General features: G+C 58.3%; 19 protein-coding genes across 19 annotated transcripts; 9 read left to right on the top strand and 10 right to left on the bottom strand.

Annotated features, from left to right (window-relative positions):
* Positions 1–1,366: 1,366 nt before the first annotated feature.
* LMJF_12_0320 (conserved hypothetical protein) lies at positions 1,367–11,107 on the top strand (the record flags this gene model as incomplete). The annotated part of the gene is made up of 1 exon (XM_001681585.1): positions 1,367–11,107. The coding sequence occupies one exon, from the start codon at positions 1,367–1,369 to the stop codon at positions 11,105–11,107; it is 9,741 nt and encodes a 3,246-aa protein (XP_001681637.1).
* A 2,755-nt stretch (positions 11,108–13,862) lies between these two features.
* Positions 13,863–16,436, top strand: LMJF_12_0330 (hypothetical protein; the record flags this gene model as incomplete). The annotated part of the gene is made up of 1 exon (XM_001681586.1): positions 13,863–16,436. One exon carries the CDS (start codon positions 13,863–13,865, stop codon positions 16,434–16,436), a length of 2,574 nt encoding a protein of 857 aa, XP_001681638.1.
* Positions 16,437–17,536: 1,100 nt separating this feature from the next.
* LMJF_12_0340 (hypothetical protein) lies at positions 17,537–24,148 on the top strand (the record flags this gene model as incomplete). Its single annotated transcript, XM_001681587.1, has 1 exon — positions 17,537–24,148. The coding sequence occupies one exon, from the start codon at positions 17,537–17,539 to the stop codon at positions 24,146–24,148; it is 6,612 nt and encodes a 2,203-aa protein (XP_001681639.1).
* A 2,645-nt stretch (positions 24,149–26,793) lies between these two features.
* Positions 26,794–28,482, top strand: LMJF_12_0350 (conserved hypothetical protein; the record flags this gene model as incomplete). Its single annotated transcript, XM_001681588.1, has 1 exon — positions 26,794–28,482. The coding sequence occupies one exon, from the start codon at positions 26,794–26,796 to the stop codon at positions 28,480–28,482; it is 1,689 nt and encodes a 562-aa protein (XP_001681640.1).
* A 2,006-nt stretch (positions 28,483–30,488) lies between these two features.
* Positions 30,489–31,601, top strand: LMJF_12_0360 (conserved hypothetical protein; the record flags this gene model as incomplete). The annotated part of the gene is made up of 1 exon (XM_001681589.1): positions 30,489–31,601. One exon carries the CDS (start codon positions 30,489–30,491, stop codon positions 31,599–31,601), a length of 1,113 nt encoding a protein of 370 aa, XP_001681641.1.
* Positions 31,602–33,531: 1,930 nt separating this feature from the next.
* LMJF_12_0370 (conserved hypothetical protein) lies at positions 33,532–34,485 on the top strand (the record flags this gene model as incomplete). The annotated part of the gene is made up of 1 exon (XM_001681590.1): positions 33,532–34,485. One exon carries the CDS (start codon positions 33,532–33,534, stop codon positions 34,483–34,485), a length of 954 nt encoding a protein of 317 aa, XP_001681642.1.
* Positions 34,486–40,476: 5,991 nt separating this feature from the next.
* On the top strand, positions 40,477–44,859 carry PUF4 (putative pumillio protein 4; the record flags this gene model as incomplete). Its single annotated transcript, XM_001681591.1, has 1 exon — positions 40,477–44,859. One exon carries the CDS (start codon positions 40,477–40,479, stop codon positions 44,857–44,859), a length of 4,383 nt encoding a protein of 1,460 aa, XP_001681643.1.
* A 1,152-nt stretch (positions 44,860–46,011) lies between these two features.
* LMJF_12_0390 (conserved hypothetical protein) lies at positions 46,012–47,262 on the top strand (the record flags this gene model as incomplete). Its single annotated transcript, XM_001681592.1, has 1 exon — positions 46,012–47,262. The coding sequence occupies one exon, from the start codon at positions 46,012–46,014 to the stop codon at positions 47,260–47,262; it is 1,251 nt and encodes a 416-aa protein (XP_001681644.1).
* A 1,438-nt stretch (positions 47,263–48,700) lies between these two features.
* Positions 48,701–49,846, top strand: LMJF_12_0400 (putative 3'-nucleotidase/nuclease; the record flags this gene model as incomplete). Its single annotated transcript, XM_001681593.1, has 1 exon — positions 48,701–49,846. The coding sequence occupies one exon, from the start codon at positions 48,701–48,703 to the stop codon at positions 49,844–49,846; it is 1,146 nt and encodes a 381-aa protein (XP_001681645.1).
* A 2,352-nt stretch (positions 49,847–52,198) lies between these two features.
* LMJF_12_0405 (hypothetical protein) lies at positions 52,199–53,431 on the bottom strand (the record flags this gene model as incomplete). The annotated part of the gene is made up of 1 exon (XM_001681594.1): positions 52,199–53,431. One exon carries the CDS (start codon positions 53,429–53,431, stop codon positions 52,199–52,201), a length of 1,233 nt encoding a protein of 410 aa, XP_001681646.1.
* A 1,626-nt stretch (positions 53,432–55,057) lies between these two features.
* Positions 55,058–56,089, bottom strand: LMJF_12_0410 (conserved hypothetical protein; the record flags this gene model as incomplete). The annotated part of the gene is made up of 1 exon (XM_001681595.1): positions 55,058–56,089. The coding sequence occupies one exon, from the start codon at positions 56,087–56,089 to the stop codon at positions 55,058–55,060; it is 1,032 nt and encodes a 343-aa protein (XP_001681647.1).
* Positions 56,090–57,417: 1,328 nt separating this feature from the next.
* On the bottom strand, positions 57,418–57,843 carry LMJF_12_0420 (hypothetical protein; the record flags this gene model as incomplete). Its single annotated transcript, XM_001681596.1, has 1 exon — positions 57,418–57,843. One exon carries the CDS (start codon positions 57,841–57,843, stop codon positions 57,418–57,420), a length of 426 nt encoding a protein of 141 aa, XP_001681648.1.
* A 637-nt stretch (positions 57,844–58,480) lies between these two features.
* LMJF_12_0430 (conserved hypothetical protein) lies at positions 58,481–60,490 on the bottom strand (the record flags this gene model as incomplete). Its single annotated transcript, XM_001681597.1, has 1 exon — positions 58,481–60,490. The coding sequence occupies one exon, from the start codon at positions 60,488–60,490 to the stop codon at positions 58,481–58,483; it is 2,010 nt and encodes a 669-aa protein (XP_001681649.1).
* Positions 60,491–61,625: 1,135 nt separating this feature from the next.
* LMJF_12_0440 (conserved hypothetical protein) lies at positions 61,626–63,758 on the bottom strand (the record flags this gene model as incomplete). Its single annotated transcript, XM_001681598.1, has 1 exon — positions 61,626–63,758. The coding sequence occupies one exon, from the start codon at positions 63,756–63,758 to the stop codon at positions 61,626–61,628; it is 2,133 nt and encodes a 710-aa protein (XP_001681650.1).
* Positions 63,759–65,097: 1,339 nt separating this feature from the next.
* Positions 65,098–68,373, bottom strand: LMJF_12_0450 (hypothetical protein; the record flags this gene model as incomplete). Its single annotated transcript, XM_001681599.1, has 1 exon — positions 65,098–68,373. The coding sequence occupies one exon, from the start codon at positions 68,371–68,373 to the stop codon at positions 65,098–65,100; it is 3,276 nt and encodes a 1,091-aa protein (XP_001681651.1).
* Positions 68,374–75,488: 7,115 nt separating this feature from the next.
* On the bottom strand, positions 75,489–77,846 carry LMJF_12_0460 (hypothetical protein; the record flags this gene model as incomplete). Its single annotated transcript, XM_001681600.1, has 1 exon — positions 75,489–77,846. The coding sequence occupies one exon, from the start codon at positions 77,844–77,846 to the stop codon at positions 75,489–75,491; it is 2,358 nt and encodes a 785-aa protein (XP_001681652.1).
* Positions 77,847–89,049: 11,203 nt separating this feature from the next.
* LMJF_12_0470 (hypothetical protein) lies at positions 89,050–91,305 on the bottom strand (the record flags this gene model as incomplete). Its single annotated transcript, XM_001681601.1, has 1 exon — positions 89,050–91,305. One exon carries the CDS (start codon positions 91,303–91,305, stop codon positions 89,050–89,052), a length of 2,256 nt encoding a protein of 751 aa, XP_001681653.1.
* An 8,369-nt stretch (positions 91,306–99,674) lies between these two features.
* Positions 99,675–101,504, bottom strand: LMJF_12_0480 (hypothetical protein; the record flags this gene model as incomplete). The annotated part of the gene is made up of 1 exon (XM_001681602.1): positions 99,675–101,504. The coding sequence occupies one exon, from the start codon at positions 101,502–101,504 to the stop codon at positions 99,675–99,677; it is 1,830 nt and encodes a 609-aa protein (XP_001681654.1).
* Positions 101,505–126,386: 24,882 nt separating this feature from the next.
* On the bottom strand, positions 126,387–127,298 carry LMJF_12_0490 (hypothetical protein; the record flags this gene model as incomplete). Its single annotated transcript, XM_001681603.1, has 1 exon — positions 126,387–127,298. The coding sequence occupies one exon, from the start codon at positions 127,296–127,298 to the stop codon at positions 126,387–126,389; it is 912 nt and encodes a 303-aa protein (XP_001681655.1).
* Between the last annotated feature and the right edge of the window lie 4,916 nt (positions 127,299–132,214).

Genomic DNA, 132,214 nt, shown 5'->3' on the forward strand with positions numbered 1-132,214 from the left:
GCGCAGGTGTGCGGTGGTCTGCTGGCGTGTTTGCGTATCTCCTTGTGTATTTCTAAGCTGCGCGAGCAGACTCGCGTTGTTGCTCGTCGGTGCCGGTTGCGGTATGCGCACGCGCGTACGAGTATGTGCGTTTTCGCTACGTGTCTTCAGGGACGGAGGAAGCTCAGGCGGGGGGCGGTTCAAAGGAAGCCCGTCACGGCACACCCCGCTCTCACAGCAACCCGTCGAGCGGCCACGCGGGAGAGCGCACAAGAAGGAGCACGGAGCAACGGTGTTGTGGACAGGTGCACGCAGCTTGAATCGGATGACCCCTCTTCATCCTCTTCTTCGAGACGCGAACGCTCGTCTAGATGCGGAACCTAGGCTGACTGTGTGTGTGTGTGTGTGTGTGTGTGTGTGTGTGTGCCTGCACGCGCCTCGTGTGTGCAGCCCCAACATATTGAGGCTCGTCCTCGCGGTCACCCCTCCTCCCATGCAGACACGCATGGGCGTCACTTACACCAATGCTCCACCCCCCTCCTCCTCTCTCTTCTCTCTCACTGCCTCATCCTTTGCGCACACTCACGAACGCGCGCAGCCGAGTCCATATTTGCAGTCACTGGAGCCCGTATGCATCCACGCGGATGGCATGTGAGGCAGGCTTTGACGGTCCCATCCCCACCGGTATCCACACTCAACGTCCTTAGCTCCGTGAAAAGAACTCGCGTGGTCATCGTCGCGATACACTTTATTTCTTGTTTCGAGCGGCTGTAGACGTCCGCCGTTGTCACTGCTGTTGCGTGTGTCGCTCTTTCTCTCTTTCCCTGCTCCACTTCCTCCTCACCACCTTCTTCAGCTTCTCTTGTAACGACAGACAGCCCAGATCGGGTGGCGTGACTTCGCCGTGCCTCAGCCTGCTCGCTCCCTAGACGGGTCAGCGTACAGAGACACGCACGCGGCAGCCAGCGCCCCGCCTTTGCAACTCCCTTTAGTTTTGTTTTGGTTGCTTTCTCCTGCTTTTCTTGTTCGTCAGTGATCGCAATTTTCACGAGTCGCAAGGGGACTCTGTGTGCCCCCCTCCCCCTCTCTCCCCCATCCGTGTCCGCATCACCACCGGCGTTCCCTTACGGTTGCTGCCTGCTTGCGCCAGCTGACTCTGCAGTGGTGCGCGTGTGTGAAAGCCGTGATTGGTGCGCCCCCTGCGCTGTCCCTCTCTCTCTCTCTCTCCCTCCCTCCTTCCCTCCCTTCGGCGGTGTGTAGGCGTTGTGCGCGCACGGTGAGGTGGTGTTGGGAGACGAGGGTGTGCCTTTATTCTGCTGCTGCGAATGCAGTCCGATCATTTCTGTACTTGCTTTTACGTCGTTGAACACGGCATCCGCTCGCCGAGATGCCGACCGTGTCCATTGTAGGCATCGATGCCGCCTGGGAGCCCTCGTGCTGCCCGTCCGTGATCGCCGATGCTGCAGGCGCCGCCACGCAAGACAGCACCGGCCTTCTCGCGGTGCCGGAGGTAGATATGGAAACGGGCATCGTTATCCTAGACCTCGGACGCCGCAGTGGCGACGCGAACGCATCGCGCGGTCCTCATGTCTATGGCACCGCTCATAATACCCCCAAGAAGCCGCCGATTTGGGCTCGCAACGGTGGCGTGTGGGCACATCTGCAGGCTTCCGGGTTCCCGTGCCTCGTCGCTGTCCTGGCACAGCCGCTCCTGAGAGCCGCCGCTGCCGCACCACCACCACTGCGGCCGGCGCAGAGGACAGTGGAGGAAGGAAGCGACGACAGGGGGTATGCGGACAGCGCTGGCCTCGGTGCAGATGCGGGGGCGGGTGTGGCGACCGCGCCGGCACACAAGCTACCACCATCGTGGACGACTGCCTCTCTCCTTACACCCGCGTCATCCTTGGGTGCATCCGACCAGACAGCGAAGCCGCTGCTCGTGTATTTGCCCACTATCGCGCCCGCTGCCGCCACCCCCAGCGATGCCGCTGCGGCTGCCGGCCACGGCGGTGCGGCAGGCGAGGTCGGTGATACTGACTCAGAAGCACCGGTGGTCGCTGCGTTGCCCCCCTTCTCGCACAGCGTGTCTTCGCGCAGCGTGGTGGACAAACTGGGCAAGCTGCCAAGCCCTGACCTATCCCCGGCAACAGCAGCCACGACCACTGCTGCAGATCTGTCCTTTTCCGTCCCGTCTTCTATTCCACTCTGTCGCTCGTCCCAACCGCGCGCACTCCTGCCTCTGTACTTTAGCTCCGCCCCCGTGGCGCCGCTTCGCCACCTCCTTGCCTCAGCTGTTGTGTGCGTGGACGGCCACGGAATACCGTCGGCTTTCTCTGCTGCAGCCGCACAAGACGAGGAGGATGCGCAGACTCTGCTCAGAGGCGCTGGTGCCACGTGTGAAGCAGTGAAAAGGGAGTCCGCGCGAGAAGCCGATACGTTGCCGCAGCCGCCACCTCCCTCGACGAGCGTCTGCACAGATGCGAGCACCGGTGCGGTTGGTGTTGCTGGAGTCGTCTGTCGAGCAGTGTGGCCAATCCCTCCGTGGCCGGCGAATCCACTGCCGTTGTTCGCTCCGGAGGCGGTCCCGTTGCTATCCTACTCGGTGTGCACTGATGGCCGTCATCGTGGAGTTTCGGTAGACGAATCCGCAACGCCTCGAGTGGCGGGAACAGCAGCAGCGGATGACGACGATGTGGAGACGGCTGTGTCTGACCTGCTGGAGCACCTCGGTGAGTGGAACAGCTCCCTCGTGGCCGGCATGTTCTTGAGTGCAAAGGTGCTGGCCGCCAGCACGCCCACAACGCAATCAGCTCCACCGCCCTTGCCGCAGCAACAACCGGAGACGACAGCGACGAGGACGAGAGAGGGCGAGGCGGAGGCGGAAGCAGCGGCTCTGGAGAAAGAAGGTGACAGCGCCTCAGTGGCCTCGGCATGCCCTACCTCCATGTCAGAGCTGCTAGCGCTTCTCTTTCGGTACTGGCATCAGCGGTTGGCGGACCCGCCGGCGCGCATGTGTGCAGTGGAGCCTCCCGGAAAGCATCAGCAGCACCACGAGGCATCTGCGTCTCTGAAAGCCGCTGCGGGCACCACCGCCACGGCGTTTGCCGCCCAGGAGAGCGCTGGGGTGGTGCCGCGGCCCCCATCACCTCCGACGCAGACGCCGACACTCATCAGCCGTGCCTTTTTCCAGGATCCTCAAGGCCGCGAGCACGCGACAGAAGCACCCTGGCACCAGTCCATGAAACAGACACCGGCGCAGGCAACGCCGCTGTCCTCGCCCTCTCCGCTGCCCCCTGCCGCCCCGCACCACTACACGTCCGTGTTCCTTGTGGAGCAGCTGCTGATGTCGATTGAGTTTTCCATCGCGTACTTGGTGAGCCGCAAGCGGGACGCGGCGGCGGTGGCTGGCAGTCAGCTAGATGCAGATGCTCTCCGTGACGCATTCAATGAGGACGATGCTCGAGCGCCGCCCTTGACACCGTTGCGGGTGCAGCAGCGGCTCCGGTGCTACCGACTCCCGCCGGTCTCCTCGCACACACCGTTTGAAGCGGTGTGGGGGCTGTACCTCGCGCAGCGAGTGCGCCTGTTCAGTGGCTCCAAAACCTTAGCATCCGCAGCCAAGGCCCGCGTTGGCGCAGGAGCACCGGCTGCCGCGCGCTTACGGTTGCCGGCGCCCTCGAAACCGTCGCTGGAGCACGCCGAGGCAGCGCTTGCCGATCGAGAGGCAGAGGAGCAGCGGCAAGACGCATGTGGCCTGAGCTGCACCGCAATGGACGTGTGGACACTGTGGCAGCGGGCAGCAGGAATGGCGTCGAAACGATTGCCAGCAGCACCAACAGCGTCGGCGCCCATAGTCAAGGAGGCGGCGGTGGATGCCACACCCCTATCACCACCGCTACAGTGTACTGCGCCACCGCAGCCCGCGAATGCGCTGATGAAAGTAAGCAACCCCACAACATCGCCGCCGCCACTGGCCTCACCGTGTCGCACGCATATCGTCTCCGCAAGCAGCATGGAGCGGCGGCGTCCGTCATCAGACCGCCAGCTCGCTCTGCCGCCTGTTCGTTCCTCAACACCACAGCCTCTGCCCAGTCGCTTGCCTGCGCACATCAGCTTCACGGTGCAGTCAGTCTCGAAGCCGTGCAAGAGCTCTCACAGTGCCCCTGATGTGGCCGCCGTAGCAGCCGCAGCAGCAGCAGCAACCCATGACAGGGCACTGCCATCCCCATACACAGTGTTAGCTGGACAAGCGGCTCAACTACAGCAAGGACGTGAGCCGGGGCAGATGTCCTCGGCAACCTCGGTGGCGGCAGCGACCGCAGGGCTTCTTCAGGTACTTCCGAGCTTCCTCTCCTCTCGCGGTCCAGTGCCGGGTGTGCCTTCTCCGCCGTCGCTGCAGCCCTCGACTTCGGCACGCAATGCGCCCTCCGCACAATGGCTTCACAAGCGGGCCAGGGTGTCCACAGCAGTGACTGCCGACTTGCGTGCCGCAACGCAGCCGGTGCAGAGAAGGGGCAGACCCGACGCTTGGCTGCAAGAGCGGCGTGACATGCATGGCGTCAGCGAGGCGAACGCGGCCGTGGGGCGCGTAACAGCCTCTCAGCAGCCAGCAACAGTCATGATGCAAGGAGGCCGCATCGATTCATGGGGGAGCATTGGCGATAGCAGCCTCGACAGCCCGGACGGGATGAGAGACAAGTGGGACGACGACATGGCGTGTGTTTCAGGGCAGTTGACCGCCAGCACCACCGTGAGCGGCAGTATACATGGTACATCCACTCCTTTGGTCGCTGCTGGACCGCAGGCGCACGTGCAGCAGCGACGCTCCACCCTGCCAGCCACCTGCACTGTCGAGGTATCCAAAAGTGCTCTTCCCGCTGCACCGGCTGCGGAGAGTGGCAGGCGAAAAACGCATCGTGCCGGTGAGATCGGTGGCGGCAGCGACGATGGCGGCAGGCACACCGCACGCGCCACTTCGGCAACGCCGTTGGAGGGATGGAAGGAGACGCTACCGTCCGACGAGGCACACTGGATGGAAAGCCGCGGTGGTGTCGATGCGGCAGCGACGGCGCCGCAGACGTCTCGCTGCCGGCGGCCGCGCGGAGGGCTGTACTCTGCCGCCTCCTTCGTAGCAGTCCTCTCCGCGGCAGTGACACAGGTGCTGTCCGAGCAGCAGGATCCATCGCAGCAACATCAGCAGCAGCAGTTTCACGGCTTCCCCGCAGCGCCTCCCTCCTTCGCGCCCTCGGGCTCCGTCTCTTTCTCATCCACGGCAGCGGCGGTGGCGGCACAGCGGCTGGAGCAGATCCGCCGAGGTCGACTGTTGCCTTCCCTCGCTACGCTCGACAGTCTCAGTTTGCTGCCGCAGTACGTGCCTGTCTGGTGCTACACGTACGACCCCATCACCGGCCAGCAGACAGCGAGGCGGCGCGGCGACGACGGCGGTGGCAGTAGCGGTCACGCGCACAATCAAAGTTACCTACAGCACTACACCCCATCTTCCAGCGGGGCGGTGATCCGTTCGCGTAGCGGCGGCGGCGCAGGCGCAGGCGGTGGCATCCACGAGCTGGGCCGTGCTGGCAAGGCGGGCTTGACCGCCACCTACAGATATGTTTCTGAGACGGCACGAACAGTGCTCGATGCGGTTAAGTCGTCTGTGCCGAGCAAGGTGCAAGGCGCGAGGGGCATCAAGGGCGATAACACCCAACCCGTGAGCGGCGGCACCGGCGACGAAGCGAGAGCTGGCTTTCCCGCCACACCGGCGACAGCGGGTGCACCGACGGAGACCCCTGTCATGTCTCCCGTTGCCGTCTCCGCGCCACGCATGTCCTTGGATGCGCCTCTGCCTGTGATGGCTAGCGTTCACGCCCCCGCGTACGGCAGCGGCAATGCAACTCGTGATGCGACGAAGGATCCAAGTCTGTACTACGCCATGTGCGGGCTGTACATCACGGAGCAGGACATCATCCTACGCGCCATTCCGACGGTCGAGGTCGAGCGCCGGCGCGAGAAGGCGAGGCGGAAGCGGCGGCAACAGAAAGGCATGCCCTCAGCGCCGACGCGAGGATCCGGCTGGGCACAAGCCAGCGGCGGGGGTAGAGGCTGCCTCGGCCGCGGCGGCGCACCTTCAGTTGGCAGCGAAGCCGAGCGCTCGAAGTGCGCTGACGGGAACAACAGCGGCGACGAGGGCAACGACGACGACGACAGCGAAGAGGAGGAAGTGGTGGAGCTGCTGATTTTGCCACGCGTCAGCCTTGTGTCTGTCACGCCGTGTGCGGTGGACCGCAGCGCCGGCGGCGTCTTCGCCGTCAAGCACGCTCGCAAGCTGTACGATCATCTGGAGCGAGACCGCCACTTCGTTCCTTCGTCCTCAGCGGCCGCCATCTCAGATTCGACCTTGGCCGTGCCCGCCGCTGGCGGCAGTGGTAGCGGCGGCGCTGGCGAAGGTGGCCGAGGTGCAGCGGGAAGCAGCGTAACGTCCGCCTCAACGGGGCATCGAGTATCGGTGGCCAGCACAGCGACCTCAAGCACGGGCATCAATGCGCGACACCACCTCCCGCGCGCATCAGCGCACTCAGGCCAGCCGGGGCAGCCATCCTTCATGACATCGTCGACCGTTGTGGTGCTGAAGTTGCAATCTGGAGAGATGCAGACGGTATGGCTGGAGTTTGAAGACGAGACGGCGTTGAATGAGGTCCATCAGCTGCTGTGCGCTCCACTGCGACCCTCGACTCAGCCACGTGGGATGGCAGTCTGTCAAGCAGGGCCGTGGTGCGCGCTGCCGCAGCAGCAGCAGCTGCCGTGCTATGGCAACCGATTTTTGTCCAGCGCCCGTCGCCTGTGGTGCATGGTGCCTCTGGTTCTGCTTGCCACGAACGTGCCGCTGCAGGGAGCCGCCACCTCGCCGTTCATGCAGGCACTCTTGAAGAACGTCACCGTGGCGGCGGTGATGCTGAACGCGCAGGCAACGGCGCCGTGCATGGCAGCGGCGACAACCAGGTCGCCATCACTTCTGTCGATGGAGGCCTCCATGCTCTCTCTGCCCTCGCCCCCGCCCCCGCCCCCGCGCGGGCCCCCCATAATGCTGGCAGACACATGGTGGCTCTACGACCCCGCTCGAGAATTCGTGCGCCAAGGCCTGTCAGAGGAACGCTGGTCCATGACGTCGGCGAACGCGGAGTACGCCTTCTGCCCGACCTACCCGTCCACCTTCGTCGTCCCCGCCGCCGTCGCACGCGCGATGGAAAACAACGAGGTGGACGGACGGCACCGCATGTCGCGCCGCGTCGAAGCTGTCGCCTTCTACTACGCGCCAACCGGTGGCGTGCTCGTCCGCAGTGCGCAACCGACGCTGGCGTCGCTGGTGGCCGATGTGCCGACCGAGCAGGCGTTGGAGTGGACATCGCGCATGACGGGTGGCCGGCTTGGTAGAGCGGCGCCGGCCGCGTCGTCGTCGCAGACACAGACGTCGTCATTGGTGGTGCCGCTGCGGGACGTCCTTCGCCTTACACTGAGCGCCTTCGCCGCGGCGGCTGGCGTGACGGCTCAGCGAATCTTCGTAATGGACCTCCGCTCTGCCAGGGCGGCGTTCGCGAATGTGGGCAAGGGGGGCGGCACCATGGAGCTTCTTCTGTACCCCTTCGGCGGTGTGGAGTACGCTGGACTGCCAAACATCCACAGTGTGCAGAAGGCGTGGCGTAGGCTGAGAGCGTCCCTGACACAAGACGCGCCGTACCAGCTGCGGGGAGATGAGAGCGGCCGCCTCGAGACGCAGTACGTGCAGAACGCTGGAGAGCCACCGTACGCGGCGGTGGTTGCCGCTGCTGAGCTGTCTGCGACGGCGAAGCGGCCCGCGTCAGGGCTCGGCGTGGCGTCGCTGCTGCCGCGCCTGCAAGGGTGTAGCCCGAGTACTCCGCAGTCAGCGAGGGACTTGAGTAGTGGCGCAGACGCAGAAGCGGCTATCAAGCTCAGTGCTGGTGAGTCCGGCGACAGCGATGGTAACGGCGAGAGTGGAGGACCAAGAGACGGTGCGGCAGCGGAAGACTATGCTGCGAACACAACGGCCGCAACATCGGCGCCGTCTCGGCCTCCGTTCTCGCTCGGAGGTGTGCGATGGAGTGCCATCTTCTCCGTCATGGCCCCCGTCGGCAGCGCGTCCGTCACTGCCATGATGCCGGCAGCACAGCACGAGTGGCTCGCCTACATTGCCATGCTGCTCAACACCGCCGTCGTTGCAGCGCGGCGTGTCTGCGGCGTGCCGACGGACCCGCTGTACGTGCCTGCCCTGCAGCACAACGGTCCTTTGGCAAACTGCTTCTCGTACATTGTAGGCCACGCCTTCACGCAATTTCGGCTACCAAAGGCGACGACGTCGGCGTCGGCGGCGCCACGCTCGGGATCGAGGCGCGGCTTGTGGACATCAGCCGCAGCCACAGCGACAGCTGCTCGTAGCTGCAAGGCGCCGCTAGCATCGTACGAGCACAGCGCGCACGCGACACTTGCGCATGTGGTGTTTCTCAACTGCTCCGACGGTTGGGACCGCACCCCGCAGATCAGCATCCTCGCGCAGCTGCTGCTAGACCCCTACTATCGTACAGTGGAAGGCCTCTGCATCTTGCTGGAGCGCGAGGTTCTTTGTTTTGGGCATCCGACGCAACTGCGCTCAACGGCGGTGCGCGGCAACGTCGACGACTACTGGGATCAACTCCTCCGCGACGACCGAGACACTGCGGCAGCAGCGAAGAGGATGAGCGCGCAGGTCCCCGCGGCAGCCGCGGCGCAAACGCACGCGACGTCAGCGACCGGGGAGGGCCAGCGGCTCTTCCAGGCGACGGAGGCGCGTCAGCGCAAAGCTGCTACGGCGGCCTCTCACTCGCCCACCGTCCTCGCCGCTCACACACTGGCAGCCGGTGAAGCGAGGAACGCCGTGGAGAGTGAGCCTAGGAGCGACAGCGAGGGGGGTCAAGCTAGCGGCAACGTCGGGCCGCTGACGGCCGCTGCTGCCGCCGCCAGAGATGACGATGATTACGACGACGTTGAAAGTGACGCTACCTCGGCGCTGCTCTTCGATGAGGAGCCCGTGGAAGCGCATGAGGCCGCCGCGGCTGACGGGCTGAGAGAACGGGCCTTGCATCGATGGGTGCAGAAGGCCCGTGCGGCACTGGGCGGCGGTGGTAGCGCAGGCGACGTCGCAGCGACGGAGGATGCAAGGCAGAGCCGTGGCGCATCTGCAACGACTGCTGATGCGCCTTCAGTGTGCGCGTCGTCGATGTCCTCGAAGCCTCCTAAAGTGCCGCTGTGGTCTAGTAGCGAGGCGGCGCCCATTCTTGCCCAGCTGCTCGACGCCATACGTCAGCTTGTCGTGCTCTATCCGGCGTGTTTCGAGTACACACCGCAGTTTGTGTGCCTCCTGCTCGACCTCTTCCACAGCCAGCTGATCAGCACCTTCAGTGTGAACTGCGAGCAGCAGGTGGAGGCGCAGCGTGTGGCAGAGGGCACGTTGTCGCTGAGTCAGTGGTGCGCCCTCCTGCTGTCCACGACGACAGCGACGCCATCGGCAGCGTATGCCGCAGCGCCCGTCACGGTACAGCCGTCACCCCTCAGGAGCACACTCGACACGCACTCGGATGGCGGCGGTGACGCCAACACTGTGCTCCTACTGAGCAGCGCATCGCATTCCCGCGCCCCCGCGACGCCGGGCTCGCTACGCCAGCAGCTCCCGAGGTCGACGGCAGCGGCGCTATCGGCGTCCCACGCGGACCCACCCAGCGAGGTGGGTGGCGCTGAGGCAAGCGTGGGTGCTGCCGTCTCGGTCGACGCATCTTTCCATCGCCTGGATTCGGCCTTTCTGATGGGCGACGCAGGCCTGGAGCAGGAGGAGTCGGGGGAGAACGCTGTGGACAGCTGTCGCCGCAGCTGCAGCGACGCCGTAGAGAGGCAAGCCTTCGCCGTCTACCCTAGAAGTGGAAATGGCGAGGGCGCGTCTGGCAGTCTTGCAGCCGGTAAGCAGCCGCGGCAGAGGGCTGCTGCGGCGCAGTCCTCGCCCAGCACCCACACCCCTGCCTTGCTGCCGCTCGGCCAAGAGGGAAAGGTGGTGGAGGAGGAGGCGGCGATGACGGGGGGTCGCTCGTATGCGCCGCAACCGCAGGCGCCGCTACCAGCGTGTCCTGCTGCGCCTCTCTACCTCTACGACTTCGACTGCACCACACAATGGGGTGTGCCCGTCGCATCCGCGGCGCCGCCGCTGCCTCGCTCGGGGCAGGCCCTTCCCTCGCCCTTCTCGATATCCTCCTCAGCCACTTCACCGCGGGCGCACTCCGCACGCCCCCAGGGCGAGGCCTCGCTCGCAGCGAGTGGACGGCAGACACAGCACCCACACCAGCAAGCAGGCTGTAATGCGAGTGGCGCCACGGCAGCGGATGAGTTCTCTCGCCGTCTGCTGCCCATATCGTACGACGCGCTCTACACCTCTGGCTACCTCAACCCAAACTTTTCCCTGCGCCACAACAGGGTCAATGTCGGCCCCCTCGTGGACTTCATCCTCCCATCCCAGCTTACCCTGTGGCGAGCCGCGTACACACGTCACTCGTTTTGGGGCGTGCGGCAAGCGCAGCTGCAACACGCCACCGGACAGTATCAGCAGGAGCATTACCGGCTGCGTGGAGCGGGCGGTGGCATCGGACAAGGCGCGCCAAGCGCAACGGGCGAGGCGAGAAGTGCCGTCGGCCGACACGGCGGCAACGGCAGTGCTTCGGGCGTGGGTGGTGCTCACATCGGGGCAGAGGCACATGAAAGTGGGCTGTGGTGCCACGGTGCTTCCTCTACGGGGGCAGCGGCGTCGTCGGGCCCCAGCACTAGCGCCATACCGGAAGACGCGCGATGGCAGCCTCGCAACAGCACCCCGCGCGTCCCCTCCTTCGCCAGCGCCTCCGTCACGTCACGCACTGGCGGCGGCAGCAGTGCGGCCTTCTTCACGGGCGAAGAGGACAGCGAGAGTCCCTCGCAAGGTCGACCGGCGCACTTCACGGACGCGGCCACCGCCTGCACTGCGACCTCCTCGACACCCGGCATCTACCAGTTCCATATTGGCTCCGACAGCGAGGACGAGGAGACGGACGACTGCCACTAGTGCCGGCGACAACGAGCTGGAATATGAAGGACAGTGAGGCGAGGCTCGCGGACGCGCGCGCGGGGGTGCGTGCGTGCCTCCTGTCTGTGCTCTTGGATGCTTTCGCGTCTGCTCTTGGTATTTGCTGACCTCCGGTGGTCCAGGAGACGGTGGCGGAGGGCTGCGCACGGGCCGCTTCTTCTCCCTTCACCCACCCGCCTGTCCGATGCGGATCACAGATGCACTCAGACAGAGGTGAGAGAGTGAGGGGGTCGAGTGCGTTCGGTGACGACGGGCACCTCTGATGCACTTGAATGTGTGGCATGCATCGACGGTATACCCCTTCGCCGCGACCTCGCCCCTGTCTCATCCCCGCTCTCTCTCGCCCCCCCCCCCTCCTCTGCAACGCTGGCAGCTGCCGCTGCAGCGCTCACACAGCACGCGCCATAAAGAAGGCACAGAGCGCAGCATCGGCGGAAGCGATAACGTGACGCACCGTCCACCGCCCCCCCCCTCTTCCCGCTCCGCTCTGTGCATACATATATACATGCCTTCGCGTGTCGACTTCACTGTCCCTCATCACGGGGGAGGGAAGGAGGGAGGAAGGGGGGGGGGCGCACCCCAGTGCGTGGCATTCAGTGCACACACACTCTCTCTGTGCGTGGGAAAACCAAGCGGTCTCTCCCCTCCCCTCTTCACCCCTGCCAAAGCAGAACCACTTCCGGTGGTGACAGGGCTAGGCCCCCTACGGCGTAGGAGGGTGGGGGAAAGGCAGAGCGATGCATCGCTACTGATGTCGGCGGTTAGGGCTGTGGATGGCGGGGCGTTGGAGCGGCCTGTGACCGTGCACACGCTTGTGCCACCCCATATGATGGGCGAAACGTAAGCATGACTCAAGCGTGTAACCCACCCCCGGCCCTCGCGCATCGCCTGCTGGTGTGGGTAGAGTGTGAGGCGGAGGGGCCGCGCTCTCAGATGACGGAGTCGGCGCATTGTGCCGTGATACCTGCGTCTCCACGGCTGCTTCGCACCGCGCGGACGGGCTGCCTGTGACACAGGGCTGCGCAGGGGGCGGTCGCGTGGCGCATGGCCGCATGCGGTGTGGCGCAGAGCCATGGCGCTCACGCTGCCAAGCGAACGTCCGTGTTGACCGTCTCTCATCTCTCGCTCCTCCATTGTTCCCCTTTCGCCTCTCTCCTCCCACTCCTCACTCTCACTCACTCACTCTTGTCTGTGTGTGTGGGGGGGTGGGTGGGTGGGTACAACCACAGTGTTCACAACGGACGTACGTCGTCTTTTCTCTTGTCTGCGTGGGAAGCGGGTGGCAGCGGGGGATCTCCGGTGCCCAGGGGTCATGCAAGATGTATCGGCGTCCACGCCGTCCGCATCGTCTGCGGTGCTCGTCACCTACGCAGCATGGCGCGCCGAGTTGGAGCGCATCGTGCGACTTGCTCGCAGCATTGCGCACGACGAGCGAATGAGGACGGCGGTGGCTGCTGTCACGGGCGAACCACCCGTTGCAGGCGGTATCGGCGCCGACGGTCGATGCTCGAGGCCGTCTACGTTCTCTGCGCCGCCCGCGCAAACTGCCGTGCCGGCGACGGCACCGTCCTTTCTTCAGCGAATACTGTACAGCACCCACACGAGCGGCACCGAATCTCCTGCGGCCTCTCCTGTGGCACCGTTACCACGAACGCATCGGGCGCGTATCGGAAGAGACGTTGAGGTAGCTTCGCTCCTGCAGCTGCTGGCATTGGCAGAGATGCCATCCAGCTCAGATGCCGCGGCCTCTCCGTCGCCTTCCTCCTCCAGAGCCACGCAGTGCTTGTTTGCCGAGGCACTGGAGGCCGTGTCCATCAGCATCGCCAGCAGCAGCCGCAGCGGAGGTCCTGACGGCAGCCCTAGCGGCAATGCCGCAGCACGGCCGTCTTCCTTGATAACCTACTCGCACGCCATATTGCCGATGCGCGAGACAGCCTCGGCTTCCCTCTCGGCAGCGGCAGCGCCTCATGCGTCCTCCCCCGCTTCTGCCGGCACGTGGCGGAGTAGTGGCGGTGGCGGAGACCGCGAGGGCGACTTCGACCTGCTCTTTGCGCGGCTCAAGCACCAGGCGGTGGAGCGCAGTCGCACCGTGCACACGGCCACCTCATCCTCGGCTTCGGCAGCATCGCCAACCACAGTGCTCTCGCCGTCTGCCCCCGTGGTCAACGCTGGTCTTGACGCTGCTCGTGAGGCGCTGGATGCAGCCGATGCGCTGCGGCTGCGGCTGCGTCGCCAGTATCGTCTCAGCACTGCGCCGAACGGGCGACTAGCAGAGGCGCAGTCGCTTCTTGTGCGGGCCACAGTATGTCGCGAGGCACAGCTGTACACGGACACGATTTTGCATGCCGTGAGGCAGTGCTGCAACTCTGGCAAAGGGGTGCAAGGTGGACCGCAACACGTGCCGGGCCCACATCGCCATCGCTCCTCCACCGCTTCTCTCTCCGCCTCTTCCTCCGCGCTCTCAGGAGCGGCGCCGCAGGGCTGGGCAGCGCTCACCGCTGCGGAGTCCAGGGCGCCCCTAGTGAGCGCCATTCGAAGGGAGCTCACCCACGTTACTCAGCCGCGGCAGCAAAGCCGACGTGCATCCTCCGTCGCGCACGACAAGGGAGCTGGTGACGGCGGCACACGCGGCGCCACAGAGCCACGGGGCTCTTCTTCGTCCCCAGTGCCGTCGTCGGCGCCCGGCACTACTGAAGAGACGACACTTTCCTCCATCTCAGCCTCGCCGCAGTTCATGGAAGCACTCGCGCGATGGCGACAGGTGGTCGAGGCGCAGCAGCGCTCTTTGCGCATGGAAGAGGTGCACGACTACCTAGCGGCGTCACAGCTATTCCTCGCAGCCGCTGTGGAGGAGCAGCAGCTCGGCGGGGGCGGAGGCGGCGAAGGCGCACGAGTGCCAGATGCGCCATGCTGTGAGTCGCCTCTGATGCTCGCCACTCACGGCGTGACGCACGTGCTGCGTGCCTGTGGCCTTCTTCTCTCTGACACTCTGCTGGACAAGGAGGTGCCGTACCCTGCCAGTGTTGTGAAGGAGATGGCGACGGCAGTGGTGTCGGTGGTCACGGCTGACGCCGTCGCTGACGAACTCGGTAACACTCGCAGGAGTGACAGGGCCGTTTATTCTCCGCTGCCGAATCAGCTGGCGCTGCCGCCGCTGCTCGCGCGAGCTGGCCCGCATGCCACCCGCGTGTGGATGCTGCTTGTGCAGCTGGCATCCTTCCTGGAGCGAAACGCTGTACAGCTTCCTTGGGATACGAAGGACATGCCAACTGGCGCCGCCGCTTCGACTTCGCTGGCAGACGACCGCGTGCGCGGCACAACGCAACTTCTCTGGGAGCTTTCTGCTGCAGTGCTGCTGCACCGACCATTCGATGCGCTGCAGGCGCTACAAGACGTTTTTGAACACGCCTCTTCGTCCACCACAGCGGCTGCGAAGGTGCCGTCGCTGCGAGACCTCTTCAGCGACTACATGCTGCCGCGGCGTGCACACCCGTCCTCGCCGCTCACCTCGGCTGCACGCGCGTCTCCGTCTTCGTCGGCGTGCTCCTCATCTCCTGCAACAGTGTCAGCGGCAAACGCCTGGATAACGCAGGTGCAGGCGCAACCAGGCACACTGCCGCTGTGCCTGCTTTCCTTGCGCCGGGCCATCGCGGCCGCAGTGCGTGCACGCCACTACGCCGAGGCGCTGCTGGATGTCGAGGTGGGTCTGCACCTCCTGCGGGAGCAGGCGGAGAGGCTGGACCCGGTTCGCAGCGATGGGCACAAGGCAGAGCCAGCGGAGGAATCCAGCGAACAGATCCGCGCCGCGGATGTGGCCGCCGCGAACGCGGGTGGGACGGACTACCGGCAGCTTGTGCACTGGCCCAAGGCCGCAACAGCAGCACAAACCCGGCGATTGGGCTCGGCAAGCGTGTCTACCACGAAGACGGTGGCTTCCGCTGTCATGTACCTCTCCGATGGCGTTGTGCTGACGATGCTGCGCGTGCTGCTGCTCTTTATCACGTCCCCAATGGCATCTGGAGAGGCGGTGGCGCGGCTGCAGCAACGGCAGTGCGGCAAGGGCTCGTTGTGGAAACGAGAGCCAAAGAAGGGCCACGCGAGCGTATCGGCTTCCGGCACCAGCAGTCCGTCAACCCAGCCGGAGCGCAGCAACGACGATCCACTGGACTGCGCTGGCGACGTTGTCCGCTGCGTAGCCATCTCCCTCATCTCTGCGCTGGACACGCTGGACACCCTGACGACGCAGCTGCAGCTACTAGAGCGTCATGTCATGGTGCCGCAATGCTCCGCAGCACAGTCACCCGCTGCATCTTCCAAGACCAGCAACGTGGGCAGCAGAGTCGCATCAGCGACGCCGGCCCGACAGCCCCACCCGGAGGCGCACCACCGCTTCAACCCGTCCGCAAGTGAGGAAGTGCACCTTCTTCCCTCGCTTCCAAGCCCAGAGCACCGGCTAGAGCACGTTGCCGCGACTGCGTTGAAAGCGGCGAAGACGGGCGTGACTCTGTGTGACGCGCACACGCCAGCAACGAATGGCACCGAGAGAGGTGCGCCGAAGGAGAGAGCACCTACCACAGCACTTGGCGAGGGGGCGCTCGCGGAGCACCTCTCCTCTTACGCCACCGAGGCCGGCACGTCGCACCAGCGCTCCTCGCGCACTGTCTGCACGCTGACATCGTCGGCGCGGTATCAGCAACTCAAGCATGCGTACCGTTCGCGGTTGCCTTTCCACATCGGGAACACTGAGTGCTCCGCGACGCCTACTGGTCCTGGCGCGGACGCATCCTCCACCGTCGCGCGCGATGCCGACGAGTTGCGCGACGACGCCGCGCATGTAGCGGACGTGCATCCGGAGGTGACCGCGGAGGAGCACCGCGGCCACGAGGCGGAAGAGGGAAGCCGCTTCGGCACGCAGTCTGTCGCGTTGGTGGAGCTGGCGGAAGTTGTGCGCGAGCTGTGGATGATGGTGGGGGCGCTCACGCTGCCGCTTCGTGCGGCATCGACGTGCACGACTCCGCCGACTGCGGCCCCCGTCGCTGCGGCACCAACGCCCCCGGCAGCAGGGGAGTCGTGGTTCGGGGAGAGCGCAACGACGGCCACGGCTGCCTCCGCTCCGGTGCGCGAATCGTGGTGGGCGTGCGAGAGCGGCATCAGCTACGGTGAAGCGCGTCTCGCCCTTCCTACAGTGGAGCCACGAATGGAGAGGTGTCTGCAGGTGCTCGGCGGACGTGACCGGACTGTGCTGGTGCTGCTTCGTCGACTGCAATCCGAGCTGCTCTTTCCAGCGGTGTGCCGCCCACTTGCTTAGTGGGTGGGGCGTGGCCAGAGAGGAAGGCAATGGTAGTGGTGGCGGTGGTCACGACATGTCCCTATCTTTGCCCTCCGTGCCGGAGAGAGAGGGGCAGATAGAAGGGACGCCGTCGGAGAGGTGCGCTGAGGATCGACGACAACGCGGCGCGTGTATGGTGAAGGGGTGTACATGTATGTCATTCTATGTGCAGGCGTATCGATGTACTCTGTATGTGTGTGTGTGTGTGTGCTGGTAGCGAGAGAGTCCGTCCGTGGCGCAGCCGCATGGAATCACGGTAGATTTCAATCAACGGATAAGAGGGGGTGATGAGGGACGACGGACGGGCGCATGATATGCGCCCTCTACGTCGCCAGCGCCGGCGCGGGTGCGTGCGTGTCCTCCACTCGCCGTATTGAGGCAGCGGGAAGGAGAAGATCAAAGGCCATCAACCGAGGTGTAACTCGACATACCTGAAAGCACGAGCGTCTGAGAAGGCTCGGTGAAACGCCGAGTCCGCTCACTGCCTCAGAGTGGGTGTGGATGCAGTCGGCCACGCTCGCGTGTGCGTATGTGGCGTTGTTACGCAGACCAAAGTGTGGAATCCGAACGCAGGTGGTAGTAGGGGTTTGGAAGAGCCGAAAGGATGCCCGTAGTGTTGCGCTGACGGCTCCCCCATACGTAGGGACTCGGATGGGGCTGCTCTGTCGCGCTCCCTAGCAGACACACACATGCAAGTCGCGCCACTGATACCACATGTAGCTCTTACCACCCCCCCCCCTTCCCCTCTCTTCCCTGTGTCTGTGTGTGTGTGTGTGTGTGTGTGTGCCTTTCATATCCCTTATCCTTACCCTTACACCCCTCGCACCCACACATGTGCATCATCGTCACCAACGTCCTTTTCTAGTGGATCTCCGCAGTATACAAGACGCAGCAGCTGCAGCCCGCAGCTCTTCCTGTCACTTCCACCAGCCGGGCCTCCCCCTATAGGCCGCTCGCTCGCCCCTCCCCCTCTCTTTCTCTTGCTTTCCTTCTCTCTCGTGTCGTCACCGCGTGCTTGTGCGTGAGTGTTCCCGTGGTGGGTGTTGTGACCTCCTCTAGCTCAGCTCACGCATGCGCGCATGTATTGTGTCGCTCGCCTCCCCCCCCTCCCCCTCTTTTACGTTTTCTTCTGCTTTGTTTGGTGTTTGCTTTCTTCTTACTTTGGCGTGGTTTGCCATTCATCCGCATCCGTCACAGACTCGTATCTGGTGCTTCCCGCTTCCGCCTCTGCTGCTGATTGTGTTGTTGCTGGCTTGTCGTATACCTCCTACTCCTGTCTTCCCTCTCCGCCTCTTCTTCTTCGTCGTGTGTGTGTGTGTGTGTGTGTGTGTGTGTACGTCTTTCATCGTTATTTTAGTGTTGCGTGCGTAATACCTCCGGCCGTCGCGGCCTTATTTCTTGCATTTCTTTGTAGAGTGCGGGCAGGAAGGTGTATGTGTGTGTGTGTGTGTGCGCGCGCGCGCGTGCGTGCCAGCTTGATGCCGCATCCATCGCCATCCTCGCCCAGCGATATAGTAGCACCACCAGCGACGGCCTCCACGTCCTTGTCGGCCTCGCAGGGGACGGTGTTCGGCAGCGCGTGTGGCGATGCCGACGAGTGCAGCAGTCGGCGAGCCGGCATCGGCACATCTCTGACCAGCGCAACAGATGCGCAGCAGCGGATGCGAGGAAACCCAATGGTCGCCCCACTGCCGGGCCCGACGACGGTGCAGTTAAGCTTCGCAGAGTCCCACGCCTTTGCCATCGCGGTACCGTCGGACACGGAGGCCGGCAAGTCACTAAGCAGCTCCTCCACTCTCCACCCACGAGGGCGATGGGGTCACGCGCACGGCGATACGGCGGGTGCCTCTACGTCGAGAGAGGCTATGAGTATCAACGGCGTCAAGAGTAGCAAGAGCACTGGATGTGGCGGCGGTAGAAGCACTCATCCTGAAGCTCCGCAGGCGCTCGGACAGGTCTCTGAGACGCAGAACACCGCATCCCTCATGTCTCAGCGCACAACCTCCCCGCCCGCCACGCCGTCCACTGCCGCTGGCCCCTCTGAGACAAAGACCGTAAATCACCACCCCGCACGCAGGTCACACATCAACAAAAACGCTGCTGAGGCTGGTGTTCGGCGGACAGGCCGACGTCTTTCCTGCGCAGCAGCCTCCACGTCTTCCACAACGGCCACATCGACGCCTGCGCTCTGTCGGAGACAGAGCATGATCGCTTCCATGATGCCGTCCGCGCAGCATCGACAGCGGCGGCGTCTTTCCTCTCCGGCATCCTCAGCGCCGTCACTGACTGCGCAGGATGCATCTGCCATGAACCAGCGCGAGGTGAAGACAAGCGCCGCGTCTGGCCGTGCTTGGGTGGCGCTGACGACGACGGCAGTGCCAGCCAGCGAGAGGTCGCGTTCACCAGCTGCACATGGCCGCGAAGTGACCAAGGCGCAAACAGATGAGATCGCTGGTATGTCTGAGGCGTTCACCGAAATCGCGTCGGCCGCTGCGGGTGCTGGAGCGAAAGACCGGCAGAGTGCGTGTGTAGAGGACCACACCTTGTCCTCCGCAGAGGATGGTGACGCCGGCAGAGGAAGCAGTGCATGTACGCGCAGCCCCGCTGCTTCTGCGGATGCCTCCGTCGCCGTTGTTGCTGCGACAACTCGCCAGCTGCGCTTGTTGCACGAGAGCCGCGCCAGCAGTCGTAGCGCCTCCACCGCGTCGTCGGCGTCGCCGACAAGGCTGCACACGCGTCCGCTACCCATGCACTTCAGCAGCCGCTGCTGCCACGGTGCGCACCGATGCGCAGATGAGAGCACATTCGCCTTGGCTTGCGCAGGCGGTGCCAACGACGCGCAAGCACTGGCATCGCCTTTAACGCCAAGCGTTTTGTGCGCCTTCGCACTTCCACATTACCGACACCATTCTCAAGTGCAGCAAGCATCAAGCCCGTGCAGCGAGGATGGCAGCTCGATGCCCTGGCGCGAGAACCGCTGCGGCTTCCCCAGGGTCAAGCAGGTGTCAGCCATCACCGCTGAGGAAACGCAGGAACCCTGTGTGACAGACCACCACATCTCGCAGCCAGCGGCCTTCCCAGCCACCGTGGCGCGAGCGTCATCGTCAGCAGTCACCGGCCGACTTTCTGCGGAGGGTGTGAACGCGGACGCCGCGGCAGCGGCGTGGCGGGTCGACTCTGCGATGCGCACGTCTCCGCCGGCACCGCTGCACGCCTCTTTTGACGGCTTCGCCCAATCGTCGGCTGCGGTGTCGCCGCTGTCGGCGTTTTCGGCCGCACAAACAGCACCCCGGCCAGCAGCAGCCGAAAGGTGCACGGCTGACCACTGCATGGTCCGTGTGCAAGCCAGAAAGGACGCCTCAACCCACAGCAAGCCATGGTTCTCGCCAGCGCTAGAGCGGCAAGTGCGAGCAGCAGCAGAAGCAGCAGCAACGATCGCCGGGTTCGGCGATGACGAGTACTCTTTGGGCGCCCAAGGTGAGCACGCGGAGCTGAGCATTCCGGCTGCAAAGTTTTCCTCGATCAACTCACCAAGAGCCAGCGATGCGCCACCACAAGTGTCGACGTTGTCGTCCTTTGCGCGGGGTGGTGACATCACGGCACGAGGAGCTGGCTCGCCCATCTTGCCGGACGGGCCGCCATCGGTGGAGAAGGCACGCGCCGCCAGTGGGCACCCTTCTACTTCGCTCGAGCTGGAAGGGAACGGCAGCGCAGTGATCCGCGCAGCAGCCGTGGCGGCGGAGGCAGAGGGTGGCGCGCCGCAGCCTGTATTGTCATCGTCGCCGACACCCCGGAGCGGGGTGTCAATGATTGCTGTCCCTGCAGCAGCCTCCGTGTCGCAGCTCAGTCACACGCCAGCCGTCATGCTCACAACGTCTCTCTTGGGCTTCTCCTCTCGTAGCCCAACACCTGTCGCGAACTCCTGCGCTACCCCGATCCCGCCGCCGTGGCACCCGCTCCACCCCATGCTGCCCCTCCAGCAGCTGAGTGCAGGGTCCACATCCAGTATCTACGGCGACCCAGGCAGCGGAGACGCTGTTGTTGGCGGCGTTGGCAGCAACATCAGCGCATCAACGACGCGATCGCCGTTACCGGAGTGGTCACGATTGCGCGCACTTCCGCTGCAGCCAGCATGTATGCCTGCAACGCGGACGTCAGGGGAGGGGCACAGGGCAGACAGCTCGAGTCGCATGAACATCAGTTGCGACGGCGGTGGCGTCCCTCCACCGTATCAGTCCGTACCCTTCCCCCTGTCCTATTCCGCATGGAAGAGTGGGGGCCCCAGGCAACCCGAATCACCGTCTCCTTCGCGGTCGCTCTCACAGCAGCTCAGTGGCGGTATTGGTGGTGCTGGAGGTGATAGCCCTGAAGGAGTCGCTGGGGCCGTGGGGCAGCACCAGCATCAGCCACCGGCTTGCCGTCTCACCGCTTTCAAAGGGCTGTCCGTGGCCAGCCACGCGCAAGCTGGCTTCGCCTCCGTGACGGCCGACAGCGATGGAGCGATGCTGCAGGCAACGTCGGTGTCGCCACCGCCGCCGTGGCAGCATCGGAAGAGCCACAGCGGCGACATTTTCGCCCCCACCACCACGGCGGATCGGCCGCCGATGATTGCGCTCGGCCCTGTGGTGCGGTCGTGGCCGCACCAGCGCACCAGCAGCAACGTCAGTCTCCTCAGTAGCATCGCACACTCGCAGCTCGCCAGCGGCGTCGGCGGCGGCAACGGCAGTGACACGACCACCAGCACGCCGCCCCCACTTCCCATGGCGATAGCAAGCCTGGGCGTGGCCCCAACGCTCGGCACCTTCAGCGCGTCGACCACCACCGGGTTTGGCCCGGCTCCCTCCTGCATTCTCGCTGCTGGCCCTCGGAGTGCCTCCATCAGCGACAAGGCGTACGTGCACCCCCTGACGACCTCCCCACCGCTCCGACATCGCCGTTTCGGATCGACGTCGTCGCTGTCCTCGATGAGCGCCTTTGCCTTCAACGATGCCGGCACGGCTCCAGTGATGCACAGTGGAGTGCGGTGCCGCGCGGCGGAGCGCGTGCCGCCGTTCACTGCCAGCAGCACCCCCAGAAATCGCTTCGGTGGGCGGATGGACGGCGGGGCCGAGAACGACGCGGACAACGTGGTGCACGGTGACAAGGGTGAGGACTACCTCGAGGGCGGAGGCGCCGACTCTTGCAAGGCCTCCCAAGGCTGGAACGGCAGGCTTTGGCGAGGCACCTCCAGTGGCTGCGGGGGCGGTGCGCACTGCTGTGAGAAGCCTGTGCGGCTGAAGCCCGGGACCGCTATCGAGACCGCCATTCAAGCAGGCGTCTACGCACGCCACCCATCGTGCGTGTCCCTCTTTGCCGGCGGCGGTGGCGGTGGCGCGAGTACCGGTTTCAGCCGAGCAGGGGTGGCTAACACCGCCGCGGCAGCAGCGCAGACGGGCGACGACGGCTGCTGGCCTAGCAGCGAGGACCTGATGACATGGCTGTCGTGTGCAGCGAGCTTTACAGCGTCTTCGACGTCAGCATCGACGACGTATGCCTCGTCCTCTTTTGGCACCGTTCCCTGCGATGGGGAGCATGTGAGGCACGGGTGTTCGCAGCACCAGCACGGCAGCCGCGATGGCGGTGACGACAGCCGTTGTGATCCATCGGCAGATGCCGAGGAAAGCGAGGACGGGCTCGCCGTGTGCACCCTCTACGCTGCGGCACCGCGGCACTACCACTACCGCCGCACAGTGGATGTGCCTGCCTCATGCGACGCGGTGCTTCAGAGGGGGCGTGTGAAGCGCCACCACCGCTACGTGCGGGTTCACCACCCACGACGCCATCATCGCTCCCTCTCGAACTCTCCAGCCATCGGCAGGGACGTGGTAGAAGGGGCGGAACATGCGCATGCTGCGAGACCTCTCCCAGCCTTCACAACGGACGTTAACAGCACCGCCGCGCTGCCTCTCCTCAATGTCGACCCGGCAGCGAACGAGAACGTGAACGCAGGCATACATAATGGCCGCGGTCAGCAGCCTGCGGTGGCAGCGTTACCCGGCACACGCGTCTCGTACAGCCCCCACCTATCCACCTCTTCCCTGCTCTATTACGACGATGTCTACAGCGACGACTTGGATGATGTCTACTATCAGATAGAGAAGCGTCTGTTCCCCGTCGCCGACGAAGCAGGGCAGAGCCTCTGCAGAACCTCCCGATCATCGCCACCACCGCCACAGGCACCTGCCGCTGCCGCATCAACATCCCCGCTAGGCAACACAAGGGAGGCACCCCACGACGGCTCCGACGAGTCATCTATCGACGCGCTCTTCACGGTGCTGAATGTGCCGCTTCGCCTCAACCTGCGCGGTGGCTTTCATCTCTCCGACTACTATGCCCCCTGCCCCGTGTGCCACCCAGCCATGCGAACGGCGGCAGAAGACACGGCCTCAGGCTTGGATGCAACGGCAAGCAGCTGCAGCTGCAGTTGTTGCTCGTGCCGCTGCTCGTCCGTCTGCTTCCCCGCCAAAAGGCAGTCCACCTTGTCATCTCGAGCGACGTCGCGGATGTCGGGTGGCACCTCGCCTGACTCCACGCAGCTCATCTTCTCCGACGCCTCCGCCAAGGCCTCGGTGTCTGGGTCTGCTATTGGACTGCGTCAGACAACGCCGCCGCCACCACCTCCAGTTCCTGCGGCGTTGGCAGTTCGGCAATCAGGACTATCATCGGCAGCCACGGCGGCACAGCCCTGCGGTGTCGGCGGCGCCTTGAACTCGCTCCCCCGGCGGCATGGAGACGTGGCCACGACAGGCGATGCGAGGCGGCGAGAACGAAAAGCGACGGCAGCGGGGGCGGCCGGAAGTCACAGAAACACCGCTGCAGGTGAGCTGGTGCTCTCCACATTCACCGCACGGTCCGGCCGCTCCTGTGCAGGCGGCGCGACCGACAAGCCGCGGCCACCGTCCAAGTTGATGCAAGGGATTCCTCCAGCACCGGCAGCAGGCAACGATATCGAGGACAAGGTACGCGACCTCAAGGATGGCAGCAGAGGGACGCGTGGCGGCGGCGATCCAGGTCGGCTGCCGCCGCCGTTAGTAGTTACTGCAGCACACCGGCACTCACGCTACCGGCGGCAGCGAGCGCGGCACCCGCCCGCAGTCGTCACGGCCCGCCGTCGGCAAGCGCATCATCGCGGCAGCGGAGCCGGAGACGGTGCGTTGCGCTCGCAGTACAGCCGGCTCATGCGGCAACGCCTCCTGTGCGTGCGCGTCAACGACAAGATCACCTACATCGACCAGAAAGGTGCAACCTGCGCTGCACGCCTCCTGGCTGGTGCAGTCCTGCTGGCTGAGAAGACGAAGAGGAAGGAGGCGGAGAGGGAACGGCGGCATCGTGCGGCAGCCGTCGACGGTGGGGCTTCTGGGGCCGCCGCAACAGTAGCCAGCAGGGGCGCGCCGACGGAGACTTCTAGCGCTCCGCCAGCGTCGCAGCTGCCGCAGCAAGCGGCGGCCTATCGCCGTCACCGCCGCTGTCGAAACAGTCACCACCACCGTCACCAATGTCACCACACGCATGGCGAGCTCTGCTGCTACGCTGGGGATCAGCGGCCGCAGCCTGTGGAACGCCAGCGACAGCCATCGGCGTTCTCCACTGAGACTGCACCAGGCGCGCGAGGCAGCAACGAGAGGGTCGTCCCCGCTGACGGCGGCGGCTAAAATCGTATGGATTCGCCAGGTGAGCCGTTGACAGCTTTCCACAACGCCCTCGGTGTGCATCGGGATGCGGATGCAAGTATCACACAAGAGCTGCACACACAGCACCCGAAGCAGAAGAACCAAGCGATGCAGCGAGTACCGGAGGTCAGCGTCGTGCTGGCGCTTACATAATCTGTCAGAGTGGCAGCGGATGAAGTGGGCACCGCGGGCGTGCCTAGGCTGACCAAACAGCATCGGTGCATCGAGGTGAGAGAAGCAGCAACAGCACCTCTCTCCGCTCTCGCGTAATCTCGAGCTGTGCCTCATTCTCCTTGCTGACGGTGCACCGCGTGCCATAGTGATCGAGGCGCTGACGAGCGTGGACAACGACGGCCCCACGGAGAAGACAGAGTTGATTCCATGAACAGCGGCGCCTGGGTCGCAGACGATCCTCGTTCCTCCTTCGCAGGTGTTGCCAGGGCGATCTTCGCATCGGAACGCCGTCCCTGGCGACACCGTCCGCAAGGGCAGGTAAGTGCCGAAGCAGCTAGCACGTATTCTCGACTGAGCAACGGGAAGTAGGCGCTGGCAGTCATGTCCTCCGTCTCTCTCTCTCTCTATTTCGCGACCCCTGCCCCGCCCCTCACAGCTGGTGTTCCACGTGGCTCCGTGCGTCACCCACCCTCTCGCGCGAAGAGGACGAGAGAGAGAGAGAAGCCAGTAAAGGCACCAAAGGCCGAGAGAGAGTCGCAGGTGTGCACGTGAGGGCACGGCGGCGGGCGCAGCGAGAAGTGGGCCCGCTGCGTCTGTCGGTTGCTGTCCCTGGTGACAGCGATGGTTGGCCTTCACCACCACCACCGCCCTCCCCACTCTTTTCTTTTTCGGTTGCTAGATCGCTCTCCCTCGTACACAGACACTCGTAAACGGAAGTGGTAGGGAGAGGGCTGCATCCCCTGTCTGCCCCCGAAGTAACCCCGCGCGCGCCCCTCGAATGTCCTCTCCGACATGCCTGCCACTCGAAGCACTTAACGTGTATCGTATGTACAGCAGACCGAGGGTTAGCCCACTGCCACGCATGCATGCAAACTCACAGGAAAAGAGGCGAGAAACCCACACGATGGAGAGACACGGCATATCACCCGTCTCCGTCCGCGGCTGGCAGCGGAACAGCCTGGCCCACGTATGACTCGCTCATCTCTCCGCTTGCCCCGGAAACTCCAAACCTACACGATGCACGGCCTGCGTGGGTGCCCCACTGGTATAGGTTTGAGGCGAAGCGTGTGGGCTATGCGCTGACCTATGCTCCTGGAGTTCGGCAACTGTACGTCTCTCCCGCGATCTCTCGCTCCACTCTCCGCCTCCGACCCACCCCTCCCCTCACTCCGTCCGCTATCCAATACGGCGACGTCTCTCGCCACACCTCCGCCCCGCGAGTCTTCGACCCGACACACGACACACACACACACACACACACATATATATATGTATATAGATGTGTATGTGTGTGTACGAAATACGTAGAACAGGGAGGAAAAGCAACGCGCACAAATTTATTCTCGAACAGACAAGAACAGACAAACCGCAGTGGCCACATCCGCGGGTCGTACGACGATCATTTACTGGTGTTCCGCTGCTGCTCTCTCGCTCTACACATCTATATCTACCTATACCTACCCACCTACGCCTAGATATATATATATATATATATATATGGTCCTATCGGCGTACTTATATATATATATATATATATGTTGGTCTGCAGTTGTCTACCTCTCTCCCTCGCCGTAGCCCCCCACCCCACCCCCTCCCCCTTTCACACCTCCGCTTGAACTTGTTGTTTTCGCTTTCGCCTGCCTTTACGTGTGAGGTCGGGGCCGTGTCCTCGCTGCTGTTGCCGACGTGACCGGGCCCTTCTTTTTTGGATCAACTGGTAGATTATGTGTGGCCGGGGGAAGTGAACCTCGTTCGCCTTCCTCCTGTTTCTCGGATTCTCTGCGAGGCTGTGCAGTCGACCGTGGGCGTGTGGCGAACTGTCGCACTCAGTCTGGCTGTTTGTTTGTTGTTGCTGGCGCCTTCACTTTGACTGTGTCGCCCAGTGTTTCGTGTGACTCTTCTGTCCGCTGTACCCGTCATTGAAGCAGCGAGCGCGTTGTTGTTGTCTTGGGGAGGGGGGGGGGGGTTGAGCCCGGCGTCTTCTCACGTTTCTTTCTAATCTGCCACTCCTCTCAGCTCCGTCTTCGTCTCCTTACCATCTCTCGCGCGCCTCTTTCCAAGCCAAGCAAGTAGCCATACACCACTTGCAGGCGCACGCACAACCACAGACATCTACACCAGAAGAAGGTAGCCACACGAGTAGCCTCAGCAGCAACGGCAGTAGTCGCATCGTCGACAGTACCCGCGCCCTCCCACTCTCGCTCCCGTACATACGCAGCGGCTCACCGCGTCGCCTCCAACGCCCTTCCTCTCTCCCCCTCCCAGATTCTCTCTCACCAGGGCTTCTTCGCTGTTCTCTCACCACCACCACCCTCCGGTGCAAGTCTCTCTCACGAGTGCAGCACCTGCTGAGCAGCGCGCCAGCTGACTGGCTCCCCCCTCCCCCCTCCTCTCTCACACATCGTATACCTCGTCGTTGTGGGGGGCTTCACTGCCAGGGCCGCACGAACAAAATGGCGAACCGCTTTAACCCGCATCAGCACCCGATGCAACCGCCCGGTGATGGCAACCAGGCGCAGTCCTTCTTCTACCACCCTGCAAGCACACAGCAGCAGCAGGTTTATCAGGGCTACCCCCAAGGCTTCCCGCCGCTTCACCTCATGGCACCGCAGCAGCAGATGCAGTTCTTGCAGACCCTCAACGAAGCGCAACGTCGCCAGGCGCTGCAGCAGCAACAGCAGCAGCAGCAACAAGAGATGAAGAACCGCGCTGGCGGTGGCCTTGCGCAGCAGCAGCAGCAGCAGCAGCAGCACCCTGGCTTTACTCGCCTGTCGGCCGCTGAGCTGCTGTTGCTGCAGCAGCAGCAGCAGCAAAATCAAGAGCGGGAGCTGAGGCAGCGGCTTGGCCTACCGGAAGGTGCGATGCTGGCCAACTACGGTGGGAACGCGAACAACGCGACGGCTGCAAACAACTTCCTCGCCAATATCACACTAGCTCAGATGCGCCAGCAGCAGCAACAACAGCAGCAATATCAGCAGCAGCTCTCCCAGCTACAATCCCAACAGCAGCAGCAGCAGCAGCAGAGTACGCAGCAGCAACAGCTGGCTGCTCTGATGGCGGCCGGTAAGGTCGGTGCAGGCGCTGCGGCACCCACTGCTGGTATGGGCGGCGCCGGTGCGATGATGCTGCTCTCCAGCGCTGTCGGACCCCAAGTTGACCCCGCCATTGCTGCCGCGTCCCCAGTGATGCAGCAGCAGTCTGGAACCGCAGCCGGCACCGGCAACTCCAGCGCAGTCCCCGCCGCAGCAACATCGGTGGCGCCACCTGCTGCGGGTCCCGCCGCCGGCGGCGCTGGACCCACTGCCGCCGCAGCAGCAGCCACGGGGAAGGGAAAGATAGAAGTAGACGACGAATACGGCCTGAAGCAGCTGGTGAAGGTGGTGCAGCCACCGCTGCCAATGGCCACCACGCCGTACGTGCCGTCCGCGGATGAGCCGACAGACCCGGTGTCTGGGCGGCCGATCAGCCAGCAGGACGCCGACGAGCTGAACTTCACCTTTATCACTCGTGGGGTCGATATCACGCAAATCGGCCTCTCAGTCACGGAGGAGGGGTGGCTGCACACAACCCTCGCGACGCTGCCGCTCGACTCGTACGAGTACTACATCCTGCCCGAGTTCAAGATCCCGGACAGCTACAAGAAGCCGCGGCCCAAGTCCCTCTCCATGAAGTCATTCCATCAGTTCAAGGAGGAGACCCTCTTTTACATCTTCTACAGCATGCCGCGTGATGTGCTGCACCTGGCCGCGGCCCGCGCACTCTACGAGCGTGGCTGGCGGTACAACAAGTGTGCCCAGCACTGGTTGCACCCCGTGAAAGCAGACGACGGGTCCCTCATGGAGAAGACCACGACAGGGCCGAACGGGCAAAAGATCTTCACCGGCACGTACACCGTCTTTCAACCGAACGAGTGGAAACAGGTGCGCACGCAGCCGAACCATGTCATCGCGGCCGCCGACATTGAGGAGCAGAGTGCGTTGGTGGCTGCTATGGAAGAGGCGGCGCGACAGCAGTCTCAGCGCGCGCGCAGCAAGGCGGCGCACGGAGCTGGTGGCGGCGGCAGCAGCGCTGCTGCCGCCGCCGGCTCAAACGGCAACAACGGCAGCAGTGCCGGCAACAACACGCCCTCGGCGAGCGCGTGAGCACACGTCCGAGAGCGGCGCAACAAGGGAGAGCAACACAGTCACCGCACACGCTGGGTAGTGCCCTCCTTGCACGTGTCAGGCAGCTCCATCAAGGACGTCCCCCCCCCTCATTTGCTGAATTTCTTTGTCTGTACCCGTGTTTGTCCACAACACTGGGGGAGAGGTTCAAGGGTCTGGAGACACAGGCGAGGCGACATCAGAGTGCCGCGCACGAGATGGAGTGGTGTCGGGCTCTTCGCCTCTTTTCATGCCTTTCTTTCGGCCTCGGCGTGCGTGCGTGTTGGCTGGACGTCCTCGTTTACTGCCTCTCGTCCCTCTGGAATCCTCTTCGTTGTTCTCTGCTCGTGCGAGTCTCTCTCTCTTTCGTTTTCCCTGCGACTCTTCTCTGTTGAAGTTGTTGCTGCATGTCCATGTGCACTGAGGTGGCAAATGGGGGGGGAGGAGGAGGAGGAGGAGAAGAGGGGAGGAAGGGGAGGTCTCCTTGGTGGTGCTGGCCGTCGGTGTATTGTGTGCTTATTCATCTCTCGCTTCCTCACTCACTATCTCTCTCTCTCTTGTCTGTTGTTTGGTTCGTGCTCCATCTTCGTTGTGTTGCTCAGCACGAGTGAGTCTGACCTCTCTTGCTCCCTTATCTTTATGCCTTTGTCCGTCTGTCTGTCTTCGCCTGGTTGCTTGCCTGTGTAGTCTCTTCGTGTATGCCTTCTTCTTCCTCCCCTCCCTCCCTCCCTCCCCCCTTCCCCCTCTCTCCTCCTCCCCCCCCCCTGCGGATGTGTGATCGTCTCTCTGGTGGCGATGAGACTGCTGTTGACTCAGTGTGTGAGTGTGTGTGTGTGTGTGTGGGTGGGTGGGTGGGTGGGTGGGTGTGTGTGTGTGTGTGTGTGTGTGTGTTCGTTTTTGATCATGGCAGACACCCATGTTGTCTTGGCTTGATGCTTGCACACGCCCTCTGCCGAGTCGTTGGTCCCTCCCCTCTCCCTCATGGTCTGTGTGGCGTTGCTGTCGTGATCACACTGGATGAAGAGGAGGAGGGCGACGACACCGGCGTGTAGGTCTCTGCATCTGCGTTGCAAAGGCGTTTGTCGTCGTCGTCGTCGTCTCTCTCTCTCTGTATGCCCCTTTCAGCGTTGTGGGCTGCTCCAGCGCCTTGGTTCCTCTTCGTTTCCTTTCCTTCGGTTTCGGTTCCGTCCGGCCGGTCGTCTGTCCGTCTCTCTGGCCGTGCGGTGCCGTGCCGTGCCGTGCGGTGACGACTTTTCGGTGATTGTCTGGTGCTCTCATGTGTACGCTCACGTGCGCGCATCGGTGCACCCCATCCGCGTCGAGGGCACACATGTGCGCATGCACATGCGCAATGTTGGTTTTGTTTAGCAACGTCGTGAGTTGAGTATGTAACAAAACTCGTAAGGGCAAGTGTGAATCAAGCAAGAACAACAATGCAAGCGCCAGACAGACCCCCTCTGCCCTCCCCCTCACCGACGCACATGCACATGCACCTAGGTAGATACATCCTGCACCACCTCGCCGGCCGCTCTCTCTCTCTCTGTATACGCAGTCTGGAAGGGGCGGGGACGACAACTGCGTAGAAAGCGAAAGCCAATGTTGTGCACATGTGTGTGTCTGTGTGTGCGTGTCTGTGTGTGTCTGTGTGTGTGGTGAAGGGCTGTGTTGTGGTGTTCAATGAGGCCGGCGATCTGTCTCTGTGCCTCCCTCCCCTCCCGCGAGCGATAGCGTCATCCCCGCACACGGGGGAGGGAGAGCGGTGAGGCACGGGCCTCCGTCCTGCTGCCTTCCCGGTGTGGCTGCCCACCTCCTCCCGAACTCCTTCGCCACCGCCATCCCTTCCATGCCCTCTCCGCACCTCCTTCCGTGGCTGACCCCCGCTCCCACGGGCAGCATGCGCATAGCACGCATTCACAACGTTTCTGCATGTGTTGTTTCTCCGCGCTTAGCATCCTCTACAACAGCCCCTCCCCGCCGCTCCGCAGGCCGCCTCTACTGCTGCGCTGATGGTTGTCTCACTCATTGGCCCGCTGGACTCGCCGTACGTGCAGCGCACGCTGCTCGTCGCCGCGTATGCCGGTATTCAGCTGAAGCTGGTGCCGATCCAGATTGGGAGGGAGAACGAGACGGAGGAGTACCGCCTCAACTGCCATCCCATGCAGCGGGTGCCGGTCATGAAGACGGATGAGGGGTACCTGTTCGAGTCCAACGCGATGATCCGCTACTTGGCGCGTACAGAGGTCATGCTCGTGTCCGTGAGCGCCGGCATCGACAGCGCCGGTGCGAACAACGAGAAGATCCCGCACCCGCAGTACCCGATCCCGTATGCCATGTATGGTCACTCGCTTCTGGAGTCCACGCAGGTGGACAGCTGGCTTGATTTTGCCATCACGCGCATCGACTTCTACACAAGGCAGTTCTTCGCGTACGAGCACAAGACGGGGCCGAAGCCGGCCGCAGACATGAAGACGCTGCTATGCAAGAGCCTCGACGGACTCGAGCGGCGCGTAGCCTACCTGAAGGAGGCTTGCCGCGCGCTCGTGCAGCAGTCCGGCTCGCTGACGTCGCGCTCCGTCATGACGGATGAGGAGCTGGTCTGGAACGAGGAGGACTACATGGCCTCCCGCGCGACGCGTGATTCGCGCCTCAGCTCCGTGTACAACGTGGCCGGGTCGATTCGGCAGCGCCACATGGAAAAGGAGCGGCAGGAGCGGGAGAAGCAGTTGATGCTCATCAAGAAGACGACCGATGACGCGCTGGGCAAGGAGGAGGGCGCCGACGATCCTCACCACCCCAGCCGTCGCCCGTCAGTGTCGCGGGATAGCATGGCTATCTCGGCAACGCCGCGCGCGTCGGTGCTGATGTCGGCTCGCAGCACCATGGGCAGCGCCGCCCCTGGCGTGCAGCGCCATGATCTTCTCTTCCTTGTCGGGGGCTCGCTGACGGCTGCGGATCTCGTGATGGCCATGTCGCTCCACGGCGTCCTCTGCTGCCAAGAGCTGAAGCCGGTGCTTACTTCCAAGTATCCGAACTTGTTCAAGTACTACAAGAGTGTGCTGATGCTGCCTGTGGCGGCGGAGGTGAGGAAGGCGATTCGCCTGAGCATCATCAAGGAGTAGCAAAGGGACGGGGCGGGGAAGGGGAGGGCGTCTGGCGGACGGGCAGCAGCTGCACTGGCAGAAGAGGGCGGCCTCACGGAGCCTCGTACGCATGTCCCTTTCTTGTCGTGACGGTGGCAACGGCGACTCTGAAGCTCTCTGATGTGAGAAGGCATGGGTATGGTGGGCTTTCAGTCCGGTCGTTGTCGCACCTTTTCAGACATCTGTGCTGCCCTGGTGCCCCCCACACACACACACACTCCACCCCACCCCCTTCCACTAGTACCTCTTCGAGCCATCAACTGCCTCCAGCTCTCAGTCCCGCTCGCTTGGGCTCCCTTATCTCTCTAGATCTATATTTCTCTACGTCGCTCCTCTCGAACAGGCGGTGTCAAGGCGGTGCGTGTCGACTGGGCAGCGGAGCCCTCTCTTTGACGACGCCCTCCCCTCCTCCTCCTTCTCGCCCCACCAGCCCCGCGGCCCTCTCCCCTCCCCTCCCCCGACTTCGCCAACGCGCGTGATCGTTGTGGGAGAGGGGAGGACTGTTCTCGTTTCTTTCACTTTACATCATAGTTGCTCTTCGGATTTGGTTGCCTGCTCTTCGTCCGCATTGGTGTGTGCGTGTGTGTAAGCATTCAACTTCAACCACTCCCACTCGCTCTCGCCACCCCTTCCTCTCGCTGACCCGCCTCGCGCCACTCCCAACGGCAGCCTGTGCGCGTCGTTCCTCTGCACCATAGTCAGAGGCAAGAGAGCGACAGGCACAGGGCACGCCTCCCCTCACAGTCGTGTGAGTGTGTGTGTGTGTGCGTGTGTGTGTGCGTGTGTGTGTGTGTGTGCGTGTGTGTGTGTGTGTGTGTGTGTGTGTGTGTGTCGGCGCTCATGTGTCGCTGCGTGCACACCCCGCCCAGGCGTCTCTTCGGGTTGTTCCTCTTCTCATCTTTGTTGTCCTCCTTTTTCATCGACGCACCACGCAGGCGCGCCCGTGCACACATGGCGTCTTCCGTAGGCGCTCGTCCACGTCCTCGGCCTCAGTGTGTGTCTCTCCTGTCCCTCGTCGCACATCATCTGCGACAGCCCGGGAGAGGGTGCAGAGTAAGCGAGTGGCAGCGAGAGATGGCGGTGCCCGGAAGAGGGAAGGGCTGCGGAGGGCTACCGAGAGAGAAACTGGAGAAGGGTGTCGACGGGGATGCGTCCCCGCACACGTTAGCATACACTTCTTCCGACTCCCTGTGGTTGCAGTCAGCACAAAGGAGGCCCAGCCCACCACTTCTCCACCCATCTCGCCCCCCCCCCTCTCTCCGATTTTGCTTTGTTACCTCGTGTGTGCGCGTGCGTGTGTGGGCTTGTCGAGTGCGTCGGTGGATCTTGTCCATCTCTTCGCTCCCCTCCGGAGGATCGACAGCCGCATACGTAAGAAAGTGATGACGTCTTGAGGAATAAGGGGAGAAGGTGCACGATATGAAGCTGAAAGGCAGAGCACCTGTGAGTGTGGTATACAACCCTCTGGGCCCTGTGTGATGGGCAGCTGTCCTTCATGCGACACCACCCCTACCCCGGTGGAGGTATCGCTCGCGCTGTTCGTGTAAGGCAGTGGAAGCTGTGGAAGGGGGGGCAGCACACGAACACGACAAAGACGCGTCGCGCTCCACGTCGCTGCAATTTGGGTGCAGCGGAGTTGCGAGGTATTGACTACACACACGCTCGCGCGCATGGTCGTGTATGCCTGCGTGTTTATCGATGCCGATATCAAGCGATGTCTCTGCCTTCCTGCCTCTCCTTCTCTCCCTCACCGCCACTGTCTCATGACATGTTTGCCTTCAAATCACACGTGTGCGCGCAGTCAAGCGCAGCGTTCGCGCATCATCTCGTGGCGTATTTTGCCTCCCGGCACGACCATCCGCAGCGTTGTGCTGAAGTGCGTACACGAACAGGAGTGGCAGCGCTGCACATGCCTGCGAATAGCTCTGCGGTGCCATGCCTCAGCAGCGGCAGCCTAGCGGCAGCGTGCGAGTCGTACGGCGTCGACAGCCGACTGCTCTACAACGACAGTGAGCAGCTCTCGAAAAAGTGCTTCGACTACGCGCAACGCCTCATTTTATGGAGTCGACTGTTGAGCGCGGCTTCGATGGTCGCGGCTGGGGCGACCGGTGTCGCGGTCTACTACCAGCAAGCGCAGATCTACCGTGTCTGGCGGCTGCGCAACCCCCACAAGGTACGCCGGCTCGCGAAGTTCGCCATGCTGAGTGGCAGTTTCTGCCTCTGCAACGTGTTGTTTCTCATTAGCCCCGTCGGCCTCATGCGCTTACATGAAAAGGAGTTCTCTCGAACGAAGCAGCTGGACGTCATTGCTGTCGCTGCACTCGTGCAGGAACAGAACTTCCGAACGGTGGCCGCATGGGCGCATGCTGCAGCTGATGCAGGCCGACCGGCACCCGCCCCCTCCTCGTCCACGGTGCCGCCATCGCCTGCCGGCGCCGCCACAAACACCATAGAGCGCGGAAGGGAGGAAGACGGTGGAATAGGACCGGAGCCGCAGTGGGTGTGGAAAGAAGTTGTGCTGGATCCGGCGCAGCTGCTGCAGCTACCTTGTGAGCGCAAGACACAACAGAAACGAGCGGCTCACGTTGATAAGGCGAAGACCGACACGGATGCAGACATGCTGGCCGTCAAACAGCAGCTCTCCTCTCAGCTACTGGTCAACTCTGAAAGTTGCAGCAACTCGGGGCAGGGTGGCAGTGAGGCCACCTCTGCAGCCGAGCGGCCCACATGGCGACAGCAGCCGCGGCGCGTGTGGAGTCGTACAGCGGACACCGCGGAGCTGCAGCAGTTGAAAGATGAATGCGTCGCCATGTGGGAGGGGCTCGTGGCGGAGAAGACAGCCATCGTACAGAAAGTCTTGTGATGTCTCGCTCATCGCTCTCTCTCTCTCTCTGGCCAACCCCCTTCGTGCGCTTCAATGGGAAGGGGCAGGACTGGCCAACTAAGAAGGCGACAGCGAAATCACAACAGTGCCACTGGTGTCTAACCGCCCCCCCCCCCACACACACACCCTGCTCAGCTCGGTGCGTCCCTGCTCGTGTATGTACGGATGCGTTCTTGTTGCCAGGGGTCACAGTGAGTGTTGTTGTTTGATGCATCCATCTTTGAGGCAATCGCCGCACCACACATACGCACACACACACACACACACACACACACACACACCGCCCCCACCCCCTCTCGTGCCTTCGGCAGCAGTTGCCATGGGGTGAGGAGGGGCTACTTGCCGTCTTTGGTGTGGGGCCCCTTTCCTCCACATGAGGTCGCTGGTCCGCCGCCGGTGTTGTGTGAAGGCGTGTACAGCTCACCGCCACCTGCGAAATCTATGTGTCTGCGACCCCTTCTCGCATGTGCGTAACGGCAAACCTCCTCGACAACGCCCTGCCTCCTCCTCCTATCCTCCTCCTATCCTCCTCCCGTTTCTTGTGCGGCTCCCATTCACTCACGCGATGGACTCGCGCACCGCCACACGTCATGCGTGTCGCTTCACCACCACCACTTCTCTCCCCCTGCCACGAATGAAGTCCGTCGTCCACCTGCGATAGAATACACATACACACACACACACACGCAAAGAGAGCATACTTCTTGTTTGGACATTTCATTTTTCTTTGTTTCGAAAAGGGCCGTTGTTGTTGTCGTCGCTTCCTTCTCTGTACTGCTCTGCACCTCCCCCCCCCTCCCCTGCCACCGTGCCTGTACGTGTACGTGTGCGCGTGCGTGTGTCTCCCACGCTCACTCTACTTCGTGCCAGCTCAGCCGCTCTTCTTTCCTATTTCTTATTCCGTCTGTTCGCTTGCGTGTGCGTGCGTGCGTGCGTGTATGTGTGTGACGTTCATTGAGGGAAGCGTTTTATCACCCCTTCCCTCAACGGAGCCCTCCCATCTGCCCACCCGCCCGGAGCCCCGCCTGCCTTGCGCCTCATCTCTCGCTCGCTTCCTCACTCCATCCGTTATCTCCGTTCGTGTTCGCTCCTCGACCTGAAGCACGGCTCACAACAAGGACGTGCAGGAGCGCAGCCACGTTCAGACAAGCAAGGACAGCATCTATACCCGCACACACACACACACACACCTGCATCACGCCACACAACGGGGGGCTTCGGCGCAGAGCATCGCCATCGGGAGCGGAAGCGAGGGAAAAGGCACACAAGTGAGACAGTTAAGGTGCTCTTGTGTTTGCTTTCGCCCTGCCTGATCGTCGTCGTCGTGGCTCTGTTCAGGTGACGCTCCTCTTCCTCCTGCGTACTTGTGTGTGCATGCGTGTCTCTGCAGTCCGTGCAGACGTGAGAGCAGGCATTGTTCATTGTGTTATTCGACACAAGCAATCTCATTATCCCTGTCTGCGCGGCCCGTCTCCAGCGCCGCCACCACCACCGCCCACCCCATCGCCTCTAAGCTGTATCACCCACCAAGAGAAGGCGGTAGTAAATACGAAGGCCTCCTCCTCTCTCTCCCCTTCCCCCTTCCCCCCTTGGTCGTCACACGAAGAGTGAGCGCGCGAGACAAGGACGCACCTTGTGAGAGCTCCCTCATCGCCTGTGGCGTATACGCACCAAGCGCAGTCCCAAGAAAGATAATAGTAGACTCGCACGTTGGCTCGGTTGTCTATCCGTTTCTGTTCATCGTCCCGTCTCGTACTTTTCAGCGCCTCTCACCTACGCCTGCAGCGCACAGCCACTCACGCGTCGGTGCTCTTGTGTTTGTGCTTTCGGGGCTGCCACACGACACGGCTCAACGCTCACTCCTTGCGCTTGTACTTCTCGTTGTTGTCTGTCGTTCTTACTCTCTGCTTGAGGCGTTCGCTTCTCTCATTCCCTCTCGCTCTCTCGCCGCGTGCGTACTTGTCTCGGTGTGTCGGTGTGTGACCATTAGAAGCTCCACTATTCGAATTTCTTCGTGAGGTGTGTCGTGTATCCTTCGCGTTGTCTTCTTTGTTGCGGCGTCTCTCTCGCGCCCGTCATTTCCTTCGTTCGAGTCTGTTGACCGTTGTTGTTTCCGCCAGTGCTGCTGCTGCTTGCTGTTGTTGTTTCTTACAGACGCTCACCCGCCTCCTCTCTCTCTCTCTCTCTCGATTAGTTCTCCATCGTCATCAGCACTTCTCTTCGTTTTTTTTTCGTGTTTTGGACCCGCCATCCGGCCCACACCGTCACCCTCCCCCTCTCCTCCTCCTCCTCCTCTCTCTTTCTCGTTCCCTCTCTCTCTCCCTCCACTTTCCCATTCCGCGTACGTTGGCATTCACAGCGGGGTGCACGGGAGAGTACGCGAACGGTGTGACAGTGCGTAGGTGATTTGGCCCCCTTTTTGTGTGTGTGTGTGCGTTGTTGTTGTGCCTTGTTCTCTTTCACTTTTCCACCACCATCCCCCCTCCCCTTCCTTTGTACCCTCGTGAGCCGCTCACACACGCAAGCAAGCACCTCCCCACCCCCTCCCTCCTTGTACCCTCACATCTCCCTCCCTCTCCCCCTCCCCCCTCCCCCATCCCTGTGTTGGTGTGCGTGTGCGTGTTTATTGTGGTGGTGGTTGTTGTTGTTTTTGGCTCTCTGCTGCTGCGACTCATCGTCTTGTGGTCGAGTCCCCCCTTTTTACGTCATTCCCTATCTCGTGTTCGTCTTGCCACATCCGACCTCGCGTGTTTGTGGGGTGCGCGTAGCCCGTGTATGCGTCTGTCGGAGGTGCCGTGAGTCCCCACGATTCCCTGTCTTTCCCCCCTCCCCTCCCTCTCTCCAACTATCCCACGAGTCCCTTTCTGTGTCAAGTTGTGTGCAGGGCGTCAGTGTGTGCGTTGATCGCATCGCTGCTGTCATTGCTGGCCTTGTTGCTGTCGTTGTGTTGCCTTGGGCGTCTCTCTCTCTCTCTCCCCCCCACACACACACACTTCCCTCTTCAGTTTTTCATCCCCAAAGCAGACTGCCTGACGAAACGCGGAGACGCACGCAACCTCCATCACCAGACACATTTTTTAAGAGCGCGCGCGCTAACTGGACAGAGCACGCGCGTGTCGTTCACGTACTCCTCAAGTATCGGACTCGCCACCGCCGCCGCCTTCCTCTTTTTGGTGGTTTGTGGTGCTTGCGTAATCATCGAAAGAGAATTGGAGGAGATCAAAGACCTGGCAACAGCCGACAAGCACGAAGGGTACGGTGTGATCGAGGTGCAGGACGCTCAAGGCCGCCGTCTCTTCGTTCAAGTTGCCACACCCTCTCTCTCTTCACGCGCCCCCCCCTCCTCCTCCTCTTCCTACGACCTCCTGTCTCGTCATCTCTAACCGCTGCACAGAATCACGAAATAACGCATCGGTGACGTGGTGTCCTCTTCCCTACGTAGCGTAGACATTCTGCGTGTGTGTGTGTGTGTTTGTGTTTGCGTGTGTGTGTGTGTGTGTGTGTTTGCGTGTGTGTGTGTGTGTGTGTGTGTTGCGCTCTGTTGTCTTGTTTTGGCTCTGTCGTGTGTCGGACTGTCGTCTTCCCTCCCTCTCTCCTGGTCCTCCTCACCGACTCCGTTTCCTGTGCTCGTCTCCGCCGCCCCGCCACCACCACCCCCAGTTCTACATCCCGCAACCTCCCCGCGCCGACGGCGTCGTGCTCAGTGTCCGTGTTTCGTGCCCTTCCCACGCTGCACAGGTGCCTGCCGCGGCTTCTTCCCGCCCCGAACGCAGAAGGAAGCGGAAACAACGCGGAGGCGGCACTCGCTCCTTGTCGCTTGCGGCTGACGTGTCGCTGCTACCCTTGCTTTCTCTCTCTCTCTCTCCATTCCCCCGCACCGCGTGCGTGCGTGTGAGAAGCGGAGCTCGCTCGCTGCTAGTTGATTATTTACTTACTCTTAGAATAATTCAGAGATCGCACAGAGACGTGTGGACGTGTCTGTCTACCCGTCTGTGTCTGTGTCTGTGTGTTTGTGCGTGTCTGTGTGTGTGCGTGTGTGTGTGTGTGTGTGTGTGTGTGTGTGTGTGTGTGTGTGTGTGTGTGTGTGTGTGTGTGTCGGTGGCAGTCGTGGTGCTCGGAAAGGAGAAGACGAGGCCGGGACAAAAAGCTTCGTAGGCGTCCATCTTTCGATCCCATCGCCACGCCAGTGTTTCGAATAGAGAGTGAAATATTCGGTGCCGTCCAAGCGCTCACCCTCGCCTCCACGGCACATCTGCCTCACCGCGCACGTCGCCCTCTCCGCTCTCCGCGCACACGAGAAGGTTTTGTGCAGAGAGGGGGACGTTGCGAAGGAGGAGGGCGACGCCCATCGGAGGTGCGTGTCTTCTCTATAATTACAGAACAACAGACAAGTAGAGCAACACACGGAATCACAGATACGCGCGTCGTGGGCGAACCAGCAGAAGACGGAAAGGACGGATCCACATACATACATACATACATACATACACACACGCGTGCGCGCACACACACGCAGGGAACAGAGCCAACGACTCAGTGGTGCCTGTCGCTGTCGTGGCTGATTAGATCAGTGAAGATAAGGAGGTGGGGAACAAACAAAAAAACTGCAAAGTCACCCGTAGTGGGGTGCGTATAGCTCGAAGTTCAATCGGGCGAAGCAAGCAGAATCTGCCCGAAAAGGGCTTGCTCATTGTTCCTCCCTCGCTGTCTTTGCCTGTCTGTGTCTCCGCGTGTTGTTCTTGTGCAGATCTGTAAAGTCAGCACCTCTCTTTGTCTTCGTCTTCGTCATCACCCCTCCCCCACCACTTTTCCACCGGCCGTTTTCCCTGACGTATTTGTTGTCTGTGTGTTAGGTGTGCATTACACCTGTGCTACGGCAGCACACCACCCATCGCCTCTCCTCATCCACGAGTATCCCAGCATCACCACCACCCCTTTCCTATCCCTTCTCTTTTCCTCATCGTTTCTCGTTCTCAGTGCCTACCCCTCCCCACCCCCTCCATCCCGAGACACACACACACACACACGCACGCATCTATCTCGCTTCTCCCTTCCTTTGATCACTACCGTGGTGAGTGTTGTATTCTCTGTGCCTCCCCTTCATCCTCCCCTTCCCCCCTCCCCCTGTTCAGACGTGTTCCTTCTTTTCGTCGGGGTTGTTGTAGTTCGCTCTCGTCTCCCTCACGTGCACCATATCAAGTGTGTTCCTTAATACGCTTCTCTCACGTGTCTACGTGCGTCTAGAAGTAAGCAGCTGTGTGCGTGTGTGTGTGTGCGTGTGTGTGTGTGTGTGTGTGTGTGTGTGTGTGTGTGTGCCTGCACCTCATCTCCGTCATCCCTTTCCCTACTCAGGTTCAAAAAGCACAGCGCTCGGAGGAGGAGGAGGGGAAGGAAGAGGAGCACACGTACGTCTTGGTTGTTTCCCTGTTGTGGTCGCGCGCTTCGACGTTCTCATCCCTACCCCTTAGCGTTTATGATATATCGGTTTCTCTCTAGGCACGCAGTCGAAGCGATACACGGGCTTGGCTAGAGGACTCTGTATCGTCTCTCTCCTCCCTCCCTCCACCCACCCACCCATTCATCCGTTCATCCAGCTGCCGCGTGAAGGCATCTGTGTTGTGTTGCTGTTGTGGTCGTCGCTTCCTTCTTTGTTGTTGTTGTTGTCGCTCGGCTCGTGTTTTCTGTACCTCTCTCGTCGCTCGCTCTTCGGTTGTTTCGTAAGTCGCCGTCCTCCCTTCCTCCTCTTCGCCCCTTCCTTCGTTCTCTCGCCGTCGTCGTCGTCGTCGTCGTCGTCGCCGCCGCTTGCGTGTGCGTGGCGCGCGTCGGCGCGGGCGACTCAATTTTTCCTTTTGTGTGGTTGTGTGTCACCGCCACCCCTCATCGCACCTCATCTCCTGTCCACAACGTTGTGCAGCTCCCTTCACCGTCATCCGTGCATCTGCACCTGTGTCTTGCATCATCTTCAGCGCCATGTTTGCCCAATCCGAGAGCGAAGAGCTGCTGCACCTGCTGTCGCAGGTGCGCCTTGTGGCGGACGAGGAAGAGCGTAACGAGCAAGAGCAGCATCAGCACGAAAAACTGGAGCAGCGGCATCGCCCAAGCATCGACGGTGACCACACGATACCGGTGCATACTTCTGCTGCCGGCACAACAGCGGGGGTACTTGACAAGCGGATAAGCAATGGCAGCTCGGCGAGCATCGCCAGTGGCGCCGGCGGCTCTGCTGCGGGACGATACACCGCCTCCTCCACCGCAGCCGTCACGAGCAGCTGGACTGTGCATGATAACACGGACAGCACCTTTGGCATCAACACTGCAGCGGCGAGCAACAGCTTTCTCGCCGACTACGAGCACCGCCGCGCGAACCCGTTTGACCAGCCGCCGGTGAGTCGCACCCCGGCCACAGATGTGAAGGTGCTGCTGCAGCCGTCGGACGAGCGTGCAAGGTGCATCGAGGTGGACTTGGCCGACCAAGGCGATGGCTACAATATATTCCAGCAGCCGAAGCAGCTCCTCTTCGCCTTCCCATCAGCAGCGGCTCAGATATTGACTGGGCAGCAGCAGCAGCGGCGGTGTCTCGAGCAGCTGCAGCAGCAGAGATCATTGCCGCTAGTGACGCACGCGCGCCAGTCCATGCCTTCCCCCCACGCATACAACGTTTACACTGCATCCGTGAGCACGGCAGCCAGAACGACGACACCGCACTCGATCGACGATGCAGCGCCGATCTTGCCGGTTGCGGTCGAGCGTGAAGGCAGCGGTTACCCCGGTGCGGCGGCGGATAGTGCGATACTTCGAGACACCCCCTCACCGGCTGTCACCTCATCGGTACCATCCGCCTACACCAAGCGTGATGACAAGGCGGTGGCGGAAGGAGTGCTAGAGGGTATCTCACACATTGCAGCTGTGATGCAGAACGATGGTTTCGACAGGGATTGCGAGGAGGAGTTTGGCCGCACCAGTGGTGGCGGGGGTGGCGGTGACCGGCTATCGGATGTCTGGACGCCCGCGCGCAGTATCGGCACGCCGCAGTCGGCGCTAGATGGCTCTAACCGATCGCTACGCCTGTTTCACCTGCAGCAGCAGCAGCAGCAGCAGTCGCATCAGCACCTTCACCAGCACCACACCACACCGTCCTCTCCGTCTTCCGCGGCTGAGGCTGCTGTCGCGCAGTTCTTTCGTGTAAGCAGCAGCGCCGATGTCATGGACAACGGTGGCCTCGACAGCGCGTGGCGAGCGAATGTTGAGGCGGAGCTCGCGGAGCTCCAGCGCGGTGGACGGTTGTCCGTGAACGGCGCGGTGGTGCAGGGAACGCCGATCTCGACGGTCTCGCCGCTTCCACCAACGTCGACCACACCGTATCACCAGCTGCTCAGCCAACTCCGGCAGAGCCCGTCACAGGTGCCGGCGAGTGGGCTCGGGCCTGCCAACGCTGCCTTCACGGGCAGAACGGCGCACGCGAATACGCCGCCGGAGCAACGCCCGCTAACATCATCCTCACGCCTGGCCAGCATGGGGCCGACACCGCTCTACACAGCCCACATCACGAGCATACCGCGAGCTTCCTCCGCAGCAGCAGCCGCTGGCGCATCGACGGAGCAGGGCCGCAGCAGCTGGCCGCGCTCCAGCCTCACCCCGTCCGAGGCGGCAGCTTTGTGGGAGCGCCTAAGTCCGTATGAGAGAGCCGCCGCAGCAGCGGCAGCAGCAAGCTCGAACGCAGTCTCCGTCGCCGCAGCAGCGGCGCTGCTCCACACCCCTGACACGGTGTCGAAGCCAGTCACACTCTCCTCGATTGCTGCCCACCTTCACAGCGGTGTTGGCGATCTGGGTAGCTCGGACGAAATGGGCGGAGCGCACGCGCACGCGGGCCATCCTTCTCGCACCTATGCGTCCCCACCAACGTTTACCACGGCCCCGATGCGGGTGCCCCGCCCAGCCAGCGCGGCACAGCTTTTCCCACCATCGTCACCATCTCAGCCCAACTCTACATCGCCAGCTACGGCCGGCACAGACGTCTCACCGCACCACGGCTGGCAACAAAGTCACAGCAACCACCGGCAGGGGCAGTATTCGCAGACAGCATCACCTCGCACGAGTGCAACGACGGTGATGGCCCTGCCACCACCGCCACCTGCGTCGACGCCGTCACTGGCGACAGCAGCAGCAGCAGCAGCAGGACCGTACAAATCCCAGCAGAACCATTTGCAGACGCCTTCGATGCGCCGTTGGAGCCCCGTCGATGCTCCTCCATCGACCACCGGTGCCGGTCCAGTCGCTGGTAACGCACACAACACCAACTCACCTCCTTCCTGCAGTATGCGTCCGTCACCGCACCCTCGTCCGTCCAACGGCAGCTCGCCGGCGCTGCGGCGATACACCATCACCACTCCCAGCAGCAACGCGACGACTGCGACAGCCGCCAACAACAACAACACAAACAGCGGCGGCAAGAAGCGCGTGGATGGGAGCCGTCTCGGGGTCAGCGGTGCATCGGTCGCTGACAGAGGAGCGTCGCGCGAGGCGCGGCCACGTGTGCAGCTCTCACAGACGTCCTGCTCGACTGGTGTCGGTGCCGCGGTCTGCGGCGGTGCTCGTGGGGCCCGCGGCTCGCTGAGCGCATCTGCACACGGCGCTGGCAGTGGTGCGAGCCCGAGCTCACCTTCATACCACTACAACCACAGCAATCACGCCGGCCACCACCTGAACAGCCCCTCGAACTCCGCAGGCGCAACCACCGGGACCGGGGCGTCCATGGTGTCGGCCGCCGCCGTCCAAGCACTCATCCAGCGCCTACAGGCAGCCGCGGCAATCGTGCTGCCCAACTCGCCGTCCGCGTCGTCCGCTGTGACGGGTGGCGGGCAGATGTCGTTCACGGCGGAGGAAAGCAGCGTCGTCAGCGTCACCGCCGTGCCGGACGTTGTCTCGGCGTCGATTATACTCGCCATGTCGCACGATCAGCACGGCTGCCGGCTTCTGCAGGCAGTGATCGACGCCGAGTGCAACGAGAGCGAGGCGCTCGACGGAGGACACGGCGAGCTCGCGGCAGACGATGCCGCCGCCGCAGTGTCGCCGTCGATGACAGCCGGGGCGAGTGCTGGAGAGAAGAAGGGCAGCGTCAGCGAGCGCCGCCGCCGTCGTCGCGCCGAAGCCTTCGAGAACTCCATCCCCGTTCGCGTCGTTCTGCGAGCAATCGAGCCCAAGCTGGACGCCGTCATGGCCGACGGGTACGGCAACTTCCTCCTCCAAAAAGTGTTCGACATGGCGCCTGATGCGGAGCGCCAACGGCTGCTGCGGCTGCCGTCGCTGCAACATCACCTGTGTGAGGTCGCCTGCTCCCCCCATGGCACCTTCGCCGTGCAGCGGCTCGTCGAGACGGTTCGCAACACGGAAGAGGAACGCCTCGTTTTCGTCGCTCTGGAGCGTGATCTGCTGCGCCTGCTGACGAACGCGAACGGTGGCCACGTGCTGATGAAGGTGATGGAGTGCATCCGGCGCCAGTATAACGCCTTGGCATCTGGCGCGAGCAGTGCGGCAGAGCCGTCATCCGCATCCATGGCGGCGCCGGGCGAAAGCAGCACCGCACCATCGCGCCGCCTGCTCGAGGAAAGGGTGGCGACACTTTTTCAGGCGATTCAGCAGCATTTGCTGTACGTCTGCCAGCACAAGCAGGGCTGCTGCATTGTCCAGAAGTGCCTGGACTTCCTTCACGCGTGCGCTGGATTATCGCCGTCGTCGCCATCATCCTCTGGCGCGATGGAGCAGATGGACTATTTTGAGCGCATGGCAGCGCTTCTCCTTCCCCACGTGCAGGAGCTCTCCACTCACCCGTTTGGCAACTACGTCGTGACGCGCCTCGTGGACGTCTGCTACGCGCGCGGCAGCACCGCCACCATCGACGCCGTGGCGGCCGGCATGCAGCGGGACTTGGTGCAGATGTGCACGAACAAGTTTGCATCGAACGTGATCGAGCACATTTTGCGCCACTGCAGCGAGCGGCGTATTCGCCTCATCTGCCAGTCGCTGATGGTGCCCCTCCCCCACCCCTCTGCGCCAGCGGTGTACGCCTCTGCCTCGACAGCGGCGGCCACAAACGCCGCCATCGCTCGGCTGCCGTTGACCACCGTTGTCATGGACCCCTACGGCAACTATGTGATCCAGACGCTGCTGACGGTGGCGCCGGTGGACGAGCTGGTGAGCACGCGCGCAGAAGGAGGCGGCATGCTATCCGTGCTTCAGCAGCTTCTCCCGCTGCTGAGCTCGCGCAACTACGGCCGGAAGCTGGAGACGAAGACGGAGCTCGCCTTGCTGAGGGTGGAGCAGCAACAACAGCAGCAGAAGCAGCGCCGCAGTTGATAAAGTTGATTCTCCTTTCCTTTAGCATTTTGCATGCGTGCGTGTGGCCACCGTTCCCGGCCGCTGCACTCAACTGCGAAGGACCGCTCAAGCGCTGTGCACAGCTCGACCGGCTATTTTCTGCACGGGCGCGTCTGAAGGTGTGATGAGGCTCTCGCACGTGACGCACGCATCACAGCCCCACCCCCACCCCACCCGCCCAACTCTTCATCTTTTTCTATTGCCATCTTCCCCTTCTTGGTTAGAGTTCTTCTCCACATATGACACCTGCAGCGGGCGGGACAAGGTCCGCTGTATGCCTCTCCGCCTCCCCCTGTGTGCGAGCCTCTGTCTGTAGGGGTGTGCGTGGCGCGGGGGAGGGGGGAGGGGGAGCGCCGACATGTTTCTGTGTGTGTTTCTCTCTCTCTCTCTCTCTCTCTCTCTCTCTCTGTTGCCGTGCTGCGAGGGCCTATCACGCATCCAACGACACCACCAGTCAATAAGAAAAAAAACGAAATGCGGGAGCGGTGTGGCGGAGTGCCAAGGGTAGAAGACGGAGAATGATGTCACACCCACGCACGGTTGCGGAGGCGGTGGGGGCTACTCCGTCCCCGCCGTTCGTTGGTGCAGCGCCTCTTTCTTGACGGTGCGCGCCAAGACATCGCATATAGACCTATGGCATACAAGCGAAGACAGCGGGGAGAGAGGGAAGGCGATGGTGCACGTCTGTCCTCCGCAGCCCCAAAATACTCTTTTTTCTCGGTCCCGTCCCTTTCCTTCGCTCGCTCTGCCTCCGTATATTTGTTGTTGTTGTTGTTGTTGGCCAACGCTGCTGCGCGTGTGTTCGGGCCCGGCACATGCACGCACGCCCAGGCTGTATGCTCCCCCGTCTCCCCTTCTCTCACCCACATCACCACCCGTTGCCCAACGACGGGCGCCCACCTCTAGCTCTTTCCTGATAGTGCTCACTTCCTGTCTATCCCGCTCGCCACTGCCGCCCTCCTCCTCGCTCTCTCAGCGTGTGGGTCTCTGTGTTGCCCGATTGGAAGCCTACTCCGCGGCGCAGTGTCCCCTAACGCTCTGTGGGTGCCACCCTCCCCACTCCCCCCCCCTCTCGTCCTCTGCCCCCTCCTCATACATAGCTTCTATACGCTGTGTCGAGGGGCCACAGACATGGTCTCCATGATCGTCGCTGGCGCCACTGGCGCCATCGGCCGCACCGTCGTGCAGTATGCCATTCAGCAGCCGTCGATCGACCGCGTTGTAGCGCTGACGCGGTTCAGAAACACTGCTGTGTCGAACTACGAAAATCTCTTCGGTATTATCGTCGCAGGTGAGGCAGGCAACACCGACAGCCGCGGCGATGGCGCCAACAGCAAGAGGAAAAAGGGTAGCGGGTCTCCCGCTGGCACCGTGACAGCCACGCCCGCGGAGGCTGCCAAGATCAGGCCTATTACCATGGACTGGGAAGAGTTCACGCAGCTGTGGGTGGCGAAGCGCAGCAGCACCAGCGCTGCCGCTAGCGGGGCTGATAACTGTGCCGCGGGTGCTGCGGCCACTGCCATCACAGATCCCACAGAGAGGTACAGGGGCATCTTTGGTGGTCACACCTACGCCGCCATGTGTCTCGGCACCACCCGCAAGGACGCTGGGAGCGCCAAGAGCTTCACACGGTGCGACTATGACTACGTGATGGCCTTCACGGAGGCGGTGCTGGCGTACTCGGCGCCGGCTGGCCTGTCACCAGCCAAGGCCTTTGTGCACCATATCGGTGACGGGGGGGCCTCGAAGCAAGTGCACGTGCAGGAAGGCATGGGCAAGGAGGTCGACGTGCTCGCCGCCATGAACGCCAACGCGGCCCAGTCGTCGGGCACACTTCGCGTCTTCTGCCAGGTCAGCTCCAGCAACGCCAGCAGCAGCTCATGGTTCCTTTACATGCAGACAAAGGGCATTGCGGATGAATCCACGGTGGAGCGGGTGCACCGGCACAACAAGTGCGCCACCGCTGCCGCGGCGCTGTCACCGGTGAACCTTCTCTTGCTTCAGCCGGGGCTGCTGGAGCGTCATGGCAAGACCCGAGCCACCGAAAAGTTTGCCAAGCTCATCATGTCGTCTATCCCAGTCGAGACCTGCGGTGCCGCCATCGTGTCGGCATGCAAGAGCTTGCCGATCCAGCACAGCGTGCAACGCGCAGAGACGACCTCTGCAGCCGAGCAGGCGAAGCACGACGAGGTGGAAGGGGCGCAGGTGGAGAAGGAAAACAATACTGTGGCGGCTGGCGTAAGAAAGACGCCACTGGGCAAGCCATATGTGGCGACCAAGGCCCTGTGCAAGGCTGGCATGCCGCCCAACGAGCCGCTGCCGTACATTTACGCGGCGAACAACGCGGTGATCACAGATTTGGCATCCCGGCTGACGGCCTAAAGTGCAGCGTCAGAGAAAGGAAGGGAAAGGAAAGTCGAGAGAGAGATGCACGAGTGCAGTGACAGAGACACGCAGAAAATCACACCGAGTATTCGTCAGCGCACTCCTTCTTGCCATCTGACGACACATCATTCGTGATACGCGCTGGCGACGCCCACAATACAAGCCACCTATATTACCTCACCCGCCCCTCCCCTCCCCCAACACGCACACACGGCCATCTCCTCCAAAGACACGCACACAGAAAATCGAGAACACCTTTCCATGCTCATACGCATGCGCAAGCACAGTATCTGCACATGATCTTCCTACAGATATGTGTGTGTGTGTGTGTGCTCTGTTTACTAGTTGACCTGTTTCACCGTTGCCGCGGTGAGCTGCCCACCGCCCTCTCCAAGCCCTTCTCCCCACCCACCCACCCCTTTCTCACGCTCTCGCACTCTCGCTGTTGCACGCGCGCGGTGTTGTTGGCACTCGTTGTGTCCACCCGCCCGCGCACGCAGGCAGATGTGTGCGTGCGCAAATACCCGTGCACACACACAGACGCAGACGCGGAGAGACAGCGTAAGGTGCAACACACCAGCTCCCCGGTACCTCTCTCTGTATCTCTGTTCATCTCGAGTCCCGTCGCCTGCGCCTCTCCCACGTTGCGCGTATCAGGGCATACGCCATCGGTCCACGTGATGGCGCACCTTTACTCTCATTCACCACCGCCCTACAACCTGCCTACAGCCCCCCCCCCTCTCACCGCCTCCTCCTCCTCCTCCTCTGTGAGCTGCACGCAGCTGCACTGTGCGCGCACGAAAGTAAGTGCTCTCTGGTCGGACCTCATGTGCTTGCTTGCTTGAGTTCCTCTCTCCTTGTTTCGGGTCGTGGTTGATGAGCGCACCCGCGGCCTCCACCACACCGTTGTCGAGCGTCAACTCTTTCGCGCGCTCTCTCTCTCTCTTCTTGTGTCATCGGTAATTTGTCGTCACTGCTCCCAAAAGCCACTTCATCACGTCGCGCGCCCCGTGCGAAGACGTCGCACCCGACGAGCGAGGCGCAGCGCGGCCCGTCGTACGGCGCGCTGCTGTAGGCCAAAGCAGCAGGCAGCATGATCCCCTCGCCGCAACGCACATGCACCGTTGTTACACCGCTCCCCATCCCGTCCCTCTTCCTCTGACAGGCCCCCCACCCCCACCCCACTCCAGCCCGGTCGCAGGTCCATACAGACGTACCTCTACCTCGAAACTGTCTCGCCCCTCCCCATCTGTCCCTACCCTTCTACCGCTTTAACCGTTGCACCCCGTCCTCCCACGTGCCCACCCCCGCCTGCCGCTCAAGTTCGTGCGTATAACCACCCACTCGCCCTCTGCGTGCTCGCCCCAACTAACGCCCTCTCGCCTTTCTCTTTCACAGCCTGCCACACACATCACACCCCTCAACGAGACCAGACATGGCTGCCCTCGCCTTCTCCGCCCCCGCGCTTCGTGCGGCCGTCGTCGCGATGCTACTGTTGCTGGCGCTGCCGACGCAGGCCTGGTGGGACAAGGGTCACATGTGCATCGCAGAGATCGCGCGCCGCAATCTCAAGCCAGATGTGCAGGCGAAGGTGCAGGCCTGCGCCAACGCGCTCAACAAGATCGGCCCCTTCCCCAAGAGCACCAACATCGTCGAGCTCGGCCCCTGGGCGGACGACCTCAAGTCCATGGGCCTCTACACCATGTCCACCTGGCACTTCATCGACACCATCTACAACCCGCAGGATGTCAAGGTCACCATCAACCCCGTCGAGATCGTCAACGTCGCTTCCGTCATCCCGATGCTCATCAGCGCCATCACAAGCCCCACTGCCACCTCCGACATCATCATCACCTCTGTCGCAAACCTCATCCACTTCGTCGGCGATATCCACATGCCGCTGCACAGCGCCGACCTCTTCTCACCCGAGTACCCGCTCGGCGACCTCGGCGGCAACAAGCAGATCGTCATCGTCAACGAGACCGCCGGCACGTCCATGAAGCTGCACGCCTTCTGGGACTCTATGTGCGAGGGTCCGCAGAACAACGCCGTGCGCCCCCTCGACAAAGACGCCTACGCCGAACTCTCCGCCTTCGTGGACAACCTTGTCAAGTCGCACTCCTTCACCGAGGAGCAGATGATGATGACCAACTCCACCATCATGGCGGCCGAGAGCTACGAGCTGGCCGTCAAGAACGTCTACCCCGGTATCTCCGACGGCACCGTGCTGTCCGAGTCGTACAAGGCCAATGGCAAGATCCTCGCCGCCGGCCGCGTCACGCTGGCCGGCTACCGCCTCGCCACCATCCTCAACACCGCGCTCGCTGGCGTGTCCTTGGACACCATCATAAACGGCACGAAGCACATGCAGGACGAGGTTGAGGTCACTCACACTGGTGACACCTACAACTACTACGCCTTCTCCGGCGTCGAGAGAGGTGCTGCCGCGGGCATCTTCCTCTCCTCCTTTGTCATCGGCTGCCTGCTTGCCACTGCCGTCGTGCTCGCCGTTCTCTACATGCGCCGCGGCAGCTCAAAGGACGAGAGGGCCGCCGCTGCCTCCGCGAACCACAGAATCTGAGCTCGCGCAAGTGCACCCATCGGCTCCTCCCCTTCCGTGCCGTCAGTTCTTCTTCAACTTTCTCCTTCTCCCACCCCCCCCCTACACCGTTGACTTGACCTGCCTCGCTCACACCACCCTCCCTCCCTTCCTCAGCGCCCCACCCCCTGCGAATGCGTGAGGGGGAGGGGGTGTAGAGGAGCGGATGGCGTTTCGGTGCAGCGCGCGACGCACCTCCCTGCCTCCACTCACCACGACGCCGCCTCCGCCCTCTTCGTTGACCGCCGCTGCTCTCGCCCCGACGCGCTTGCGGCTCTTTGATTGCCCCTCCCTTCCGTTGCCTTCTCCCTGTTAGACACTTTTCTCGCCTCATCTCCCCGTTCTCCCCTCGCCTGTTATCCTCTGCCTCCTCCCTCCCACAGGACTTCCCTGCGTTGGTGATGCGAGAAGGGCCGGTGGACAGACAGAGAGAGCGAGCGAGCGAACAAGAGGGCAGGAGGGGGGAGACACATGGGAAGAGATGACGCGACCGTCTGCACCACCACCCCGCCTTCGATCCCTCAGGGAGAGGCACTCCCCGTCCCCTGCACGCGGCCCCGTCTTCTTCTTCCGTGCTTTTGTCGCTTCTTTATCCACTTCACGCGTACACATTGAAACACGGATCTGCTCTCTGTTTTATGTCTGTACATGTATACATATATATATATACATATACACAGATAAGTATTGATATAAGTATGTACACACACGCACATATATATATATATATATATATAGATATTATTGTTTAGTTTGTTTCTGGATTTTTAAGATTTTTGTTTTATTCTTTGGTCAGCATCGTCATGGCTTAATGGCATGAGCCCAACCACCCATCCCTCTCGTCGGTGTGTCTGGGACCGTGTGCCTCTTCGATCACAAGTAATATGTCTTTGTGTCTGCGTGTGTGTGTGTGTGTGTGTGTGTGCTCTTCTAACGTTGACTCTCTCTCTCTCCCACACACACACACACACACGACACACCCGCGCTGTTTTCGGTCTCTTCGACGGCAATCGCCGCCTTTCGCGAAGGTCAGCACCGATTATTATTATTTCTTGTTGTTGTTGTTCGTAACCCTCGAGTACGTCAATGTATGCGCATGTCTGTGCGCGCGCTCTGACGTGTGGAGGTCGAGGAAGGGGGCGTCTGTAGTTTTGTGTGTGTGTGTGTGTGTTGTGTGTGTGTGTCGGTGTGTGTGTGTGTGTGTTCTGCACCTGCCAGTCACACTTCCATCCCCAGGCCCGTTTCGCGCGCCCTCGAAAGCCTCACGCGCATTCCCTGTCGCCCTCTGGTCCCCTTTCCTCCCTCCCTCCCTCTCTCTGACTCGGGGGAGGGGGAGGAGGAGGAGGGGGGGGCCTTCATGGTGTGTTTCGCTCTTTCGCTTCTCCTTTGTTTGGTTTTGGATAAGCGTAACGGTTCCCAGACAAATCGTTCCGCCGGCCATCCATGCCACCCAGGCCCAGGGTGAACACACAGGAAAATCACTCAACCAAGCCGAGGAAACTTGCCACAGCATACGCGCACACCCACACAGGCGTTGCGTCGCTTCCCCCGTGTTGAGCGAGGGACATGCGTGCTCGCGAACGCAACAGACTCTGTCCTCCGTCTTTTGGGATGGGCCGTTGCTGTTTCACCGCGCCGATGCTGCCATCTCGCTGCGGACGTTCGCGCGCCCAACACCCACGACGAACGGCGCCTGAAAAGGCACCTCTAGGAGGGGGACCCTGCCCAGTCTCGGGGCGTTTTTTTTTCTTCCCCCCAGCCCGCCCACCCCTTTCGCCCGCCCCCCAAAAACCGAACCCCACATCACGGCCCCGACCCCACGCCCCACTGGCGGGCCACCCCACCCCGCGAGCCTCTTCGCCTTGGGCGCGAGCCCAAAAGGAGGGGGGGGCGGGGCCGCGGGCCTGGCCCTGCACACGAACGAGGACCGCCGCGGACGGGAACACCCCGCAGCCGACCCCCCCCCCTTTCCCCGGGGCGGGAGGGGGGAGGGAGCGCCACGAGCAGTGGCAGCCAGCGGAACCAGCAAGGAGAGAAAAGGGGCGGACGGCTGAGCAGGGGAGGGCGCGGACAGGTGCTGCGGGCGGGCGGCGGTGAAGCTGTCCAACACAGCTTGGGTAGCGCACCTTGGGCGAGGGTCGCCTCTGTGTATTGGGGGGGAGGGCACGTGTCGCCCACAGCGCCGCGCACAGCACAGTGCAGGTGCGGCCTAGTGTTTCTTGTGCTTTCGCTTACGGCAGTGCCACGGTGGCTCCGTGTTGCCAGAGCAAGGAGGCGAAATGAAAAGGGGCTCTTGCGGGGACAGAGAGGGAGGGGGTAGGCAAACAGCCACGCTCAGGAGAAGTCGAAGTGCGGCTGCTTCGTGTGAGACGGCGTCGTCAACTGTGCTGCTAGCGGATGCGTCAGCGGTGGCGAAGACTGTTCCGCCTGCCGGTGCAGATCACCGACATCCATTGACGTCACGGTCGCCAACCCGTCGGCGAGGTACACCACACCGGAGTCCTCCTGCGCAGGAGTGTCGTGTATGCGCTCAATCGAGTAGCCAGGCACCGCCGCGTCGCGGGCGCCGACGGTGGTGCCGAGAAAAGGGGGTGATGGGTGCAGAGGCACAGCAGCTGGTGCGAAAGCGGCGGCGCCGAGAGCCGGTGTGTGCGGGGGTGTAGAAAGCATGAACGCCGCCTTCATTGCACCGCGTACGAGCCGCGCTTCCCCAGGCTCGGCATCAGCAATCTGCTCGCTCCTCTCCTGCACCCCTGTGCCGCTGCGAACAGCGCGTTCGCCTCGGTTAGCACTAAGGCCGGGAGGCGGACTCGCCTGCGGTCGCGCGTGCATTTCCCTGTCCCAGTCGAGGATGCGAGATCGCTGTGTGGGCGCCGCCACCCCCGCGCCCATCGCGCCTGTTGCAGAGCCGTCGTTGTTGGTAATTTTGGCTCGCTCTGCTGCCGCTCGCGGTCCGCCGCGGCTGGGGGAGGACAAGCGAGCCGAGAGCATCACGCCCTCACTCACCAAAAGCAGCCGCTCGTCCTCGTGTGTCGGCGCAAGCAGTGTGGCGACGGTCGCCGACACTGGCGCAGGGACTGGAGACGCGATCGGCGACAGGCTCACAGTCTCATTGGCGTAGGCGCACAGGCTCCCCAATGGAACAATCTTGCACGACAACGGCGACACGGGCGTCCCGCCTCGCTCTGTGAGGGAGCTCAGCCCGAGACCCGCATCCTCCGCTGGCTCCTGGCACGGGGACGGGGCAAAAAATTCGGCCTTGCGCGCCTCGAGGTCCGCGAAAGACTCCTCCAGATGCCGCGCTGAGGAGTAGACGGCACCGCGGGGAGGAGCGGCAGCCTCGCTGGCGCTCCGGGAAAGTGTCGCCGCCGCGACAGAGGAAATATGCAACTCCGCCAGAAGTTGGCCGCCGGCGTCGGAAAAGGTGGTATGGTTGGCAGCCGGGTCGGTTTCGACGCCTGCGTCGGCGTCCAACGAGCCGCTGTAACTGCTGCATGAGGACGTGGACGACGAGGACGCCGCGTGACCTTGGTCGAGGTCGAGCAGCCACGAAAGTGCTGCGAACATGGCGGCCGTTCTTGACACCCGGCGCGAACCGCTGCGATGCAGACTAGTGCGTCGTAGGAGGAAGGCTGCCACACCGCCGCCGCCGCCTCCCCTCCCCCCTCAGTGGCGCTTGCAGGGTGCGAAAGCTGGAAAGATTGGAAAGGCGAAGCGACGGTGGCGTCCCTCGACACCGTCACACTCAAACGCCACCCGCTCTGTCACCGTCTGTGTGTGTGTGTGTGTGTGTGTGTTGTGTGTGTGTGTGTGCGTACTTCGATGTGGCAATGCTGTACGGCCCACAGCGTTCCTTTCTAACACCAGTGCCACGGAGCGTGCGACATGTCCTTCCATGCGTCCGCACACATTCAGCGCACCTCAGTCACTCGCACGCCCGCGCGCGCGGTGGGAGGGGTGGGGGCACCACATTTTCGAGGATAGAGACGACATATGTTGGAAAGGAGAGCCATCACACATAAGAAGCGGAGAGAAAGTTAGGGGTGTGCGCGCACCACGGCTGCGTGTGTCCTCACAGAACAGACGACCGCCTCGCGCAGCCCTGAAGCGCATGCGGAAAAGAGAGAGCGCGAGCGCAAGGCGACGCCTCAGCGAGGCGAGAGAGAGAGAGATGCACCACGGCACCAGACAACGCCGCAACGCCCGACAACGACAAGCAGGGAACAAGACAGCAGCAGGGCGAGTCATACGCCCACGCGCAGCTAAGTTACTTCAATGAACAAGAAAACAACAAGACACGTCAGCCGAAATGTGTGTACAAGATGGATGTGCACGCTGTCGTGGCTCGCATTCGAATTCGTTTTTTTGACAATGGCGGGTGCCGCCGCCCAGACGGTCAACACGGACGTTCGCTTGGCAGCGTGAGCGCCATGGCTCTGCGCCACACCGCATGCGGCCATGCGCCACGCGACCGCCCCCTGCGCAGCCCTGTGTCACAGGCAGCCCATCCGCGCGGTGCGAAGCAGCCGTGGAGACGCAGGTATCACGGCACAATGCGCCGACTCCGTCATCTGAGAGCGCGGCCCCTCCGCCTCACACTCTACCCACACCAGCAGGCGATGCGCGAGGGCCGGGGGTGGGTTACACGCTTGAGTCGCGCTTACGTTTCGCCCATCATATGGGGTGGCACAAGCGTGTGCACGGTCACAGGCCGCTCCAACGCCCCGCCATCCACAGCCCTAACCGCCGACATCAGTAGCGATGCATCGCTCTGTCTTTCCCCCACCCTCCTACGCCGTAGGGGGCCTAGCCCTGTCACCACCGGAAGTGGTTCTGCTTTGGCAGGGGTGAAGAGGGGAGGGGAGAGACCGCTTGGTTTTCCCACGCACAGAGAGAGTGTGTGTGCACTGAATGCCACGACACCGCGGCAGCCGCAAAATAAACGAAACGAGGAGAGGGAAAACGATGCCGTCGCTTGCATGCAGCTATGCGATTTCGGAAGACACGTACCTCTGCCTCCTGCCCATCTGTCGAGAAGCACGCGCATCCATGTGCGCACCACGACGCCTCCAATTTGAACCAGCATACGGATCCGAGAAAGACATGCGAAGAAACAGAGAACCACCACCGAGTGAGAGATAGGACGAGGCTGGGAAAGAGAGAACTCGAGCATGTCGTACACCCATCCCTCCCTCACTTCTTCTTCGACTTTTCAAAGTCTACTGACACGCCTGCTACACTCACGGTCGCCTGCGAGCTCTCATCATAGTCGTACCACTCCTGCGACAGGTCGACATCCTCGAACAAGCCACCGCCGGCCGTGACAATCATCCACTGGTTGTCGATCTCCAGCTCCACTGGCCGGCCACCGCGCACCTCGAAGGCTGCAATCACGTTGGCCGGGTTTTCCTCCTCCGCGCTATAGTAGCCGGTGCCCGCCGGAACAGGGAGCACGTCGGCCGTGATGTCCGCCTTGCAGAGCTTGCACTTGGATACAAAGTTGTGCATGCCGCCGTCGCGCTCGTGCTGCTCCGTCTGGTTGACGTACATCATCCCAGTCGACTCCTCGTTGCACGATGCGCATTGAAAGCGCAACCCCCACGCGCGGTTCTTGACAGGCGCGATCCGCTCGACCCTCTCCGACTCCTTCACGCTCATGACAGCGTGGAAGACCGGCATGATGAGCGAACTCCGGTGGTCGCTGCGTTGCGTTGCTTGTGTTCGCACACGTCTCTTCAGCCGCGGCGTCTTTCGCCGGTGGAGCGATACGAGGTTGCGGTGTCCGCAGAGGGCGGGGAGGGGCGGGGTGGGGGACTGGGCGCACAAGTCCCGGGTAACCAATCGAACGACACAACTGGAAACAGGCGATGTGTTTTGGGTCGCCGCGCGACAACGAAGGAATACGATGTAGGCAAAGACGCCGGTAGAGTGGGGGTGGAGGCAGGAACAGGGTGAGAGAGAGAGAGAGAGACGTGGCAGCCGAGAAAGAAAAGACGCATGGAGGCAGGACGGAGACGCTTGCGCATATGGACACAAGCACGCAGCAGAAAGGAGGGAAGTATGTGCGCGTCTCCACAGAAGAACAACGTTAAACAGTTCCGTGCGCCATTGCGGCGTCACACACACAAACCCCCTACACACATATATAGGAGTATATATGTGTGTGTGTGTGTGGGTGGGTGGGTGCGTGCACGCCGGATCCGCTGCTAACGAAACCGCTCGCATCCTTTGACCGTCGCGCGTAGAGGCGTGCCGTTGGTGCGTGCGTGTTTGCCTCAGATGATCGCGTGCACAAGCCATCCTTCCTTCGGATCATGACCAGTGCAAGCGTACGGCGCCAAAATACCATCAGCTCAGACTGGAATCCCCACCCCACCCCCGCTTGTACGCATCACAGTGCTTCAGAACGCAGAGCAGGATGCGGGAGAGACAGCGGTACGAAGCTGCGAGACGCCACACGGATCATGTGCGCCATCGCCTCACGCAAGTAAGCGCGTGCACCGAGAGGGTCACCCAGATAGGACGACGCAACGCTTCACGCTGTCGATGCACAGAGACACTGAAAAGGAAACGAGGCGGCACGCACATGGCAGGTCCAATGGTCGTCAAGGCACACACAAAAAAGTCCTTCCAGGACTCCGGTGTCTGGAAGGGAATGAGGGAGGTGGAGAGAGAGAAGAAACAGCACGCCCTGCAAGTGCTCTGCGGCCAGACAGACGCGACCCTTCCTGAATCGAAAGAGAGATGAACACAGCACGCTGCGCTAACGTGCTGACGGAGTAAAACACCGGTAAGGCAAGCAATCAGACAGCAGCAAGCACACGAGGAGAGCGATGGAGGGCGACAGGTGGAAAGCGAAGCACCGACGAGGACATCTCCACCCACCCGCCCCTCTCACGCACGCACGCACGCGCACACACACGGTCGACTCCTTCGCCTTCTTCTCTACCCTGCTACCGTTGGCGATGCTGAGTTTGCCACCGTCATGCTTCTGACGGGACATGTTCACAAAGAGGAGGGAGAGACTGTACCGAGCCGAGGGGCGCGTGCACTGCAGCTGTCATGCTGTGCGAGCAGAGGACAGGATAGACGCAAGAGGTCATGCGGGTAAGAGAGAAAGAGGGGAGGGAAGTGGCTGGATCATGGGGTCACAGTTCACGGCCCTGTCCCCTGGGCCCTACGAAGACGGCATGATGCGTTTTCTCGACGGCTGCCACTTGCCCACCCCGCACAACAGTCTAGAAGCGTGTGCGCGATCACTGGCTTCTCGCTTCACCACCACCACCACCAACACCACCCGGAAATTTTGAAGCACAAGAGGGCGAAGCACGGGTTGACCGGGTGCTGGAGGACCCCGCCGACGCACCCACCCACCCTGCTACGACATGCCATTTCACTAGCATGAGGCGCGCAATCGTGTCACCCCCCCCTTGTCGATACGATTAGAGGCGACACTCCCTACAGCTTGCTTGCCTTTGCTGCCTTCTTTGTTTGTTCGTCTTGCTCACAAACTCTCCATCCCTGTTCTCGCCGTCTTTCGGCTCTCGCATGCTTTAGGGTACCCATATTCGTCGTGGAACGTGTCTCTGCTGGTTGCGAGTGCTTGTATGCGTGCGAGCAGCGCAATGACGTGGCGCAGCGTCCCGCGAAGAGACGCTGCCGAAGCCGATGATCGAGTCGCACCTGCTCTCCTTCAGCACCTTCCTCCGCCCGTTGTAGACGCTCACCACTGTTGAGTTCGGCTGCAAGTCGTCACACACTATCATGCTCGTGATTCCAGCGTCCTTCCTTAGCGTCGCAACCACGGCGTCCAGCAGCCCGAACCTGCGAACGCCCTTGTCCGTCACGATCAGCGGGGGGTTCTCGAAGTTCATCGACCGGATCTTCGGGCCCGAAGCCCTCCGCGAGCCGGCACTTACAAGCCTCATCATCGGGATGTAGAACGCCGACGCAGCGGCGCACAGGCAGGTCACGTGCATCGCCGTGGCGCGGTGGCGGTGTGTTAGGGGAGGGCAGAGGGATCAGGCGGGTGCAGTGCCGTGTTCATGGGCAGTGGGCGCTTCATTCCGTTCGTCATAGAAGGAGGGAAGGGTGGCAGGGCGCGTGTGCAACACCTGCCGCGCAGTGCTGAGAAGATCGGGTGAGTTGACGAGGAGAAAGAGTAGGTTGCATCATGCGCGGCGCTGCCGAGTCGGACGCATGCGGGCAAGTGCAGCTGACAGACGCGATGCCCACACGCCTGCAAGCACGCAGAGAGAGAGAGGCAGTGATGTGCACTCAAATGCCGATCCTCACTAACACAGATACGTTCGAGGGCATAACGTCGTGCGCCGCGTAAGCGCAGCGGCGGCGGCGGGGGACAAGAAAGAGGACAGCGACCAACACCGAGACGCGCGTGTCTGATGTGAGGGGCTTCTGCCCTCTCACGCACAGAGGAGGAGGAGGGGGGAGAGTGCGAGGGGGGGGGGGACACACACGGAAAGGCGAACAAAGTATCGACGTGATTGCGTCGACAGACAAGACGGCGCGCAGGCGCACTTGAGCACCCCGGAGACCCTCGCCCTCGTCGTGAGTGTGGCGCTTAACGTTCGTGTGGGCAACAGACGGGCAGATCTGTCAAGCGATGAAGAAGGAAGCCAGTTGCTTCTCGCAGTACCGCGTCATGATTGCGATGCATGCCGCCGCAAAGTGCCGCGCGGTGCGGGGGTAGCGGGACTCTGGTGCGTTGAAGACAACGCAGTTCGCTGCCACGTGCCAAATACTGCGCTCCAGCTCTGCTAGTGTCAGAATGCGCCTCTCACTGCTTGCGGCGCTGTCCAGGAGAGAGCGGGCGTCGCTGCCGAGTGCGCCGGCCGACGGAGCACCTCCGCGCCGCAAACCGCGGTACTCAGCCTTCGTAGAGGTCGGCATTGATGGAGCCGAAAAACCGCTGCCGGCAACGGCAGCGTGCGACGTCTCCAGTGTGGAGGACGTGGCCAGTGCTGATGCAGGGTTCGACGAAGGTGTGCCAAGTAAAGGGCGAGACCTTGCCTCGACGCTGGCAACACCCTCTGCGTGGTTCGCACGCACCGTCATGGCTGCACGCGCGTATTGGCGGTGGCTCTCAGAGATGTAGCGACGCACCTCGGCGAGGCTTAGAGGAGAACGCACGATGGTGTTGTAGGGGCCAGAGCGCACGCCGGCGAACTCCATGATGGTGGCTGCATGCACTGGGGAGAGAAAGTCATCAGCTCCGTCCACCAGGAAGAACTGCTCGAGCAGCGAGGAGAAGTCCTCCAGAGAGAGCGGGGTGGCGTAGCGGAGCAGGTGCAGCTGAGCGCGGGCCTGTGGAGATGGCAAGGAGCACCAGAGCACATACCATGGCGAGTCGAGAGGATCCGGCTCGAACGGCGACGGCGGCCGCGTCGTGGAAGGCAGCACGGTGTGGTCGCCCTTGTGCGCTACGCTCGTGCCCAGCGACTGTCCGGAGATGGCTGCACTCTGATCGGCCACGGCGTGGCTGCAGTGCTGCGGGACGCCAGCAACACTTCCCAGCCGTGTGTGTGGCAGTAGCGCTAACAACTGCCCGTCGTCCGTTGAAACCGCCCTGCCCGTCCCACCGGCTGCATGCAATCCAACGATATCTCTGTCGCGTTGGGAAGAGGGTGGCGAAGAGCCTGGGGCGCACGTAGCAGTGCTTGCCCCGGCAGACGCGGGCACGCCGGCCACGCGCACATCCGCGATTGTCTCGCCTGTCGTCGTCTGCTTAGCGCCGCTCGGGTAAGGGCTGACAGGGTGGGATACGGCGGCTGCCCGCGGCATCGTCGACGCTCCGCCCCACTGCGTCGGGGCCAGCAAAGACGCTCCGGAGTCGGAACGCGTAGACGGCAAGGCAGGCGCGGCACTGCCCTCACCGCTGCTAGAGTTCTGCAAAGAGGATGCTGGGCCTTGTATACCCGCCGTAACTGGAGGGCGTGCTGCGCGAGCCCCCGCCATCGATGATGAGGGCGCCAGGGACGAGTCGATTGGCAGCACACCGGCCGTGCATGCCAGCCTGCTGCCGCCGCCGGCGACGCCGGCACGGATGGGCAACGGCGTTTGAAGCCGTACCGTTGCCGCACGCACCTCCTCTTCCTGCACCTCTTTGGCGTAAAAGGCAAGCATCTCGGCATGCTGCAGCGCGCACGCCGCACACATTGCCTCTCGATCACCGTTGTATGCCCCCTTATAAATGTCCTCCGCAACGACGCGGTGGAGTGCACGAGCACTGTGCAGCTCTCTCGTCAGAGCGTAGACGTGGGCGGCAAGCAGCGTCCAGTCCACGTCTCCCCACCTGTCGAACTCGCAGTCGCTCCGCTGCACCGCGGTTGACAGTGGGCCAGTGGTCGAGGCCGTAGGTGAGACGGCTGGGATGGAGGCACCGGCGCTGCCTTTGGGGTCACTGCCACTGCCACCGCCACCGCCGACACCCCCACAACTCTGGCGATGACTCTGCACAGCTGCTGCTGTACCCTTCTTCAGCGCCACATCTTCCGTGGTGAATTTCACGCTGCTCCAGATCGACTGGCGTTGCTGCTCGTGGTGCGATTCTTGTGCCAGGAGCAGCGCATACCACAGCATGCCGACCGCATCCTTGAAGTGGATCATGGCCGTCTGAGATACTGTGTTGTGCGCGCTGCCGGCGACAGAAGCGGCGGCAGAACCACCACCACCACAAGCGGCGTCCGCGGCGGAGCTAGAGGAGGAGGAGCGTGGCATCGCTTTAGGAAGAGGGAAGGGATGGCAAGGGTGTAGATGTGGCCACCGCCGCGGTATGTGTGTATGCAGCTCTGCCGGCCGGAACTAGTTTGTTGTGCGGGTCTCGCCTTTCGCTTGAGCTTCCACCTTCTTCGCTTTCTCGCTTTAATTCCTTCCCATGCGTGCGTTTCCATGTCATAGGTAGAGGGAAGAGAGAGGGGCGGGACGGCGTGCGCGCACGCGTGAAAGAGACAGCGGGAGGGAGAGAGAGAGAGAGAGAGAGAGACAAACACGCATGGGCCAACACACACATCTCTCGATACCGGTCGCAGACATCGGCAAGCCGATCCACTAAAGGGGAAGAGTGGGGAGAGAGGCCTGGGAAGGGGTCGATGACGTGGTATCACAAGTGAGCGCCATTGTTTTCGTCACACCACTGATGTGTGGGCCGGCAAGCGAAGACAAGTTTGACGTTTTTCGTCCACCGATCTCTCGTCCTCTCACTCACTCACTCACTCTGCTCTTGCTTCATGCGCGAGCATACCACCACCACCACACACCACCACCACCACCATCACCACCACACCTGGAAGCGGCACGCATTGCTGATCCTCCTCTTATCGGTTTTGTTTTGTTTTGTTTTGTTTTTTTTTTGGATTATTACGTCGTTGCTATCAGCGTAAACGAACAGCGCTGTTACGCGGGCGAGGGTCGGCCGATGTCGCAGGAAGCCCCCCCCCCTCTCCCCTCTCCCTGGTCCACATTTTGCTCGCATATGCGGCGCTGCAGGCGCCTTCTCGGGTGTCCTCGCCGACGACCCCTCCGCGTGGAGACGAAGCGCAGCAGTGCGGGACTAGGGAAGGCGATAGACGCGAGCGAGGGACAAGAAAAAGCATCCGCAAGGGCGAGGTGAGGCTGCCACAGCACAACAGCACACATGCACGCACGCACGGGTGGTGACCGCACACAGCGTGAAGTGGCACGGGGGAACGCGCGCGTGCGCTGCGCCGTGTGGAGATGACAGCCAGAGGCGGACCACCTTGACTCAGTGGGCGCGGAACACCTCTCGCCTCTGCTTCTTCTTCATAGACAGCGGATTCTGCCCCTTCTGGCGTCGCCGCTTTCGGTCTACCGGTGCCCTGTTGCTCACTCCGGTGTCGGATGCCGGCGACGCGCGTAGCTGCAGCTGCTGCTGCTCCTGCTGGTGCGGATGATGAGAGGGCTTTGCCGGTAGTGGCACCTCAGCCGCAGTGCCAAGGTGTTTCATGAAGGCGACATCGGCTCGTGAAAGCTGCGGCGCGGCTGCGATCACCGTCGTGGTCGCCGTGGCCGCGTGCGGGAACGAGGGCGTGTGGGAGAAGCTCGCAGACCGTGGCGGCCCGGGCTCACTACTTCCCCGGCCGCCCCGTGAAGACGCTGCGGCCGCCACAGAGAATGAGGAGCAGTTACCCAGCCCTTTCATGTCTATATGTGGTCGTCGAGCTTCGGCACCTTCCTCACCATAGTGGTACGCCGTTCCCCGTTGTTCGATCCACAGCGCATCTGGGTTTGTGGTCAATCGTAGCAGTGGTGTCACGGCCGCGAGACGGCGTCGCACGTCGTGGCTCTGCGTAGCCACAAAGAATGTGCGAGGAGAATATGGGTGTGAAGTGGTGGAGGGGGTCGCACCGGCACCGTTCCCTCGCGCTTCTTGTGGCTCTGCAAGCCCTGCATTCCCCGTAGCGAGGCACGGTAATTCGCCCACGTCATCGCCGCCGCCGCCGGCAGCCCTGCGATTCTTGCTGCGCCGGCGGCGGCGGCGATTTGCCGCGGCGCCCTGTGGCGAGTACGTCGCCAAGCGGTGGTCGCCAAACAACGGCATCGAGACCAGTCGCAGAGCACTCGGGGCACACGCAGAGGCGTCTATGCCCTCACGTGGGCGACGACCAAGGAGGGTATCGTTAGCAAGCATAAACTCACCAATGGCCCTGCACTCGTTGCGCGTGGGTAGCGGGGCACCATCGGCCATCTCCGGCGACCCGCTTACTTCACGACCCTCAACGGTGACAGCATCACGATGCCGCTGCTCCTCGGACTGAATCAACGTGATGCGGCTCAGCAGGTGGTTCACCACCGCCGCCGGCACCTCCTGGAATGTTAGCGGGAAGGCGGCGGAGGGGGACGGCCCACCGTGCCGTCGCGCGCCGCCGCTGTTGCCGTTGCTGTCGCCCATCGTTGCGAGGTTACCAAACGACGCAGACAGCCACGCTTCCGTTTCAGTCATCCGATAGTGCTGCTCCGACCGCGGCGGCGTTGTCGACGGCAGAGGAGTGGGTGGTCTCTGCCGCGTCGAGCTGGCGCCGCTCTTCTTCTGCGCTCCGGTCAACGAAGCGTCGACGACACTCGAGTTTGGCAGGGACGGGTTCACCAAGGCCGTCGCGGAGGCTGCCGAGGTCGGGGCGTGATCGCGCATGCGGTGAAGGGCCGCCACGGTCTCCGGTAAGCAGTAGCAGTGAAACTTGGAAACCGAGGTGGAGTCGGCATGCGGTGTGGCGGCTGCCACAGCGGCTGCAGGGTTGCCGCTCACCGGCCGGCTCCTACCCTCGCCCTCAAAGGCGTCGCACAGCAGTGCCACAAGGAAGGCGTGAGGGGAGAGCGCCGGCAAGTCACCAAACGGCAGCCGTGCGATCTTGTCCGCCGCAAGTGGCGCTGGGAGCCCCGACGGCACGCCCGCGCGCGTGGACTCGCCTGCGCTGGTAACAGCGGCGGCCTTACGCAGCTTGCGACGACGAGCCTCGCGCCATATAGCAGGCGCGTTGGCCTGCCAGTACGACAGGAGAACCGCTCGAAGGAAGGACGCGTCGCACAAGACAGCGTAGCCACGGTCACCGCTGGCCGCCGAGGGCGAAAACGAAGAAGAAGGAGACGACGATGTCTGAATGAGATGCGAAGCAGACAAGATGCGCAGGCAGCGCTTATTAGCGTGCGCGCGAAGTACTCTCCGCTTCATTGACCGCGTGCTTGGGTGTGACGCGGGGGTGCTAGCGGGATCCCGCCACTGCAGAGCAGGCGCGCGCGCATGTGCGCGTGTATGGGGAGGGTGACAAGAGGGGAGGACGGCAAAGCAAGAAGAGGGCAGAAGCACGGCAAAGGTAGACGGACATAGGCGAACGAGAAGCCGCCACAAGGACGCCATCATGGCCGTCGTCCGCATGCATCAGCGGCACAGGAAAGCGGTCACTACGCACGTGTGTGGGTGTATGTTGCACAGGCAGCTACCGAGGCACGATCAGCAGCAGTGCCACAAGAAAAAAGAAAGTGCACGCACCCCTCTCTTCCCCCCCCTCTCTCTCGCACACGCACAGACTTTCAACGCAGGCAGGCAAGAAAACACGTGCGCGGGACGCGAGCGCGGGAAGTGAGGAGCGCCTGTCACGTTGCGGGTCGTGACAGGCGCCCCTTCTCGCTGTCTTCTACTGATTGCTTCTCGGTTCTCTTTCTACACAACTTTTGTAGCGTGTCTCTTCGCGTGCGCACGTGTGTGTGTGTGTGTGTGTGGTTGTGGGCGGGTGTGCCGCCGTGAGGGCGCGTGTGCGTGTTGGCGTGAGGGAGTCCCGACAAGACAAAGGAGCACAATACGCACGAGGGAAAGAGAAGCGTGTGCTGCAGCAGTAGCTGCCCTGTGACAGATGAAGAAAGTAGAGGGAAGGACATTGAGGAGGAGGGGACAGGCCAAAGCACAGGAACAAAGCAAGACGCCAAGAGCCGAAACACGTGTAAACGCACACCCACGAGCACGGGCGAAGCAACACCACATGAAAGAAGAGGACTGGTTGGAGACGCCACCGACAACACCCACTAGAAAGGTGGAGAAGGGAAGGGGGTAAGTCCACACTGTCCCCCTTCATGCGTTACAACGATCAGAGATGATAAAAGGAAAGTGAGTCTGCGCACATTGCACACGCGAAGGAAAGAAGACGGGGTGGTGAAGTCTCTAGCAAGCGAAGAAGAACGCCCACACACAGACGAAATCGACGAGTATCCAAGAGGGCAGCCACAGCGCCGGCATCCAAGAACCGCAGGCGTGTGCGCCAAGGCATTGGCGGCGATGACGACAAACGACAACAACAACGACAGTTTCCAAACAATCGCCGAACAAGTGAATAAGAGGACTCCGATGAAGCGAAAAATACTTCTTTAGTAGAAAAAACGAGAGAACATGAAGAGAAGTGTGCCGCCGTGGCGCGTGTTCGCATGGCGCTGGCGGGAGCAGAAAGGGCGGCAGAAGGGCGGAGGGGCGGAAGGATAGAGGAGGAGGATGAGGGAGGAAGAGACGCACACACAGCCATCCGTGCGTTACTCCCTTCTCCTTCACAAAAGCACACACTCACACACACACACACACACACACGCCCGGTCCCTATGCTGTGGTTGCTGTTTTCAAATCTGCCACCCCACCCCACCCCCACCAAGACACGGTAAATAGTAGGTCAACAGGTGTGCACAGAGCAGCACTTGCTGGCATTCAACATGGCTTGCTACTCGCGGCGGGCACGCTTGTGCGAAGGCAGCTGCGATGCACCGCCTTGCTGCCGTCCTTGAAAAGTCATCGCCATCTCAGTTTCATCGGCGTCGTCATCGCTGTCGTTGAAGCTCATGGCGCGGCGCACCACAGCGGAGAAGAAGGCGCGAAGTCCCTCCCCTAAACCGTTGCTACTGCCGAGGGCGTACCGCTGGCGCTGGTTCGCGGGGTTTAAATTGCCTTCCCTGCTGTTCCGAGAGTCGTCACCGCTATCGGAGTCAGAGACATCGTCGTCGCCATCGCTGTCGTCGGGTTCAGGCCCCGGCATCTTCGCTAGTCGGTGCACTCCTCCCTGAGTCTCAACCGCCCTCGGCTCCACGCCCACGTCCTCCCCAAGCTCTTCCCCCAACTCAGAGCAAGACGTTGACGAGATGTAGACGGTAATCTCATGCGACGGCGCTGCCGTCGAGGTGGGGTGCGAGGTATGCGCATGCTTTCGCTCAGTGGCTTGGGACAGCACAGAATGCGAGGGAGTGTCTTCGCTCTCGTCCTCGCTATCATCGCGTTGACGGCGACGGCCAGCAACATGGCCGGTGTCGATGCCTTCGCTCGGTCTATCGGCTTGGGTGTCAGCCGCCGCGCTCGCGCTCGTTTTGTCGACCGCCACCGTCGCTGTCGTTCGGTGCGAGTGGGCTGCGGACGGCGTGTTCACGGGCTCTGCCTCTGGCGCCATCGCTAAACCGGCCAGTGCGCAGGTGCCCTCACTGTGCCCCTCTGCTGCCGACGACCCCTGCTCGGGCGCCGGTGCCTCCTCGCTTGGCTCACCGTCCTTTCCACAGTGCTCGCCGGTGTCCAGCTCCCGCTCGCCTCCAGACGTGCCTCCAGCGAAGGTCGTTGCGGTGGTACAAAGGGCCTCGCCAGCGGTTTGCTGGTCTTGCAAGATCGTTTCGAGCATCCCAATGAACGCAGCGGACGCACGCGGCAGGGCGGTGGGTGGCGCGGCGCCGCATGACGCCCTCGCAGGCGGCTGAGTAACTCGATGCGCCCGATAGTCGCCAATCGAGCCCGACATCCGGCGCTGATCGTTGACATCCCCTTCGCCGCCCTCGCCTGGCAATGCGTGCAGTTCCTCGCTGTTGTCGTCGCACACTCGCTCATGCGGCAGATGATGCTCGCCTCGGTCATCCGCTTCACCGCCGTATTCCTCGGCATCCGCCGCTGCCGCGGCGCGTTCGTTGTGGCGCCCCTCTTCGTCCTCCAACCGCTGCTTCAGCACCTCCAGCAGCTGATTACGCACCCGCTCACATGTCTGCAGGGCGGCATCCAATGGCAGCTTCACGCGCTCGTGGAGCACTTGGTCCATCTGCAGCACCTCCCCAGCCCACGCGTCCAGCTGAGCCACGTAACGAAGAAGCGCCGCGCACCGGTCCGCAAGGTCGTCTGCGGCAGGATCATACACGTCCATCGCACTCTGCTCTTGTTGAAGCAGCTCCGCCTCCTTGGAGTGCCGGGTACGCAGCGCGCAGAGTCGAGTGAGCATGGCGGCGAGCCCCTCACGGCAGTACTCGTACAGCTGGACAAGAGCATAGCGAGTAGGAGTGGCGATAACGGAGACGGTGGTGGGCGGTGCCGTTGACAGTGCTTGCGCGGCTCCGCTTGACCGCCTTCGCATCCTCTCCGCTGAGCCCGAGGAATGGAGACTATCACCGCTGACACGGGACGTGAAACTTGCTGCGGTCACCGTTGCACCTTCCGCGGTCGTGGTCACGGCAGCTGGCAAGGAGGTCGCCAAGGCAGGCGGTGCGGCGGATGCGAAGACCGGCACTTGCACGCGAAGAACAAAAGACTCTGGCGTCTCTGTGGACGTCACAGTGGCTTTGGAGCGGTCCGACTCATCGCCGTCGCTGCCGTGCGCGCCTCCAGCCGCTTCACCGAAATAATGTGTACTGCTATTCGCGAAAAGGCGCGCGCTGTCTCTCCCGCCTCGACTCACCGCCGCCACCAGGTGCGGTGGCGGGAAGAGCGATGTGCACCAGCTGATCGGGGCGCCGGAGACGGGACTGTCATTGCGCGAGTCGAGGGGTGCTACACGGTCCATTCGGGTGAGGGGAGTCGACGACTGCAACGCCGTCCAGTCGTGTCGCGTCACCTCGGAACGCATGCAGAGGAGCTCGTCCGTGAGACGATCGACGATCATCATGCCACGAGAGCGCAGTCGGTCGGCAAGAAGACGGCAGGCAGCTATTCCGGCCCGCACCACATCGCGCTCCTGCCGTCGTCGCGCCTTCGATCGGCCGTCTCGATGGGCACCCCAGTCAGCCTTCTCCGAGCCTTCAGCGTAGCCTGCCTCATCGCCGTTTGCGCGCATTTCGCCGTCCTCCCCGTCCAGCCGCGCGCAGAGCTCATCCAGCGCCGACAGCGGCGAGCCCTCCACCACGTAGCGGCGCTGGAGCTCGCGATGCTGCCCCTCCATCTCTGTGAGCTCCTCATGCAACTTCTCCAAGAGAGCGATGCGGTCACGAGCTTCGTCGAAGTCTTGCAGGACACGCTGCGTGCCCCCGCCGCCGCCGCCACCACCGCTGCTGCTGCTGGCGACCGCATCGCCCAGTTGTGTGCCAGCAGCGGTTGGAGTCGACGCAGTAGCCAGAGCATAAACGCCAGAGGGTCGACGGCTTCCACCTCGCGAGTCGCCTTCCGCCGCAGCCTCACGCCACGACCGTAGCAATGCCATGATGCGCGCCTCCATGTCCTCCTGTGCGGTAAAGAAAGCTTCATCCACCTCGACAAGAGAGTCAAGAGTGATGAGGTCCTCGCACAACTCCTGCGTGCGCTGCGGCAGGTTTGCGAGCGTACGCAGGGGTGATCGAGCTTGCTGGTCATCTTCGCTGTCCCTCTCCTCCGCCGTCTCAACACCCCAATTCGTGCGCTGCTGAGATGAGCCGAGAGTAGCGCGACCCCGAACAGGGGAGGTGCGATAATCGTTTCGCGAGCGTGCGGCAGGCACACCAGGCTCAGCCGCACCGGCGACTGTCAGCGCCTTCAAGGATGATGATGGTAGATAGCGAGATTGCGCGCTGCCCTCCGGCAGTGGGTTTCGTGCCTTGGACGGTGCCACTGGGCTGGCGCGGCTTGCAGCGGCCTGGAGGCGAGGGAGATACGTCTCGAGCCCCTTCGTGTTTGCGTCGTATGGGTATGCTGGTGCCGCTGTGGGCCGCGTGGTGGTGGTGGTATTCATTGTGGTGGTTGCCTTTCCACGCTGCGAGGAGAGCGACGCCACAGATGTCGAAGACATCGCCAGCCCCTTCTGCAGCAACGAGCTCACAGACGGGGAGATGGGGCGGTGCGGCAGACGTGCGGGGGTGGAGCGCACGGTTGTCGGGGTGGGCAGCGCCGACCCCTTGGCACCGGGGGCGGCGTTCAGAGCCGGTGCGCTCATGTTGGTGAAGCGGCTAGCACCAGGCTCGTTTCTCGGCATTTGGCCCACAGCAGCGGCTGAGAAACAGGTAGGGAAGGGGAGGCGGCAAGCCTTTGAAAGGTGTAGCTCCGCTGCGGCGCGCGTGTGTGCACGGCCCGATCTGCACGTAGACTCTGTGTATATGTGTGTATGTGTGGGGGTGGGTGGGTGGGCGGGTGGATAGGTGTATGTGGGAAGAGAGGCCCAAGACGAAACACGAGACAGTCCCTGCGTGCGCGTGTGCGTGTGCGTGTGTGAGGGTAGCGTTCACAAGCTGCGTTGGTGTCTGTCCTTTGCTGTTTGCGGCAGGCGGGGGTCCGTAAGGTAAGGTTCACGGTCAATCACCATGGAGAGCAACGATGGATGGAACAGGAGAGAGAGAGAGAGAGCGACGGTACAACAAGACCATGACCGCTATCCCGACGCACGAGGAGACGCGATAGCGAACAAAAAAGATGAAAAGGGGAAAGAGAAGACGAAAAGCTGCTCACACCCTTCTACTCACGGCGACAACGCCTTGTTTGGACGACTTATCTCCGTTGCTGCAGCTGCTGCGACTCTATTGTGTTAGTGGATGCGTTGAGATCGTGGGAGAGGGTGTCCCGGTAAGTTCCAACGTCAAGAGAACAATACAAAGAAAACAACAGTGACAAGGCATCCGTGTTAATGACAGGCGTGGCGAACCGACAGAAGGGACGCGGAGACGCACACGATTCGAGAATGAGATAGGAAAGCACACACATGAACGGTGGAGAGATGCAGTGACAGAGATGTGAGAGGCTGCAGCCAAGGGCTACGTCTGTGCGTGCATGTTTACGCTCATGTCTCCATTCGTCTAAGGAGCACGCAAGCAGGAGAGGCGCAGCCAGTGATGTCCGACACGACACAGAGATACAGTGAGGACGAGGCGGCCGTTTCACGCCGTCCAAAACGCACATCCCCCACCCCACCCCTGTCGCGACCGCAGTCACGAAGGCAATTGATGTGTCTTCGCTTATTCTGTTGTTTGGACGCCCTTTCCAGTTGGGGGAGGGGGGCGAGGGGCATCGACGCAGCCTACACAGTGCACACGATCTGACGCAACGAGCGTGCCTCGTGCTCGCTATCTGCCAAGTGCGACGCCAGCTTGTTAGATAAACGGAAGTAAAAATAGACAAAACACCTACGTCCATCCCAGCTGCGAAGAGCCATCCTTCCGTCACGTGCGAGGTGTTGAGCGGTGCGCCTCTTCTCATCAAGAGACAGAGGGGGAGAGGGTTGGGCGTAGAGCCAAGTAGGCCAAGAGGGGATGGCCCGTTGCCGCTGGCGCCGCCACACGCACCGGTGGGCACGCGCCACGAAATGCGTGCACACTCAGCGACCTCACTCGTTTCTTGTGCCGCCGCCCCCCCCCCGCGCCACTCCATCTCCCTTCCTTCTTCTATGACACAAGCCTTGCTCTTTCTCTCGCTCCGTCATTTTCTCATACGGGCCTTCTGCCATGCGTGTGTGCGTGTGTGTTCCGTCAGCACCTGAGGCCTAGGCGCGCTTCAGGCAGAACGTCCAAATAGGAAAAGAGGGCGAGCCTCGCGTAGAGGCGTGAAGGTGGGCGTGTCCATGGTCCGCGAATGACTGGTTGCCGTCGACGCCCCACTGGCTGCAGAGGAAAGCAATGAAATATCAAACGACGCTGCGCATTTGGGGCCACGGCAGGCCCACTCCTGGCACCCAAGAGAAGAGGGTCGGGATTCTCTGAGGCTGTGGTGGGCGATGGGGAGAGGGGGTTGCTGGTTGAACGAGGGACGAGGAAAACGGGGACGGAGGCATCCCCATCGGACGCGCACACATGCACCCATCGACACATGTATAGAGTCGCCTACGCACACCTATTCACATACCAGTCATGCAGTACACGCACACGCATCCACTGAAGCGCCCATCCATGAAGCAAACAGCGAAAACCGAAACAGAAGAAACCCGAGCGGGAGAAATAGGAGACAGATGAAGGAAGGGAGGCAAACAAGCAGAGGAGCGGCCGTGGTGGTGGTCACAGCCCCTTGTGCGGTGACGGAGACGGGAGATGGGATGAGAGCAGCAGCAGCAGCATCGGACTGAGGAGAAGGAACGTAAAGCGGAGAGGCAGCCTTGTGGGCGTGACGAAAAGAATAGAAGAGGTGCACATCGAAAGGCAAGAAAACGAAAGAGGAGTGCAAGACGCCACACAGCACTTAAAAACGAGTCCAGATGTACGCCACACGCGGGCGCACACAGGCACAGAGATAGAGAGAGGGGTTTGACACGTCGGGCCATGGCACAGATAGCACCGGTCGCCAAGGGAGACAAGGTGGGGAAGTCGATTTCGACACCGGCACCGCCTCAACAGACGATGCAGAGCGAAAAGTGAACGAATTAAAATGTATAGACATTAAAAGCGTGCCTGTATGTGTGAGAGAAAAAGGATGCGCGTGTCTGAGGCTGCGAGTGTGTACAGCGCTGCAGCATCTCAGCCGTGAAGCTGAAAGCATAACCGAGAAGCATAGAAAACGAAGAAGCCACAACCAAGAGCACACACACACCCCTGCCACCAGCAGAAGACGGCCAAGTGTGAGCGGCACCTCGGCAGTGCACCATGTCCCACCACACACATCGCCAAAGGATTGCTACCACGGCTAAAAAAGACAATGAATAGGAGAGAAAGGATAGTCAGGACGTAGAAAGAAAAGTGAAAAAGAAGCATTGAGAGGTAGCACTGGACCCGCACAGCCGCCGTGGTCGCAGCAGCAGCAGCAGAAGCCGCCATGGCCGTAGTAGACGTACGCTGTGGAACTTGCGGTTCTTCGGGGGGTGCGTGAGTGCGCACGTGTGTATTGGTGCGGGTGTCTTTGGCATGCGTAACGCGCGTCCTTGCTGAACACGATGGATTCAACGAGCACTCACTTTCTGCGGTTCGCGTAGCTCACACACCTGGAACAGCGGAACAGCTATCTGAGAAACGCACCGCCAGCACACACATACACACACGCACACACACACACACACAGGAAGAAAACCAAAAAGAAAAAGTGCCATGCAGAGAGAGAGAGGGAGAGAGGGAGAGAGAGAGAGAGATCGACAGCACAAGGCGCCTTCACACCGACCTCCAACGAACGAGTCTCCGAGAATGAACATGTGAACGGTCACGTGCAGGCGAGCAGCCGAAGAGTTGGGAAAGACAAGAAAACGACCAGAAAAGCAAAAAAAAAGGGGAGTCGGAGGCGCATCGACGGATCTTCAGCGACGGAGAAAAACGAAGAGCGACGCGAACGTACACACATACACACATATACACACACACACACATATATACACACACACACATATATATATATAAGTAAGAAAGGAGAAGCGCGAGACATGAGCGAGAACGTTCATACATAGACACACATGCCTGCGCAGATTTGGGGTCTGAAAGGAGACGCGTGAGAGAGAGGAAGAGGGGGAGGGAGGGGGGGGGGGGGGGGGGGGGTTGTACTCCGCCACCAGATACGTTGTACACACATCTACGTGTGCATGTGCATGAGATAGCACCAGGGTGACTGGTGAAGAAGCCACTCAAGGTGGGGAACAAAGGACCGACAACGAAAGAAAAACAGAAGCGGGACAGAGAGAACAGAAGACTGAAAAGGGCGATCGCATATCCATTCGCATCCGCGTCCCTCTCCCTCTGCGCCGCTCGTGCGCACATATGTGGACGTAGATATGGTTGTTGTTGGTGGTGGTGGTGGTGGTGGTGGTGGTTTCGCTGGTTCGAAGAGAGTGACACAGACGTGGTGAGAGCACTGGAGAAACGCACCAAGAGAACTAAACCGCACCGAAAAAAAAAGGGTTGGAAAGCACAAGCAAGCGGGCGTCGCGCTCTTCAGAGTTCGGGTGGGGGGAGGGGAGGGGAGGGGAGGAGAGGGAAGCGTGTACACTGTGCTGCGAGAGACAAACAGACAGGGACAGGCATGTGCCGAGGAAGAAGACAGGAACGACACGGTAACGGGAGCAAAAACAGCATTCAAAATAGTCGAGAGGTCTGCATGATGAGCGCAGGCAAGCAAGCAAGAAAAAAAAATCCAAAACAACAGCGGCAAACTCGAAATCAACTATGGTGGCAGCACAAGGAGTAAAAGACGGAATGCGCGTGAGACAGTGAAGGTACCGTACCGCGGCCGTGGAAAGAGGAGGGGAGAAGGAGAGAAGGAGAGAAAGAGAAGGCGACGGCATGATAACGGGCGTAGCCTCACACGACGCGGGTGATGTACGAAAGAGCATAAAAGTACGCTAAAAATAAGGTTTGAACATGCAGCAGAAAATGAGATCGAACGGACACAAAAACGTCGATGCGTGATACGGACAGCGACGGCGACAGCGAACTAGAAAAGAAAAAGCGAAGGAGAAGGAGAGGAGGAAAGACCCAGGCAACTACGCGCGCCGCACCCGCAGATCATTCGGATAGACGAAAGCCAACGCACGCATCAACACGAAAATGGACATCACCACCCCCCACACACACACACACACAAAAAAAAAACGAAAACGATCGGTGACGGGTATGGAAAAGACGATGTGACACGTCGCCTCCAATGAGAGCGGAGTGTGCGAGACAAGGACGAAAGCCAACAAGATGAGCACGGCGATATGAACTTCACATGTATAAGTGTGCGGCCGCGACTCTTCCCGAACAACGACAGCAACAAGGGGGAAAAGGAATACGTGAAGCATGATAAATGCAGCACACGGGAAGAAGCACGGTGTGGAGAGAAGCTCCGCGGGGTGTGTGCAGAAGCAGAGGCCGACACCCTTCGTGTACGTCACATAAAAACAAACAAAAAGTGGAAGAAGGAGAGCCGAATCAAGACGCACCAACACGAACGCGAACACGAAAAGAAAGGAAAATAAGAAAGGAGTGGCACATCGCACCTGCATCGAGCGGAGCATGCGTGGGCACGACATCGACCCCTCCTTCCCCGGCGAAACGAATACAAATGATATGCGCACAAGGTATGCACGACGCGCGCAGAGAGCACATGGCGAAAGGAACACAAAAAAAACAAAGAAGACAGGCAAAGGCAAGAGCAGAAAACAAGCGGGAAGGGAGAAAAGTGACGACGCGAGACGAGCCAGCGACAACAACAACAACAACAACAACAACAAAAATAATAATAATGATAATAATGATAATGATAAATAGATCAATCAATAAAATGGAAACGAGGCACGGAAAAGGCGCACAAGAACGCAGGATTGCGGCGTCGATGCAATCAAGTGGTGCGTCGTGTACAATATGCCGGCGTGCATGTCTGTGCGTCGCCATAGTACGCACAGAAGTACTTTGCACCAGTCACACAAGCAGAGAGAGAGCACACACACACACACACACACATCCTTGCGCTCCAATCATCGGCCCAGGTTAGAGGAGGTTTATAGAATGCAGGGGGAGGGGGGTCTCGGTCAGACGCAGCCCAAGTCGAAAAGATGTCTAGAAAGAATGCGCCCTTCTCTCTCTCTCTCTCTCTCAGGAGGAAGAGCAGCGTTGGGAAGGAGTATCACGGGAGTAAAGGGAATCGCTGAGGAAAACATGATGTACACATCGACAGAAATGGGTGGGCGTCCTGCCGTCACAGATGATGGGGGCGAGAAAACAAAAGAACGAAAAGGGGCCGAAGCCCGGACGTGGTGGGTGATCCGCCCAACCCAACTCCCCCTTTTGTCACCCCCTCCTTCCCTCCCTCCCTCCCGTCTCGCTCCGACCAGAGACATGCGTCACTGCCTTTGCGAGCCCCGCAAAAACGGCTGCAAGGCACATCGCCGAAGCAGGAAAACAAGCGAACACACGTAAAAGCATAAACAAAAATGCACATGGAGTACACATGGACGTCTTCCGTTGCGTGCGCGCGTGGTGCGTGGCCGCGGCACCGATTTCCGCTGACACTGAAGTAGAGGAGAGAAACAAAGCGAAGGAGAAGGAGGCGAAGAAGAGGCAGCGAAACGAGAGACGGGAGGGTGGTGGGAAAGCACAACAAGTGTGTGCGTGTGTGTGCACATGCATGTGCGGCATAACTGCAAAGACCCCGTCGTGGGGGCTAAAGTAAAATGTGAGAGGCAGACGGTTCTGTGAGCATGTGCGCGTCCCTCTCGCACGCAGCCGGTATCACAGATGCATACACACGCAGGGGCTAGGGCACACAGCGAACAGCGACACACGCAGAGACTCCAGGAGCAGCAGAAAAGCAGAGGTCGCAGGCAGAGGAAGCGATGATACACAAGTGGTCAGCACAGGGGGAGTGTTGAAGAGAGAGATGGCACCGTGAAGACGCATGCCGCCAACACCAAACACCGCAGCGATACAGAAAGTAGGCAGGGAAGAATGGCGCACAAGCACGTGCGCTACAGGAAGATATCAAACACACAAGAAATCCAAGCGAGAGCCGGGAACGCACCAAGCATACCAAGGCACACCGAAGCCAACAACGACCATGGAAAAGGACCAGCAAAAACAGAAAACACAAAAAACACGAACGAAGCGACCAAGCACACACATACACACACACGTGCACACACATACATGCGCGCACATAAATGAGAAGCAACAAAAGGAGGGAGAAACAGTGAAGTCGGGGCTTAGAACGGCGCTCGACGTTCATCGAAGATGTCCGTCGAGAGGGAGGGGGAGGAGGGGGGGGTGCCTACAAGAGGATGGAGCAGCGGCGCACATTGATGATAGAAAAAGCAACGAAAAAGGTGGTGTGGTGGTTGGGGAGGGAAGGGGGGTCCAGTGACCAGACACACCAGCACACGCACACGTGATGTGCTTCAGTCGTTTCATGCATGCGGCAAATCCCAACGGCACATGAAAAGAAGCGAGCGTAGACGGGTATATGAAGGAGAAGACACTCACGCACACGCACGTGCCCCACCTTGCGTTGACAACTGCTGTGCATCGACGCGGCCTATCCCGACATCTCCTGCGCTGCATCCAGCAATGCCGCCTCATACGACAGGGATGAGCCCAAGAAGCTTACAGACGCGCGAGACCGTGGCGCACCAGGCGGCAGCGGCACTGAAGCGGCAGCCTCGCTTCTGCTTGGCCGCCCCTGGGACTCCGCCAGCCCTGACTTTTCAAAGATGGCACTGTCCTCCACATCCCCCTTCTCTACAGGTGATCCCACGGCGACCGCATCCTGTTCGTCTCCAGCGGGCTCGGTGCGAGTCGGCGTCGACGTGTGTACCTCGGGCTGCGTCGCCGTGCCCCGCCTGAACTCCATGCAGGGCAATGAAGTGCTCATCAGTCGCGGGAAGAGAGCCAACGACGGAAGTGCATCCCCGGCGACGGCAATCGTTGTATCAGCAGCAGAACGCGCGCTGCTCTTACCATCGTCAAGAACCAGAACAGCCTTGTTCGAACGCAGCGGCTGCTCTGGCCACAGGGCCTCCAGGGGAAGCCGCCATGCCGAGGCATCCTTGCGCAGCCCCTCCGCCCGATTGTGGTGCTTCGCGACGATATGCCCCTCCACCTGTCGCCGCAGCTCTTCGCGGCCGGCGGCCGTCTGCCCCGCCCACAACTCTTGCCGCTGCACGGCACGCATGGCTCTGTCGCACTCGGCGGCGAGGTACGCGCGCAGATGCTGCGGAGCTTCGGCAAGGAAGCTTGGAGCATGGCCATCAGGCAAGGATGGAAGAAACCAGGAGAGGTCATCACTTCGCGCGCCTGTCGCCGGCGCTGTGAGCAGATGGTACGTCGACGGCATCGCAGGTGTCACCGCCACGGCGGGCACCGTAGCCGCGACCTCCCCGTTGTCCTTGTCCCTGTCGTTCTGCATTCTACTGACCACCGCAGAGGAGAGAGCGCACGGTGGGTGGGTCGTTGACTGCGACGGTGTGGACAGCAGCGCCGCCTCAGCAGCAGCAGCACTGGCATCTACAGAGGAGCCATCCTTGCTCAAGAAAGTGGATGCGTATCGCATCATGGCGGAGGCGCTTCGGCACCGTTGTGTGGTGGTCGGCGAAGGCAACGTGTAAGGTGTGGCGCTAGTCGTGGTCATGGCGGCGGCGGCAGCTGCGCTGGAGAAGGCGGTAGCTCGGCTGGTGTTGGATCGCATTAGTGGCGTGTCCGCCGTTGCTGTAGCGCCCCCGTCGCTGCTCTCGACACCATCCTCCGTAAGACAAAAAGAGCCCAGCATGGTGCTGCCGGAGACGTATGATGAGCGGCGACGTGCTGCGGGGTGCACCACAGGCATGTCCGGCTCTGCTGTACACCCTGTCGACAGCAGCTTGTGCGCGACCGCGCTCGGCGGCACGCTTTCAGATCGTTGGCGCTGCACGGCCTTCTGTTCCGTTCCCCGCGCCGGACAGCACGCCACGATGGCAGGACTTAGCGGCGGCGACGGCTGCTGCGTGAAAGGACTGAATGCCGGCGATGGCGACGGGATACTCATACTGCAGCTGTAGCTGGGGCTCATGTTGTCCTGGTTATCCTTGGTCAACGGGGGAGAGGTCGGCACAGCAGGACTTTCGAACGTGGGGGACGGTGGGGGCGGCAGCACACTTGCACGCCTGGCTGGCGACCTGGTAGAGGCTAGGGTCGCCGCTGTCGCGGACACAGACAAGGTGTGCGCACGCACGACGGCGCCTTCGGCATCAGAAATGGCACCGACGTCGCCCTGACGAGGAGCTGGAGGCAGCAGATCGGCAGTCCGAGACTCCGCTGGAGCACTCAGTGCGCCCTCCGACAGCCGCGGCAGTGTGTGCATGTGCCGATGGTGAGGCCCAAAGCCCCCGTGAGCCGGGTCATTGGAAGGCCACGGTTCACCGTCTGGAAAGCTATGCATGTCGCACAGCCTCGAAGGGTCTGCGTCTAGCGCGGGAGACGGCGTCGGGGGGGTGGCGGTGTGCTCGGACAGCAGATCCTCACCGCTGCCGCTACCGTTTCTGTGAGATCCGTGCGGTAAAACAACCATGTGTGCTGAGGCGAGTGCCAACTTGCGTGGTCGTCGCGGTGGCAGCGTGGGAGACGTGGATGCCGCGTGCGACGTAACGGCGGAGGACACAGAGACACAGACATGGTGTTGAGTCACACTGACAGAATCATGAGCGTCAGACATGCACGTGGGGGCATTCGAGGTGACGATTCTCGCTGTGGACGAAGCTGTCACCGGTGCGGCGGCCGGCGTGCCTGCAAGCGGTCCTTCACTTTCCATACTGAGCGACTGCGGCAAGAGCGGTGATAGCGGCCGTGTTGCTCCGCTGCTGTGCCGCGAGGCGAGTGTAGACCCTGCCATGGCTGCTGAGGGGGCGTTGAACGACTGCATCCGTCGCAAAAAGCTCGCCCGTTCACCCTGGGTAAAGTGAAAGAAACGAATAAAAACAGGAAAACAAGCAGAAAATGAGCACCACTTTGTGTAGTATGGCGGGGGCACACGCACACGCACGCACAAAAAATGAGCCAAATAAACTCACGAATAGAAGAAAACAAAGAGAGAGAGAGAGAGAAAGAGAGAGCACGATGCACCGCTGCACAACAAAACCGAAAAAATGTGTGGGACTTGTATCCGTTCTCGTATCGGAATCTCGGATGTTTCTTGTTGTCTCGCCTTCTTCGCGCTCGGTAGGGGAACGTCTCGTTACGTCTCGTTGTGTGGACCACTACGACGACCACAACGAGAGAATGTCCTATATACTATATATGTATATAGATGCACGAGGCAGTGAGTAACAACACAGCAAGCCAGAAAACGGATAAAGAGAGAAATCGCTAGAAATGGCAGCCCTCGCTGTGATGGCAGTGGACACGTCGCCACTGTCGTCGCTGGAGTGTCGCAAGTGCGAGATGGGACGAAGGTCGGCACCGAGCGTGAGCACGGGAGGGCGCGAAATGGGGAAGGGGGAGGGGGTGAAAAGCCGCCTATCAAAAAAGGCCCTACTAGCGGGTCCCGGGTTATGGTTGAAGCCGGCAGGGAAGGATGGAGAAGGGGGGCAGGGTAAGACGAATGGCCGATCCACAAGGAGTGGGTGGGGGGTGGGGTGAAGAGGAGGGGGGGTGAAGAGGAGGGGGGGTGAAGAGGAGGGGGGGGGGGGTGAAGAGGGGGTGAAGAGGGGGTGAAGAGGGGGGGGGGGAAGAAGGGGCGAGCACACGTGCACGGCGGGGAGCAACGAAAAGGGAGCAAACAAACAAAAAAAACGCAACAATGATGAAAAAAAACAAAGCGCAGAGCCCAACACAAACAACAACAACAAAAATAAGGGAGAGGGAGAGGGAGAGGGAGAGGGAGAGGGAGAGGGAGAGGGAGGGGACAAGCAGAGCAACCGAAAGGCAGCGGATCGCTTACGAGGCCAACAGAGGTATCAGCGGAGTACTGCTCAAGCCTCTGCCAATAAAAATAAAGATGAAAAAAATAAATAAGACGCAAAAAAAAACTCGCGCACGCGCGCGCGGACGCTTCGAGACAAAAGGCTGCTGTTGGGTGGGTAAGGGGGAGGGGTATGTGAGTTCGTGCGCTTGCGGACCTGTATATGTGTCCCTTCTGTTTGTGCGTTCGGTTTTCTCCGTGCTATACCTTTCCTGTGTCGCGGCGGCGGCTGTCTGTGCTTTCTGTGGGGGGAGGGAGAAGGGGAGCCTCCTTTGTACGTATATATATATATGTATGTGTATATGTGTGTGTGTGTGTTGATGATGTTCGCTGATCCCTATCTGCCGTTGGGTCGCTCCTTACACTTCCGTGTATTGTGCTTCCCTTCGTCCGTATGCCTGCCTGTGACCGTCCAAGAAAATCGTTGGGTACTTCGGCCTTGCTGTGTCCCTTATCCTGCGTGCCTGTGCTCTTTTTCTTTTAGTGAGGGGGGGGGGGGGCTTCGTGCTCACTCGTCGTTCCTCCCAAGGGGAAGTCCGTTCAGTTCCTCGTTCTCTCCTGCCTTGCCGCTGGCAACGGCGTCGCTTGTTGACCCTCCTTGCCTGTTCTAACTTTCGCAACGTGTCTGATGGTGTTCTCGTTTCTTCCCTGGGTACCCTCGTGGCTACGTAAATCCTCGATGACGATTAAGCACAGGAGGGAGGGCGTGGGAGGGGCAGTACACGAACGTGGAGAGACTCGGGAGGCGAAGAAAAAAAAAGAGAGCGAGAGCCCAGACGCAGCCAAAAGATTGATGTGCTCGGAAACGCGAGAAAAAAGGGGGGAAGCGAGGAGAGAATAGTCGCACCGACGGGGAAAGAAGGACACGACAACAGCCAAGATGATATGCAGGATAAACCATAGACCAAAAAGGAGGTGTAGGGGAAACGAAACAAGCAAACACGCACACACGCGCACGCAAATGCAGAAGGCTCAGACACGTGCGTGCATCCCAGCTGGGAGGGTGAAGGAGACGCGTGCGCTCGAGGACACCGCACGCCCGACACGCACACAAGAGGAAAACAAGGAACGGTACAGCCTCGCCCGAGAAGAGAAAGTACTAACAACCTGGAAGGAAAGCCAAGAAAAAAAAAGAAGTATAACACACAAAAAAACGGAAACTATTTGATGCCAATAGATACTGATGACGCACGCAACCACATGCACACCTAGAGAGAACAGAAAATATGAGCAGTGCCCGGTCAGAGTGTCAGCCTCGAATAAGAGTCCCCTCGATTTCGCTTTCCTATTGCGTTGTGTTGCGCTGCTGCCACTGCTCTTGTCGGTGATGCGGTCAGAGTGTGTTGGTGTCTGTACACAAATCGAAACAAAGAGGGGACGGATGGCGATATCGCTGCACAGGCGCAGGACAACAGCAGCACGCAAACACGCACGGCAGCGCAACGACAAAATCCAAGACCAGGCGACGCCAAGGAAAAAGCAGAAGAGTCCAGAAAGACGGGAGCCGAAGAGAGCGAGAGCGAAAGACAAAAAGGGAGGAAGATGCGCGTCACTTTCTGTTCGGACAGTCGGAGTAGCAAGGATGCCTCGCTGATTTTCGATTCGGTTCTGCGTGTGTGTGTGTGGGTGTGGGTGTGGGTGTGGGTGTGGGTGTGGGTGTGGGTGTGGGTGTGGGTGTGGGTGTGGGTGTGGGTGCGGGTGCGGGTGTGTCTTGTGCTCAAAGGTTAGAGTGCACGTTAAGCGGACCCGAATGTCGATAGCCTGCGTGCCCGCCTTGCCTCCACTGCGCTTCTCTGGTGCTGCGGTGGCCCTAACCGCGTGTCCACGTGCACCCCGGTCCTTTGCCAGCGAGAGAGGCGCTGCCCGTGGGAGAGCTTATTGGATTGCGGTTGCAGGCAGGGGAGTGTAAGATACTTCGTTGCCCAACACGGTAAAACTCACACCCCGTCCCCTCCCTTTCTGTCCGTTTTTCTGATGACGGAGATAGATCCAAGCTTAAATTCCGCTACTGCTGCGGTGGCAGCGTTCGATGTGCGTCGTCCTAAAGGGTCCACCTTCGTCTGCCTCCCTCGCCCTTTTTCTTAATTTTTTCCTGTTCGGCAGCGACGATCTCGTTTCTGTGTTCTGCTGACAGTACAGAGTGCCTTCGATGCCGCTCCACCTCTTCTTGCCGCTCTGAGCTTCCCGTGCTTGTGCGGGCCGCTTCACTTTTTGTTGTTGTTTCTCTGCGTCGGTGTCGCCAGCCGTGTTTCGTTCCTTGAAGTGTGCGTGCACACGCACAGAGAGAGAGAGACACGTGCGCACACGCGTGCGGGCACAAAAATGGTGAGAGTGCGTTCTTGTGAAGAAAAAGGGGGCAGAGAGAAGTAAGCGAGGAAAACTAAAGAGAGAGAAAGGGGGAGCGGCTGATGCTGGTGATAACACACACGAGCAAGCAAACACAAGCGAAAGACTGAGAGGCCCGATGGGGTGGGGGAGGGGGGTGGAGCAGAATGGCAGAAAAATGGTGCAAGAAGAAGAGAGAAGAAGAGAGAAGTTGCTTGAGGGGAGGAAGGTGAAGAGCAGAGGGGGGTTGGAGATGCAGTCCCTCCCCGTCTGTGTGTGTGTCTGTGTGTGTGTGTGTGTCCGTGTGCTTACCTTTTGGTTTACAATGCTCCCTTGCTGGCGCACGCGTTGTTGCTGCTCTTCTCTCCGTCCTCGTCAACTGCTTGTTGGTGGGAGTCGGTTCGGTGGGTGTGGTTGTAGCTGGTCCTCGTGCCGGCGTTTCCCTTCTTGATCGTTCTTGTGTGCCAACTCGCCTCGCCGTGCTCGGGCTTATCTGCGCTCGTGAGGAGCAGTGCCGGCGTGCACAAGGGGTGTACGCCAAGGATTGTACTCATGGGTGCAGGGAGGAGGAGTGGAGCACAAGTGAGGAAGACCATCACCATGCATACAGAAAAACAGGTGAAGAGAAGGCACAAGGTGCGGAGACAGAGAAAACGAGATGTGATGCACGCACTTGCTTTTTTTTTCGTCAGGCACCGTTGTTTACTCTCCGCCCTCTCTCCCCCTACTCTCTGTCTAGTCTGTACACATGCAGAGAAGCAACGGCGTACCCTCATCACCTCGCCCATTCGCAGAACGGCGGGGACAGAGTGAGCCGGGGAAAGAACAGGATAGTCGTGCATGCACGTCGAGTAGTGAACGGAAGGTTTCTTCGTTTTTCGTTGTCTTTTTTTTTTCTCTTCGCGTACGCTGAAAATAAATCTCGACCGCTTCTCATCCACAAGGCTACCTGAAAATGTGCTTCCTGAAGACACCTTCGCCTCCCCCCGTGCTCGCTTGTCTTCCTGCCGCTCATGTCGCCGACTCGCTTGCACGTATCCGTTTGACGGTGCCCTGCGATGAGGCTGTCTCGCTCTCATGCCCCCCCCTCTCCTTCGCCTCTTGGAGAAAGCAAAGCCAGGATAGGACGCTCGCCTGAAGGCCGCACAAAACAAGAAGGGGCTGAGAGAGCGAGACGGAGACCACACACACACACACACACACATTGAACTTGTGCATGTACTCATGCATCCAAAAACTGGCATATACACGAGCGCGCGCAAAGCATGAGCAGGCGCAAGCTCCCGGTATTTCAAAGACAGAAAACAAAAGGCAAAAACAAGTCGGGCAGAAAAAAAAGGCGGCGTCACAAAGTCCGGCGGTGTCCCCTCTCTCGCTCGAGGTACTCCCGCCCGCGCCCGCCTTCTTTTTTGTTGTTGGTTGGGTTGTTGCGTACTTTGTGTGTGGGCCCTCTCGGCCCCGCCTGCACACGCGCGGCCGGGGACGCCAAAGGCACCGCACACAAACAAGAAAACGAGGGAAGTGGAGGGGCAGAAGGGAAGACGAGGAGAGAGAGCGCGAAGATCACCTCAAGACCACATACAGCCGCGTGCGCATGGACAAGATAGAGCCGCGTGCCGCCGGGCCACAGGGCGTAACGCAAGTCGAGGAGCAAACGGGGGAAACAAAAACGACAAAATAAAATAACGGGAGACCACTTCAGCTCTCGCGCACGCGCGTGAGAGAGTGTGTGTATGTATGTGCAAGGCATGCACACAAGAAACTCAAAAAGAGGAACGCAATAATGGAAGTGGTACAGGTGAAGAACAGAGACAGAGAGAGAGAGAGGGGGGAGGGAAGGAGGGAGGGGGGGGGGGTAGGTTGGAAAACGGCAGAGGAAAAAAAAAAAGAAAGATGGCCTCTCTCTCTGTGTATGTGTCTGTATGTGTGTATGTGGGAGGTAGCGCGGAGGGGGTATGCGCCGTGTATGCCAAGTGACACCTCCCTCCCCATTCACCAAAGACAGAGAGACAACCATGAAAAGGGACACAAAAAAACAAAAGAGAGAGAGAGAGAGAAACAGTCTTGACAGGGAGAAAGATGGGGGTCGAAGAAACACAAAAACGTGAGCGCACATCAACTCAGAGGGAGGGAGGAAGGGAGGAGAGAGGCAGTAAACCGAACAGAAAAGACAGCCAGAGAGAAAGAGCGAGCGACTCATGTGCGTCATGATGAGCAATAGGGAGTCCGAAATATACGAAAGGAGAGCATGCAGTGGAAGATACAAGAACAGGTACACACGCACACACACACACATACGCAGAAACAAGCATACTTCCGTTCTTTCAAAAAGAGAATTGCGCATGCGCCATAGAGTGTCTCGTTGTTTTCTTTGTTTTTCCCCGTCTGTATGCCTGCCTGCCTGCATGTATGTGTGTGTGTGTGTGTGTGTGTGGGGGGGGGGGGGGGGGGGGTATGTGTGTGTATACAAGCGTGTGTATGCGCGCGTGTTGGTCATCGCGCAAGGAAACAAAAAAAAAGAATAGAGAACAGAGAGGCGGAGACATAGCGTAGTGGTGGGTGGTGGTATATGGGGATGGGGGGAGTGCAGAAGGCGTGCCTCCGAGTTCTTCCATGTTGCCACCTGAAAATAGAGAAAGAAGAATTAAAAAGCAAAGGTTGAAGTTGATAACAAGAAGAGAGAAAGAGATGGATCGACCCTTGTGTGGGAGGAGGGGGAGGGGGGATCAGGACGGTATACCTCCTGCATCATCCATATTATAGAGCCCACGGTGGCCCAGGCGCACGCACAAAGCCGCCGCACATCGACCTCTGTGTTATACTGTGACGGCGACAACGAGCCGGCATGCCATCACGCACCTCTTTTAGAGCGTGAGGAGGAGAAGAGACGAAGGGAGGGAGAAACAAATCGGGCGGCTTTGGAGAGAATGATGGCTGAGAGAGACAGAGACACACTCCCACTCCCTTGTCTGCCTCGGTGCTCTCGCGCTCTTCTTGCGCAGCAGCAGAACATGCACACACACAGCTTCGCAGAAGAGGGAATACACACGCACAAGACTAAGAAGAAAACAAAGGAAACGAGTAACACAGAAGACAAGGCAGGGAAGTAGAAAACAGAAAGACAGGAGGGGCCATGTAACCTTGTACTAAAGAGACTTCGCTGCTCGCGAGATTTGAACAAAAAAAAGAGGAGAGCCGGCATTGGCACCACACCAACACGCACACGCGGTAACGAACGAAGAAGGAAGCAAGGAAACGCTGAAAAAAAAAAACAGAAAAATTCAGGAGGGAGAGAGAGAGAACGCTGAAGAAGTGACGGCACAAAACCACGCGAGAATACGACACTAGCAAAGAAAGAACAAAGAACAAACATAGATAGATGTATATATATATATATATGTGTGTGTGTGTGTGCGTATAGAACGGAAGGCGGTGGCGGGGATGGACATCCACCAGTAAGGCAGTACGAAGAGAGAGGGAAGCAGAAGGCCATGATTGCTGCTTTCTGCGCTTCCCTCTTCTTTTTCTGTTTTTTGTTTTTTTGTGTGTGTGGGGGGGGGGGGGGGGGGCTTTTAGGAGCCGTTCGTTTGCTTGCTCGATGCCATGTGCAGCAGCAGCAGCAGCGCCTACATATATATATATATATATACCCACGCCCACACACACATACACACCTACACACCTACACACATACACACACACACATACACACACATACACACATACACACACACACACACATACACACATACACACACACACACACATACACACATACACACACACACATACACACGTACACACATACACACACGGAAGGCGCGGGTTGTGAAAGGGTGCCCTCTGTATGTGTGTATGATGCATGTATGTGTGTGCGCGCGCGCAGGTGAACGCGCTTACGTCTCCGCTCGCCGATTGGCGTGCTTGTATAGCCACTTGCGTGCTCGAGGTAACGGTACAACACCGTTGCCACGAACCAGAGGCAGTGAACAAAGGGCAAGGAGGGAGGGGGGTGGATGGCACCAACGCGCCGTGGCAAACACACACGCGAGAAAAAAAGCGAGAGAGCCCCGTGTGTATGGGTACGGCGTGTACGCGCGCGCATGGAAGTCACTGCCTTGCGTCTTGACGGTTGTGTGTGTTCTTTTTTGCTTTTGTCTCTTACCGTTCTCCATTCCTTCCTGAACTTCCGTCATGCTGGCGCGTGTGCTCGACCAGAGTTGGTGTGGTGGCAGCAACGGACAAAGCCGTGTGGAGAAATCGAGGAGTCACCGACGCGCGCACGCAGGATAGAGCGTTACACTCTTGTTCTCCTCTTTGGAGAGGGTAGGAGGAGGGTCCGCTGCCGCGAAAGAGATGCCGTTTAGGCCACAAAATATGGAGATATGGATAGATAAACAGAAAACCAAAAAGCGTGTTATACGCGGAAGGAGATGTTGCGTCAGGAAGTGCCGTACTGCCTTTCGCTGGCCCTTTTTTTTTTCTCCGCATGTGTGTGTGTGTGTGTGTGTGTGTGTGTGTGTGTGTTTCTCTATGCGTTGTCATCACGTGTATAACGCGTTGTTGTTGCCAGCACACGCGCGCTCCTGCACACGTCCTTCGTCTCGCGCTTGTCCTTGCTTCGTCGTCGTCACAAAATTTTATGTGGTCGTACATGTTGGTGTGCACACGATTACGGAGATATATATATATATATAGTCTCTTGACACCCTGCTCAGCTGCAACTCTGAAGAAGACATCGAGCACACGCACACACAATCGAGAGCGAAAACAACTACAAAAACGAAGAACGGAGAGCGGCGAGCGCATGCGCCGTCTCGAACAGAAAACGCGCACACCAACAAACCAACAAAAGAGAGAGAGAGAGAGCGAGAGAGAGCGAGAAAGGAAGATGCGCACGCACACACGCACACACACGCACACAACGACGACGACAACGACGACGACAGAGCAGCCAACAAAAAAGAGTGAAGCAGAAAAAAAGAGCAAAGTAGACCAACACATACACACAAAGAACATAGAAGGCAGACGAAGGAAGAGGCAGGGTGGGGTGGGGAGTACACGAGATCGACTGTCCAAACGAAAAAAACGCAACCGAAGAAAAACCGACGGGAGACGCTACCAGCACGTCGCCCTCAAGGTCACGAATACATATATACATATATGTATGTATATGTATATATGTATGTATATGTATGTATATGTATACTGAAACAGAAAAACAACGAAAACACCCACAAAAAAAAATAAAGAGCAGAGCATTTATGAGAGGCCAGAAGTAAAAAAAAAAAAAACAGAAGAATAAACACGCTGGCTCCTTCACAACGAAAACGTCATGCGATTGAGCAACATCCGCTCAGTCCCACCTGGTTATAGGCACACACGCACAACACAGTTCCGCACGCAGGCGGGAGATGGAGGGGCGGGAGGGGGGCGGGTGTATGCAACTGAGCAGAGAAGGCCCGAACGCAGCAGCAACGCGGAGAGCACACAAGACAGTTTCGGTAGATGGACAAAGAACGAAAGAGAATACAAGAGTGAACGAGAAAAAAAGAAACAAACAGACCGACAGACGAAGCCAAAAAGAGCATAAGAGGGAGAGGTGCTGTAGGTGTGTAGGTGTAGGTGTGTGTGTGTGTGTGTACAATACAAGGTGAAGGAAATACGCAGGACAGAAGCGTAAGAAAAACGTCAAAGCAAAAATAGATGGGAGGGAGGAGGGGGAGGCTCAGAGATGGAGAGCGCGCGCATACATGCACGCTCGATTTCCAGAAACGGTAAAGATAGATCTGCAGGTATGTTCCAGATGAGAATCAACAGATATAGCGATGTGCAATAGGTGCACAGAAGTTCATGTGCATCGGTCGCATAAAACTAGCCATGCATAGAAAATGGCACCCATGTCCCGCCATCCCATGCACACGCGCACGGCAGAGATGCCGAGCGGCGGATGCACACAGCGGTCGACAGAAATACCGGAGCGAGAAAGACGCGAGATGGTTTGTGCAAGGAAACAAAAAGAGAAGCGACAATCTCTTGTCAAACACGGTGACCCGGAAAGGAGAAGAGGACGAGGAAAAAAAAACATCAACAAAACAAAAAAAACGCGAAGACCACGTTCGAACATAGACGTACATACATATATATACCCACATATACATACACACACACACACGTGTACCCCTCTTTACATGTACATATGTCCATACAAAACATACCAAACCGAAATACATATGTATATATGTGTATATATATATATATGTGTGTGTGTGTATCTATATATACATATATGTGTATATCTATCTATATATAATAATATGCTGGAACATGACATCGAATAAATACAATAGCTAGGGAGGTACAAGGGAATAGAACGAGAAGAGGAGGAGGTGTCCGTGTAGGTGAGTGAAAAGAAGGGAGGGAGGGAGGGAGGGAGTTCGCGCCATGCTTCAAGAAAAACAAGCGGTCCGCGCTACCATCCGCGCGATCACTCCTGGTTCTGTTATTGTGAAACAAACAGAAAACCAGAACAAAATAAAAAAAAAAAACAAAGAAACGCTTGCTTGCTTGCTTACTTGTGTGGTGGTGTATGGGTACGCTGCGCTGCCTCGCTCGCCCTTCCCGTTTTTAGCGGCGTTTGTGCTTTACAGATTCCTCTTGAAACGAGGAAGGAAGATGGGCAGGTACGCACGGCAAGGACCGTGATGTTACTACACACCAGCACGCGTCCATGACCACATCATGCGACAAGCACGAAGACGAAAGCAGAACAAACGAATAAAATAAAAGCGGGCAGCGCACTCCTTCTCTCTCCGCGAGATCGATTCAACGAAGCGCAGTGTGAGCGGGCAGGCTCAGGGGTAACGGTGCATATCCACGCACGCGCAAGAGGGAGGAGGAGGAGGAGGCCTTAGCCAACGCTAAAAGAGGGAAAAAATAAAGATACAACCGAATCAGCCCGCGGAAACAGGAAAGCAGCAGAAATGAGGGCAGCGAGCCAGATGGCAGGCGAGCATGGCAGGGATCCAAAGCACGACGAACAAGAGAGAGCGAGAAGGGGGAGAGAGCTGCAGCATGCGCAGAAATCACAGCGAGCACCGCGAAAACGGCTCCTTTGCCGGATGCGCCGCCGATTCTATGAAGGTGACGAAATACCCACACACAAAAAAAAAGAGAAAGATCCAAGGTGCGGTATTTTTCTGTTGGTTGTTTGGGTAGAGCGCGCCAGATCGCCTCCATCCGGAAGCACGATAACACGAGAGGAGGAGCTGCGGGAGAAGAGATGCAGGTGTCTTGACAAAACATGCACAAGCGACGGCGAAATGAGGAAGACGGCGCATGTGTGCCTGCGCGGGTGCGCCTCGTTCCCAGTGGCGGCCACTTCCAAGAGAGAGGGGTAAGGAGGACGGGCTAGAGATCAGTAGCTCGTGCTCCCGACGCTTCTTCTTTTTTTATTATTGCCCTCCCCAGCTCTCTCCCATTTTCTTCCTGTGGAGATGGCATCCCTTGTGGGGTCCTTTTTGTGTCTTCACTGCTTTTCCACTGCTCGTCGGCGACAAGGGGGCGGCGGCTGCTCTGCACCTCTCCGCGCCGTTGACGAGATGCATCACAATGTACGAAAAAGGCCGATGTAGTACAACGTCCTGCCCACCACAGTTCCTGGTCACTCCCTGCTGTCTCTCTCCTCCTCCCTTCTTTTTGTTTTGGCTGCACCGTTGTGGACCTACGCCGTTTTTTTGTTGTTGTTTTTGCTCGTTCTCGGCCTGTCGATCGCGATCACGTAAAAGTGTCACACATTCATCGATCGACGCGCGCGTCCAGCTCCAAAAAAAAAATAACCTCAACGCACACCGGTCATCATCTCCAATGCCCACATCACAGCGGAGGTGAAGACCTCCTCTTCCTTCTCGGCGCGAAGCACAGACACCACGGGGGAGAACGGGAAGGTCGAAGTAACCTGCGGAGAAGCCGGGGAAGGGGTGTCAAGTGTGTCAGGAACAACATCCAGAGTGAAGGAAGGAAGCAGCCACGCGCCGCCATCCTCGCAGCCTTCATCCGTGCTGCTCTCCGCATCCCTACTAGCAACGCCAGCAGCTACCACCAGCTTTACTGAATCCCACGTCGCAAGGGAGCTGATGCCACGAGCTGACCATACGCCGTCTTCGCCACGTTGCTCAACGGCGCGCTCGAAGTGCGCGTAGCACCGCGCAAGACGCCACACATCACACGGCTGCCGCGCGACCACCTCCTCTGCTGTGGCAGCCGGACGTGATGGAGCCCGGTTGATGTACGCGATGGACGCAGGGCCAACAGAGGTCTGATCGGGTAGTGGCGGCAGCGTCAGGTGCAGCATCGAAGGCCCACGTAACGTGGTCGAGTCTGTGGTAAGCGACGGTGGGACTGCAGAGAGGTGTGCAGATACGGAGGCGGACCATGTGCTGGGGAAGGACACTGACGCGCGTTCGAACTCCGCCCAAGAGCGCATCGCCAGCACTTTGGTCGACACCGCCGACCCGTTCGCCAGCACCCTGGACAGCACCTGGACAGAATGTTGCTCTGCTCGTGCGGAAACGCACGAACACGGCGTGTGCATCGCCGGTCTTGACCGAAGAGCCGCCCTCCACAACGCTGTCGAAAGTGAGGCGCCCACGGCTGAGCTGCCGAGCAGCCACGCACTCACCGGCGACGGGTGCATCGACCACTTTGTGTGCTGCGTGCGCCTGCTCGCGGTTGAGGCCGGCAGAGTCGGCTCTTTGGCCAACGCACCCCGTCGCTGGTTGACATCCTCCTTTACAGCCACTGTGATGTCCTTCATGGCGTACATGTCGTCATGATGCGCGCTAGGCACGTCGTATCCCACACCGCACGACGCCTCCTCTATGGAAGATGGAGACACAAGAGGCGGGTACAGCTCCAGCGGCGGCAGCCGCTCCGCATCTGCAGCGCCGTCTTCTGTAGGAGACGCGGAGTGGGGCGGGCCCCTTCGGGACGGGGTGCACCGCATGATCAAAGATACGAGCAATGTCATCTTAGATCCGACGGTCGCCCCGCCGGCGGTGGCGCAGTTCGTCGCCTCTTCCGCCGCCCTTCCCTGTGCTTCGCTCGCGTAGCTGCTAACGGTTGAGGAGTGGGTGCTCGCGACAACGCCGACGCTCTCGCTCGGCAGGAGAGTCGCCTCGCAGTCAAGCACGTGGCTACCTTCCGAAGTATCGCGGCTGCCGCTGCTGGGCTTCGAGTGCGATAAGCTGAAGGATCTCGGAGAGGCTAAGCAGCCGTTCGCTGTTCGACTTGTCTCACCCGAATCCGTCGGCGGTGCCCCTGCTCTCGTCACAGTCGATGTCCGCGCTGTCACCCATGTGGGCAACAGCGAGCGCCTCTTTGGGTCACGGCTTTTTACCCCAGCTTCTGCATCGGCCGCGGTCGCCGCGGTTGTAGCGATGGCTTCGTCCGCCGCAGCCACCTCGTCTGTCGGTCCCATGACCTCGACGCTAGAAAAGCAGCCTGCCGTGTCCCTCCGTGACGACGACGGAAACGACGATGGCTGTCGCCGCTTCCGCTTACTGTCGTCCGCCTCGTCTTTCGTGATATCGCTGCCCATCGACGTACTGAGGAGGCACTCGAGCCGCAGCTCACACGCGGAGCGCGACTTACGCACCGTCTTTCCACGCGCCGGTGGCACGCACTCCACGCATGGGCTGCAGAGAGCCGCGTCCTTGGCACTTGGACTACCACCGTCGCCCGAGAGAGACGTATGCGAGCCGCTCGTCGCAGCAGTGCCGCTGAAGGCCTGGACATTTTCGTCGATCTCCGTCAGGAAAAACGGATCTAGGAGACCTCCCAAACAAGGCTGCTGATGCTGCTGGTGCTGCTGGTGCTGGTGGTGCTGCTGGTGCTGGTGGTGCTGGTGGTGCTGCTGGTGCTGGTGGTGCTGGTGGTGCTGCTGGTGCTGGTGGTGCTGGTGGTGCTGCTGGTGCTGCTGGTGAGGATGCGGACACGACTGCGAAAGCGCCACTTGAACGGGGCCTCCGCTTGTCTTTGCCGCCGTGCGTGTCACCGAGGGGCGCGGAGACAGCATTCTCGCAGTGTCCGCCATCATCCCCGACGCTCCCGCCGCGGCAGCTGCAGCGGTGTCACCGGTGACGTCGCACAGGTGGGCGGCCGGGTGCGCCGGAGAGGATGGGGTGGTCATGGAAGGCGGACTCTCACAGCTGGGCATTGCGCCTCTGACTATGTTTCGGTGTCGTTGCGCACAAAAAAAAGAGAAGCGAGAGGGCGAAGCAGCTCAGAAGAAAATACACGCACGCGTGATGGAAGCCCCTCTGCGAACTTCGTCGTCGCCACCGCTTGGCTGAGCGTGTGTCTCGGGATAGAAGGGGAAAGGGAGGGAAGGGAGAGGGCGTGATAGAGAGCGTACCAAGACAGTGCCACACACCCGATCACACACATGCCCAGACACAGACAGAGACACAGACAAAGTCTCAGCTCGGAAGAACCACATATACAGATATATATATATATATGGATATATATGGATATCAGAAAAAAATAAGCGTATGGGATGGAGAAAACGGGAGCACTGGAGGCGCGCGCACACACACTGTCGCATACACAGGTGGCACCGTCGCCGTGACTGTGTGCTTGTGTGTGTGTCTGTGTCTGTGCCAGCTCCGGTGGGATTGAGCTTGTAGCCGCTCGCTGATGTTTCCTCGGTGTGCAACAGCGAGGGAAAAAGAGGGAGGGATTGGGTGGGACCGAGTCGATGGGGCCCGCCCGCTGTGCGGCAGGATCAGGCCGTGGAACCACACACCCAATCAGGGAGACAGACGGGTGCACACGCGGGGGAGGAAGGGGGGAGGCACAAAAAAAAGGCCTACAAGAGAAAGAAAAAGACCGGAGAGGGGCAAAGAAAAGACAAAAGAAGTCGTCGACACAGCGGACGGAAGACGGGAGAAGGAGTGCGCGCGCGTGTGTGTGGTTGTGTGCACCCTCCCCTCCACAGAACCCAAGCGAAAACACAGAAATCAAACGAGTGGGCGACGCAAGGGAGGCGGAGGTGTGCTGGAGGGGTGCAAGGGAGAAAGAGATGCAGCACGCCGCGGTAGAAGGGGTGGTAGTGGAGGGAGGAGAGAAATGAAGTCTATGCGTGCTTAAAGTGACTGCACGGAGGTTGCGATTGAGGTTTTACGTCAGAATCGATGGCACACACACACACACATATACATATACATATATATATATATGTATATGTATATGCATATGTAACGGGTTACAAGTCGCAAAGAGAGAAAACGAGTTTTTGTGTGTGATTACACTGCAAGGACAAACCGAGGAGAGAGCCGCAGAGAGAAGAAAAAAGTGTGTGCGAGGCAGCGATAAAGCGCAGGTGAGAGAGACGCACGCGCGTGTGTGTATGTACGGGCGGGTGGGCAGAGCCGAAAGAGATAGAAGGCGAAAAAAGACGCGGGGGAAGGAGATGAAAAATGTAGTTGGAGAGACAGTGCACTAAACTCGTCGTGCTGAAAAGCACTGAAGGCATCGTTCGTGTAGCTTGCGGTGGCCTTGTCCGCAAACAAACAGGCCGGACTGATGAGAGAGAGAGAGAGAGGCATAAAGACTCAACACAGTGGGGAGCGGGATACGACATCGAAAAAGAGGCACCTCACTTCCCCTATCCTACACGGTCGAACACGTTTGGCAACCATCATCGTCAACACTGCACCACCGTTAGTCACGCGAAGGCAGAGGTGTGAGTGCATGATGGGCTCTGTGGAGGGTCTTTTCTTTTCGTTTTTTTTTTCGTGGCTCTTCTTGTTTTTATGCTGGGTGGGAGGAGGACTTGAGTTTGTATGCGTATGTGTATATATGTGTGTGTGCAAGGTCCGACAACGCGGAGAGCATGGCCTGGACTACTGGGTATCGATGGATGAAGCAGCGGCAGCAGCAAAACATCGACAACACACGTACCTAAACACATGTAAAGGCAAAAAAAAAAGGCTAACGGTGGGTCGGCACCGATCCCGACCCTCCCTCAGCAAACGGGTTGAAACCATCAGGGTGAGAAAGAGACCGGATGCCAAGACCCTATATGAGCACAAGTGCACGGGGCACAGACACACGCAGCAGCGCTCACACTCACACACATGCACACAAACACAGCTCAGTCGCAAGCTCGCGTGTTTTCTCTCTTTTCTTTTCCTTTTTCGTTATTGTTGTTTTCAGGTGTGCAATCTTCCGATTATATGGTCTTTTCCTTCTTGAGGCACTGGCTCGTTGCACCTCTCCCTCCGTCGCGCTCCTATGCGTGGCACACACACACACACACACGCATGGGTATGTACGTGTGTGGGGGAGGGGGAGGGGGAGGGGGAGAAGTGCGCATGAGTGCCGCATAAGCGCATCTTTCTCGAGGGCGCCGGTAGCAGGCCTTATACCCTCTGCGAGAAGAGTCCACAGAGGGTGGAGGAAGGGGGTGAGTGCAAAAGGAAAGAAAGAGAGAGAGACACGTGGCAAAAAAAAAAAAGGAATGTACGTACAAGTCTGCCCGATCGCCTCCCACACCAACATATACACGCACATAAACATAAACATACACAGAGAGGGAGGGAGGGAGGGAGGGAGGAGACATCGGCAGTCGCACACAGCATTCCGGCACACGACAACAAAGTCGAAAGCGAGTGACGAAAACACACGAAAACAAAAACGAAGCAAGAGAGAACCATCAACGCACACAAAAAAAAGCTAAAACACAACCACAAACGAAGGTTTGACCTGTGAATGATCAAGGAAAAAGAGCGAAGTAGCAGAGAGGGGAGGAGGGGAGGAGGGGAGGAGGGGAGGAGGGGAGGAGGGGAGAGATAGCAAAAGAAAAACGAGAAGAGAAGCAGGAGGCGACAGCGTTTTACGACTCAGGAAGCTCCATACAAACAGAAACAAAAGAATCAAAAAGAAAGCAGAGGAGGAAGAAGAGCACATAGGTATTGGCGAAGACAATGTCGAGGATGGCAGCCTCAACCCCTCCCCCCTCCCCCGCCTGCCCCTGTCCAGCTGATGATATACAACCACACTTACCGTAAGCGGCTGACAGCAGGCAACAATGGAAGGGGGAGGTGCCGAGATGACGACGACACAGTAAGGTTTGTGTACGCCGCAAACATGCAGATAATGCAGCAAAATAAAAGGGTCAAGGTGATAGGAGGCACCTTCTGCCGCTGATGCTTCTCGCCTGCATCAGCACCATGTCAAAGCGCAGCAGTTGGTGCTGTAGCTTGCCACCAATGTTCGCAACTCAACAAACCTCTTCGAGAAAGTGGGAGAAAAAAAGGGGGAAAAACTGAACAAAGAAAGCTTCCGCTTGTTGAAGCACTCGCGTGGCTTTCGTTTTTTTTTTTCGTTACGTCACGTGTGGGTCACGCATGTGTCGACGTGCGGCTGGCTGTCTGGGCAAACTTCGACCGTGGAGAACAAGGGGGAGAGGAAAGAAGCAGACAAGGCAGGAACGCGTACGTGTATCCGAACCTGATGGCGTTGCAAGAGAGGAGTGGGGTGGTGGGGTGCAGAGGAGAGCACTTGCGCGAAAAACAGAAACGGACAGAGCGGGAGAGGGATCACACACACACACACACACAAGCGAAAAACAAAAGGTGAAACGCTAAAAAACGACGCGGAGGCAAGAAGAGGAAGCGGGAATGCGATATAGTGCACGAAATCAGGGGCTAAGAGCACACTAAGCAAGACAAAGAAAACAAGGCGAGGGTGGGGAAAGTGGTGAATCACCGTCGAAAGGCAAATAATAAAGCGTGGGGAGGGGTGCTGCTGATGCCGCAACACCGCAGGATGTTCGTTTGTATCGTGTACGTTTTTGTTTCACATGGACTCTGCATTCGAGTTTGAACGCGACGCTGACCTCCTCGTTCTGTTCTCCATGCGTGTGCCAGCGCGAGGTGCCTGCATACGCCCTTTCACGCAACCCGATATGATGTTTTCGTTGTTAATTCTATCTGCTATATATATATGTATATATGTCGCTAGCCAAGTGCAGTGGCGAGAGGTATGTAATGCGAGGCAATACCCCACCTCCTGCGACGATTTCGAGTCGTTTTTTCTTCTGTTCCTTCGTCTCAGTTCTTCACGCTCGCACCGGCATCAGCGCCCAAAACCTGAGAAGTTCCCGCTTCCGTATCAGCGCCAGAGATACGTCTAGCAGCTGCGGCTGTCTGTGATCCCAGTCTCGTCCTCTCGAGGCTTTTTCAGGCGAAGGGAACAATAGCCAACGCACGCACAGAGCGAGCGAGAGAGGCGGACATAGCAAGACACGCAAGCACACACACACACACGCACTAGGGAGAAGTGGTGGATGCACCCTCGTCGCACTGACATCTTGGCGGTAGCGTAAGCGCAGAGAAAGGCGAAGGAAAGAGAGAGAGAGAGAGACAGGCAGACAGACAGACAGACAGAGGGCGATAAACGGGGTGCGAAGATGATAAATGATCACCGCACACAAACCGAAAAAAAAAGGCGCGCAGCGGGCGGTGGGTGGGCGGTCAAAGAGAAGCAAGGGGAAAGCACCACATAACAAACAAAAGGAAGAAGAGATCAGCAGGGGGAAGGGGGGGGGGCACAGCGAAACGAAGGTGATGCAAGCAGGCACACACCTCTACTGAACGCTCTTCCAACCGCATGAACGTCTTCTTGCTTGTGCATGTGTGTATGTATGTATGTGGAGGAGGGGTCTTGCGTATGCATATATATATATATATGTGGAAGACAAACTGTCACCGTTGTATGCCATCTCGCAGCGTCTTATGCGTGATGGGGGCGGGTAGGCAGGGTGCGAAGGAGAGATGGAGACGACGGTGAGACTTCTTCGCCGATAGCGGGGGGACGGAGGGCAAGGGGGGAGGAGAGAGATGCGGAAAAGCAGAAAAAAAAGAACGCAGCACATGAAACGGAGATCAATACTGAAAGTGGAGAGAGGGAGACACACATGCACAAGAAATGGCGAGATGTGGGGGAGGACACGAGGGGAGGCTCTCACCGAAGAGAACAGCGAGACAGGAAAAAAGGCAAATCGACGAATGCACACACACGCACACACACACACACACACACGGAAACCAAGAAAAAAGAAAAGAAGGAATCTAAGTGCAAAATGGAGAGAGCGCGGGCGCACAGTGGCTCGAAGCAGCTGCTACTTTCGCAGCTGAAGAGCGAAGAACAAGAAACGAGAGCAGCACAGCAAAAAAAGTCCCGAGAGAGAGAGAGAGAGACGCACATGCATGCGCAAGACAAAACACAAAAACCCTGTTCATATCACAATGAGCCAAGCCGCAAAAAAACATTCGAAAGAGGAAACGGATGGGATCGCACGGAAGACGCTTAGCCTTCTCGCTTACACACACACACATATATATATATGCTGGTTGTGTGTGCTGGTAAAATGGAAAGAAAAGGGGGTGGTTGAAACACAGAAAAAACTGTAAAAAGAAAAAAAAGATAGCAGCAGCAGCAGATAGACCGCAACGAAAGGAGGGAAGGGGAAAGGGGGGGGTGCGAGCGAGCGAGCGAGCGAGATAATGTGGTGAAGACGAGTATAAGTTAGCCCAGAACGAAGGAAAAAAAAAAACGGAAAGGCGAAAGCGTAGTCACACAGACCCCTCGACATGCTGAAAAAAAAAAAAATAAGACACATACGCAGAAGAAGTACACACGCGCGCGCACCAGTGGACAGTCTAGGGAGCGAAGAGACTTGACAGAGAAAGGAGCGGGGGTGACGAGAGCAAGGAAGACACACAAAAATCAATAAACATTCAGGTGTAACGAACAAAGAACAAGCGGTTTAAGCAAACCAGCGCAATAAAAGAAAAAGAAGAGAGAAAATGAAACGCCAAGGTCGAGCTGTGCTCTGCATGTGCGTTAAAAGCAGCTTATCTCTGTTTGGGCGTGTACTTCACGTTCGCCACATCCTGCACGCGTGTGTGTATGTGCGTGTGTGTGTGTGTGTGTGTGCATGAATGCGCGTGCACACAGCAACAGCTCGAAGCACGTAATCCGGTGTGCACGCGCTGGCGCCAATGTCGTTTGGTTTGTTCGGTTTTTTTTCTTCGCTCGCCTTATTGCAGTGTGCGCACAACAAGCAGTTCGTCTTTCATTCGAGAACGAAAGAAAGAGAGAGAGAGAGACACGCGCCTCTCTGATGACGCCACTGTGGCGTTTGTGTGTCTGCTTACCCAGTCTGTTTCGATTGGAGAAGTATCGAGCGCAGCCTCGTTGGTGCGACGTGCCGTCCCTTGATTTGACTCCCAAGAGTAAAAGCTGACAAAAGGGAGAGGGAAGACGTGCATCGCCTGTAAACTCCCATGCGTGTTTGCGTGTGTGTAGCATGCGCATTCGAAACACGCTTTGTCGCACAGGGCGACTGCCGGTTTCACGTTGACATGCGACTCCTCCACACACCCCAAACAGAGCCAGCGAGCAGGGAAAAAAAATGAGGAAATGGCTCAAGCTTGCTTCAGGCGCTCATCACGATCGTGGCGTGGGTGTACAAATATATACATATATATAACGAGAAGCGAGGGGAGGAGCACGTAAGAAGCAGCAGAGATGATCGTGGCGACTAGCAGGGAAAATGTGAAGCGCAAAGAGACGTGCCTGAAGAAAACAAAAACGGAAACGCAACACACACACACACACACGAAAACCAAAAAAGCAAACGATGTTAAACAAGTGGACCCTTAAAAAAAAAAAGTTATAATGATAAATAAAAACGGACTGAGAAAAAGCAACCCGTCTTTGCTAGCTCCGGCTTTGGTGATGGCTCTCTACCAAGCGTGCGCAGTGCAACTTCGAAGAAGAGCGCGGGTTCGCTATCGCACCAGCATGGTGTTCATGAGGAGGGGCGAGAAGAGAGAAGAGATGGACAGAGAGCGCGCAGGTGGGAAGACACTTTCAGACAAAAACAACGAAAGAAGTGCAACACCAACAGTAAAAGCTGAAAAAAAAAAGAAGACGTGACGGGAGAAAGAAAAGGAGGCCACAACGGTATCCGTGTAGAAGGAGTGTGTATGTGTATTTGTGTGTGTGTGTGTGTGTATGCGTGCCTCACAGGGAAGGGAAGGGAAGGGAAGGGGGTGGTATATCATACGAAAAAAGATCCGCCCATGTGGGGCAAAGGATGCAAAAACAAGAGAGATACCGACACATATGCACACACACACACAGAGAGAGAGAGAGAGACAGACATGCGCCATGCGAAGCCAACAAATAAGGAAAGCGAAAGCAGACACCGAGACACACCAACATGCACTAAGCAAGATGCGGCCAGCAGCACACGCACGCCCCCTCCCCCAACGCAAAGAGAGGGAGGAGGGAGAGGCAGAGACCGCGGAGAAGCGCAGCGCGGCGCCTCGGCGTGCGTATGCGTCACGAAGCCTGAATGGCCACATCGGAAAAGATGCGGCCGAGAGCGCACACGAGGTGTGAAGCAGACTCAGTGGCACTGCACAGCTTTGCTGAAAGCCACCACCTGGATGCGACACACATGCACCCGCATATACACAAAAGACAAGCATCTCTCTCCCTCTCTCGTTTCCGCCCATTTCTTTACTGTGTGTCCACGTGTCGAAGCACATGGCACCTGTGTATCGCGGAAAGAAAAACACCGCCGCCACCGCCTTTTGTTGTTGTTGTTGCTGTTGTTGTTTTGCGCTTCGATGGGCGCTGCTGCATCGTTCCGGTGAGCAAAAAAAAAACGTGAAAAGAGTAGGCTGATGTGGGTATACTCCAGAATCGAGCGAGAGCGAGAGGGACCAAACCCCGGGAAAAAAAAGAAAAGGTGGGAAAAGGGAGGGCAGGGCAAGGCAGGGCACATCACAGCGTCGCTGAGCAATCTCGGGCAGAGAAAATAAAAATGCGAGGAGCAACCACAAGAAAGAAACGAAATACAAGTCAGCAGTAACAAGGAAGAGGATGGGGTAGGTCGGTGGGTGGGGGGACTGGGGGACTGGCTCAAGCGCGAGAGACACACAGATAGCCAACACCGACACACACACACACACACCTATACATATATATATATATACGATGTCCTTCATGGCGAGACAGAGGGAGGAAACCAAAGGAAACACGCAAGCTAGACAGCAGAAGAGAGAACAGCGGACAACGGAGACCGCAGAGGTGGATGGCGCAGCCAGGCCACCCCGTAGAGTCTACTCACTGCCCTTCACACCTCCCGCCCCCGTTATACCTAGTCCCCTGACGCCCTCGGCGCCTGTGTGACGGACTGTCGTTGTGCCGCAGCTCTTAGGTGATGAAGGAGGGGGGCGCGCACCTGCCTGCGAGTGACAAAGCGAGAATAAGTACACTCACAAGGGCGCGGCGATCGGCACGATGCGAAAACTGAGAGCACACGAAGCGTCCCGTGTCTCCCCCTCACTTCACGCATCCCACATTGGCTTTCGGGAAAGTCTTCTACTGGAGTAGTGCGACGGCTGCCATCAGCGCCTCTTCACGTGCGCTGTCTGACCACGACGGCACATCGACGGACGAGATGGCGCCGCTCATGTCCAAGTCCACCGTCGTCTCTGCCGACTCCGAAGAGGACAGCAACAGCTGCGGCGTCAAGATGCTCGGCTGATTCGACCTGAACGCCACAATTTTGGAAGAAGATAGCGACCGCGCTTCTGCCGAAGCACAGCCATGACAGTCCTGAAACCGCCCAGGCGGAGCGCTGCACGCACGCCCCGTCTGAGTCATCGATGTGCTAGCCTCCGACGCCTCGTCGTCGCAGTCCTCAGAGTGGTACCTCTCGACAGCGTGGCCGCAGAACTCGCACGTCAGCATGTCAGTGCAGCTGTGGCTGTGCACGTGCGGCAAGCCCGAGCGAGTCTTAAGCGAACCGTGTTTCTCGTGCTCGGCGTCATAGTTGCTGTCGTCGTACAACGTTGAGCCGGGCGCACCAACAGCTGACGAAAGGGCCCGCACCTCCCAGTGCTGCGGCTTTACCTCACCCGCCGCATCACGGAGCCAGGCGGTGTTCTCGCCCGTGCCCGAGAAACTCCTGCCGCCCCGCTCCGACTCCGACTTGGCCTCCACGCAAGAGGCCGACAAGCTCCGTCGCTCCCTCTTCGCATTCCGGTGGGCTGGTACACAATACACATCCGCAGGGGCGCCGTCGACGGCCCACTGAGCCCCTCGCTCTGTGCGCTGCACTGCGCGCCAGTGAGCCGCGCAGCACCAGTGGATGCGTATCGGCACTCGCCCAACTAGAGGCGCTGGAACCGTCGCCAGTACCTCGAATTTGGGACAGAGAGGTGCGGCAACGTCGGTCGCAGTTGCCGCGACAGTGTTACTGATGTTGCTAGCTGGCACCGTGCACGCAGCAGCACGCACATCCGTCGACGCAGACTGTGTCGTAGCAACCATCGCACCTTCGCTTCCCTCAGCAGGAAAGCTGTCATTGCCCACCGTTGTCCGTGCAGGCTCTGCTGCCGGCACGCTCTCCCTCTCAGCCACCCACCGAGCGTCGATGTCATCGCCACTCCGCTGCACCTCGCGGCTTCCGGCAGAGCCGAGCAGGGGCAGGTAGCACGTCGTCTGAGTGAGCTGGAGATCATCTGATAGGCCGCTCTGCACAGTATGGGAGCATCGCTTGCTGCTGTCTCCGCTGAAAGACGCACTGACGCTGGCCTTTGCCATCAGGGGAGAAGAGGAAGGCGCAGCGGTGCGATCCTGCACTGGGGTGTCCGCCTCGCCAGCAAGTTGCGTCTGACCGCCACCGCCCTCAATCGGAGCACTCCCCAGCGGATGCCGTAGTGGCGGTGGATTCGTGGCGCTGGCCGCCGCTGCCGCTGCCGGCGCCTCTGTATCTCTCGACCTAGTAGCGAAGCAAGAGGTCGCCGTCATGGCAGCGTGCTCGCTCTGCAGATTCGGCAACTCAACACTAACTACGGTGGCGCTGCTATTAAAGCTCCTCACGTTCACCAAGCTAGCCGCCGTCTTCGTTGCACATGAGCTGGCCAACGGGGTGGAGTCGACCGACATGAAAAGAGCGCTGGTGAGGGGCGAGACCTCGTCCGAGGGGGCGGCGCCGCTGGCAATGTTCGCACAGGGGTGCGCCACATCGCCAGAGACGGTACTGTACGTCGTAAAGAACGCTGAGGATGCCCCAAGCGATGCTACGGGGGTTCTCGCGTCGCCGACAGCTTTGTTATCTGCATCCGGCGAAGAGGGCACCTCTATCGTCAAGGCGCCCTCGGCCACGTCGGGGTCGCCGTGACGTACGCGAATAGAGCGCGGCATGGTAGGGTAACAATCGAAAAGAGAACGAGCACGCGGCAACCCTAGCAACGATGGCAGCTTGTAGCTGCGAATAACAGCGTTGACTAGCAGGGATACCGAAAATACAATAACACGAAACAAGGGGGTGTGCCGCGACCGAACAGCGCTGCTGGCGTGATCAACAAAGAGGGCGCAAGCACAAACTCGAGACGAGAAGACGTTGCAAGATAAGACGACACACGAAGAGGAAAAAAAGAAAAAGAAGAAAACGCGTACAGCAACCAAGAAGTGTGTGTGTGTGCGGGGGGAAGGGGGGGGGGGGGGGGCAGAACAGAAAAACGGCAAGCCTACACACACACACACACACATACATACAACACAGAGATATAGAGAGAGAGACACACAGACACACTCAAGCAGAGAGCAGGAGAGATGCTTTCCCTCGTTTCCTCTCCTTTTTTCGGGGTTTGACTCTTTCGTCGTCGTCTTTTCTTTTGTGTGTGTGTGTGTGTGTGTGTGTGTGTGTGTGTAGGAGAGAGCAAATCCTTAATCGTGCCTCCGCTGCGCACCTACTCGACCGACACCTTGTTCCCTCGCCCCTGTGCTGAACCCGAGAGATGGAGAGGAGAGTAACGGCGATGTATGCCACTTTGCTGCTCCTTATGACTTGTTTTGCTGTCCGCCAACACCCTGGCCCTTGTTGTCAGCGATGTTCAGAAATGCACAAGCAACGAAGCAGCAGAGGAGGAAGAGAAGGCACACACGCACACGCGAAACACAAGCAAAAACAGAAGCAACGAAGCGTAGTGCTGCGCTGCCACTCACGCGTGAGAACGGTGAATAGTGAGGGGTTGCGTTGGGTGCAGCGTGAGTAGCTGTTACGGAGTGTATGTTAAGCTTGCGCCACTGAGGCCGGTATATATATATATATATATATATACCTGTGTGTATGTGTCTCTGTGTGTGTCTGCGTGTGATGGGGGGAAAGGACAGAGGGGGGAGGGGATATATGTGTGACCTTGGTGTACACACCCTCCCCCCGTGTGGAGCACACAGGCAGCCACACCAAGCAAGTGCCGGCAGAGGCAATGAGTCTATTGGGTGTATGGATGCGTTCTTCTGGCGCTCTGGTGTTATACGTCTATGCGGCACGCTGTCAGCTAGGGAAGGGAGGGAGCAGCAACGAGGAGATAGAAATGGAAGAAAGCAAGCGCTAAAGCGTTACGACAACGTCCAAAAAGGGAAGGCGACGAGGGCAACAAAAAAAAGGGAGCGAGGACAGGGGAGTCGGCTCGCACGACAGTGTGGCAGTGGCGGTGCCGGCCGCAGCGAGACGTGGAGAGTATAAGAAGTTGGGGGTTGGGGCTGGCAATGAGGTATACCCACGATGAAAAGATCGATGTCGAGGCAAAAGAAAGGGAAGAGGGGGAAGGAGGGGTCGTAAGAGAAATATCGGAGGGTGGGGGTATAAAAGCACGAGTACGAGGCACGAAAAAGCAAAACGAAAAAGAGTGGGCGAACAAAAAAATAACGAGTTTCTACTGTAAGGGGGGAAAGGGGAAAGCTGAAAATAACACGAGAGAGAGAGAGAGGGTGAGATGGACAGCGCTGCTGTATCACACGCTCGTACGTACACAGGCGTGCAGTCAAACCCACGCACAAACACTGTTGTCGTTGTCGATCGGCACACGCAATGCGCCCTCCAAAAAAAAAAGTGGGAGGTGGCGGAGGCACAAACAGTCGATGTGGGTTTGCTCGTGTTCGCTTACGAGTACCGAGCCTCGCGCTGGCCAAACACACGCCCAAGGAATGCCCTTCCCAATACAGGAGAGGAAAAAAAGGGCGGGGTGGCAAGCGGCAAAGAAACAAACAAAAAGAAGGAAAGGAAGAGGGAGAGAAAGCAGAGCACGGAAATGAATGAGCTAGCTCTGTTTATTTGTTTTTTCGTCGTTTTTGTGTTCGAAACAGCCGCTTGCTTGATAGGCGCCTCTTTTTCTGTGTTTAGGTTTGTTGGTTGGGTCTCTCTCTCTTTCCCTATCTATCTTTCAGTCCTTCTCGTCGTATCTCGCGCTGATAACAGCTGCAGTGTGGCGAACGTATACGCAAGGAAAACAACCAACCAAGGAAAATGTTTCGACGTTGTGTGTGCGGTTAGATGATCTAATCGGGCAGGGGAAACCGAGGAGAAAAGACACAGGAGGAGCGTGGAAACGAAGAAAGTGACACAAAACAACACAGGAAGCGAGAACAAACGCACCAAGACAGGAAGATTTTTGTTCTAAAGAGAGAAAAGGGAAGGGGAAGAAGAGAGGTGCAAAAAAAAGGGTGTGGCGGGTATAAGCTGCAGCAAGTCGAAAGAGAGACGAAGACCAATAACCAGAACAAAAGAAAAAAGAACGCGCACAAGCGATGCAGCAACAAAAACACACAAGCGAAATGAGTGAAAGACTAACACAAAAGTAAATAAATGCGCAGGATATATAATGTTTGGAAAAAAGGTGGTAATAAGACGGAGCGGCGTCCCAAACACACACACACACACACGCGTGCGCGCAAAAAAAAAGGGACAAGGAGAGAGGAGCAGAAGGGGCGTCTAATCACTCCACAGAAGAACGAGATGCAGGCACAAGAAAGTTCGACAGATGCAGAGAGATGCCCAAACACGCGGGAGGGACAACACCTGGATGTTTGTCTTCTTTTATCGTGTCCCTCTTTTCTTCTGCGTGCCTAGGAGACTTTGTGCGCGTAGGCAGATTTGGGTGCACAAGGAACAACAACACACTAGAATGAGCTTGAGTAGTGACGGTGGCGTCTTCTCTTGCACCGATTTCCTTTTTTCTGCTCCTCTTTCGATATCCCACCGTTCTTCCGTCGGTCTTTGGCGCCTTCTCCGTTGCTCTCTCTCTCTCTCTCTCTCTCTCTTGGTGACTTCGCGTGTGCCGTGCGACTCACACAAAGGTACGCAGACACGTGTTCAAGGGTGTTTACTCTCCCTCTTGACGCTCTTGCCGTGACTAACGGCGAGGCGTGGCTATAATAGTGGCCGAGTGTGTGCGTATCTGCAATCTGAAAAGGGTGGGATCGAAGGAGAGGTGAGCTAAGCGTGGAGGAGGATGGATGGGGGAGGCAAGGGGGTGGCCAATACAAACAAAAAAAAAGCCGCCTCTTCGCTTTTCTTTCGTGATGTATATACTCTTTATATATATATATGTATATATATATATATGTGTGTGTATGTGTATGTGTGTGTGTTTGTGTGTAGGTGTGTATGCCGTTGCGGAAGAGGAGGAGTATACGTGGAGAAAGCTGTCTATATACACAGCTCACCGGGGGCAATGAGAGGGCGGAAAGCACAACACAACACAACACAGAAAGAGACAAACACAAAAAAAAAGAGCAAAAAGAGGGGGGGAGGGGGAGGGACAAACAACAATAAAAAAGAGAAAGAAAGAGAGCAGAGGAGGCGAATGGAGCGGGAGACGAGATACAGCACTTCCTTCTTCTGTGTGTAGCTGTTGCTGCTTTAGCGAAGCTCCAATTCGTTCTGTGGTGGTCGATCCGTTACTGTACCTCTCTCTCGGTTCCTTTTTTCCTCACGTTTCGTTTTGTTTCGGTCTGCGGCGTGCTGCCGTCACTTCCCGCTTGGCGTGTGTTCAGTTTTTGTTGTTGTGTTTTGTTGAGTAGGTATATATATATATATATGTGCGTTTGTGTGTGTATGTATATATATATATGCATGTATGTATATATATATATATATATATATGTATGTATATATATATATATATATGTGTGTGTGTGTATGTGTGTTTGTTTTCGCTGTGATGCAAAAAAAAGATGCGCTGTGGTGTCTGCTGCTTCGCGATGATCGTGGGATACCTGACACAGACAAACAGACGCACACACACACAAAGCAAAACAAAACGAGACAAAAAAAAATGTCCAGACCGACCGACGAGGAGGGAGAGAAAAAGAAGGGAGGGGAGGGGAGCGGCTCTATGGAAGAGAGGGAAGCGAGATGGCGGCGGGACGGTGGCACATAGACGAACAGAAAGCGAGCCCTCCGTCGGTGTAGATACGTCCTGTACGTCGGGGTACTTTGACAGCTTACTATTAACCTCGGTGCATACGGGGATACAGGTATGTGAACGTGGATGTGAGTGAGGGAGGAAAAAGAGGATGTGTTGAGTGGGTCCATATACGGCGGAGGAATGAACGGAATGGAAGGCCGGAGAAGCAGCAGAGTTAGGGGATCGATACACCAAGACATATACATCTATAGAGAGAGAGATGTGAGTGTGTGTGTGTGTGTATGCAAGGCAGAGGGACAGGCACAAGATCCTCGAGGAGGCGCACACTGATTACACACTGTATTGTCCTCCTCCAGTGCCTCTTGGCAGGGAGGCGAGGCAGAAGACGAGGTAAGAGAGTGGGTCCTTTTTTACTTCGTGTACATGCTACTAGGAGCAAGCCAAGCAACATTACGCGCGCAAACACCATGCATCAGTCTCTGTCGCACTGCAGCTCCATCCTGGCCGTCTAGTGCGAACCATCCGCCGGTGAACCGGCCCATTCTTCTAACGGACCATTCTCGTCCTTCCTCGTGTGTATGTGCTGCACCTCCGGCACCAGACGAGCCTGGGTGGACGACGCGCTTCGACCCACGTAGGCCGAGTCCAGCGTCCTTCCCTCGAGGGCGGAGGCGGTGGCGTCTGGCGTGCGGGGAGCATGGTGTGGTCCAGGTGCATGCCGGATGAACTCGGGGAGGAAGCTGGCCAGCCTCATGTCAGGACCCTCTGAGACCCTCGGTCCTGCCTGCGAGCCACGCTTCTCGCTCAGTGGCCTAAAGCCGCTGCATCCCATAGCATGGTGCACAGGCTCTTCACATCGGGGTCCGGTGGGCTCGGTAGTGCAGCTCGGGGTGTTCTCGTCATGCCTCCCACACCTGTGCTGCAATCAGCCCACACCGGTCGGATGGGGATGCCGCACATGCTGCGCACATGCACTGTGGGGTGTGCCGGTATGGATCGCTTCGCGCACTTTTCGCCCATCACCCTTGCCCCTCTGACCTCCACATGACTTGCTCGGATGTGATACACCACTGCCGTCTGTGCGTGGCGGCACGTGCGCACAGCACTCGCATTTTTCGGGACCGGGGGCCGGCTTCAGCTCGGCGTTGCTGTCGGGAGGGGGGGGGCTCCCTGCCGTCATCTTCCGCTTCCGCCCATGCCACGGGGGCCGTGTCTGCATGGCTGGACCACGTGCGTCGCGATACCTGCAACGCTGCCACGACGCCGCGGCAGCAGGCGGCTTTCCGCCATCCGCTGGATCCGTACACCTTTGGCACGAGTGGGCGGGCCAGGCGAAGGGGGCCCGCGGATACGGAGGCGGCGGCGCACAAGGAACCCGTCGCCGGCACACACACACACACACACACACCGAGAGAGCGCAGGGGTGCAGCGATGGGACACCCAGCGGGGAAGCCCATGCAGCGAGAGCGAGGTGAGCGTAATCAGGCCACCGTGTGCAGGGATCACCGCGTAGAAGAACGGCGTGTGCCCTGAGCCCCCCCGAGCGATGCGCGAGCCCCGCGTGGCGCAGCTGGAAAAGCACCTGGCCAGACACCCTCATGGCAACCGCGGGTGGGCACCACAGCACCAGCGCAGCACTCGGCAACACACCCCCCGCACCCCCATACGGCGCCGCTGCCAGTCACCCGCCGTCGCGCGAACCCGGGGTGCGGACAGATGCCCGCGCGGAACTGGGGGAGGAGGGTCCCCCACCGACCTGTAGCTTCAGCGGCCTTACCCCCCCCCCCTCTGGTGTGCGACAGCTGCCGTGAAGAAGCTCTTGTCGTGGCACGTCGCGCCGCGCAGCGCGGTTTTGCGGGCTGTCGGTCTGGCTTCTGAGACCTGTGACCGCGTCCGTCATCCATGCAGCTGGCGTCGGCAACCCTAGCAATGTCGATTTTGCAAACTTGCATGCTTCGCCGCCGCGTTCCGGTGCACAATGGACAAAAACAGACCCAAATGACAGGCGAACGCGACGAGCTGGTAGCGCCAGCATTCGTGCCCAGATATGTCGCAATGCGCCGCCCCCCACGCACCCGCACGGCCCCCACCGAGCGCCGCGAGGAGGGAGAGCGCGCCCGCGACAGCAGCCACACACCACTTTTGGGGGACTTTGTTCACCCAGCTGTCTTTGCAGCCGGCCAAGCCCCAGCCACACCCCACCACACCCAGCGCAGTGGCGGCAAGAAAGGGGACCGCGGCCCCCCGTCGCCGCCCCCATGGGCGCAGCATTGTTGTGCAGTGTTGCGGCCCCTCTTGATTTGATGGCGGCGCGCACTGCGCCACCTTTCCGCAGCGAGTAGAGGAGCTTCCCAAAACGGCGGACTGGCCGCCTGCACGCCGCCAGCGCTTCTTCCTCTGGAGAAACCCGCTCGTAGCCAGCAAGGGGGCGTGCCCGTTGAAGCGCGGGAAACCGCTGCACATGGGGCAGGTTTGTGGGCGGTGTGGTGCACCGAAGGGGGTCGGTGAGGCGAGCACAAACAAGGAAGGGACGGAGAAAAACCTAAATAAGTAAAATAAAAACGCAAAGAAAAAGTGCACTAGAGGATGGACGATACGAAGAGACGATGAAAAAAAGGGGGTAACAATGAAATCTCTCTCACGCCATGGAAGCCGTTAAACTGGGCGAAGAGAAGACCGAGCGCGAAGGGAGAGGAAGGGAGGGGGGAGAGTCGAGCAGAGCCGAACAGCAGAAACACAACAAAAAACAAATCGTTATGGAGACAAGAACCGAGCAAAGGCGAAGAAACTCATCGGAGAAAAGAAAAGGGGGAGGAAGGGGATGGGTGGGGTGACGCCAACAACAGAGGAACGTGGCAAAGAGGAGGAGGAGTTCCAGAGGGAGAGAGCGAATTGCACCACAAAAAAAAACAGAATAAATCTGCCGAGAAGGGTGGTGGGCTGAAGTCATGAGCGAAGGGTGTCGGAGACTCGGGGAGAACGAACAAAGAAAAAAGGCAAAGGGGGTGGAAGGGTAGACCTCAATGCCTACAGGATAGAGAGACGAGCAGATCCTCGTTTTTTTTTGCGTTCTCGGCTGTGCTGAGTTCATTTTTTTCTTTCCGTATCACTTTGCACTCCCCCACGCACGGAAACACACAGAAAAAAAAACTCACTTAGTACGCGCCATCAACACAAAAAGACGCGCGACAGCAACCGCAAGAAGAGACAGACGCATACAAAAACAAAAAAACAAACAAAAAAAAAGCAGAAAATGTTTTTTGTTCGGAACGAGAACGCTTCCCACCCTCCGCTGCTGCAGCTTGTCGTCTTCGGTTAGAGCGCCCTAACGCTCCGCGAATGCTCAGCCGTGATGGATCCCTGCCTTTGTCTGTGTTGCAATTCGCAGCCGCTTGGCACCCCGTCTGCTGGCATTATGTTGTTGTTGTTCGTCTTCCGTCCTTCGCTGTGGTTGCCCGCTGCCGCTTCGGCCGTGATAAAACAAAGGCGATCAGGCGCGAGCAAAAAGAGAGCAGAAGCGGAAACCCCGAGAAAAAAACATAAGAGGGGATCGAGAGTGCCGCCACAGCAAAGCTGGAGCCCCATTACGGCGTGGCACCGACAAGTGTAGGTGATAAAGTAAGCAGAGGAGGCTGGGTGGGTATGCGAGCGGTAAGTAAGCGAAAACGAAAAGAGACACGCAACAGTAACGCGGAGATGCTATGATACACGACGAGACAATGGGAAACACATCAAGAAACGAAAAGAAAGTCGGCAAGAGACGTTCGCTGAGCGCTTCGCTTTGTGTGCGGCTGGACTTCATGTGCTTTCAGTGAGTGCATTTCCCTAGCTTGCGAAGTGTCTCCGTTGTGCGTCGCCTCATCCCTTCCTTGCTGAACCGTTTTTTGCCGTTGTGGCGCCGTGGAGGGGGGAGAGATGACCATGATGAGAGTCCGAAGGAGCGGTGCAGGCAGCCGGTGAAGGAGAAAGACATAGTGCGAAACTCATCACCAACACAAAGAGAGTCGGAGAGGTGGCACAGATAGTCGCGAGGCACGAGTCACTGTACCGCGGGGTGCTCCCGCCCCACCCACCCCACACGAAAAAAAGTCCCTGTCCACCAAAAAGACAAAAAGTGTAGCCGTCTGGAGGCACTTCTGCGGCAGCAGGCTAGAAATAAAAAAGAGCTTGCAGACTTCGGTCGATCCAACCTGCTCCGAGCCTATTTCAATGTCTGCACTTTCCTGTGTCTGTGGCCGATGCTGTCGCCTTGCTAGCTGTGCTGTGCTCAGGTGTGGGTGGATGGCTGCACACACCCACCCTCCATTCTGGAAGCCATCTGCATGCTTACGCGCGTCGGTATGCTTGGTTTTACAGTGTTGACTCCCAACGCGAAGGGCCGGTTTTTTTTTGAGGGGGAAGAAGTGGGGCTTCGTTCATTTCGCTCCCTGCGCAGACTCGTTATGCGGGAGTGTAGTCGGATGGTGGAGAGGAGGGCAAGCATGTGTAATAGGATTAGAGAAAGACTAGCCGGTGTATGTTCGTGAGATGTAATGAGTCTTGTTGTTGCTCTTGTCCCGGAAAGCGGAGGAGCGCCAGGTTGAGGGCAGGAACAAGCACAGCCGTGCCCGGCGTGGACGAACGTGGGTGGGGTATGTACAGTACGAAAAAGGAGCGTGAGAGAAAGGGTCAAGGGGGAAACGAAGTGTGGTCGCAAGAGTCGGAGAGAGAGAGAGAGAGACGTGGTGAGAGGAGAAAGGACGATGAATGCCTTGCACACTCACCCCTCTGCGGCACAGCGCCATGCACACACAAGTTAATCAGCCGATACACCTCTGCATGTGCGCGTTTCGCATTGTGGGGATAGAAAAAGGAGGCATGCTTGCCACCACAACCTACGATGGTGCGCCATGGGGGCGAGGTGGAGGTCTAGCGTGAATGTGAGAGAGGAGAAAACAGAAGAGAGTCCCACAACACTCCCGCCAGACCTGGCTCGAGTGTTGCACTGCCCTCTCACCGCTATTTAGCTCATGTTTTGCCTTGTTTGTTACTGACGTCCCCTTGGTTGTTGTTGCCGTTGTTTCGCTTGTCTGTTGCTTGGGGTGGGGGGTTGAGACAGGTTGATTCGCAGGATATCACGGGAAAGGCGAAAAGAAAAGGGCGAGAGAGGATTGGGTGGGGAGGGCGCGGTTGCCGCGGGTCTGCCTGCCAGCAAAACGAAGGAGAGAGGGCAGAGAATACAACAAAAGAAATAAGCCAAACAAGCAGGCCAAACGGATACAAAGTCGGAGGGAGGCGTATATGCTGAGAAGGAGGGTGGTTGGAGTCGCGGCGGGATGGAGAGGGAAGGGGGGGGGCCTACGACACGCTGCGTTCCACCCACTCCGTTGAGTGCACCGATACATACATACACCATCACCACCACCAATCCCCTAATGTCCCTCCTCCAATTCTCTCTCTCCCCTTTATTGCACTGCCGTGCACAACAACGGACAGGGTACAACTGCCGCTCATGCGACTGAGCTCGAGTCTGTGCAAGGGCACGCTACCTCCCCTTCTTCTTTTCGGCACCGTCGCACGACGAGCGCAGGTGAGCTCGTACGCACACACGCCTGGCAACGCGCCTCGCCACCACCACCGATCCCCTGCCTTGACGTGTTTCGCATTCCCTCTCTCTTTTTCACCACCCACCACACACCACCTGCTCTGGTAATATAAGATGGACCACGCGCTCGTGAGAGAGACAGCTCGAGAAACCTCCATCAATCAACAGGAAATAAGAATAAATCAAAAGAGGAGGAGAGAGGGGGAGACGAAGGATTGCAGAGGCGCAGATGCAGGAGACAAATCAAAATCAAAAAGAAGCAGCAGCAGCACGAGGACAGAGGAGGAGCGAGAAGAACTGTGCGGAGGCTGGAACGTCGGCGCAAATCGATGAGTGGAAGACAGAGACAGAAGTGTGAATAAGGGGCCACCACAACGTAAGAAAATGCACGGCTGTCGCCCGGAAAGTCGTCCCCTCACCCCACCCTCTGTCCTGACCTTTCAGCGCCTCCGTCCAACTTGAAAACAGCACAGCCTTTATACATACATGCATATGCATATACTAAAGTGCATGGCTAGCTTCTGCACCGTGCCACACCAAGGAGGCTGAGCAGTAGAGATCATGCGCCCGAGGAACTCGGGTGCTACGGCGTCCGAGGAGAGGAGGTGCCGCCAGAGAGCGGAGCATGAGAGACGATGCTTTCGACACCGCGTACCACACGCGTGCAACGCAATGGTATACGTGGCCGCCCAACTGGATACGCCAGCTCCCACCTCCGTTTCGGGAAACAAGAATCGACGCGGGTGAGTGCGTGGGCGAAAGCTACGCACGCGCAGCACGTTCATTTCTGCCCACGGATAAGAAGCTGCGGTCCACATACACGATATGCGCCTGCTTAGCCTGCCCATGGCCCCGTGCGACATGGGCGTGCCCAAGAAGCCGCTCTCTCTCTCACACCCTCTTCCGCCTATCGAGTCTCGCGTGGTCTGGCCTTGGGAGGGAGGGAAGAGAGCCCCTGACCGCGGGGGTCAGGAAATCCCTGCGCACTATCGGGACAGTGATACCTTCGTAGCCGTCACGGGAAGCCAGCGCCCCTCTCCCACGGGTGCTGCTCAACCAGCGATAGGGGGTCGCGACCCTCCATGCAACGCTACAGGTAGGGAAACGCAAGCGTGCAAAGTGGCCGCCACACGCATCGGTGCCTGCTCGTCGGGGAAAGGCCGACGTACCGAAGGTGCGCGCGCCTTCCGTGTCCGGAAAGAAAAGAGAACATCGACGGCAAAGGCAAGTCAAATATGCATACCAATGAAAAAGGTGTGTGGCTCCTCACATCTGAACAATCACGCGAGGGGCGCAACGGCCCTCCAACACCGATGCACAACAGGAATGAAAGGAGGAGGGGGGGGGCAACGCAACGCAGAGACAAAGTCGCCCACGTGCATTCAGTGATGGGAACAAGTTCCACACTTTCACATCTATATATATATATATATGCACACGCACTAGCGGCCAGGCGGCACCAGCCACTGAACGCATATTTCCCTCGCCGCCATAGACGCTGAGAGCATGGGATGCGGAAGCGAAAACAAAATGAAGCCGGCAAGCACACAAGACACAGCGCAGCTTCGTAATAACCGAGGAAAACACAACGAGCGAAACAACAAAGAGCATGCAATGCAGCCGTGGTCCGTCCCCATACGATGGATACACGCGGACATGCGCACCCCGTGCGAGCACACATGTGCAAGCAAGAGTGGGAGAGACGCAAAGACCCTATGCTTGCCTGTGATAGCGCTGGACAGTACGCAAGGCGCGACATCACAACGCCGTTGAAAGCAGATCGCCGCCCCGCACCCAGTCGCACATCCTCTGTCGGCTGCGCGCCGGTAGGGCAGCAGCACGTGGGCCAGCGTGCTCCTGTCTGAATGTTTCCCTCGCAAGAAAAGAGCATAGAAAGCCCGAACAGGTCGTTGAGCGTGCGTAGAAGTCTTCACATGTACCATGTGGGAGTGTCTGCCGAGCCGTCTTCACCAGATAACATAAGGAAAGCAACAGGCAAAGACAAGAGAGAGTGACAGAGGCGATGCATGGGTGGGTGGGGAGGGGAAAGGGGGGAGGAGAAGGTGAGAAGGCAGCACCGTCACAGTCTCAAAAACAAAAAACGAAAAAAAAAAATAAACATCATCTCTGAAGCACTTCTCTTTTGTTTTTCCTTCTTGTTCGAATGAATAAGATGGGAAGGGTGATGCTCATCCACGAATACGTGAATATCGATCCGACACGCACAGACAAGAGAGACACACAAGAGAAGTAGGGGAGGGGGAGACTACAAAAAAAAAATGCATCTGCTCATGCACAGAGAGAGAAAGAGAGAGCGAGGCATACATACATGGAAGAGCGAGGAAGAGAAGAAGCTCGCGAGCGAGACGGCATAGCAGTGCTTGTGACCAACGCACATCGGCGACAGAAAAGTGAGAATAGTCCAGTCGCATTGTCGCCTCTGCTCTTCTTCACGCAAATGGAATGCGTGTATATGTGGTTTTTTTTTTATGTGCCGGTGAGGCGCAGCAGTGAGCCCCTCGGCCTTTTTCCCTCGCCATTGGCTTTCGTTTAGCTGTTGTCCCTTCGAATCTCCTCTTTTCTGCTGGACACCCTCCTGGTCGGTCAAAGGTGTGTGTGCCCCCCCCCCTAAGGCAACACGGACGAACAAGAAATACTACTAAAAGTAACCAGAATAAAAACGAGAGAGAGAGAGAGAGGGGGGGAAAGGGAGGGAGATGAGCATCAGACATGTCGAAGAGCGCGCACTTGGGTGTGCGCCACGTCCTCGCACATAACGAGACGAGCATAGCAACAAGAAACACACACACACACACACACACACACACACACACAACACCGCATAAGCCCTGAAAAAAAAAAAGGGGGGAGGGGGGCAAAAGACGAGAAACGAGACGGGAGAAAGCGGACCGGTGCCGGAGGAGACGTGCCAGAAAGACATGCGTAAGAGAGACAGTGTGTGTGTGTGTGTGTGTGTGTGTGTGTGTGTGTGTGTGTGTGTGTGTGTGTGTGTGTGTGTGTGTGTGTGTGTGAGAGACAAGGCGTGCAGCGGCGCCAGTGGGGTGAAACACGCACACGCACACACGACAGCGAGCAAGCATAAACGAACAATGAACGGCAGTAACGCAGAGAGAGAGAGAGAAAACAGAGAGACATCGCACACACGTTCGGGAACTCACCCACCCGCACGACTCGCACAGCTACATGAAACCGAAACCACAGAAAAAAAAGAGCGAGACGTGGACACTCGAGCAACCCTCCCCCCCCCCATCCCCTGCTCGAGCTCCGTCTCTTTGTGCTTGTTCCGCTGCGGGTGCCATCTACGCGTGGGTGTGCGAGCGCGTGCCCACCGAAGAAAGAGAGGCAGGCAGGCATACAGCGAATCCGATCACAATGGAAGACAGGAAAAGTGCACGCCCATCAAAAAGAAACGTGAGACTTCCCCCCCCCCTCCCGACACACACACACACACAAAAGCAGAGGGATCACAATGAGTGTATGTGGGTGTATACACACCTCCTGACGTGTGTCTGGGTGCATGATCCGGTTGGCTCTTCTTTCGCTCACACGCCGTCGCTCTGTCCCTTCCCTCCTGCTGCCAGAAGGAGCGATCGGGCATCGCTTCCACTCTCTTAACCCATCACCACTGCCACCATCCCAGATAGGATCCGAGAGAAAACGCGAAGCTGAAAGACAAAGAGAGGGTTTGAGGTGCCGAGGAGGAGGAGGAGGAGGAAGGGGGTGGGAGACGTGCAAGCAGAACAGAAGCGGGATACGAAGAGAGAGAGAGAGAGAGGAGAAAGATCTATGCACTCTGCAGAGAATGCTAGGCCGAGACAACACAGAATAAACGTCAGCAAAATAAAATTCGCGTCAGTCACCTTATCGAGCGCATACTTGGGCGTCTACCACAGGCGCAACGGGGAGAAGGGCCCCAAAGACCGAGCCAAGAAACGAAAGAAAAGGAAGAGCGACAGTGCGAACACTTCAAAGAAACAATCCACTGAAGGAGAAGGAGGGTCTCGCATACCGACAAACAAACAAACAAACAAACAAAAAAAGATGCGAAACATATTCGGTGCGTTCTCCTTTCAGCTGGGGGCAGTAGAAATAGAGAGAGAGAGAGAGAGAGAAAAAAAAGTCAAGAAAACGCGATCGCGTGAACAGAACTCACACGCGCACACAAACAAATGAAAAGAAAGACGCGCTGTCAGCTTTCCCTAAACACACACACACACACACAAAAAAAAAAAAAACGTGGTGGTTGGCCGAGAAACAAGAGAGAGAGGCGATGAGCACGACCCCCCATGGGGTCCGGCCTGAAAGAAGCAGAGGAAGAAGTCAACGAAAATAACATGAGATACTTCTTTTTTGCTTGAGTGAGCGTGAAGACGTGTCTCGCTCTCGCGCTCTCTCTCTCTCTCTCTTGGAACGAAACGAAAAAATCAAGCGAATGCGGGCAAAGATGAGCAACACCGAATTCGCAAAAAAAAAAGGGTGAGTCAAAACAGCCGGCACAGGCTCAAGTACGCCGAAGTGCGAATGTGTGCCAAAGGTGCACACAATCACATTCACTCACTCACATACCTACATACACACGCAGAGAGAGAGAGAGACGCACGCACACAGCAATGTCGGCACATAACGAGAGATTTTTTGTTGTTAGTTTCGGGAACATGAGAAAGGGAGGACAAGAAAAGGGAATACAGCCGATCGCAGACTGCCTGTCTGTGACTGTGTCACTGTTTGTGTTTGTGTATGTGTGTGTGTGTGTGATGTGTACTGGCTGTTCGTTACTGGAGTGAAGAAGGAGCGACGCGGAAGACGGAGAAGAGGGGAAGGCCGTCAAGACCAACAACACTCGTACGACAACAACGGAAAAGAGGCCAAAGAGAGGGCTAGTCGAGCACGTTTCGGCTGGCAGTAGGTATAGATAGCGAGACCACACAAGAGAAGCCGGCGTTTTAGGGGATTAGGACAAGGCAGAGCTTGAAAGACACAATGTAAGACGAAAAAAAAAATTACAGAGATTCGCGGCGTCACAGGGCGCGAACGTCTGACGAGATTAAAGTGAAGAAGTCGCACAGCCTACGTAAAAATATCGGAAAAAGTAAAGAAGCCACACAAAATCCGGAGATAGAGAGAGGGGATAAAAGGAAGATCTCAACATGACACAGACACACACACACACATACACAAGAGATAACAGACGACACAAGACGTGAAACAAGACTCGAACGGACACAAAAACACGAGCACGCTAGATTATTGAAACGGAGAAGCAACACGCATACGTCGAACACACCAAACACGCAGACAAGCGCACGTAAACTTGTGTACGCTGATAATACAGCCCACACCTCTTATGCACACCGCACAAAAAAACAAAAAGAGAGGGCGGGAGAGAAAACGGAAAGGCTGCAAAGAAGAAAAGGACAAAGGTGGTGGAGGTGCGCACGACATGGTATGAGCAGGCGCGCGTCCATCTTTTCAGTCTCTCCCCTCCCCAAAAGAAACACAAAGAAAGCCTATAGAAGTGACACAGGAGCGACCACCAAACCAACCAAACCAACCAAACACACATACACACACACACACACACACAAGATGGTGTGGAAAGCGACCGAACACACCAAAAAAAAAAAATTACAAAAAATGGGAAAAGGAAAGCCAAGTAAGATAAGGGCACTCACACTCAGAGAGGGGAGGGGAAACAAACGCTGAGCTACCATACGTGGAGGGACACAAAGTATAAGGGGTGGGGGCAGGCAATGATGACGACATACACAATATATATATATATATATACATATATATATATAAAGGGTGAGAAGGGGCAAAAGGAGGAGCGGAAAAAGAAACCCACAGAACGCCTGAAGAGCAACGCACAACGATGGATCGGAGAAGGAACGAAGGAGCCCTCACCGAGCGTATTATCAGCTCCTTCGTTTTCTGTACACCTCGCTCTCTGTTTGTGTGTAAGGATCTGGGGGTGTGATTGCTCTTCCGTGCGCTTCGACGGGGGTACCTTGTGCACAATGCGGTGCCTGGACCTATGCGTGGTTATGCGTAAGAGTGTTGGGGCGTAAGCATGCGTGAGAGGTCCAACGTCGCGCATGTGCGTCGTCATGTCCTTGTAGAGAGAGAGCAGTGAAGCCCAGGATGGCAGGTGGTGCTGTCACTACAGGCCGCTTGCAACGCGCAGATGCACAGGCGCGCGCATGCGCGAAGCACCACACAAGAAAAAAGGCCAGTGCCGCAAGAGTGAGGAAAACACAGAGAGAAAAAAGGGAAGAGAAGGGGCGTGGAGGAGGGAGGGGCCTCCACATCGATCCGCAGCAAGGGAAAGGCAAAGTACTACGCAGAAACAACAAGACCGAAAAACAAAGAAGAGGCCGGTGCCCCTCCGAAAGGTATCAAGGGAAGAGAAGGACACGCACGTTTTGCGGTGGTTGTTTTCCGCGCAGGCAAAACACAAGAGCCGCCCCAAAACAGCGAGCGAATCGAAACCGGACAGTGGGCGACCGTGCGTTGGCCCCGAGCATTCGTATGGCATGGGGACGGTCGTGCGCAGGGCGGGAAAGAAAGTGGAAGGAGGGTCATTGGAAGCACCAGCCAGAAACAGACTTTGCTTCTATCGTTTCAGTGTCACACGAGCGAAAAGAACCGACTACAACTTGTCACATCACACACACATATATATGCACACACACACACACACACACAGAGAGAGAGAGAGAGAGACCACCCACAGGGATGAGCAGATGGACACCACACAACAGATGCGCAAGGCACAGCATCGGCATGCGCCTCAAAACACACCACCAACAGAAGCGAGGGAGCGGTGTAGTGAAACAACGACAATGAAGGAAAACAATGAGAAAGAGAGAGAAAGGTTGTGCAAAATCATGTGTGCGTGACGAGGGGACAAAAGAAGGAAAACGACACCAACAACGAAAGGAAAACGTCCATCAAGACGGTCCAATACCAGAAATGGGAAAAGGGATCACACGCCCGCCCACACAAACATGCGCGCACACAAAACAAAAGAGAGGGTGTGTGTGCGTGTGTGTGTGTGTGTGTGTGTGTGTGTGCGTGAACAACAGAAACGATCGGAACGTAAACACGAGCAGATTTAAAACGCTCACTAACAGCAGCAAACAACTAAACGACATGAAGACATAGACTAGACAACGAAAAGAGAGAACGGAAGAAGTGGGGGAAGGAGGAGTCTGTTGGGATGGAGATGAAGATGGAGACGGAAAGAGAAAGAGAGCGAAAGACGTAAAGCCTGCCAGATCATAGGTGTATATAAGTGTAGGTATATATAACAGAAGAGGGCCACAAATGGGGGCGAAAAGAGAACAAGAGCGGTATAAGAAACAGTGTCGACTGTCATTCGTGGCTTGGGTTGCGTATGTGATGGGGGGGGGGGTCTCTGTGTATGTTCCGCCTTCGGCTTATCTGTGCGTAAGAGCCCGAGAGAGAGAGAGAGAGAATAACGGGGGATGGACACAATAGAAGTAAATAAAAAGAAAAAGAGAGAAGGTGAGTGATGTATAGAGACAGATATGTAGAATCGGCGAAGAGAAAGGCGAACGAAGAACAGCAGAACCCAGAAACACGAGTATGCTTTGGAAAGTTAGTAGATCGGGATATAGAAACGGAGAGGGGAGGGGGGAAAGGTGGTGGTGGTGGTGGTGGTAGTCCTCGTCGTAGTAGTGGACCAGCTCGACAAGAACGAAAAAGGAAAATCTTTATCACCAAACAGACAAACAACACGTCATACGGCATACGCCGCGCACACCGAATTGTGAAGGGACAAAACGATACCCCTGTGACTTGAGCAAGACAACACGTGCGGTTACAACCACAAAGATTCCTAGACATAAAAGCGTGCAGACATGCAAGCAGACAGCCGCCATGACATGCTCACATGGAAACCCGAGTAGAAAGCTGGTGAGGAAGAAGCAAGCTTGCTAAACGCTATAAAGAGGGTGGGCAATGAAAGAAAAAGCAGCTGGGCGCACGCTCGCAGACACACACACACACACACATGCATACAACACCAAACGCACATCACGAGAACGCAAGAAAGCTAACAGGAGCACGAAAAAAGAGGTTTCGTGTAGCAACCTGTAGCGGCGGCGAGCGAGGGGGGTCGATGAGCCGGGGAAAAAGCCCTGGAGAACTAACAAGCAACACCACACGTACACACAGGCGCATGTACACACGAGTGCGCACACACATGGCGCTTAGAAAAACAAAAAAATAGACAAAGGCGACTGATATAGAAATGAACACACGTATACGTGTTTATATTTACATATGCTCTTATATTCATTTATATGGCAAACCGCCACAGAAGCATGAACACACACACACACAAGAAGAGTGTGAACCCTTTCCATGCAAGGCAGCACAAAAACGAAAAAAGAAAACACGTGCGCAACGGGAGAAAACATATATATATATAGCACGCAAAAAAAGGGAAGTCGGCCGCGTGATGCTGTTTTTTGATGAAAATGAGAACGACACACCGCAACAACATGGAAACCAATCACCACACACACACACGCACAAAAAAAAAGAAAACAATACCCATGACGAAGGCTTCAAGCTACAGTGCACGAAAAAAAAGAAGAAAAGAATGAGCGAGAAAAGCAGAGAGGAAGGGGGGAAGGCACCCAACAAAGGAAGCATGAAAAGTCGGAAAAAAAAAAGAAGACCACAGAAACAGGGCGAAAGGAGCACACGCACAGACACATCCACATACACACACACACACACACACGCACAGAGGAGATCCAGAAAGGAAACTCAGGAGCAGGAACAAAAGAATAATAATAATAAGGCAGAGAAGGAAGAAGGCAAAAAGAGATGCGCCACAGGCGCCAGGATATAGGCGAAGAGAAGCGAATTAGTCACAGAAGCGAATTTGGTAAGACACAAAGACCCCAGTGGCACAACGCACGAAGACGTCCTGCGTTCTGTTCTGCTTCAGTTGCGTTTTTCGTTGCGCTTCATATCCGTGTCCGTGCCTGTGTCCGCATGTGTGTGTGTGTGTGTGTGTGTGTGTGTATGTGTATGTGTGTGTGTGTGTGTGTGTGTGTGCATGCCGGCCTGCGTGTGAGTTTTGTGTGTATGAGTCCGTGCACCATGAGGGTGCCAGGATGCATCACACGCAGAGATATACACATAAGCATCGCATGCTCACACACACACACACATACATACATACCCCGCGCCGCCCCGGAGGAGGAGGGCTACTGGAGGATGTAAGGTGTGCTTCATCCTCGGCCCGTTCTCTCTGTGTTGCTGTTGTTCTTCATCGTCGTTCTGTTTTTTTTTTGTGTGTGTGTGTGGTTTGCTGCTGCTGTGTGTTTCTCTCCTCCTCTACTGGAACGGCACACACTAAAAAAAAATAGAAAAACGCAAAGGCTAAGGAGAAAAAAAAAGGGGTGCGCGGAACCAACACGCAGGGACGATTCTACACGTATCGGGCATGCGTGTGCGTCCGTGTGGGTCCGTGTGCGAGAGAAAGAGAGCGTTGGAGAAGGCAACGAGAAAACAAACACAGACGTGCAAGAAAGCAGCAGGCGAGCAAACCAAAAAAAAAGATCGAAACGAAAATACGCCATTCAAAGGCACTACACACTCAAAGAAGAGGAGGGAGAGGGGGAGGGGGGAAGAAGAACAAGACAACGGTTATCAAAACCAAACCAATAAAAAAACGCATAAAGCAGGAGGAGGAGGGTCAACGAAAGATGATGTAGGAAGGCTGGGGGCGGCGGAGAGGTGACCGAGCGAACAGAGATTTCGTGGACGTGCACCCACTCACAGATAGCGAAATAAGGAGCAAGGCAACCAAAAAGGAGGGGGAGGGAGAATGGGGAAAGAGAAGAGGACACGGGGCAGGAGAAACAACGTAAAAAAGAACCCCAAGAATGAAAGTGCTGATGGTGATGAGAGCAAGCCAACGACAGTGAGAGAGAAGCGCCGCGACATGGCAATCGCCTCCCACACGTGCACGCAGGGGATATGTAGGGGGAGAACGCAAACACACTTTTTCTGCAGCTCCGCCTCGTCGTTTCTTCTGGTGGTTTCCATCACGCTCCTTGTTCTCCTTCGGCTACTGTCGAGTGTTCCGGTGTGACTTTAACCTCTGTTGACATGACCCGTACCTCTCACGATGCTCTTTGTCCCGTTCATCTGGAATTCCACTCCTCCATCCGTTGCACACGCACACAGATCGTCATGACCTCAGCGCGTTCTCGTTTTCCACTTCGCTTCGTAGTTCTTTTCGTTGCTTCCGAAGCACCGTTTGACAGATGCGGCGTTCTCCACACTTTCTGCTGCATAACTCGTGCAGATAAATAGCACCCGCTCGCCAGAAAAGTAAAATCCCAAAAAATATCCTCTTTTCCCCTCTTCACTCTCTCCTGCGAACAAGCACACACACACACACACACACACACACACACACACACGCCCGTCCCCCCTCTCACACCCCCTAGCAGGCACACTTCTTCAATGCCTAACGTTGAAAACAAAGCAGAAAAAAACATACAGAAACCAAAAAAAAAAAACATAGGGAGGAGAAAGGAGAAACGTTGGGGGAGAGACAGTGCAGGAGGAGGAGAGAGAGAGGGATGTGGAGAAGAGAGAGAGCGGTGCAAGCCCTGGATGCTGCACAGCGTCTGTTTTATTTTTTTGTTTTCGTGCATTTTTTGCTTTTCCGACGGTGAACGAATATACAGACGACATCTCTGATTGCCCCTTGCTCTTTCTTCGCTCTTCCGTTTGTTGTTTGTTGTTCAATATAGCGTGGTGTGTGTCTGTCACGGAGTACCTGAACGTGCAAACTCACACGCACGCATTTTGGTGCGGGCACGTCGCTGGGAACTCGCGCGACGTGCTTCTTGCGCACACACCTTCTTGTTTACCCCTTTCTCTCCCGCTCCATTTGGTTCCTTCGCTGGCGCACTAACACGGTATGGCTTCTTGCAGCCTCGCTGCGTTTTTGCACCGGCGTTCACCATGAGAAGCCGTTCAGCTCTCTGAGGGGAAAAAAAATGCCGCTCACACACGCATCATCGGCCACGGCACCTCTGCATTTCACGGAGAGCGTGCATACGTGCAGAGAGCAGCCGTAATCAGCGACGAGGTAGAAAGAAAAAGGCTTCGAAAGCGAGGACAAGCCCAGTCTCACAGGCACACGTCGAAGGCTGCGAGAAAGAGAAGCAGAAACAAAAACAAGACAAGCGAGGAGAGAGAGAGGGGGGGGGAGGGAAAGCACACCGCCCAACAAAAACGTAAAAAAAAATACAAAAAATACATAGTCATGCCCTCACCGCCACATGAAAGGACCCGCGGCGAGTTCAGCAAGCGGGAAAAAAGGAAAAAGAAACGTACAAGAGGGGATGGGAAAAGTGCCGTCATGCGAACTTAGCGAAGCCCACACCCCAGGAGTGTGTGTGCGTAGATGTCTGGGAAGGATGGGGGTGCGCTAAGTTACCTCGACGCACTCGCATCTTGTCGTTCTTTCGATCCTTGGTCTACTTCGCTTGAGAAATCCTGCTTCTCCCTTTTATCTATTCGGGCGCTCCTTTGGTTCTGCATCGTGCTCTCTGCAAAGATGCGCATGCGCGTGTGTGCTCCTTGTTGCCTTACTCAGTTTCGGTTAGGAAAACGTCCACCTCTCCAGACACAAGCAGAAGCAGAGAGGCGCCCAAACCACACGATAAAACGCGCTTGGCGAGCGACGAAGCGAAGGCATACACACCAGGCGCACGTGCGTGCACATGCACAGACACATACACTGAGCGGCGAAAACAGACACAAAAAGCCCAGACATGTACCCACCGACGCGCACCCCGCCTGTTTAACAGCGAGAAGAGCGTCAACAGAGAAAGAGCACACATGACTGAGCACGATTATTTTTTTTTCTTTCTCTTTATCGCGCAGGGACGCAAGGAAGAGAGAGAGAGAGAGAGAGAGACACACACAACTGGAAGAGCCATCATGAATTTACAAGAGAAAAAAAAAAGGCGACACAGAATGGAGAAAGAGAGATACGCAGAGATGCGGAACACGAAAAAAAAAAAGCCAAGCCAAGCACGCAAGCACAAGCTAACCGACAACACAAACAAATAAAGATGGGAACACACAGTAACGAGAAAAAAAAAAGGAAGAGGCGAGTGAAACACATCCGGTACACTCGAAAGCGGCAGTTCCGCCCCCCTCCCACACATACACACACACACGCACACACACACACACACCGCTACAGCGAACATCAGTCTGTTCGCGCGTTGGCTTTCTCTCCCGTGTAGATCAAAAACAAAACAAATGATGAAAGACAACCATCGCCGTGGCAGAACGACAGCTTCCGGGCAAAGGACTAACTAGAGCATCGGTAGTGGTGATGACGGTGGTGCACGACAAGAATAGAAAACAGCGCAAACCCTCCGACGCGAGGGAGCGAAGAAGCAAGAAAAAAAAAAGAAGAAAAGGAAAACGACACACACACACACACATGTATATATATATATATATGTAGTTACTTATTTGCATGAAAAACATTCACGCGAAAGAGGCGGGGGAAAAAAGGGACGACCGCAGAGGACGTGGGGCAGTTACTAATAATGACCGTGCTGGAAGTTGAAGCTGAGCACAAGCGAAGAAAAAGAGCAGGGGAGGGGGCGGTGGCAAAATAAAACCAAAGCGCAAGAGGAGGAGGAAGAAGAACGCGCGCGTTGACGTCATGAAAGGACACACGAAAATATTTTTAAAAAGGCTCGTAGCGACTAAGACTGGACAAAGACGGACAGCAGTATATACGAGCTGAGGGGAGCATCAGTGAGCAATAAAAAAAAAATACCGATCATCGAAAGCAAGCGCAAAGGTGCTCATACAGTCGCGCGCCAGTACACACAGACACACAAAAAAAAAAGGAAACGGAAATATACATGCACGGGACTCCACCATCCATGAGCAGCATCGATCAAAAAACAACAATCATAACGCGCAAACATGATGTAGCCATAGATCAGCTTCCTTCAGCAAGGCGGCCATGGAGGAGGGCGAAACAAGGCGATCAGTGTCGCTCGCAAGGCCTTTGTGAGGGAGTGCGACGTAAAATAGATAAAACAAACCAGGAAAGAGTCCAGGAAGACTGATGAGGACACACCCACGCGCACACATGACGGAGACATTGACAAGCGAAGAAACAGCGGAGTGGCGAACAAAGAAAAAGACAATAGCGAACTAGGTGATGGAGCTGTGTGGGAAGAGCGTCAGAAGGCGCGCACAAGTTTAGAGGGAGACAGAGAGAGGCAGAGCGATTACACGAAGAGACGCGTACATGCGGAAGGGTGAGCAACCGATACCACCACAACCGATCACACCGTCACAGATGCACAGACACAGGCAAGTGCGCTATAAAAGACACAAATTCAAGGGTTGACAGACAAACCCAGGCAGAGAGGAGTCATGGGGAAACAGCCGAGGAAGTAAAAAAAAAAAAGAGCATCCAAAGACTGCGGAGGAGAGCAGGAGGATAAAATGCGTCGCATAAGTATGCCACTGCTCCACGCACGCGAGTCCGCTCTAGTTCGTCCATCTGTTGCGTTTCCCTTGCCTCCCCTTTTCTGTGGCTCGTTATTTTCATTTTCGCGCTTCCCTTCTGTTTTGCGTTAGTGCGGGTGGTCTAAACTTTTCTTCTCGCGCTCAACGCACTGCACTCCTCCTTTTCCCGTACTCGTTCGCCTCCAGCGGCCGCAAGGGCAGCTGCCGTGCTGCGGCCCTCCACCACCGCCATCTCTCTCTCTCTCTCTCTCTCTCTCTCTCTCTCTCTTGCTCGTGCTTTTACGTGGGAGAGTGACTTCGACAACAAAAAACCGCAGGCATACCGTACAGATGCCCTTCCTATTCTGTTGGTGTTGTTGTTGTTGCTGGTGTTGCTGGTGGTGTTGTTGTTGTTGTGGTTGCGTTTCCCCCGTGCTCACCAGGTTCCCTTTGCCTGCGCGCTCGTGTTCTGTTATCTTCCGCCTACTTCTGTTTGTGCCCCTCCCTCCCTCCCTCCCAATCCGTTTACACGACATGTGCGCGGACAGTGCCCACCCGTGAGCCGATACAGCTACAAACACACACACATACACACACGCACACACATTCATCTACATTCACATATATATATATAGAGAGAGAGAGAGAGACGGACATCCGTCTACACACGCAAACGTACGAGCGCGTACATCTCTGTCTCCCTATCTCCATCATGCCTCCGCACGCGTCTTTTGATTTAGCCGTCACTTTTCCGTTGTTGCGTTGTTGGCGTGTTGCGTGTAAGAGGTGGGGGGAGGGGGGTATATCCGTGGACGAAGGAAGGAGGTGGGGGGTGGAGTGCACTGCGCGTCTGCGGAAGTTAACAGAGAAGGAGCAAGGTACACATGGCAGACAGCTTTTTCCGCAAAACAACGACGAAAAAAAAAAAGAGCGTCGAAAGAAGGCGTGAAAACAAACAAGCGAGACGGCTTTTTGTTGTTGTTGTAGTTTGGGGGAGGGGGAGGAGGAGGAGGGGGGAGTCTTTCGTGTCTTTGTTTTTTTAATGTTGTTCGCGTTGGGATCGAGGGAGAGAGAGGGAGGGTCTGCCACCTTGGACAAGAAGCTCCTTACGAGCCCTTCGCTGGTCCGCAGCCTTCGCATCATGGCCCTGTGCACGGTGTCTTTACTCTTCTGTTTTCTTAGTACTATTTCGCATGTGGGTGGCACACATCGGCTGAGCAACTCTCTCTCGCTGGGTGTGTAGGTGTGTGGGTGTGTGTGGCCGATGAGGCGAGGCAACCGGGGAGAGACCGAGAGTGGGAGGGAAGGAAAGGCACCAATCCCTTTCGCCAGGGTGTATGCATTTGAGGAATTGGTCTGTGTCTTCGGATCACTCGATCGCTACGCTGCATCATGCCATGAACGTATCGTGCTGATGCGCCCCACCACCCCAACGCATACGCAGGCGAGCAGCAGCCACCATCCATCACGGCAAAAGCCCTTCTCCCTCCTCCCCGTTTCGCAGATACAGCTTCCCCAGAAGCCTTTGCATGCCTACTGGCGATGAGCCCTCACACCTGCCTCCATCAGCTCTTCCTGTTCACTCCCAGCTTGCTGGCACGGCGTGCTTACAGTTGAGCTGCATCGACTGTAATGTGTGCGCTTGACAGGGGGAGGTGTTCGTGGATATGGCTATGTGGCACACACACACACACACATGTGCGCCGCTGGGTGACTCCATCAGTCGAACACGGCCATCTGCTGCGCTGCCCACAGCATGGCCGCTGCCTGGCAGTTTTCCTGGTCAGCGCTCGGAAAAACGCCCTGCCGCTGCGTCTGTGGCTGCACCGCACGCTCAAAACGATGGTGGGCCGCAAGCACCTTCTCTCCACCGGTGCCCTCCCTAACATCGTGGAGAGCTGGCGGCACCGCTCGAGCGGCGCTGCTTTTGCCCGCGCACGGCTGGCGCTGCAGATGCCCCCACGACAGCTGCACCTCCTCTCGCGGAGAGGACGCGCTGTCTTCAAAGCTGCCCTGCAGCCACTCCACATCATCGCCGACGAGTCGCAGACCACAGCCGCTGACATTATTGCTTCGATCGGCGCCGCGGAAGGACACGCACTGGCTGCCGCTGTCGTAGTTGCCGCCCCAGCGGGGCTGCTGGAGCGGGCGTGAGCCACATGCGCTGTGAGCCTCGGTGGGTGCAGGCATGATGGACGTGCTTACCCCAGGAGTAAAGGACGCATGAAGTGTCGGCACCACCGCACACTCCAGCTCCGTTGTAACAGCGCCTACGGCGGATGACGATGGCATTGAGCGGCCATAGACGTCGTCGGGCTCCTGCGCCCCGGCAGATGTGAGCAGGGTACAGGAGAGACAGTGCGGCATGAGGCCCAGGTGCGGGTCCTTTGGTTCAAGTTGTGCGTCGTTACTGCCGCTAGAGTTGTCGACGGCCCGGTGCTCCGGTTCCGAAAAGAGGAGTGGTGCGTTGTTGGTGTGCGGCATTGTGTACTGAGAAGCGACGTCGCTCCTGCTTACTTTAACGACCCCGGGCACAACGACGAGTCCTTCAATGTGTCTCATGTTTGCTGATGAATGCGGCGCCGGCAGCATCGAAGAGGTCGTGGTAGGCTCGGTGGAAGAGCTGCTCATCTGGAGTCGCTCAGCCATGTTTGGCGGCAAGTATGCCATCACGCGTCAGAAAGGCCCGGCGAGAAAGAGGGAGGGCGAGGCGGCGCACAACGAAAAAAACAAAAGGAGGGGAGGGGGGGGAGGGGGGGAGAAAAAGAGATGCGCACAACGCGAAGCACGCGCGAGGGGAGAGGGAAAAACAAAAAGCCAAGAAAACTGTAAAGGACAACGCAAGCGCTGAGACGACGGGAGACAGACACACGCAGTGGTCAACAATGGAAAGAGAGAAAATATGCCGGCAGAGAGAGAGGGGAAGAGAAGAGGGTTCCTATCCTTGAGAGCCAGTTCAAGAAGCCTCAAACAACAATGAAGAGATAACACACACACAGAGAGAGAGAGAGAGGAAATATAAAAAAATGAATGAGCAAATAAAATAGAAATAAAATAGAGCGCAGGGCACAGCACGCGCGAGAGCAAACAGAAACGGAAAAAAAAACGACAGAAGAGTGCACACACACACACAGAGAGAGAGAGAGAGAAGGGAGGCAACAAGCCAAAAAAACAGCAAAACAAACCACCAGAATAAACTCCAAGAAGAGAGGGTGAGACAGACGGGCGTTCTCGGTGATGATGGTGGTGGTGGTAAAAGAGCCGAACAAAACGAGAACGAACAAAGCCCACACTCACAAAAAAAAAGCGAGGCAGAGATGGGGATCCACACACGCACGCACACACACACACACACACAGAATCCACTACACCGCACAGCACACAGCTCAACGAGCTAGAACAGAGGGAGGGCAAAGGGCGATGTGGAAGCCGAGGGTGTAAGGGGGAGGTGCGAGTGGGAAGGAGTTGATGATGAGCACGAATTTTGAATGGAAGAAGAAGCCCCTTTCCTTTTTTGTTCACTGACAGAGAGAACGACAGATAAATTGTATCTGTGTTTTGGGTGAAGCTATACAGAGACAGAGAGATGAAACCAGAAAACGAAGTTGATCCACCAAAACAGCGCACAAAATGGAGGAAAGAGTTCGAAAGACGGCAAAGTGTGGGAAGGGGAGAGAGAGAGGGGGGGAGGGGGACGGTTAGTGGTCGACGCAAACTGTGAAAGGAGGCTGCGCGAACTCAAATAGAGCGCAGCCAAAAACAGATCGTAAAACGACAAGAGGCAGCGATTAGCGCACGCAGTGGGGCAATCGGACTAGTAGGGCGAGCGGCAGCCGCGAAACGCGAGGCTGTCTTCTCCCTTTTCTGAAGAGAGAAGAGAGGAGGGCAGACACACGCACAGTTGAGCGCGGAATGCAGAGTGGAAGAGACGATGAAGGCGCTCCAGAAAAAACGGCGTCTGTAAGACCTCTGTATTTGTGTGTGCAGCGAAAAGGGAGGAGAATTACAAGTTGATGAAAGGCACACGAGCGAGAGGCGAAAAGAAAATGCGAGTGCGTTGGTTTCTTGTGAGTGAGCGGAAGGGAGAGGGAGAGAGCACTTCTTAGACTTGCGATGTTGTGTTTGTCTTTCTCTTGGAGGGATGAGAGCTGAAGACGGCAAGTGAAAGAGAGAGCGCACGAAAACACGGGAGAGACAGAGGTGGGAGGGAGGGAGGGAGGAGATAGAGAGAGGTGAAATCGATCAAAAGCTGAACATAGACGGAGGAAAACCGACAAACAGAAAAGGTTTGAATTGCAAGAAAACCCAAAAAAAAAGACGGGAGGGGGTTCGGAAGAATTAGTGATAAAAATAAGGGATCTTTGCTTGTCAGGGAAGTGTGGGGTGAGGGTGGGCGGGGAGGGGTGCGATGTTTGTTGTTGTGTGGGGGGAGGGGGGATGATGCCGTTGTGTAGGCATGTATATGTAGGGCGTGGGGGTGCGCGAGGTCCATGCCAGTATCACGATGCGAAAGAGGGATGAAGGAGGTGGGTGGGAGAGAGAAGAATAAGCAAGGGAACCGGGTAACGAGAAGGCGAGTGGAAGAGAGAGGCAGCACAGGAACAATCAAGGGCGAACGGGGAGGGCCCGTGCAGAGGACAAGCATCCTGCGGCCTGTGATCGTCTACGCACGTGCGCGCGCACGCTTTCGTATAGCGTAACAGCGTTCACAGCAAGCGCTCTCACATACAGCTGCACAGTACCGTCCTCTGAACTTTACACCAGCACCCCGATCGAGGGATGTCACCATACTTCGCACGTGAAGCCGACATGGGGGTGGAGAGGAGATAGAGAAGTGCCCAAGACACTGTACGCTCGCGCGTGCGCCTTGGGTCGACGAGTGGGGAGGGACAGAGGAACCAAGAAAGGAGATCCACCAAATGTGAAACGGTTCCTACACTCGGTGACGATCATCTCACTTGCTCTGCATGTGTTCGATACGGCATTTATTCGCGTTTTTTTATCCGTTGTGGTGAGTATCCGACTATCCTTCCCGCTCTCTCCCGCCCGCCCGCCCTCTCCTTTCCTTCTCCATCGATAGAAGTGGAGAAGGAAAGGAGAGGGCGGGAAGGAAAAACAACACAAAGAAGGTGGGCGCTAGGCGGCGTTTGGCATCCGTCAACTTGCAAATACCATAGACACGACGTCGCATAGATGCATCCAAGCAAGCGACATGAAGACACGCACATGGGGCACGAAAGCAAACCAAACACAGTCGACGACGACGTTGCTTGAGCTGCGTTCGCCCACTCGTCTCTGCTGTTTTCACTTTTCATGACGGGGAAGAAACACAACTGTAAGGAAGGCGGGTAAAGACGGACAGAAACCGGAAGAACACCAGAGAGGCACCTCCCCCTCCCCCTCCCCCCCCCCCCCCCCCCACACACACATTCTCCCGCTCAGCTATAGGAAGGAAAGCTCATGGTACAAGCACACACTTTGCGAAAATAAAACGTCGACACGCATGATAGAAAGTGTCGCCAAAGACTTGCCTTTTCTTACCTTTCTAGTATGTGGCGGTATGTGTTGACTGCCATGTGAGTGTGTGTCCGCTGCGCGTGCATATGCGTGCCGGTACCGCTCCCTCTCTTACCTTTTCTTTTCCTTACATGCACCTTGGCTAGGTGTGGTTTTGCACGCACGCGTGGTGTGCGTATATATATATATATATATATATGTACATATCCCTGTCTCTCTCTCTCTACATATATACGTATACATATATGGGTACTTAAGTACATCCATATTTATATATGGGTATATGCATTATATAACATAATATAATATAATACATATATATATATATGTATGCACGTGCGTGTGTGTGCTTGTGCCTGTGCAAGCAGAGGAGAGTGTGTATGAGCGAAAACATAAAGAAACGAAGAAATACGTTCGGAGCCAACGGGCAAGAGAGAGGGAGAGAGAGCGGCGAAGGAAAAAGAGGAGCAGTGGCAGCCGTGATAGAACAGCAGGACAGGACCAGGAGACGGAGGCGCAGCCCACACACGCACGCAGGGAGATAAAGGCGAGTAGCATCGAAACGTACAACACAGCAGAGAACAGAAAAGAAAAGCCGTTGAGAGTGAGAGGTGTGAGATGGGAAGGGAGGGAGGTACAACAGAAATGTAGAAACCGGAGAAGAGAGAGGGGGCCGTCGAAAAGAAAACATAGAACACACCCTCAGAAAGAAAAAGCACGAGCAAACGAAAAAGAAATCGACTAGGTAAACCGGGAAGAGAGAGGAAGGAAGGGAGGGAAGGGGGGTTCAACTCGGGCACGTACACACGCACGGACGTGCGCCCGTCCAAACAAAGAGGGCACCACTTGGCGTTTTTTATTTATTCCCCGCTTATTGCTTGTTCCGTTATTCCGCAATCAACGGCAGCTAGAAAAAGAGCATGGGATACAGCGTAGGGGATGAACAAGCGGACTTCACGAGGGGGGTGGGGGGCGTCAGAAAGCAAGAGGGTCTACAATGAAAGGAGAGCAATAACTGAAAAAAACGACCATGACACCGCACTGCACTCCGCTCGGCTACCCCTAAAACATCACCAACGGCTTCTTTCAGCTTGTGAGGGTTCTTCTTCTCATTTCATTGCTGCTGGCTCTTGACATGGGGGAGGCTACTTGACTAGCAAAAAAAAAACGTCCCCCATGGAGTCTTCAACGTGTGTGTGTGTGTGTGTGTGTGTTTGGGTGGTTGTGGGTGCTCGTGTGAAGATCCGCTACTGATCCCGAAGCCATCAGCTAGCAATCCACCCCCTCCCTGTCCTCGAGCTCTCTCACTGTCTTCGGCTTCCCTCATTTCACCTTATCCTTGGATTGTCTGCCAAGTCCAAAACGGAAAAGACGCAAAACAAAACCAAAAGTGTCGCCTCAGCTGGAAGAAGAAGGGAGAGCACTGGTGGTGGTGTGTGGTGGTGTGTGGTGGTGGGAGGGGAAGCTCTCGGGAGACGAATCCAGCGCATAGGGAAGACCGATGGAAGAGGCATGAAAGAGAGAGAGAGAGAGAGAGAGCACACATGGGGGAGCAGAGACACCGAAAAGACCAAACAACGAAGCACAAAACGATACTCGCACACACACACACACACACAGAGACACACAAGCATACATGGGGAAAGACACTTCTGTAATGGACGAAGAAAAGGACGAAGAAGCTCTTGAGGCAAACGAGAGGAAGGCAGGTGGAGAGAGGGTTAAGTGAGATAGATAGAGGGAGGGGAGGGGGGATGACAGACGAGCTACAAAGCCAAAGAGAAAGCAGCAAGTGGCCCGGGATGAAAAAGAGAGGGCGAAGACGCGAAAGGACGCAAAAAAGGAGTGGGTGCCACCTGATTCAACGGCGAATAGCATGGTGCATGCACACACATACACACAACAGCACAGTAGTGCAAATTTCGAGAGACAAGAAAGCAACACATAAACGAGATGAAAAAAATGGGGAGGAAAAGGAGGAAGATGGGGGGCGGGGGGCAGTACAAGATAGTTGCGAGGACAAAGTGGGG

The sequence above is a fragment of the Leishmania major genome, chromosome 12 (genome assembly GCF_000002725.2).
Source record: "Leishmania major strain Friedlin complete genome, chromosome 12".
In the NCBI taxonomy this organism is placed as follows: Eukaryota; Euglenozoa; class Kinetoplastea; order Trypanosomatida; family Trypanosomatidae; genus Leishmania; species Leishmania major.